The 144,179-nt window shown below is 36.1% G+C and overlaps 11 protein-coding genes across 14 annotated transcripts; 1 reads left to right on the forward strand and 10 right to left on the reverse strand.

The window, feature by feature from the left end:
* Positions 1 to 2,763: 2,763 nt before the first annotated feature.
* Positions 2,764 to 6,483, reverse strand: LOC121258352 (B3 domain-containing transcription factor VRN1). 2 transcript variants are annotated; one of them, XM_041159857.1, is made up of 4 exons: positions 6,214 to 6,483; positions 3,738 to 4,428; positions 3,446 to 3,642; positions 2,764 to 3,287 (listed from the first exon to the last, which is right to left on the reverse strand). In XM_041159857.1, exons 1-4 carry the CDS (start codon positions 6,271 to 6,273, stop codon positions 3,042 to 3,044), a joined length of 1,194 nt encoding a protein of 397 aa, XP_041015791.1. In that variant the 5' UTR covers positions 6,274 to 6,483; the 3' UTR covers positions 2,764 to 3,041. The 2 variants fall into 2 exon arrangements, with proteins under 2 accessions (XP_041015791.1, XP_041015790.1); XM_041159856.1 differs by having other exon boundaries at positions 2,764 to 3,350.
* Positions 6,484 to 9,398: 2,915 nt separating this feature from the next.
* Positions 9,399 to 21,054, reverse strand: LOC121258338. Its single transcript, XM_041159838.1, has 9 exons — positions 20,529 to 21,054; positions 18,066 to 18,263; positions 17,669 to 17,766; positions 16,154 to 16,241; positions 15,872 to 16,075; positions 15,536 to 15,792; positions 14,831 to 14,921; positions 14,498 to 14,714; positions 9,399 to 9,818 (listed from the first exon to the last, which is right to left on the reverse strand). Exons 1-9 carry the CDS (start codon positions 20,715 to 20,717, stop codon positions 9,610 to 9,612), a joined length of 1,551 nt encoding a protein of 516 aa, XP_041015772.1. The 5' UTR covers positions 20,718 to 21,054; the 3' UTR covers positions 9,399 to 9,609.
* A 3,588-nt stretch (positions 21,055 to 24,642) lies between these two features.
* Positions 24,643 to 27,192, reverse strand: LOC121258320 (pollen-specific leucine-rich repeat extensin-like protein 1). Its single transcript, XM_041159795.1, is given in 2 exon segments — positions 24,643 to 26,331; positions 26,334 to 27,192. Coding segments are annotated over 2 exon segments (2,349 nt in total). The 5' UTR covers positions 27,169 to 27,192; the 3' UTR covers positions 24,643 to 24,817.
* Positions 27,193 to 38,456: 11,264 nt separating this feature from the next.
* Positions 38,457 to 40,951, reverse strand: LOC121258321 (pollen-specific leucine-rich repeat extensin-like protein 1). The gene is given in 3 exon segments (XM_041159796.1): positions 38,457 to 39,112; positions 39,115 to 39,305; positions 39,307 to 40,951. Coding segments are annotated over 3 exon segments (2,307 nt in total). The 5' UTR covers positions 40,908 to 40,951; the 3' UTR covers positions 38,457 to 38,597.
* A 3,115-nt stretch (positions 40,952 to 44,066) lies between these two features.
* LOC121258315 lies at positions 44,067 to 60,160 on the forward strand. 2 transcript variants are annotated; one of them, XM_041159790.1, is made up of 15 exons: positions 44,071 to 44,477; positions 45,003 to 45,405; positions 45,537 to 45,714; positions 45,800 to 45,939; positions 46,266 to 47,148; positions 47,315 to 47,415; positions 47,609 to 47,753; positions 47,840 to 47,908; positions 48,010 to 48,055; positions 49,218 to 49,678; positions 49,859 to 49,938; positions 56,567 to 56,702; positions 57,308 to 57,500; positions 59,531 to 59,613; positions 59,726 to 60,160. In XM_041159790.1, exons 1-15 carry the CDS (start codon positions 44,378 to 44,380, stop codon positions 59,849 to 59,851), a joined length of 3,144 nt encoding a protein of 1,047 aa, XP_041015724.1. In that variant the 5' UTR covers positions 44,071 to 44,377; the 3' UTR covers positions 59,852 to 60,160. The 2 variants fall into 2 exon arrangements, with proteins under 2 accessions (XP_041015725.1, XP_041015724.1); XM_041159791.1 differs by lacking the exons at positions 59,531 to 59,613; positions 59,726 to 60,160 and adding an exon at positions 58,235 to 59,460 and having other exon boundaries at positions 44,067 to 44,477; positions 57,308 to 57,537.
* A 1,549-nt stretch (positions 60,161 to 61,709) lies between these two features.
* LOC121258382 (germin-like protein subfamily 1 member 13) lies at positions 61,710 to 62,823 on the reverse strand. The gene is made up of 2 exons (XM_041159890.1): positions 62,623 to 62,823; positions 61,710 to 62,394 (listed from the first exon to the last, which is right to left on the reverse strand). The coding sequence occupies exons 1-2, from the start codon at positions 62,753 to 62,755 to the stop codon at positions 61,841 to 61,843; spliced, it is 687 nt and encodes a 228-aa protein (XP_041015824.1). The 5' UTR covers positions 62,756 to 62,823; the 3' UTR covers positions 61,710 to 61,840.
* Positions 62,824 to 80,748: 17,925 nt separating this feature from the next.
* On the reverse strand, positions 80,749 to 81,861 carry LOC121258385 (germin-like protein subfamily 1 member 13). Its single transcript, XM_041159895.1, has 2 exons — positions 81,668 to 81,861; positions 80,749 to 81,439 (listed from the first exon to the last, which is right to left on the reverse strand). Exons 1-2 carry the CDS (start codon positions 81,798 to 81,800, stop codon positions 80,886 to 80,888), a joined length of 687 nt encoding a protein of 228 aa, XP_041015829.1. The 5' UTR covers positions 81,801 to 81,861; the 3' UTR covers positions 80,749 to 80,885.
* A 9,136-nt stretch (positions 81,862 to 90,997) lies between these two features.
* On the reverse strand, positions 90,998 to 92,109 carry LOC121258386 (germin-like protein subfamily 1 member 13). Its single transcript, XM_041159896.1, has 2 exons — positions 91,915 to 92,109; positions 90,998 to 91,682 (listed from the first exon to the last, which is right to left on the reverse strand). The coding sequence occupies exons 1-2, from the start codon at positions 92,045 to 92,047 to the stop codon at positions 91,129 to 91,131; spliced, it is 687 nt and encodes a 228-aa protein (XP_041015830.1). The 5' UTR covers positions 92,048 to 92,109; the 3' UTR covers positions 90,998 to 91,128.
* LOC121258384 (germin-like protein subfamily 1 member 13) lies at positions 90,998 to 112,587 on the reverse strand. 2 transcript variants are annotated; one of them, XM_041159893.1, is made up of 4 exons: positions 112,386 to 112,558; positions 111,582 to 112,119; positions 97,453 to 97,457; positions 90,998 to 91,139 (listed from the first exon to the last, which is right to left on the reverse strand). In XM_041159893.1, the coding sequence occupies exons 1-3, from the start codon at positions 112,516 to 112,518 to the stop codon at positions 97,454 to 97,456; spliced, it is 675 nt and encodes a 224-aa protein (XP_041015827.1). In that variant the 5' UTR covers positions 112,519 to 112,558; the 3' UTR covers positions 90,998 to 91,139; position 97,453. The 2 variants fall into 2 exon arrangements, with proteins under 2 accessions (XP_041015827.1, XP_041015826.1); XM_041159892.1 differs by lacking the exons at positions 90,998 to 91,139; positions 97,453 to 97,457 and having other exon boundaries at positions 111,435 to 112,119; positions 112,386 to 112,587.
* Positions 102,541 to 103,575, reverse strand: LOC121258383 (germin-like protein subfamily 1 member 13). Its single transcript, XM_041159891.1, has 2 exons — positions 103,442 to 103,575; positions 102,541 to 103,221 (listed from the first exon to the last, which is right to left on the reverse strand). Exons 1-2 carry the CDS (start codon positions 103,572 to 103,574, stop codon positions 102,668 to 102,670), a joined length of 687 nt encoding a protein of 228 aa, XP_041015825.1. The 5' UTR covers position 103,575; the 3' UTR covers positions 102,541 to 102,667.
* Positions 112,588 to 132,348: 19,761 nt separating the features above from the next.
* Positions 132,349 to 133,436, reverse strand: LOC121258393 (germin-like protein subfamily 1 member 13). Its single transcript, XM_041159904.1, has 2 exons — positions 133,254 to 133,436; positions 132,349 to 133,036 (listed from the first exon to the last, which is right to left on the reverse strand). Exons 1-2 carry the CDS (start codon positions 133,297 to 133,299, stop codon positions 132,537 to 132,539), a joined length of 546 nt encoding a protein of 181 aa, XP_041015838.1. The 5' UTR covers positions 133,300 to 133,436; the 3' UTR covers positions 132,349 to 132,536.
* Between the last annotated feature and the right edge of the window lie 10,743 nt (positions 133,437 to 144,179).

Consider the following 144,179-nt stretch of genomic DNA (forward strand, 5'->3'; position numbering starts at 1 on the left):
TATCATTGTGCCAGGTAAACTATAGCAAATATACCAACTTAGAGAATAAAAGGGAAGTTCATTTTGCTAATTTCCTTTACATATCCCAAATAATTCAGTTCTAAATCCATTGAAGAATCAAAGAGAGATACCAACCAAATTGCTAAAATTCTGACTCGGCTCTTCGATTCGAAGAAGGACGAACCCTGCAGCAACTCCTATAAGAACCAGCCCATTCATGATTGCTGAAATCCTGAATATCTCAGCAGCTGCATTACAGGTAGAAGATAGAGCTCCTCCACCCCTGCCTCTGCCTTGTGGCTGAAGTTTCAGGGAGCTCACCATTTTTGCAAAGGACAGCTCAGTGCACACAGGAAGTGAGGCCAGATTGTTGTGAGCCTTAAGCCCACCAAAAGAGCTCAGCCCCGTTATGTAGTGCACACTCTTGACTCTTCCTCCTTCTAGAGTTGGTAATGGTGGTAGTGGCAGCAGCAGCAGCAGGGTCCTTTTTTCTGTTAATTACTTCCCCAAATATACAAAATACAAATTACATCGGTTCAAGTATTTATTAACGGCTGAAAGCCTGAAACAGAATTCTATCTTTTTATTATTGAAGTTGCATCAAGGTAGCATCCAAGTTGTTGTAGTATGGTGGTGAGTATTCCCGCCTGTCACGCTGGGTTTGATCCCCGGCAACGGCGAATTAAATTTTTTCTCCGGTTTTCTCAGGAACCAAGCACAAGACTAGGGCAGGAAAGTACGGCTATATATTAGTCAACGATTGCAAGCGGTTTCGAAGTCCGTCTGGGTGGGGCATATTTGCCATGTCTATGCCAGACCAGTTTCTCAACAAAACCTAGCCGCCATCCTCTCAACCTCTGTTGAGTACTTTTGATGCCATTTTTTCACAAGGATGAAAGCTACACCATTCTTATGGTTAAATATCACAGGAAGATCCTACTCTCTCCTGCCTTGCATCTACTGCTAAGCGTGTCCCTTAGTGTATTTGCACTTTTTTTTTTAATATTTTTTTTAAAAATATACAAAATCACTAATAATCATTAAAAAAATTAAAAGATATAAACGACCAAACCCAATAAGCAAAAGAGCAATTTTTTTAAATATTTTTAAAAAAAATATACAAATCATTAATAATCACTTCCTTTTAAGTATTAAAAAAATTAAAATATATAAACGACCAAACCCAATAAATAAAAGAGCAATTCTACATACAATTATAAAATGTATAAACATCGTATAATTGTCTTGAAAAAAATTATGGTCTATTATTAAAAAATTAATTTTTTTTTATGTAAGTTTCATGTTTTATTTATTTTTTTAAAATAATTATGTAATAATTATATAATTCACGATTATAAATATCTTTTCTCTAAACCAAACTACGGAAAAACTTAATATTTTCCAATTTCATATTGCATACTGTTTAGAATTAGAGGAACCAGTTATTTTCTGAAAAAGAAAAAAAATTCTGTCTCTTAAGAAAGTGGGACTTTACTTAAATTCCATGGATTTTTATTTTTATTTTTTCGAGAAAGATTTGCTAATGATTGGATTGTATTGTGGAGATTAAATTACTAGCATATGATCAGCAGAAGAACTGAGTCATTACGATCCACCGGATGGGTACTGCTAAATTTTAATCATTGGAAAATTCACAAAGAACGGCCCATTGATGGTCACTTTGAAAAAGTTTTAAGCCCCGAAATTATCACATGCCACTTTCATTGACAGCAAGCGCTTTTGCCATTTTCTTTTTCTATTTATTTGCAAAGTGATTGCTGGGAAAGAGGTAGAAGAACGGGGAGAGGAACATCCAGAAATTTTAAAAAGGATGATGACCCCTTAAGCTAGAGGGACAATTTTAGAAAGGGAAATGCTGTGTGTCCAGAGACTTTCTCCCTAGATATTTTATTTTATTTTTTATTTTTTTACTTAGTGATTGAAGAAGTATTTTTTAATAATGTTGTGATTTTTTTAAATATATATATTTTTAAAGTTATTAAAAAAATGCAGGAAAAAATTGTATAAAAGAAAAGATGAATTACACTAATTGAGACCCAAAATCAGTGGCTATGCCACCCTTTGAAAAAACAAAACCATTAAAGCTTGTTTGGCAAGTGAAATGATCTAATCTTATCTCATAACTTCTTTTCTAAATATCATTCAAACATAAACACTCTTTAATATAAATTCGTCAACTTTTTCATCTAATTATTACCTAATCATTACAACTTTTTTAAATTTCTAAACAATACTATTTTTTTAAATTTTAAAATAAAAATTATATTAAAAATTATATTCTAATAATATTTTAATTTTAGATTATTTTTATTTAACTTTTTCTCACTCATTTATCAAAACTATAAAACATTTTAACTCAAACTATTTTATTATTATTCACAAATTATTTTACTATTATTCACAGAATTCTTATCTCATCTCACTTCTCAAACCATCATTAAGAAGGCACTCAGCTCAGAGTCCAAATTATGGATCACACTCCAACATTTCAAATTATAAAACTTGATCACATGGCAATCTTCAAGTAGGCACATCACAGGAAAATAAATACTAGTTCTATTTTGCAAAATTTATTGGATTTTATTTATTCATTTCTGCATTAGGTCCCAGCTAATGTGTGAAAGAAGTACCAATTTTTTTTTTTTCCTTTTATTAATAAAAATATAAAGCCCATTAGAAGTAGTTCTTCCTTGAAGCTGGTAATATACAACAAAACCAGTAATGAGCAACTGGAGAGCTTCAAGCTGAAAATAGAAAATCTTTAGATGGAAAAAAGAGGAATGACTAGGATGAACTGGTCTGGTCCAGTTTGACAAACTCTAGATTGCACAATCTATTTACAACCCTAGTCCGGACATAAAATTTGTGTTCAAGTTTGTAAGAAAACTAAAATCCCACCGCCATCTTGGAATGTTTATGGACACTAAACGGCAACTAAATTCCACATGAACAAGTGAGATCAGTAACTCTAAAAGGTAAGGTTGCTTGATACAGATTGTAAAACTGGAGATTACCAGCAACTAAATTATAAATTTGGTTTGCCCGACATTTTGCTGTAATGAATGGTTGACCACCAGACCTGTATTGTCAAGAACACGAAATGGGGTAACTTTCAGCACAATATCTCTCGTCCTCAACATCTCGAAGACACAAACATCTCCTTCCCCCAAATTATTCTCCAACGAAAATTCATACCATCCCTGGCTTAACTTAGCTCTACCTCCCTTGTAAAGGCATCGGACAGGCCACTGTCTCCCATCAGAAGCCTGAAGTTTGATGAATCCAGAAACCCCACTTAGATTCTTTTCAGCAAAGCAGGATGGCAGATACTGCACGAGAAAAAAAAGGGTACATACAAACTAAGCACACTGTTTTATGATGATATTATAAAGCCATGTTTAGCACATCAATTTCAACATCTCACCATTATACACCCTCTATATAAATAGGAGGGTCGCAGGACAACCCTGCAGAAAGGATTAGCTGGCTCAAATGCTTTGGCTGCATTGATAGCCCTTTCCCGTTCCTCTGCCGTTACTGTTCTCTTTCTTGCAGAAGCACTTTCATAAAATCTAAATCGCATTTCTACTTCTTCATGTCGAGCAGATGACTCCTGCTCATCTGCATATATATATAATATAGAACATTGATGAGAAAATTAAATTCTTTTAACACCGAAGGACAAAAAAACGAGATTATAATTTTAAATAGCTTACTGGGATCAGGTTTCCGCTTTTTTCTCATGGTTTTTTTAATCTGAGTCTCTTGATCTGGACTTTGAAATTTTACTTCATCCAAAGTCTTTTTAAACTCGATTGCATTAAACTGAACACCTACATTTCGAGTGGGTTCAGTTTCCGCAGGTGACTTCCTAAAACCCTTGGACGGATGAAGGTTCCTTTCACCAGCCCAATTTAAACAGTTCTTAAGTTGAGACCCATTGAACAAATTCTGCAGTGAGGGAGGAGTGTAACTTCTACTAGGTGTCAATTGATCTCCACATTCACCAAGCAGCTTATTTTTCAAAGGCCCGCTAGTAAGGCATGGAAGGGAGGAACCCATGATTGCAGCAGAGTCATCATCTTCCATTTCTTCAAATACATTATACTGATTGCCATAAATGAGTCCATGGGTGCCACCAAGTGCATTGGACTGATAACTTATCTCAGAAGCTGCCAAATTATATATATGAACAAAGAAACGCGAATTCCCTTCGTATGTAAATATTAAAAAGTACCCAACCCGGATGGAGTAGCGTTCAACAAATTTCTGCCAACCATTGTGAAACCAAACACTGTTCCCAATCCTTTTCAATCCTACTTGCCATACATGACCATCCGGAATGGAGAGTGTAGCAACAGCTGAAAACTCATCCCTAAATTTGTTGGCAAAATTTTCTGGTATCCTCTGTATGTATCAAAGATCAAGTTAAGCCTTGTTTGTTGCAATGAAATGCATGATTTACGTGTGTAGATGATGGAAAGATATGACTGTGAACAAGGTAATTGGGGACATGGGCCTAAAGAGGACCTAGTGGCATAAGGATTCGTGTAGTCCAACCCGCCGAATTAAAATGGGCTTAATTGAGCTGAGTTGGGTATATCACCATTCACCACAAGATCTGATTGTGTGGCATAATAGGCATCCAAAGCTCGTCCTAAAGCCTTTAATGGTAGCATTTCAAAGGAAAAATAGAATCATTCTGAATAATCCATAAATATCCTCTTATAAAAAAAAAAAATGAATAGTCCATAAATATCCAAGAAAAATAGTATAGTGTCACAGGCATAATAACAATGAGAAATGTCTACTTTCACCACAAAGGACTTGAAAAACTTGAATTTTGCAAAATCGGTCATTTACTGGCCTCATGTCATCTTATATGTGATTGATTCCTATGTGATGACTCGCAAAAGAGTCAGAACAGCCAAAATTTCAATCATTCCTCAAAATTACCATAATTGTGAAAATTTAACATCAGAATTATAATGATGACATGGAAAATCAAGATTCGAGTCCACAAGTTCTACCCATAAGTACAGCAACAATCAGAGTGAATTATATTATCCTACAAATGTACAAAATACTTCATTTTGCTAGCTTCTTTCAGATGACATGTCTTTACATCAATTTTACCTTCCAACACAGAAAGTAAATCTTGAAAGGTGGATTGATTCCTCAATGCTCGACGATGGCCATGTAAAATCAAAGACAAAACTGGTAAGCATAAATGAATTGGGTTTGAAGGGGCTATGATAAATTTTAAAAGAGTTTTATTCCTGGTTAATTTACTAATGCGAATATTCCGTCCTGATTGGTTCCTAAAACTGGTTGATAAGAAATTCCAGGATTCCATCACAATACCCACTTTGTTCCAGCAGAAAATATTTCCCAAAGATTTTTACACTGAAAAATATTTTGTTTTCAAGACTCCTTTCTTTTTTTAGGAATTTCTACTACACAGAAAAATCTACTATCTTCAATTGGTTTCCGGCACTCCTTCACTTTTTGCATCTAATATGAATATCTTAAGAAAATACCTTTCCACCGAAATTCTTCTCAGATAAACCAGATGGAGCAAAACTAAACTACAAAACCTTACGTATTTCAGCAATTCAGCTCTCAATGATACAAATATGATCAATCCGCTGACGTGTTGCCCCATAATTTTGATGACCTATGAATGATTATAGTTCTTCAAAAATCAAAACCAAATAACCTTATAAAACAAAACTTCCATTCTTCCTTCTCCTTTTGCTAGTTTTTCTCCAGAGCAAAACAAATTCATAGGTTTCACCAAATTGTCATAAAACCAGCCACATGAAAGCATAATCTAAAGGATTACAATTAACTTCGCACCTCCCTCCGCTCTAATCCCACCAACCAAACGGGATTTCAGTTTTTAACCGCCGAAAGTGGAAAGGATTCTAGAAAAAGCTTGGGAAAGAGGCCAAGAAAAAACACAAAACCGCACAATCAACCGTTGTGGAGTTTATCCAACTCATCGCTTAACTCCCCAGAAAGGAAGATAACCCCAGTAAATCGTGCACAAATGGAAGAGGCAATATTCGAGGAAACCAAACAGAAACCAATACCTCTCCCTGAAAAACTAACGACTAAAAATAAAACCAAGGGCATACGTAACCCAAAAGGCAAGAACTAGAGAGAGGGGAGAGAGATATATTAAGTTACCAGTTCTTTGGCTTGGATTGTGGAAGGGAGAATCAGCTTGTGAAAATAAGGGTGTGGCATTATGGTCCTCTCAGAGGCTTTCTTCCAGATCTAAAAGCTCTTCCTTCCTTCTTCACTACTGCCTTCTTCTTGGCAGTCAAATAACGTTTTTAATAAACCTTAAAAACCCCCCGCAACTCACTTGACCTAAAAAGTTGATCGAGTTGATGCTTCTTTTGACTCACCGAGTCGGCTCCAGATCACTGCAAGAAGACACTCATTTAATTCCTCGAATGATATATATGATCATTCTCATCACTCTCACTCTCTACTTTCTCCCTTATAGTATATAATATTTGTAATTATAAAATGCGTAATCGCTGAGTTTTCTTTAAAAAAAAAAAATTAATTTAAAATTTATATAAAAAAATTAATTTTTTAACAATAAATTTTATTTTTTTTTAAAAAAGTAGGTAATATTTACGCAACTCATTACTATATTTAGAATTATTTTTAATTTATGTGTATGTTTTGCTAAAGGAATATTTTTTTAATCATAAATCAATTGGTCAAAGTTTTACTTTAATGCAATTAATATTCAAGAATACAAAATACATTGTTAAACACTTTAACAAGATAATATTGGACCACGATAATATATATTATATCAAAATAGTTAGAATAAAAATTTGAACAATACTTAAAACAAATATAACAGAATAAGAGTAATACTATACACCACACTCTTATCCTACTAAGTAAGATGTGATAAATGTATCGTATCTTACTGAATAGAATGAAAGTGAAATGATAGTGTAGTATATAGAATTTTTCATAAAATAAATAAGTAGGTCTTGTAATTTATATACTTCTTTGAATATTTATTTGGTCATTGTTAGGATATTTAGTTGATATAATGGTAACTTATTAATTGACATGAAAGGTTTCTAAGTCTGTTGTGTATTAAGTATATCAATGAATAGACTTGTAAATAAATTTGATTTATGGAATTATTTTTAATGAATGATTGATAATTGCATGCAATTCCCCTTTCATTTTATCCTTTTATAATCTACAAGTATTATTTTGACCTTTGAGATGAATCATGTGATGTTTTTAGAGTCGAAACAAAATGAAAGTGTTTGCTTTGCCTTTCTAGCAATTGGCATTTATCAATTGGGTTCAATAAGATTTTTTTTTTTTTTTTTTTTTTTTTTTTTTTTTTTTATAAAAAAAAAAAAAGGTTCATTGCTTGTGCTAGTCTGGCGAGTCAACTCGTGTGTTGATCGGTAAAAGAGTCAAGCTAACTCGGTACAAAAAATGGTATCTAGGCGGCTGAGTCAAAACACTAGGAGAAGACAGTAGAGTAGAGTAGTACATAAGGGAACCTTTATGCCTTTATTCCAGTCTTACTGGACAATATTTTTCAATTTCTTTCTTTTTGTTTTCCTTTTTTTTCGTTTTTGTTTTTCAAACCCAACAAATATAGAGTAAACTCAAATGTTCTGTACACGTGTCGGATCAGGATGGGTAGGAGCTAAGGAACCGCACCCACCAGTACTGCCCGAAACATAGTATTACAGTAAACTCATAGCTAAACTCAAGAACTCATAAATAAAATATTATTATAATATAATTTTTTAATATAATTTTTATTTTAAAATTTGAAAAAATTAAAATTTTTATTATATTTTATATGATAATTTAAAAAAATTATAATGATTATATGGAATGAGATATTTTAATTTTGTATAACCAAATCAGCTTCACCTTCTCTCCTCTTGATTTTGGATTAAGATTTTCTTATAATTTTTTTTTTTGAGTTTTAAGATTTAAGAAAGAGAAATATAAATTAAATTTTACAAAATTTATTATTTTTTCAAAAAAATTTTACAGACAATAATGAATATTGTAGAATTGATTTTTTGTGTTTATTTATTCTTATTTTTGTCTAGTATTTGGACATGGAGTCTACAAGATTTTAGTTCGTTAGTTTTTTTATTTTTTATTTTGGAATTTATATTTTTATTAAAAATTAAAAATTAGAGGTTCGCGGGTGAAATAATCTATGACTTATTTAATGATTTCTAAGGTAAAAAGAAAATGAAACACTAGCCCTAGAATCATCTAAGTCAGGCATGATGTGGATAGATATAATATTTACATAATTGGAGTAAGTGGGAGTTTTAAGTGCATGGGTATTGCTGAAAAATAAAAAAAAAACATGACATATGAGGAGAAGGTTAAAAAATTAATGACTAAGATGGTTCTGACATGACATAATAAGAATTTGTATAATAGAAAGAGAAATAGAGAACTATAATGGATTACAACTTTTATTTGTCTATTTTGGATAATTTATTTAATTAAGTAACATGTAATGAAAATGATTTTGCCTTTAACAGATGAACAAAGCCAAAGTTATGGCCACTAGGACTACTTTCAAAGATTATTAAGACATTGTTAGTTGCCTTAATAAATAAGACTTCTTGATCTTTATAAATCTCTCTCTCTCTCTCTCTCTCTCTCTCTCTCTCAAATGTTCAAAATTGGCATATTGCGTGGTGTGGTCCCAAAAGCAATATCATCGTTCCTTCATAAGTTTAATATAAACCTCAGTGGGCAACATCTTTGCATGTTGTCCCAAAAATGTTTTTTTCCTTGTTTTAAATTCCAGTGTCCACATCTTGTGGCCCTGTAGAGTGTAATCTTTACAGGCTGTGTTCAGGGGATGGGAACTGAAACTGAGGCCACAATGCATTGATTGAGGTGGCTCGCATTCCTTTTATGGGAATTCCTTGAACTACTTGAGGCAGTAGAGTTCAGATGATCAGATTAATGTTTATGATGGATCTATCTTTCTTGTGAACATTAGTTGGAATTATGGGATAGAAATTTTTACAAAAGTGAACGAAAAGGATGTTTTGTTCTTGGATATCTATGACTAAACATCATGGGACTCATGATGCAATTAATCTGGTATTAAAATTTTTAGGCCATTTCAGATAGTACTTATTGGAGGTGTAGGTAGTAATAAATCAACAGGATTCCCAAGCAATCAACAGGACTCATGATCCAAACATTAGCCAAACTAACATTGACCCCTCATTGGAGCAATCTTCTCTCTATCCTGGTCCTCAATTCACGGACAGCTTGGGCAAAGCCTAATTTTTATAATAAAGATACCCAAAGCAAGAGAAGAAACATGAAGAACATATAATGTTCAGCATTTTGGAGACACAGAAGACTGGCGGAGATACAGAAAATAACATCTCCTATTCTTGAATGAGTGCAATTCTAATGTCCTAGCAAAAACTTTCAAATGAAATCGTGGGTCAAGCCCACTCTAAATTGCAACTATTTACATGTAGAACTAATAAAACGAATAATGGCATGCCACGGAGGAATCAAGGTTTTTCAAGACGGCACAGAGGTTGAAAGGACTACATGAGATAAGTATTCGAGCCCATCCTGGATTTTGCACACTGCTGTGGTCTGATCTGCACGCAGATGTTCGGAGAAGGCATTGGCTTTTTCCTGGATTGAAGTCTGTGGAAGAACATCATGGGACTCGGCGGTGGCTCCCTTTATGGCTGCTGCATAAGCTTCAGCCACATCGGATATGCCTGACCAACGAAATAAAATTCAACTGTCAAAAAATATTCAAAGCACTAAAAACTCACTTCGACTCTACTAAAGAATGTCTGTCATATTAAAGCCCGAAGGAAAAATATTAAAACGCCCTCCCAATTACCAGTATCTTAAATGTCAAAGCATAATCAGGAGAATCCCATAAATATAAACTGAAAAAAAAAATTCCCACAAAAATCCATGTTCTCTGAGAGAGAGAGAGGGAGAGTTTGCTTTGTAGTGCTTTGTGATTTGCAGAAATGTACATTCCCAACAACTCAGTTGCCATTTCATTACCGCACATCACTCGTTTCCAAAAAAAAAAAACATGAACGTAAAGACTAATCTTGATTGCAGGAAACTGTACTTTGCAGGTGCAAATTGCCAAAAGTGGTAGTTTGCAGTGTAAAATGTTAGTTTTGGCAATTCGGGACGCAAATTAGAAAAAGAATGGCGGCAGTCTAGGGAGTAAAAAATATATTTTTCCCAAATATTAATAAAAACATTATTTGTATCAAAGTACATATCAGTCTCAAAATTCATTATGTTATAACAATCTAGAACCACAACTTCATTGCTAATTATATTTGTTGTTCAGATCATGAATTTCTTAATAATATTTTTTTAGCATTTTTCTTTGGTATGTAAGCAGATGTTTCATTGATATAAAGATAGGCATGACCCAAGTACACAAGCAATATACATGTGATTACACATATTTAGGAACTAAGAAATATTTACAAGGAAATCATGGAAACTGAGACCATTTAAATCTAAAGCGATGGTCTACATAAATAAAATCTTCCAAAAGAAACTCTTAAAACTCTTCCAAGGAGCGCTCGCAATCCTCAAAATTTCTATCATTTCTTTCTCTCCAGATACACCAAAAATACAAATGGGAGCCATGCTCCACACAGCTGCAATTTGTGGTGTCCCCATGATCCCTCTCCAACTAGCTAGTAGTTCAACCACCATTTCTGGCATAACCCGTGTTAATCCCACTTTGCCGAAAAAATAATTTCATATGGCCCTTACAAATTCACAATGTAGAAGTAGATAATCCACTATTTTTGTACATACAGCACCAGTCGATGATGATAAACCCACATTTTCTTAAGTTATCAACCGTCAGCATCTTCCCTAAAGCTACCGTCCAAGCAAAAACTGCAGCCTTTGTAGGTGCTTTACTCCGCCAAATGTTCTTCCAAGGAAAGTGATTCCTATCTTGGGCAGTAAGAGTATCATTAAAGGAGCATACAGAAAAATTGCCTTTCTTGGAAGGCCACCACTCCAGTTTATCCTCTGCTGTAACAGTAGGACTAATGTTGTACAACAAGTTAAAGAACTCCACCATGAATCCTACTTCCCAATTATGGGCCTCCCGAATAAAAGTAACATTCCATTGATGCGCCCCATTATTAATATCCCTCAATTCAGCCACCACGCCATCTTGTTCCCTCGCAATTATGAAAATAGCAGAGTATACATCCTTAAGAGCCATATCTCCAACCCAAACGTCATGCCAAAAACTGATTCTATGGCCATCTCCCATACACAACCTTGTGTTGCGAGAGAAAGACCACCAACCTTTCCGAATATGCTTCCATAACCCCCCCCCCCCCCCCCCCCCCTTTCTCAAAAAAAAAAAAAAAAAAAAACTTCATTAGAGTACCAACCCCCCCTTTTACTCCCATACTTACTATCAATCACCATCTTCCATAAGGCTTCCCTCTCATAATTATATCTCCATAGCCACTTTCCGAGAAGAGCCTTTTTGAAAGCCCTAACATTACGAATCTCCAATCCACCACCCCTCAAGGGAGAGCACACCTTGTCCCACCCAACTAAATGGAACTTAAACTCATCTCCAAGTCCACCCCACAAAAAATCTCGTTGAAGCTTCTCAATCCGCAAGGCACCACTAGTGGGAAAAGGAAATAATGACAAGAAATAGGTGGGAAGGCTGGAAAGGGTACTCTTTATCAATGTAATCTGACCCCCTTCAGACAAATACACCCGTTTCCACCCAGCCAACCTCCGATCTATTTTCTCTAACACCCCATCCCAAATAGTCTTAGCTTTGAATGATGCTCTCAATGGTAGGCCAAGGTACTTCATAGGCAACGAAGAGATTGCACATCCCAATATATTAGACAGTCCCCTGACATTACACACATTACCCACAACAACTATCTCCGTTTTTAAGAGATTTATTTTTAACCTGGATACCGCTTCAAAACACAGCAGAATAGCCTTTAAAGATTGAAGGTGACCTGGATTTGCCTCACAAAATAACAACGTATCATCTACAAACAAAAGATGTGATATAATGGTAGCACCATGGTTAGTATCCCCCATTAAATAACCAAAGAAAAAACCACCCTCCATTGAAGCCGACAACATTCTACTTAATGCCTCCATGACAACAACAAATAAGAGGGGTGATACTGGATCTCCTTGGCGCAACCCCCTCGAGCTGTTAAAAAAACCCACAGGATCACCGTTAACCAAGACCGAGAAGCGTATTGTTGTCACACAATGTCTCATCCACCCCCTCCATTGCTCCCCAAAACCACATCTCCCCAACAAATAAAAAAGGAATTCCCAATTGACGTGATCATAGGCCTTCTCTATGTCTAATTTGCATAAAATACGTGGGACTCCTGACTAGATCCTGCTGTTCAAGCATTCATTGGCGATGAGAACCGAGTCTAATATTTGTCTACCCCTAACAAATGCATTTTGAGACTTAGAGATGATTTTATCCATAACCGTGCTCATCCTATTAGCAAGAACTTTTGATATTATCTTGTACATACTGCCCACAAGACTAATAGGCCGAAAATCATGCACCTCTATTGCACCAACCTTTTTAGGGATAAGTGCAATAAATGTAGCATTTAAACTCTTCTCAAATTTTCCAAAGATGAAAAATTCATGAAAAACCTGCACGACATCCCCTTTCACCACCTCCCAACACTTCTGAAAAAATGCCATAGCAAAACCATCAGGGTCCGAAGCTTTGTCTTTGTTCATTTTTCTGACTACTTGGTGTACCTCTTCCTCTTCAAATGGTCTCTCCAACCAAGCCATACTATTATGATCAATGGCCTCAAAAGCAAGACCATCTAACTAGGCCTCCATTCAAAGGGTTCCGAAAGCAAATCTTCAAAATGTCCAGCAATGTAGCCCTTTATCGCTGACTGGTCAGCAGAATTGCAGCCATCTATAATCATGATTTCAATGGCATTATTCCTCTTATTTGAGTTGGCAACCCGATGAAAAAACTTTGTGCATTTATCCCCCTCCCTAAGCCACAATGCCCTTTATTTTTGCCTCCAAGAAATCTCCTCAATTAGAGTCACCCTTTCTAATTTGGAAATGACTTGGTCTTTTCTAGTGCTTTCTACTGAAATGACTTGGTCTTTTCTAGTGCTTTCTACTTCTACACCCTCCAATCTTTGTAGCTCTTGTAATAAGGACTTCTTTTGAAATTCTACATTACCAAATACATGTTCATTCCATGCCTTCAAATCCTTCTTTAAAGCTTTCAGCTTACTAGCCAATATGATGCTCGGAGTGCCTTGTAACTGATATGAACTCCATCAATTCCACAAACCCATTGCTTTTCAGCCACATATTCTCAAATTTAAAGGGCCTTCTTCTGCCTTGGATGCCTCCACAATCCAACTAGGAAAATGATCCGAACATATCAGTGGTAGTCTTTTCTGGCATACATCTGGATAATGCGACTCCCAAGTTGAGGATATAAGAAATCTGTCCAATCTAGACCAAGTATGGTTATTAGACCATGTATATGTACCCCCGATAAGAGGGATGTCCATGAGCTCCAACTCAAATATGAAATCAGAAAATTCGACCATCGCATGATTTTGTCTTCCTTCCCTCGATGTCTCACTCGAAAATCTTGTCACATTGAAATCCCCCCCAATATACCACGGAACATCCCACCAAGAACACAATCCTGCTAGCTCTTCCCATAGAAACCGCCTCTCGCTATCCAAATTAGGACCATATACCCCAATAAATGCCCATAAAAAATCATCTTCAGTATTTTGAAAGAACACCCCATCGAGTATTCCCCTACAAACTCTTCAAGATTCTCCACCACCCTTTTATCCCACATTACCAACACTCCACCTGATGCCCCATTTGAGGGTAGATACGTCCACCCTACATGCTGGCAACCCCAAATACTCCGGATAATACTTCTTGTGATAAACTTCAGCTTAGTCTCCATTAAGCACAAAATGTCCACCTTCCATTGTCTTAACAAACTTCTTATTTGGAGGCGTTTGTCAATCTCATTCAGCCCCCTCACATTCCAAATTAGAATTTTGGGCTTCATTTATCTTTTTTTTTTTAGCATTTAATAGTTTTGCTTGGAAGATATTGGTGCTTCTGGACATAATTTAAGGCTTTTTTAAATCACTTTTAATTTTATTGGAAACAGAGTTATGTATACACTCTTGTCTATTCCCATCATATGAAGTAACAAATTAGATAATAAATGGTAAACAATTAAGCTGATTTTTTTCCAACCAGAAAATTGTATTAAAGAAAAAGCTTAATTTAATCTCCACACAATATATATATTATATATACATGATAAATATAAGGTGCAGATGCTGGGATGGAGTGCTAGACAACCAACCTGTAATAAAGCTGTTGGAAACAGCCTCCACATATCCTGTCATTGACTGTGCCTTTGCTCTGATTATCTTAGCTTTTTCAACAGCATCCTCAGGCCAGTCAATATTAGCAATATTCTCATCAGCATCTTCATCCTCAACTTTGTTAGCATTAGATATGATGGATTTACCAAGCATCAACAATTGAGACACCGCAAAACAGCACATTTCTGAGAGCCTCTGCAAAACATATATAATGATCTCAATGTTTAGTTACGGACTTAATATTAAGAAGCCATATCAACAATGAAAATGTTTAGTTCAGATGTCCCCGGTAACATCATCTATCTCCGTACATGAACCCCCTCTGAATGAAGAGACTCCAGTCTGCCAGTAGTCCTTTGAATCATATCATTAATGGCCAACCCTGCTAAAGCACTTGTGAACCTGCAGAATGTAATCATTGCAGTGTAAAAGGTGCTTAAGAAGTTCATTATGACTTTCAATCTTTCATTGACATCAACCCAGTCAATATCACCAACATTAATGAACAAAAAGCCTCACACACTACAGTCTACTAATAAAAGACACAAGACCGAATATTAGTGTGTTAAACTAGCTATTCTTGCACCACGTCTAACTTCTCAAGGATTCACCTTTCACCTATCCCACATTTTAACTAAATGTTTAACCTATGTGTGCAAACACACCAAACATAAAATTAATATGATATTGACTCAGATATTCTTTTGAATAAAACTTCAATTCTGCATTCCATATGGATGGGATACCTACAAGTCCAATTACCTTAATACACGAGTGTAATTGGCATGTAGAGTTTAAAAATAATAAACAAGAGACCTAGAGGATTGAATAAGGCAACATTTACTAGCACGTGCAATCCTATCAGCCAGAGAGATTTGGAAATTAGATATTGAGAGCTAAATGAAGAACCAACTATAAGCACAAGCTGAAGCAAGACAACTAACAAACCAAGTGCAGAGAAGCATGTACAACACCCATGATAATCTAAGTAAATGAAAATTTCTAAAGAAATATACCCCACAGCCATATCAGCAGCCTTACTGACACTTGAGTTGTGTAAATTCTTCATCTCATCTCCACTTCCCTCATCCCCAGTCTCTATTTTTTTACCTTTGTCTGTCTCTACACCACTTCCATCCATTTCAGTACTCAAACTGAAAATTTGTTGGACCTGTTTTAGCTTTCCATCCATGACAGATTTATGTTCTGATGATAATTTTCCTTTTCTTCGGTTAAATAATAGGGCATGATGATTGGACAATGCCTCCAGCTCCTGTCAGTATTACAGCAAAACAATTTCATAATACTATTGTATTAACTAGAAAAATCTAACTTCAAAGATAAGATGCGACCTCCAAATGTTCTGGACCTCCATATATATAGAAGCACCGATCAAATGTCACTTCCTCATACAACTGATCCTCACTAATTTGTTGTTCAGCTAATTTAGAATTATTCTCAACTTCAATACCAGTTTCTGTAATCAGTAGATCCATAGTCTCCTTTCCTACGAGTTCAAGCACTTGCATTCCCCTTGCCGTGAAAGCTTTACCACTCTGTAAATTGAAGATGGGGGAATAAGCAATCAGAAAACAGTGATAAGCAAGATGACACAGGTCATAAATCATGCAAACCTCTAATATGGAAGGTGCAACAGAACCAGCCGCTGGTAAACTACCATGCTGAATAGATTCTGCAAGGTTCACAGCAGAATGCTCAATCCTGAAAAACATAAGCATAAATCACATTCAATGAACAAATGAAGTAGGTTGTGGTGGGAATAATTGGAAGAGACTGTAACACATTCAGTGTAACGATTTCAGAGCTGAAAAAAGAAAGTACAAAATGAAAAACCTTAAAATCCAAGGAAAATTTTATCCAAAAATTTTCCTTTTGCATGGAACTTTTCAAAGGGTCTTTCTTTTCCCTCTACTTTTCTTTTTCTCTTTTTTTTTTTTTTTTTTTTTTTTGGGGGGGGGGGGGGGGGGGGGGGGGGGGGGGGTGGGGTGTTCTTGTCTCAAACTTTGAAATTGACCCTAATACCATTTGTACCAACTCAAGGAAGAGTTCAAGCCACATCTACACTTGTACTCAAAATGATTAGTTAATATTACATTTGGAGTCCCTTTGAATCATTATACACCGCAAGAACTTCTTCTTCTCAAGCAACGTAGAATCTCATTAAATAGCCTTTTATAAAATTGGGGCATCACAATAAAGAAGGAACAATACCAAATATGACCGTGAAAAGGTTATCTAAAAGGTCATAGAACCATAGGATAAAAAACTACTAACCTTCTTTTCAACACAAAAGTGACCGCTGATTCATGTTTTCCCCAATATCCAATGTTTTCTCTTTCATATACATCTAGCGTAACACCAAATACCCAATACACATCCATATTTTGTGACCCAGATATTGGCTATTATCCTGACCACATATATGATGAATTTCAAACATCATGAACTAAAGAAATATCTTTTCTTTTTTATGACGGGGAACCGTCCCACGGCAGAGCCCTTAGGACTCACCCATGGAACCTAAACCCCAGGAGAGACTAGCACAGCAACCCACAGCCATGGCCTCCCACTTAAATAGCAGTTTGATCCCAGGGGGAATCGAACCTGTGACATGGGGCTCATGCACACAAGTTCGCCCTTACCACTTGGGCTACCCATGGGTGGGTAACTAGAGAAATATAATTCCACCAATGCATAAATTTTGATAATGCCCAACAGTTTTGCATATCTTTACCTCCCCAAAGCTTATTATTTATACAAATTTTATCATAAAATTTATTTTGCAGACATTGATGTTAAAAAGGGAACATCTCATGTTGCTTATATTATTCAAAGATATATCTAACCATTTTCATTAATTTTATGGTCCCAACCCTAGTTGTAAATAAAAAGAGAAATCAAACATTTAACCTACAAAGGAACTGAAACCACATTCTGGCTAAAAAGCATACATTTTAACTACTAATTATAATCCATACCATAATTTGTTATCATATAAAACTATAATCCATACCATAACCAGATTGCACTCTTGTGCTTGCAAAATGATCTGTCATTGCATTTAATTAAAAAAAGGATAATTGATCAACGGTTAAATTATCTATTGATTCAACATAAACGTAACATACTTGTGAACCAAATCTGTACCCCCTCTCCATGCACTACCTAGCGCATTCCACGCTCCAGATGCCAAATTCTCCACAGAATTATCAAGAACCTTCAAACCCTGCAAGGAAAAAAAAACTCAAATAATCTGCGCTTAATGAAGCAAAGAAAATATTTGAATTATAAATACATGAATTGCAATACATACACATCTGGTGAAACAGTGTAACTAAATTAATCAATTGCTTTGGCATATTTTCAAGTGTAATTCAAGGTAGCTAGCAATGTCTAGTGATACTAATTCTTCACATGTGCATACAGGTAGAGGCAAAAATGTGGAAGCCATATTAACCCCAATTATAGGTTCAAACAACATTCAGTCAGTGGAACCAAAACAAAAAACTCTTATGTCTGACTTACCTGGCCAAAGAATGACTCCTCACTAGCTTTCTCCAATTTATCCAGAGCAGACTTCCGAAGCTTGTCTACTTCATCTTCGCTTTCCTTTTCGTTTGCAGAGTCTTCTACCTCTCCTTCTTCCTTAGAAGATTCTGAAACCTCATCAGAGTCCTGAATGTCTGAGATGCTCTTTGCCGCTGTCTGAGCAACTGTGGCAGCCTGCATCCATCCACAAGGCACTGATCAACAAAACTAAAAATACTCTAACAAAAATGCAACATGCAGAATATAGCACCAATGAGTGCAATGTTTGAACAAGCAACACTTTGACAACCCTTAACAAGGACACTGAACAGAAGAATACTGGATCAGGAAATGAAAGAATGAGAAATAACACTTATGAATGCATAGCTTGAATGGAAGATTCAGTTCAAGAGAGCAATTGGAATGGAGGATTCAGTTCTAATCAACATAATGTGATCAACACAGCATATTGAGATTTATATAAGCGATATTTCCAGCTAGATTACCTACTTTTCTCATTACTAAAGTTCTTCTTTACTGATAGAAAAAAAAGATTACCAGCGAGGCTAATTACTCAACTAACTTGAAACTACTGCTAACCGAGCACAAACAAAAATAACATAATTTTTTTTTTATAAGTAATAAGAGATTTTATTCCCAAGAATAGGCATAAGCCCAAGTACACAGTACGTATACAAAGGAAATACCTACTACTTTCTAAAAACAAAAGGAAATCTACAACAAATTCTGGAAATTGTCTTCCATTACAAAAGTTTTAGCCCACAAACTCAAAGTACTAAATAAAAAATCCCTAAGGTCTCCCAATGAACGTTCTTTGTCTTCAAAGCATCTCCCATTCCTTTCAAGCCATATACACCACATGAGACAAGAAGGAATCATCTTCCAAATATCAAAGCATTCTTGCTACCCTTCCACCCTACCAATAAATCCACCACTTCCTTGGACATTACCCAAAGTAGACCAGTCCGATTCAAAACCTCATTCCACAAGAACCTGGCCACTTCACAATGAAAAAAGAGATGATTAACAAATTCCCCATCCTTCTTGCGCATGACACACCAATCAACAATGTACATACCTCTCCTTCTAAGATTTTTAGTTGTCAAGACTTTGCCCAGGGATACCACCCAACAGGGAAAAAAAAAAAAAAAACCTTGGAAGGAACTTTCACTTTCTATATGTTTTTCCAGGGGAATTCACAGCTCCTGTAACTGGTTAATATGCTGTAAAAAGAGGAAACTGAGAACTTAGAATTTCCTGCAGGAACCCACAGCACGCTGTCCTCCCTACCTTGCATCAACTTTGAACTGTAAAGTCTTTCAAGAAAAGCCTTAACATCATCTACTTTCCAGTCATTAACATCCCTAATAAAGTAACATTCCATTGAATATTATTGTCAATGCAAAAGAAAGAATTTCCCACAGCTGCATTTTGATCCCTTGCAATTCTGAAAAGAGAGGGAAAATCCAACTTAAGTGTAGAATCCCCACACCACAAGTCATGCCAGAAAAGTATACTCTTCCCATCTCCCACCTTTAATCTAATATGATTAGAAAATTCCCCCCATCATTTTCTAATGAACTTACACAAACTCACCCCATATGCATGACTTGTGGGAAATTATAACATACTGAAAAAAACTATATAGCTAACTAAATAGCTAACTAAATGTAAGATCTGGACTGCGAGCTTGAGTTATTTCCAGCAAGTTTCCAGAAAAGAGATTTTAAAAGTAAGGCAGAGACTCTTCCTCTCTCAAGTGAACCCGTTGGAAGCTTTGCTATAGAAGCTCAAGCCCACATCAATCTAGATATGCATATCGAAATATTCACTCTGGATGCAGGAATAGCGACATGGACTAAATGTCCTGTCAACTGTCAAGCCAAGGAACTTACTCCTTATCACACACTCCCCTGGGATTTTAAACCACGATCGCACCTTCCATCTATGTCTATGGAGGAACTGTCATTTGCACTAACCTCTTTAGCTATTTAGATTATCAACATATAATTACAAATTTCGATCATAAGGATACTCCAATCTCCTCCTCAATAAATAAAATTGGAAACCAGCAAACTGGAAATAGTTGAATCCCCTCCAATGAAGTCAATTGGCCAATCCAAAGTAAGTAACTACCACCATCATTTATCGCCAACTGCCATAAGCACCGACATCTACAAACGTGCTTTACTAATAAATTAAAACCCTCAACGTTCAGTTAGATTAATCGAAATTCGTCATGGCATTCACCTCCACGACACCGAGAGCAATCTAATCGGATTGATAAAAAACAAAGAAAGAAAATTGGATCTGTTCATTCAACGATTCTTCCAACCAACCCCAGCTTTCAGAAATGGAAACAGTTAAGAAGGGAGCTCACCTATCATTTAAATTTAAAAAAAAAAAAATCAAAAGGAAAATAGAAAGAAGAATGCGCACATTGCGAGATATTTCTTCGGCCGCTTTTTGGAGATCTGAGAGAACGGAGAGAGGAGAGAAGCCCCAACCGCCCCATCCACCGCCTCCGCCACCGGATTTTGGCTCTGGTTTTGCTTCATTTGCCGCTTTCGTTTTTAGTGGTTCTTTCTCCGTCTCATCCTTCACCGACTCTTTGTTCTCTTCCTCCATTTCAATTCGTAGAGACCCCAAAGATAAACAAACTGAGCGGAGATCTTGCAGTTTCTACAGAATATGGAAACTGTGTTGGAACTTTGGGGGTATCAATTTGGGAATTTTTCTAGTCGGAATCCTGCACCTTGCGATTTGGTTCGGCTCAACGTTACCTTCACGTCACAGAAACGATGCCGTCTGCCAATCTTCGTGAAGAAATTAATATGAACAAGGACTGTTAAGACGATGTCGACATTCTATTAGGTCGAGCAGTTCGCGTTAAGAACCCACTTGGGAAAATACGATGTTAAAACAATTATTTCGTCATAATAGATTATACGGTAAGCAAAATTTTTTATAATAATATTACACGAGACGATATTTACATCATCTATATGGTCTTACGGTTTGATTGTATATATTCCTCGTCTCAAAAGAAATGTCTAAGATTTGAATCTCCAAATAAAAAAATTTAAATTAAAAAGAGAGAGAGATATATCTAGATGAATGTATTCAAGGTGGTCACATGGCCACCCCATCGAGAGGAGTGGCCGCCACAAATGCTCCACAATGGATTGTCCCGATTGCGTGGCCACCCCGATAGTCATTTTTCTTTATGTTATGTAAATTATTTAATTTTTTATGTTATTTTAATGAAAGAAGTGAAAGTATGTTGAGATTGTGAAGCGAAAAAGTATTTTAGTGACATGTTTTTTGTATTTTGAAGTTGGTAGAAATGTAAGAAATCTTGAAAAATTCTAAAAAGGTTCTCAATAGACAAAATATTCGAACTTTGAGACAATATTAGAAGATGGGTGAAAAAATACTTTCAAACATGATTTCTAAGGACATTGTATGGGATATTACCAATTAAGTTACAATATTTTCCATACAAAATCTTGTAACAATACCCAAAACATCAATATTGTTAGGCCTTGTTGAAGCAAAGAAAATTTAAATGCACAATAGGTGTTTGTAAAAAGTTCTTAAAGAATATTTTGCTCTTGAATAGTCTCATTTGATTTAAAATATTTCCTCACATACATTCCCAATGTATACTAGTACAATATATAAACCTTTACATAATAAAATTATCAGAGAACAACCATTTAGCTAGTGACACTTGTCTAGCCTAGTCACACTAAGTTGTTGCAGGAAGCTTCGGCAGCAATGGTTTCCAATATTCCAGGGTCATCCTTAGGTGCTAATGTTTCTAATGCCTAAACATCCCCTTACGATTCAAGCGGCACTATGGTAAGAGTAAGGTTTGATTGGAGTTGCAAGAATCAATTAGTAGAAAATGGTTTTGTAAGAATATCAGCAAGCTAGTCCTTGCTAGAGACAAAAGATACTTGTAGTGATTTTGCTGTCACCCTCTCACGAACAAAGTGATAATAAAGCTTCATATGTTTGGTACAAGAATACATAATTGGATTCATGGACATGAAGGTAGCCCTGAGATCGTCACACCACAGTGTAGGAGGAGCAGAAAGTGATATGCCAAGTTCATCCAAGAGAGACTGCAACCAAAGAAGCTCACAAGCAGTTTGGCCAAGGATTTATATTCGGCCTCTGTAGAAGACTAAGCAACAGTAGGTTGTTTCTTGGATCCCCAAGAAACCAAATGGTTCCCAAAGTAAACACAGAACCCTCCTGTGGACCGGCGGTCATCAAGGCCTTCAACCCAATCGGCATCATAGAAAGAAGATAAAAGATGAGGAGATTTTGCAGAAAGAAATAGACCTAGGTATCGAGTGTTGTTGAGTAACGAAAAATTCTTTTAATAGCTGTCCAGTGGGGAAGTCGAGGAGAATACATAAATTGGCATACACGGTTTACAACAAAAGAGATATCCGGACGAGTAAAGGAAATGTATTGTAAACTCCTAACAACACTATAATACAAATGAGGATCCTCAAATGTATGACCATCCAGAGCAGACAATTTTTCAAATGAAGACATTGGAGTGGAAATAGACTTAGATTTATGCATGTTGGTTTTATGTAGTAAATCAGCAATGTATTTGGATTGAGATAAGAAAATATCAAAGATAGTTCTGTGCACTTGAATACCAAGGAAGTAATGTAGATTTTCGGGATTCTTAACAGGGAAGGAGTCTCGCAAGGCAGCAATGAATTCAATAATCAACATAGAACTAGACCCAATCACGATTATATCGTCAACATAAACTAAAACAAATAAACAATCCGACCCAATATGCATGATAAACAATGATGAATTTGAAGCAGAGCTACGAAACCCTAAAGACAATAATTTGTCACTGAACTTGGCAAACTAGGCTCTAGGTGCCTGTTTTAACCCATAAATAGACTTTTATAACTTACAAACATGGTGATCCGAAGCACTCAAAGTTGAAGCAAGTGATCTGACTTTTTGTGATAGTCAGTCACAAATTCAGGCCCTTTCTTGATAGAGGCCAGTTGAAATTTCGTATGAATAAGATGAGTAGATGACTTAGCAGTAAACAGATTTGCAGGATTGTCCATACCTCACAAGAGATAGAACAATCCAAAACTTGAGCCAGCTCTGAATTCGATAAAGAGGAATTTATGGTGGAGATGATGAGCTTATCCTAAAGGCGCCATTGAGCATGCGTAGGATTCAGCTGATCATTAAGAGTTGCAGGGGGTTGAGGAAATGAGCCATCAACAAACCGAAACAGCTGATGTCCTTCCAAGAAAGGAACGATTTGGGCTTTCCAAAGTAAATAATTGTCAATGATAAGTTTGATGTTAATAAAATGAGATGCAATGTTGAGAATGGAGGGATGAAACGGGATAGGGTTGTATTTGTAGAAGAAGCCATGGATGAGAAAAAAAAAAAAAAAACTGGACGTTGGTCCTTTTGGCTCAAGATCATACCATATTGAAGCTAAGAAAATTCAAATGTATAGCAGGTGTTTGTAAAAAGTTCTTAAAGAATATTTTGCTCTTGAATAGTCTCATTTGATTCAGAATATTTCCTCACGTACATTTCCAATTTATACAATACAATATATAGACTTTTACATAACAGAATTGTCAGAGTACAACCATTTAGCTAGTGACACTAGTCTAGCCTAGTCACACTAAGTTGTTACAGGAAGATTCATCAGCAGTGGTTTCCAATATTCAGAGTCATCCTTAGGTGCTAATGTTTATGATGCCTTAAGAGGTCTTACTAAAGTAATCGTGCCTTTGATTTGCAAATATAAAATAAATTTTGTTACTTAATTACAAGTTTGACGTGTAAACATATAACTTGTGAGATATATTATAATTATAAAAAAAATTAAAACACCAATAATTTCATTCGTGGGTTCACTTCAATAGTATGTTTTATAATATATATCAAAACATAAACTTACAAATAAACATTTTGATTTCTCATTTTGTTGTCAAACTTGAAAGGTGAAGACGACATGATGCATCTTAAACAAGTGTTTGTTTTTTCTTCGTGCCACGTCGCGTGCAGAACTACGAACGAAGAAAAGCTTTTTGCAGCGAATCTGGCACGAACGGATGGTGTTTCCATCTGCCTATATATCCACGTACTAATTTGATGGTTCCACCGACCACATTCATCGACCAAAATAGAGATAGGGACATAAATAAGTTTAAAAAAAACTAATGAAAGGGCATACAAGCGTACGTGGAGCACATGATGATTAATTTAGAAAAATTTTACGTGCGGAACATATATATGTTTTAGAGATAGAGCACGTGTTGAACTAGTACCATACGTTATCATGATAACATGCATGCACGCATGACTTAATTGGTTGATCGTATTTACATAATCGGATTATTTGGAATCAATAGAATAGAATGGTAAAATATAGAAACTCATACATATTAGATTATGCGGGCTAAAAATTAATAAGAATTATTATTTTTTTAAATAATAGGAGTGGTCGTTCTATTACTATTCAAAATAAAATAAAATGAAAAGGAACTAAATGAAATAAAAGGAGAAGAGAAAGATAGCGGAAGCTCAAATTACTATTAAGTGATGAGAAGCTCGACCTCAGCTTACACTTGACGTGTGTACATAACATTCTGAAACTATAAAGGAAATTGCAAAACATGAAGGCAAAGATGTTAATGATAATATGCTATTCAGTAGCCAGGGAATAACGGTGGAGGTGGCGATGAGTACTGGAACCCGAAATTTGGTGGGAGGACGATGTCTGGTGTTGGTGGTGGTGGAGAGTGGATTGGTGGTGGTGGGGGAGAATGGGCTGGTGGTGGAGGAGGAGAATGGACTGGAGGTGGTGGGGAGTAGACTGGTGGAGGTGGGGGAGAATGGGCTGGTGGTGGAGGAGAATGGACTGGAGGTGGTGGGGAGTAGACTGGTGGAGGTGGGGGAGAATGGGCTGGTGGTGGAGGAGAATGGATTGGAGGTGGTGGGGAGTATATTGGGGGTGGTGGCGAGTGAACTGGTGGTGGGGGAGGTGAGTACATGGGTGGTGGTGGTGGTGAATGGACTGGTGGTGGAGGAGAGTGGACTGGAGGTGGTGGAGAGTGAACTGGTGGTGGTGGAGAGTGAACTGGTGGTGGTGGGGGAGGGGAGTACACTGGTGGTGGTGAATGAACTGGTGGTGGGGGAGAGTGAACCGGTGGTGGTGGGGAGTATACAGGGGATGGTGGTGGAGATTGAACAGGTGGGGGAGGTGAGCGAAAGTTATTAAAAGGTGAATTACCAGATGGATCATCTGGACTAGGTGCCGATTTCGGTGATGGTGGAGATGACTCAGGAGACGGGGTCGAAGATTTAGGTGGCGATGGGTCAGATGGTTTTGGTGGTGTTGGAGATGACTCCGGAGATGGGGTCGAAGATTTAGGCGGCGATGGGTCAGATAGTTTTGGTGGTGTTGGAGATGACTCCGGAGATGGGGTTAAAGATTTAGGCGGCGATGGGTCAGATGGTTTTGGTGGTGTTGGGGATGACTCAGGAGATGGGGTCGAAGATTTAGGCGGTGATGGGTCAGATGGTTTTGGTGGTGTTGGGGATGACTCAGGAGATGGGGTCGAAGATTTAGGCGGTGATGGGTCAGATGGTTCTGGCGGTGTTGGAGATGGCTTAGGACTTGGGCTCGAAGGTTTAGGCGGTGATGGTTGTTCTGGTATTGATGGAGGATGCCCAATTGGAGGAGATGGTTGGGGTTGCTGCTTCGGAGTTGAAGGATCAGAAGGAGATGGTTGGGTCTGCTGATTTGGAGTTGAAGGTGGTGGTGTTTTCTTAGTCGGTGGCTTCGGTTGTGGATGTGAAGAGGAGCTACCACAATGCTTGCTACAATTGACAGGTCGAGTCGCCTCTCGGAAACATATCTTGGTAGACTTCTGCTTTGGTCTACCTGGAAAACAATTGCTCTTGTCATCCAATATCTTGTGCACCCTCGAAGATGGAACACATTCTTGAGCCTCCCCATTGAAGTAGTTATAAGAAAAAGTGAAGTTGGACAAGCTGGGCAACTTGCAAACATTCTCAGGCACAAATCCTGTTAGCTTGTTATGTGAAATGTCCAACTCCTCAACCTTTTGTAGTCCTGAAAAGGTCTTTGGCAATAACCCAATGAACCCATTAGAGCTAGCTGAGAACACCGTTACATTGCCTAGGGATCCAATTTCTGGGGGAAGCAACCGCCAAGGTTGTTGCCCAGGAAAAGAATCTCATTCAATGTGTTTGCCATGTTGCCAATGGTGTGCGGAATACAACCAGTGAACTTGTTGTTTGCGAAGCTCACAACAGAAGCTGTAGATTTACCTACTGTGTCGGGGATGTTGGACTTGAAACGGTTGTTGTTTAAGAAAATTGCATCGAGATCCTTTTCAAAGAGTTCTGGAGGTAATTTCCCTTCAAAATCATTGAACCTGAGATCGAGATACTTAATGCTCGGCCATGTGAGGACGACTGTTGGGAAAGAGCCAACGAAGCGATTGTTGCTTACATCAAATTCAAACATAAGTTTGAGTCTTGACATGGTTTTGGGGATAATTCCACAAAACCTGTTAGAGTTAATGTGAAAGAGTGCAACGTCAGTCAAGAGCCCTAACTCAGGTGGTAGGTATCCAGCAATGTCAGCATGGTTAAGGTCGATGCCAGCAACAACCTCCAATTTGGGGTCATCAAGGGCTGGAGCGCAAAAGACGCCAGTATAAGAACACACATTGGTACCAACCCAATTACGAGTTGTGTTTAAAGGATCAGAGTAGATAGCCTTCTTCAATGCTTGTAACGCAATGTAAGCTCTTTGCAGCCTTTCGTTGGCAAAACTGGTGTCAAAGTGGATCTCAAGGCCAAATTTAAGGAAAAAATCTTCATTTTCTTGGAGAGTCAAAAGTTGGCGACGAGCAATTAATGATGCTTCAATGTCTGTCAAAGCATAAGAGAAGGCTGAAAGAGAAGATAGGAAAATGGAGAATAAGAGAAAGCAGCCCAAGACCTGCTTTGATAGAGGTAGAGCCATCGCTTACCACCTTGGTAGGCCCAAGGCTGCTTATAGGAGGAAGGGGGGAGGTAGAGAGGGAATGATTGTTATATGGAGGGTGATGAGAGGTGTGGATTGACAAGGCATTGAGAGGCTATGGAAATAGGTGTCTAGTTTTAGCATCGAAAAATGTGGGTCTCTTCCAGACACCAACAAAAGTTTGGAGGCAATTCTAAAGATAGATTTTCTTCTTGGGATTATGGTGCGCATGCCTAAATAAAACACGAAAACCGTAGCTAAGAAACTAACAATTGACCAAGTCCTCATCCTTTAACCAACTAGATTCCAAATTGGCATTCGAAAATCATCACATCAATCTGTTTTGGGGTAGGAGGTCGATCTAAGATCAGCTTCTATTTAGCATGGCATATGCAGCCTACCTTGTTTCTACAAATAATAATAAATGCTTCGGCTAAATTATAATTTCGGTACCCTAAATTGATCAGAGTTTATAAGTACTCAATCTGCAAAAGGCTTGAACCAAAGCCTAATTTCACAACAAAAATCTTATGTTTGTGTAGTTCTTTTGTTGTTAAAATACATGACTATTTCATTTGCTTATTCGCTCTTAGATCACTACAACAAAAATCATCTTTTATTTGCAATAGTAAAATGAAATCTTCACAAAAGATATATATATTTTTGTGAATTTTTTAAAAATCATCACAAAAAGGTTAAAATTTTCCAATTACGTACTTTCTGTTGTCTATACAAACATTTGAATGTTTCTAAATTACCATATATATATATATAATATATATGTATATTACATAACATCCCAACGTTAAATGTCGTATTGGCCATTATTCAAACGTTGTCATTTTAAATGACCTAATGTTCAAATACGAGGTAATTAAACTTTTAGACCCTAATATTATATGTTTGAACATTTAACTAGTTTAACTCCAGATGTGAAGAAATATTTTACGCTCAAATGTAATTAGTTGGCATTCAAATGTACAATATTGCATTTGAACCTTGTTTTTTATTTTTATTATAATGTTAGATTTGAACATGTTTGAAGTTATCTTACAAAGATGATCACACCTCAAATCAAACGCATAAATGGTTCGGTTTGTATTCGCAATCTATCTAAACTCATCTCACTACTATTCATTACTATTCATCAATTTTAACTTACAAATCTCACTACTATTCACAACCCATCTCACTACTATTCACAATCTATCTCAACTCATTTAAACTCATCTTTGAATCCAAACGACACCGGATGAGATTTATTTGTTTCATGTACGTACGTTGTTATTTTTGCTTCAATTAATGCCTTTAACATTATGAACGTACTGGTGGTCGATCATTACTATATACTTCTAACATTGTTGTATGCTTTTGATTCAATAACATCTTTAGATCATAATAATAAATAAAATAAACACACAATTAGAGAAATAGCTTTACTTGGAGGAAAAACATAAAAGAGAAAAGTAATTTACTTATAGTGTGTATATATATATATATGTATGTATAATGATGAAATTAATTCATGATGAGTACTTCCAATTGATTTTTAAATATTTTGATTATATAAGAGATTGTTTGCTAGCTGGTGTTGGTGTTGGTACTGTTTCTTGATCTTTCTAGATTTGATATTATTCTCTCATAAAAACACATTCATCTTGTTCCCAACCACTACCATTTTGTTGTCCATTTCAAGTGTGTGTATATATATATATATATATTTATATATATAATCTATATATAGCTTTTAAGGGTTCTAATAATTATCTCTATCATTTATGCCTTTGTGCAATTTTGGTATTTTGGAATGGGATGATAGCATGCAATGATGCTATTCTCTATTTGATCAATGGGAAAGATTGGCCCTTAATAGTTATTTTTGCTGATTCAGATGATAGTTCATTTGCATATCAAAATAATAGTCATTCTACTCATCATCCTTACAAAACAACCCACACATGATTTTTTATTTTATTTTATTTATTTATTTATTTTGTTTTATTGTTGCTAAATTAAAGGATCTTCTACTTATTATCCATATACTACACATTTGGTAAGGGAAAAAAATCATGTGTGATTTGTGGTGTATGGATGATGGCATTTGAGGTGTTAGAATACTTTTAACCATTTTATACATGACGTAGAAAACATTGAGCAGTACCCTTTTTTTTTTTTTGGCTTATATAAAGTTATAAACCTATTTGTTTTTATGATTTTTTTAAGGAGATGGAAGAACAGACTTCCCTCATGCATGATGATAAGATAGAACTTTTATTTTTTTTTAATTTTTATCCCTTGGATGTTTCCTGTCTACAGCAACTCTAGTGGTTTTTAAATGTTATTGTCTATGTAACATTGGCTTCCAGTGTGTTTATGTATAGACTGATTGGTCTCGCATTCCCGTGAATGCCCTTGGCGGTGCTACGTTTATGGCATTTACGATATGTGTAGATGCCTTACCTATAAATGAATATATGTAGATTAGTGGGAAAATTTGTATTGCTTTTCTATATGAACCCTTGAATAGAAGCTTGCAAGTTATATTACCATGTGAAACATGGTGTTTAATAGCTTATAAGTTATAGTTGGGTGACTTCCAACAATAACTTATAAGCTATTAAAGTTGGTACTCCATTTTATATTATTGCATGCCTTAACATTTATACATTGTGTATGTAAGGAGGCAATTGTTTTTTATTACTAATGTGGCCGGACTTGTATAAATAATGATATGTAATTTTGGAATTGGATTACTTGTGTCATTGGTAATTATTAGAAAGCTGTGCATTTTAGAAATGTGTAGTACAATCAGGTTTTGGCCCAGATTTAATTGACATTTTGCGACACTTTTCTCGACGTCGCAAAAAATCCCGATGCAATAACTCATTTGCGACGCAATTATAATACATTTGCGTCGACAATTTGTAGGCATAAAATTTTTTGCATCCATCATATGTGCTAGATGCTGTTGATCCCTATGGTGTTACAAAAAAAAAAAAAAAACCACAAACGGCTTTTGTGTCAATAAACTTGATCTTTAGCGACGAAAACTATCAATGATGAATTTGACAAACGACTATTTGTGACCAAAAAAGTGCGATGTGAAAAGTTTTTCTAGTCTTTATTGATGATAAAATAAATTAAGCGGCGATGGATTTAAAGGGAGGAAAATCCTTTACCGTCGATAGAATATTTTTTGTGTCCATCATGCATTGACGCAAGTAACATTTCGCATCATTAACATGTTTGCCGTAAAATATGTTTTCCTATAGAAAAAGTTAATTGGGCGACAAGTAACACAAGCAAAAAACTATTGCCAACGAGAAAAAGGTATTTTTTGTGGCACATTATTTGCGATGCAGAAATTCAACTAATTATTTGTGGTGTCATAATAATTTTTGCCGTTGTATATTTGTTGGACGCAAAAGGTAATTCTATACCAATTGGTCGTTACTTTACCGACGACGCTACCTCATTTGCAGTGTTGGGAAACGCTGCAAATGACCATGACTTTAGCTACGCATAACCAATTCGCCATAAAAGACTTTTTTAGACAAATTATTACCGACCATCTACATGCACTCTTGATTGGACATGAGTACGTATCTGTGGCGCAATTTTATTTTTTACCGATGGAAAAAAATGCCACAAATAAAGGTTTTTGTTGTAGTGATGTTCAAATGTACAGTATTGCATTTGAACCAACTTGTTTATTTTTATTATAATGTTAGATTTGAACGTGTTTGAAGTTATCCTACAAAGATGATACTTCAAATGCATAAATCTAGGATGACATTTATTTGTTTCATATATGTTGAGGGGAACAAGAATAAAGGGTTAAATATCAAAAGAAGAAAAAATACAAAGTGGAAGCCACCAGATGAGGGTGTAACAATGTAAATTTTGATGCTGCTATTGATAAAACAAATAACAGAGTTGGGATGGACATAGTAGCAAGAAATTATAAGGGAATTTGAGATCTGGCTAAAGCTACTTCCTTATGGAGAGCTATGGATATAGTTGTGGAACTAAATGGTGGAAATGTGATTTTTGAAGGAGATGCAGAAAGAGTGATAAAAGGGGTAACAGGGAAGGGAAATATATGTGCATCGATGGGGCAATTTGTTGATGACATGAGAAGCAGATTGGTTCATAGACAAAATTGGCTGTGGAGTTCATTTATAGAGAAGGCAATAGTGTGGCTCAATAATTTGCTAAGAGCACTCTCATTGGATTAGCTAAAAGCTAAATCCAATGAGAATTTAGCTATTAAGCCATAAAATGTATCACATTGGAATAACTATATTTCAAATATTTGGAATATAGCTACAGTAATTTTTAAAATAATTTTCAAATTTAAAACATACTGTTTATTCATTAAATCCATTTTATATTATTTGTTTCTCTCTCCCGAAGTCTGCATCAACTACAGTAGTTTCCATTTTCCCTTTCCACGGTTTTCTCTCTTCCCTCGCAAAACTCAAACGCCCTTCGCACCAAGACCCCGAGTATTTCATCTTCGACCATAGAAACCCACCACCGCACCACCACCCCACGTCTCGTCGGCAACAACGGCACAGCACCACCGCGCCACTGCACTCCTACTCTCGACTGAAACGACCAAAACCCCTCTTTCTCTCACCGATCTGCTTCTCCGAAGCTAAGGTAATCTCTTTCCATGTATAAGATTCGATTCTCTTGATGATCTCTAACTTTATTCCGCACCTCGCTGTCCCTCGCATTCCTCTTCTCCAGACCCTAATCTTTGATTGTGGATGGGTTTAGCTGTTTGTGTATCTTGAATTCTGTCTCTGTTTATGATTGAGGGGTTGCATGTAAATCTGTTTCCGTGAAGATTACACATCTGTTTGTGTATTGCGAGAAAAATAAAAAATTTATAGAAATCTGTTTGTGTAAAAATTCTCTACTCTATTTCTGTTTGTGTATACAAAGAAAAAGCAAAAATTTTTACAAATCTGTTTATGTATATTTCTCTACTCTGTTTCCGTGAGGGTTGCATAGAATTTATACAAGACCTATTGTAATAGAATAGCAAGAATTTAAATTTCAAGTTTACATTTGAATAAACTACAACTACGGTAGTTTCTCTACTTTGAAATTTGAAGTTTGTGGTATTTCTCTACAGTAAACTTGCTTGTTTGGTTGCTATTGCATTGCATAGCATGCTACCTCTAGGTTAGAATTAAAAAAAAAAAAAAAAAAAAAAAAACAGATTCTTCCATCCATTCATATATGAAAATAAGAACTTGTCCATTCCATCATTGGTGTCACCAAACATTTCTCCAACACCCTATTCTATCAAAGTTAGGCAAAATCCTACTAAATTAATGCATTTATTGAGCTGCAACTGAGCATGCCATGAAGATAAGCCACTCGACCATTGTAAATCTGCAATTGTAAGTTACACATGCAGCTACTAGTTTGATAGATTATGAAAATAGAATATTTCCTTATTGACTACCAATTGTCAGTGCATGTAAATCATAAAATCCTCATGTTTTTCGTTATCCTTATAATACAATGAAGGATGGCTACACCATTTAATGAGAATCATTTCTTCACCACCCTCTTACAAAGTGGTGGACATGAGGAAGGTAGCACCCCGATCAATAGCATAGATGATAATGTTCTGGTCCAAGCTTCACATTCACGCTCAGACGAAAGAATGACACCTTCTAAAAAAACTCTTCGAGGTGTATCTTTTACTATGGAGGAGGACACCCTCCTCGTTTCAGCTTGGCTAAACATTACTATTGATGCTATACACGGGACTAACCAAAAACATACTCAAATGTGGGAGAAAATAGGTCAATATTATAATCAATATAAAAAACCAAACAGCCAATTTCGTTCTGATGGCTCATTGACCAATCGATGGCAATGTATCCAAAAATGCACAAATAAATTTTGGGCTGCTGTTGCCCAAATAGAGTCACTACATCCTAGTGGTGCCACAGAGCAGGACAAGGTAATAATTTAGTTTCTCCATTGTGGTTTTTTAGTGCTGAATATTATTTTTTCTCTAACATAATCACTTGGCTCATTTAAGCTTGAGAAGGCGAAAATATTGTATAAGGAGAATGAGAAGGCAAAGTTCACCATGGAATATTGTTGGTGTCTATTAAATAGACACCAACCAAAATGACAACAACATATGTTGATGATGAACACGAGGAGGAAACCACCTGGGAGACGTCCAACCAGTAATGTCTCAACCCCACTAGGAAATGACACTTCCGATGACAACGTTGAGATCATTGATGAGAGACCGCTAGGTAAGAAGAGTGAGAAAGAGAGGGAGAGAAAATGGAAGTCTAGAGAAGCTGAAGATGCTGACTTTAATAAAGCTTTAAGTTGCATGACTGAGGATAGAACCGTGTGTATGGTGGAGAGGAGAGAAGCGATCACCAAGGTCGAGAGTGATCGGATGTCATTACTTGCACTTAAGAAGAAAAAGGTTGATATAGAGATCATGAAATTAGATCTAGACGGTATGAATGCAATGCAACATGACTACTTTCAAACACTTCAAAAGGAAGTTTATGAAGAAATGAAGAATAGATCTACATCCACATCCACATCTCCCTCCACACCTTTTGGAGGAAAGTAACTCATGTTGTTGGTGTCTTTTTTTTTGTGTGCTGATTTTAATGTAAATGCAGAACAAGGTAGTAGACCTTTATTGTGTTGATTTTAGTGGCTGTCTAGTCACATATGCTGAAAATATGTTACTGGGCAGCCACTATGTGCCTGGGCAGGCACATAGTAGATGACTCTTTTGTGCTCCTTTTGTGGATGATTGACGTAGATGTATTTTGTGAGAATTTAGTTAAGACCTGAATGTATTTTGTGGGAATGTGGATAAAACCTGAATGTATTTTGTAGAAATACAAAGTCCTACTAATATATTTTGTGGATGTAAGACCTGAATGTATTTTGTGGAAATACAAAGGTATATTTTGTGTATTTTGTGGATGAAGTTGTATTTAATATTTGAAGTTGTATAGATAGAGAGATCTTCTATACTTTGCTCGAAATGAAGAAGCTGTACAAACTTGAAAAGAAAAAAAAAACCCAAAAGAAGCTCTACAAACCTGAAAAGAAAAAAAAAAGAAAAATAAAAACCATTATTTCTTTTCTACAAACCTGAAAATTAAAAATAAAAAAATTTAAAAAAACAAAAATAAAAATCGGACGGAAGCTCTACAAACCTAATCAAAGAGTACTGATACATCTAATAAATACAGCTTCATCTCCAATAGCATAATAAAGCAGATACCATAAATACATCTAATAAAACATGCAAACTCCGATAGCACTTTTAAGTTTTACAAATAACCAAAAAGAAATACAAAGCAAATGAGCTTAGAGGGAAAAAAAAAAAAAAAAACTACAAAGTAGCCTTCACTTGAAGTAGAGCGCTTAGTTTTGGCCATGCAAACTTCAGATATGCTCAATAAGGTCATTTTGGAGCTGAGAATGAGTTTGTCTATCTCTAAGACGATGATGTTGTTGAATGAACTCTGTAAATTCAGGTTTATGATCTCTTGAAATTGGTTCATGAGAAGTACCATCCATTTGTTCGTAAACGAATTGGTTTGAACCAAGGTATAGATGGCGTTCATCTTCAACGATCATATTGTGCAGGATAATGCATGCATGCATAATTTCCTTTAGTACTTCTCGGTCAAAGTAGGTAGCAGGTCCACGCACAATAGCAAATCTACCTTGAAGTACTCCAAATGCACGTTCCACATCTTTCCTTACTGACTCTTGGGCGACTGCAAAAAATTATTTCTTTCTTCCTTGAGGTGCTGGAATTGTTTTGACTAATGTTGCCCATGAATGATATATACCATCAGCAAGATAATATCCCATTGTATAGTCATGACCATTGATTGAGTAGTTGTACGGAGGAGCACGACCTTCGGCAAGGGGAGCAAACACAGAAGATCAGCCTAGTACGTTCATGTCATTATGAGAGCCAGGTAAACCAAAAAAAGCATGCCATATTCAAAGATCGTAAGAAGCAACAGCCTCTAAAATAATTGTTGGTTCATGTACATGACCAGAGTACATACCTTTCCAAGCACTGGGACAATTTTTCCACTTCCAGTGCATGTAATCAATACTATGCAACAATCCTGAAAATCTACGCTTTTTCTCCAACATCTAGTAACCTTGCTACGTCACTACTATTTGGAGACCTCAAGTACTCATCAGAAAAAATCGCAACAATCACCTTCACAAATTTTTTCAAACTCAATCGTGCGGTGGTTTCTCCGATCCTCAAATATTCGTCCATTAAATCTGCCGTTACCCCATATGCGAGCATCGGAATTGCTGCAGTCATTTTTTGAAGAGGAGACAATCCAAGCCTTCCATTGGCATCTCTTTTTTGGACAAAATAATCATTATAAGCTTCTACTGCAGAATGAATGCGTAAAAATAGATCACGACCCATTCGGAACCTCCTCCTAAAAACATTGGGTAGATATATTGGTAGCTGAGCAAAGTAATCATTCTAAAGGCGTTGATGGCCTTCCAATGGATCACATCTGATGAATGTACATCGTCGACGGGAAGCAGATGCTCCTTGGGTAGCCCTTCGCTCTTGATGTTGTGACATTGCTTGCATCATTTGAAGTTCTTGATCATAATAATCATCATATATAATATGATCATCACTCCAAAAGGAATCCATAGAAAATTGAGTGGTGTGTTGTAGAAAGATTGGAAGAAGGAAGATTGGAAACCTCAATAGAATTTGTTTGTGATGAGTGGGAAGTACTAGGGGTTGGTATATTTATAGGATTGCTCCAAGACTATTAGTTACAACAAAATTTTCATGCAAACGAATATAGTTGTGCTGATTTTAATTGGTGATACTATTGTTGAATGGAGGAAAGTTTGGTGAGGGAAGATAGTTGGATGAAAAATAAAGTACATATAGTTGTTGGATAGAAGAAAGTTTGGGAAAAAAATATTGTTGAATGGAAAATAGAGTAGATATGGTTGTTTGATAGAAGAAAGTTTGGTAAAAGAAGATGGTTGGATGAAAAATTTAATACATATGATTATTAGATAGAAGAAAGTTTGGTAAAAAAAACTATATGGTAAAAGAAAATTTGGTAAAAAAAAAAATATAGTTGGATGGGAAATATTGGATTAGTTTGTAAATTAAGACATTTCTATAGAATTTTAGATAAGTTTAATTAGATGTTTGTGGTTATAGCATTAAATGACAATTGAGAAAATATAATTTTTTAACCCATAATTTAATTAGAATATGATTACTAATTAATATATAATATTATGAATAGTAAAATATGATAAAATAAAATAATTTCATAATTAAAAAAATTAAATTATTTTTGAAATTATTAATTACTCATTAATAAATGGATAATCCAATGTAGAGATTTAATATGAATAGCCAAAGTCAAATTTATCTTTTATTATTTTATCGACATAAAATGAAAAAATGGCTATTTCAATGTGGAGACTTATATGAATGAAATAGCTAAAAGCTAAATTAATCTTATATTCATAAAAAATGTATTTTAACTTTAGCTAATCCAATGAGAATGCTCTAAAAGGGCGATGAGAATGAAAGGTGAATGTTGCTGGATTGAAGAGGGACCTATCGAGATTGCTGGTATAATCAACAGAGAAATGCTATGTAATAATTTAGAGTAACAACATGTTGGTATAAACAGATGCAGTTTTGCACCTTTTGATTATGAATGAATGAGAAGTACTTATTGATGATTAAAAAAAAAAAAAAATTACGAACGAACTGGTGGTCGATCATTATTATATACTTCTAACATTGTTGTATGCTTTTGATCCAATAACATCTTTAGATAATAATAAATAAAATAAACACACACAAGAGAAATACAAAAGTAATTTACTTATAGTATATATGTAAAATGATGAAAGTTCATGATGATCAATACTTCCAATTGATTTTAAATATTTTGATTATATAAGAGATTGTTTGCTGGTGTTGGTGTTTCTTGATCTTTCTAGATTTGATATTTATATTCTCTCATAAAAACACATTCATCTTGCTCCCGAGCACTACCATTTTGTTGTCCATTTCAAATGACCTATAGCTTTTAAGGTATCTAATTATCTCTATCATTTATGCCTTTGTGCAATTTTGGTATTTTGGAATGATGTAATTGTATTAAGGATGATAGCATGCAGTGATGCTATTCTTTATTTGATCAATGGGAAAGATTGACCCTTAATAGTTTTTTTGCTGATTCAGACAATAGGTCATTAGCATATCAAAATAAGAGGCATTCTACTTATTATTCTTACACCACACATGCACCGCACTTTATTTTTTATTTTATTTATTTATTTTATTTTATTATTGCTAAATTAAAGGATCTTTTACTCATTATCCATATACCACAAATTTGATAAGGGAAAAAATCATGTGTGGTGTGAAGTGTAAGGATGATGAGCAGACATTTTCATCAAGATAAATATTACAGTTAACAAAGGAAGATGCAATTAGTGACTGCATGCCTCTTGAGGTAGATTCATTAATGGTTGTAGAGAGATGGCATTTGAGGTGTTAGAATATTTTTAACCATTTTATACATGACGTAGAAAACATTGAGCAGTACCCTTTTTTTTTTTTTTTTGGCTTATATAAAGTTATAAACCTATTTGTTTTTATGATTTTTTTAAGGAGATGGAAGAACTGCTTTCCTCATACATCATGATCAAATAGAACTTTTATTTTCTTTTTTATCCCTCTACATTTGAAAGATAATAAGCAATAAACTTGTATAAGCTGGGGCTGTTTTAGATTTTAAAGCTGAAATTAGTATGCTTTTTAGTTGCTCAAAGATGAGTAGTAGTTACATGTGATATATATTGCTTCAAATGGCTTGTTCTAAGGTTTATGATTATTTTTAATAAAATTATATGTTGTAGTAAGTTAAAGCACTTGCAATTGGGTCTAAAAATATGAGATTTATTGTTAAAACACAATAATTATCGACTACTGCATGCTGGATAATTATAGGCAAATATTAGTGCCCATTGAATCAGCAAAACCAAAAAAATGTTTTATACCCCATATATTATACTAGTCTTGGTCCAAATGAAAAACTTTACACGAAAAATAAACATCGTGTGCTGTGCACTTGTTCCAAACCAGGCTAACAATAATCTGCATAGAAGCACTTAGCACGCTGATTTACATGAAAGAGAAGAAGGAACTAAAAGAAATAAGGGGATAATAAAAAGATAATGCAGGCTCAAATTATATAAATGATGAGAAGCTTGGCCTTGACTTACCCACGGGTGTGTGTGTACATAGCATTCTGAAACTATAAAGGAAATTGCAAAACAGGACAAAGATGTTATTGATATTATGCTAGTTAGTAGCCCGGGAATAATGGCGGAGGGGGCGATGAGTACTGGAACCCAAAGTTTGGCGGAAGGATGATGTCCGGGGTTGGTGGTGGAGGAGAGTGCACTGGTGGTGGTGGAGAGTGGATTGGTGGAGGTGGTGGAGAGTGGACTGGTGGTGGAGGAGAATGGACTGGTGGAGGTGGTGGAGACTGGATTGGTGGTGGAGGAGATTGGACTGGTGGCGGAGGAGAATGGACTGAAGGAGGTGGGGGAGGTGGGGAGTACACTGGGGGTGGTGGGGAGTAGATTGGGGGCGGCGGAGAGTAAATTGGTGGTGGAGGAGAGTACACGGGAGGTGGCGGTGGTGAGTAGACTGGTGGTGGAGGAGAATGGATTGGAGGTGGTGGAGAGTATACTGGGGGTGGAGGAGATTGAATTGGTGGTGGTGGAGGCGAGTATACAGGTGGCGGTGGTGGTGAATGGACTGGTGGTGGAGGAGAGTGGACTGGTGGTGGAGGAGAGTGAACTGGTGGAGGGGGGAGTATATGGGCGGTGGTGGTGGAGATTGAACCGGTGGGGGAGGTGAGTGAAGCCTTTCAAGAGGGTATCTTTCAAATGGGTCATCTGGTCCTGGTGCAGGTTTTGGCGATGGTTCAGATGGTTTTGGTGGTGATGGAGATGACTTGGGACTTGGGGTCGAAGATTTAGGGGGCGATGGATCAGATGGTTTTTGGCGGTGATGGAGATGACTTGGGACTTGGGGTCGAAGATTTAGGGGGCGATGGATCAGATGGTTTTGGCGGTGATGGAGATGACTTGGGACTTGGGGTCGAAGATTTAGGGGGCGATGGATCAGATGGTTTTGGCGGTGATGGAGATGACTTGGGACTTGGAGTCGAAGATTTAGGGGGCGATGGATCAGATGATTTTGGCGGTGTTGGAGATGACTTGGGACTTGGGGTCGAAGATTTAGGTGGCGATGGTTGTTTTGGTGTTGATGGAGGATGCCCTACTGGAGAAGGAGAGGGTTGAGGTTGCGGCTTTGGAGTTAAAGGAGAAGGAGATGGTTGGGGTTGCGGCTTCGGAGTTGACGGTGGTGATGGTTTCCTAACCGGTGGCTTTGGTTGTGGATGTGAAGAGGAGCTACCACACATTTTGCTACAATTTACAGGTCGAGTTGCCTCTCGGAAACATATCTTGGTAGACTTCTGCTTCGGTCTGCCTGGAAAGCAGTTGCTTTTGTCATCTAATATCTTGTGCACCTTTGAAGATGGAACACATGCTTGAGCCTCTCCATTGAAGTAGTTGTCAGAGAAAGTGAAGTTGGACAAGCTAGACAACTTGCAAACATTTTCGGGCACGTATCCTGTTAGCCTGTTATGCGAAATGTCCAATTCTTCAACCTTTTGTAGCCCTGAAAATGTCTTTGGCAAAAACCCAATGAACCCGTTAGAGCTAGCTGAGAACACCGTTACATTGCCAAGGGATCCAATCTCTGGGGGGAAGCAACCGCCAAGGTTGTTGCCCAGGAAAATAATCTCATTCAATGTGTTTGCCATGTTGCCAATGGTGTGCGGAATGCAACCAGTGAACTTGTTGTTTGCAAAGCTCACAACAGAAACTGTAGATTTACCTACTGTGTCGGGGATGTTGGACTTGAAACGGTTGTTGTTTAAGAAAATTGCATCAAGATCCTTTTCAAAGAGTTCTGGAGGTAATTTCCCTTCAAAATCATTGAACCTGAGATCGAGATACTTAAGGCTCGGCCATGTGAGGACGACTGTCGGGAAAGAGCCAACAAAACGGTTGTTGCTTACATCAAATTCAAACATAAGTTTGAGTCTTGACATGGTTTTGGGGATAATTCCACAAAACCTATTAGAGTTAATGTGAAAGAGTGCAACATCGGTTAAGAGCCCTAACTCAGAGGGTAGGTAACCAGCAATGTCAGCGTGGTTAAGATCAATGCCAGCAACAACTTCCAATTTAGGGTCGTCAAGGGCTGGAGCACAAAAGACGCCATTATAAGAACACACATCGGTACCGACCCAATTACGGGTTGTGTTCAAAGGATCAGAATAGATAGACTTTTTCAATGCCTGTAATGCAATATAAGCTTTTTGGAGCCTTAGATTGGCAAAATTCTTGTCATGGTGGATCTCAATGCCAAGTCTAAAGAAAACATCATCATTTTCTTGTAGAGACAAAAGTTGACGGCGAGCAATTAAGGATGCTTCAACGTTTGTCAAAGCATAAGAGAAGGTTGAAAGAGAAGAAAAGAGAAAAGAGAATAAGAGAAAGCAGCCCAAGACCTGCTTTGATAGAGGTAGAGCCATCGCTTACCACCTTGGTAGGCCCAAGGCTGCTTATAGGAGGAAGGGTAAAGGTGGAGGAGAAGGATATTATATGGAGGGTAAGGAGAGATGAGGATTGACAATCCAAGGCAATTGAGAGGTTGCGGAAACCGACCTCCAATTTTAGTACCGAAAAATCATGTGGGTTAGTTTTAAGACACCCACAAAGTTTTGAAGCAACTCTAAAGATAGGTTTTTTTGTTCAGGATTATGGTGTGCATGCCTGTAATATTAAACAACAAACCGTAGCTAAAAAACTGACAGTTGACCAAGTCCGGGCCCCTTTAACCAATTGATTTAAAATCTGCATTCCAAAATCAGTAAATCCAATTTCGAGGCTGCAAATGATGATTTAAGATGGCATATGCTTTGTTTTTAAAAGAACAATAAATACTTTCACAAGCCATATTTAGTATATATTTTCCATGTCTACACATTTGTTCGAACATTGATAAACAAATATTCGAATGTTTCTAAATTACTATCACTTAACATTAGAATATTTAAAGATGAATTTACTTTTACATCCTCGTCTTTAAATTAAAGAACATTCAAATGCCTGATAATTACGTTTAAACGTTCATATATGTCGGCAAAATCATGTTTAATTTAAGAGAAATTATAGTTGCAGTCTTGAGTGTACAAACGCCATGCAATCACTTTAAAAAAAGTGAATAAATACGAAATTTACATGAAAAAAAATTAATTTTTTAACAGTAAACCTATTCCTTTTCAAAACGACTGTACGACGTTTGCATACTCGATCATTATATGTGTAGCATTACTCTTAATTTAGTAATTTACATTTGAACATATATTAATTAATGTTACATTCGAATTTGTTTGTTTTTGTTATGATGTTGGATTTGAATCGTGTATATGGAGTTATTTTGCAAAGACGAAGCTTTAAAGCATAAAATTAGGATGACATTTAGTTGTTTCGTGTTGGTATTTTTATTTCAATGCTTCTAACATTACATCTTGGTCGAACGTTATTATATACTTCTAATATAGTTGTATGCTTTTGTCGCAATAATCTCCTTATAAGATATAAAAAGGAAAAATAAATACGTACATACAAGAGAAATAATTTAATATTTTTGCCAAAATAAAATAAAAAAAACCACACGTTTAAAAAAGAAAAGAAGAGTAGTGAAGCTAAAAAGTTTCAATAAAAAATACTACTACCTTCTCACTCTCTGAGGACTTTACAAGTATCTTTTGTGCCATAAATCCTTGTTATTTCTCACTCCTTCTCTCTGCTGCATGCCAAGTGAAATGACAATTTAGTTGAGTATTGTAATAGAAAAGAGATGTAATTTCATTGGTAGTATTATCGTGCTTCTAGGATGTCATTTTTTTATTATGTTAATTATGTTTCCGTAATTCACTGTTATTCTAATAATATTTTTAATTTCTTTGCCATATCTAATTTTTTAACTTAAATGATTTCATCTATCTATTATATAAACTCTTCATTATATTTGCAGTCTTAGAACGTGCAAATTTCGTAGACTCCATTTAAAAAAAGTTGGTAAAAATTTAAAATTCATATGAAAAAATTATTTTTTAATGGTGGAGCCTATATTTTTTTTTTCAAAAAGAGTACATGAGACTTGCACATTTTAAAACTGTATCTAACATTATTCTTGTTTATATTGTATTTGTTGAGTATTATTGAGATTTCTTTTTGTTTTTTTTTTCTTAAAAGTTAAACCACGCAATTCAAAGTTACTTGTAGTTTTTATGGATATGACACATAGAAATTTTTTTTACATATTGATTAGAACATTTTTAAGATGTGTAGGTCTCTTGCATTTTCTTTTAAAAAAATAGATAAATATATGATTCACATAAAAAAATATATTTTTTAAGAAAGTGCGCGAGACCTAAAAATATATAACTAACTAACATAACTCTTTTTAAAAAGAATTCTCATACTTAGTAATTTTATACCGCACACTTACTGTTGTTGGTCTTTATTTTTTATTTTTTTCTCAACAAGTGTGTAGTGTATAACTACAAAATGAGATTTTTCTTAAAAAAATCTAAAATGTTGAAAAAAGAATTAATTGGATTGAGCTTTAATTCCCACACCAATCAATTAAAAAAGAATTAGAAGCTGACTCAATTAAAATTGCAAATATTACTATGATAAGGAAGCTTAAAAATGGTACCTTTAATTCAATAATTCAAATATATTGAGGGCAGGACATTGTATCCCAAGCTTTAATTTGGACGTACCCTTATGCGTTTTTGGTTACGTAGATGAGATGATAAATTTTTTAATAATGTATTGAGATAATTTATGGATAATAGTAAAATAATTTGTGTTAAGATTTTTATGGAGTTTTGCGAAAGAGAGAGAAAATGTTAAATAAAAAATTATAAAATTAAAAGAGAATTAGAATATAATTTTTGTTTTGAAAATTAAAAAAATTAAATTATTTTTTATATTTTATTCAGAAGTTTGGAAAAGTTATATTGATTTCGTAATAATTAGATGAAAAAATTAAAAAAAATTAAAAATAAATTTTTATATTTAAATAATATTTAAATATTAAGATAAAATGAGATAAAATGAAATTTTGTAAAACCGGCGTTACGCGTTCTCAACGTACGACGGTACGAGAAATAGCCATTTCATCTTTAGATCCGTTAGTTAAGAAGAAAGTTTAGGAGAGGCCTTTTAATTGTGCCTTTTTTCAGGATAACTTGGTCAGTCAAGCATAGCCATCTTTTACTTGGCGGATTTTGGTGATCTCTCAAAATATATTTTTTATTGAGATATATATTTTTTTTATTAAAATGAGTAGGAGGTTTCAAATTTAAGTTTTTTATTTGGAAAATTAGACCATATGTCATTAGACTCTTAACAGTAAATATAAATAGATTGATATATATATTTAAATGTATGAAATATATTAACATTAATTTATATTTTTATAAAAAATAAAAAAAATAATAAATTTTATAAATAATAAATTTGAAATGAATTGAACTAATATTTAACTCTAAACATAGCCTAAAAGAGAAAAATCAATAAGAAAGAGAAAATAAGCCTGCTAGTATATATTAGTTACAGTGTTCTAGACGATAGCTAAAGAATCCAGCAGCAAAATTTTCGAATATGCTGAGTTGGCAAATTCTCATCTTTAATTATTTACCATCTCTCTCTGGGGGAGACCAACTGAGAAAAGTTGTCAAGGACCAAAGGGATCGTCGACCCATCTATCTCTGTTGCTCGCAAACTCATATGCTGATGCGGTCGTAAGTTCGTAACGAATCGACACAACTAAAATCTTACACAGCGTCCCTGATTGATTTTTTTATGTATATATAAATTCCGATGCTGAATATTTGGGCTTACCAATTCGCGCAAATTCGCTTCTTTATTTATTTATTTTTTGCCCTGGTGATTTTGGGCTAGAAAACTTTCTAGGGTTTTGAGAATGAAGGCGATGGAGTCCATACAGGATCTAATCGAGGAGGCTAAACTTCGAACGGTTTGGTGGGCTCTGTGTATCTTTGCCGTTTCGTACTTCTTATCGCGTAAGTGTGCCAATTTTGCTTTAGAAAGCCAGAATCAATCATGTTAACTTTCTTCATGTTTTTAGAATCTTTTGTGATTTTAATTTGCTCGTCGGTATATCAAATACTACAAATCTTGCGTGGGAATTGTATTCGATTTTGCAATGTGCTTTCATTCCATTCTAAATCTCGTTTACGATTTATGTTCGGAGTCAAGAATAAATAGCTAATCCTTTGTTTGGTTACTGATATGTTGGTGGAAATTGGGAGAGAACCATACATTGATCTGTATGTGTCTTTTTTAAATTATTATTATTGTTTTAATTTTATAAGTGTGAAGAACTAGACTCCGCCAAGCCAAAATCTTATGTGGGGGCATTTCATGACTTCTAGCTCCTACCCGCATTCAGCTGGCTCAGTTTAATGATAAATCTGTTCGGATAATCATTTTGAAAATTTCGGCGCGGGACTTATAATTTACATTCCTTCAGCTGTTGATGTAGCGTGTTTGCTATCAACTCTTTCTTTTTTTTTTCTTCCTCGCAGATACCAGTAAATCAATGTGGATGAATATACCCATAGCAATTCTGTTTGTTTCTGCACTGCGCATTCTTTTTAATGAGGTAGATTTCCGTTGGAAGGATCGATCAGTTCGCCTACGAACGCATTTATCTCATTTGGAGAAGAAACAATTGTCAGTGAATGATACACGGCTTTCTACTATGCCTCCCCCTCCAAAATGGAAAAGGAAAATCGATTCTCCTGTTGTTGAGGCTGCAATGAATGATTTTATTGATAAAATATTGAAGGATTTTGTGGTGGATTTGTGGTATTCAGAAATTACACCCGACAGCGAGTTCCCTCAGCATATACATGCCATAGTCATGGACGCTCTTGGTGAAATCTCGGGAAGAGTTAAAGAGTTAAACCTCGTTGAGTTGCTTACAAGGTAATTTTTGTGGTGCCTTTCTTTACTGGTTGCTGGTACAAGAAAAGAATCTGTTTCATTAAGAAGCTTTTCAGGGGACAATAGAGCTGGATGCTTGAATGTCAGAATTAAACGGCTCTCAAATGTTTCAGGGATATAGTTGATTTAATTGGGAATCACTTGGACACCTTCAGAAGGAACCAAGCTGCTATAGGTATTGAAGTTATGGAAACACTGTCTTCTGAGGAGAGAGATGAGAGATTGAAACACCATCTTATGGCTTCCAAGGAGCTTCATCCAGCATTGATATCTCCTGAGAGTGAGTACAAGGTGTGAGTGGAGTGTTCTAATGGAAATGCATTTTTCTCTTTGATTTTTCTTTTGAATCTGCTTGATGTTTTGTATATTTTCACAGGTTCTTCAACGGCTGATAGGAGGAGTGTTAGCTGTGGTACTAAGACCACGAGAAGCTCAGTCTCCTTTGATTCGATCTATTGCTCGGGAACTTGTAACATGCCTAGTTGTGCAACCAGTTATGAATTTTGCATGCCCTGCGTAAGTTTCTTGAAGGACATATCCCCCCCCCCCCCAAAAAAAAAAAAAAAAAAAAAAAGAATAGAAGTTTGTCTTAAAATCTCCATAAACTGGTTGCAGTGTATATTATTCATCATGGTGTTTTTTTCTTGAAAAATACAGGGAGACTATTATGGACTTGACACTTGACAGTGGTTGTGTAGAATATTTTATATTCCCCCAGTATCTAAATTATCCTTTTGTACATATGTTCTTTTTTTTTTTTTTTTTTTGAAAAAAATATCTTCCTTTTGTCCACTTGTTCTCAAAATTTTCAGGGGTAAGATTTTAACACGTGTATGTATCAGGTACATCAATGAGTTGATCGAATACCTTTTGCTTGCTGCTAAAGATGACAGCCTTAAAGGGGGAAGTAGTTATCATTCAACCAATGAGGCAACTCATCCTCATGATCATCCTCTTGCATCAGGGGGTGTACAGGATGTGGATTCTACCTCAAGGAAGCATTTATCCTCTAATCAAGGGACTGATACGATAATGGCTAAAATTGGCAATCAAAGAGAAACATCCTTGGATTACAGCACTGAAAGGCCTGTGAAATACCAGTCTGCTGATTGGGCACGAATGCTGGAGGCTGCAACCCAGAGAAGAACTGAAGTTCTTACCCCTGAAAATCTTGAGAACTTGTGGACGAAAGGAAGAAATTATAAAAAGAAAGAGCAGAAGAATATTAAAGTAGGTCCTCAAGATCCTATAAGAAAGGGTTCTGGAATAAATTGTGCTGTATCCAGTAAAGACCTGGGAAAGGAAATGTTAGCCAACAGGCATGAAATGCCTATGGGAAAAGATGAGGTAGGTATAAATCAGCTAAGTCATCGACTAAGTGTTGAGGATATGTTAAGTGATGGGAATGAAACTGAAGAAGATTTCTCTCAAGCTCCTAACAAGGAATCCTATTTCGAGGGAGGGAATCTTCTTGATGTGTTGGAAAATAATAGTAGTCTTGTAACTGATGGAAATAAACATCCGCTCAAGAGATCTAATAGCACTTCTGCTTTGATACCCCAACCTGATACAGAGAAGAAATCAAAAGGAGGACATGGAGGGCTCATTATTTCTGAGTTCTACGGCCCCGATTTCGGCCAGCACAGTGGAGAGTATAGTGGTAAGACTGCTTCGGATGTGGTGCTTCACCGTGAAGCACAAGAAGTTCCCAAGCTCAAGTGCCGGGTGAGAATTCTTTTGCTGTAAATGTCGTGTGATTAAAAACTTGTAGACTGAGCTCACAGTGGAATCCTCAGGAAAGATGATATTAATTAAGTTGCTTTCTTGTATTTGCTATATAAATGCTTTCCCCGAGTTTAACTTGACTCTTGTGTTGTCTACTTCTCTGCAGGTCATGGGAGCATATTTTGAGAAACTTGGGTCAAAATCTTTTGCAGTTTATTCAATTGCAGTGACAGATGCAGAAAATAAGACTTGGTTTGTCAAAAGAAGGTTGCGTTCACATCTATCATAATTTTATCATGGTTACTATTGTATGGTTTTATATTATTTTAAAATTATCAATTTTTTTTTTTCTCTAACTGCTGCTTTTAATTGCAAAGGAAGTTCGTGAATTCAAGATTATCTTCAGTCCATCTGTATCTGGAGGTTTAATTGTTCTATTGACAATATTGTTATTGTGCAGATACAGGAATTTTGAGCGATTGCATCGGCATCTTAAAGACATTCCTAATTATACGTTACATCTGCCTCCAAAAAGGATATTCTCATCAAGCACAGAAGATGCTTTTGTTCATCAGCGCTGCATTCAGCTTGATAAATATCTGCAAGTATTAAGTAGCCCCTGCTGTGTTGTTCTTGTAGGAATTCAGTTTTGTACATATTTCTGTTGCTCTTAATCTGCTGTCTTTCCCAGGATCTCCTTTCAATAGCTAATGTTGCTGAACAGCATGAAGTGTGGGATTTTTTGAGTGTTTCCTCTAAGGTGTGCATCTTCTTGAAATTTGTTAGATCAATTTTAGACGAGGGATTTTGGTGTACGTGTTGCCTAATTTTTTTTTTTTTTTTTTTTTTTCTTTTGTGAAGAATTACTCTTTTGGGAAATCTTCCTCAGTGATGAGAACCCTGGCAGGTATGTGGTTATCCTTCTTGGTTTCTGTATCCCCCTAGCTATTTCTGTGTCTATGTTGTAACTATTTAGTGTGGTGGCATGCAAATCATTCTGCTGGTGATCAATATCTGTTACCTCTCTGAATTGCTTGTTAGTTTGTTATAAGCCTGATGGTGCAATACAAGTTGATGGACTGCTGATAGATTGTTGTCAGTTCTGGAAAAATGGATACTAGTTTTATTTAGTGGTAGTTGTTGTCAATAAAAATAAATAAATACTGACAGTGGTTGTCTTGCTAAATATGTAATTTGGAAAGAGTTTTGCTGATTATGTAATATGGGGACTGAACTGATGCTTATGATCAGAGGTTCTTAATATGAGTGCGTCTTTCTTCCAACTCCCTCTTTTTGGGGGATAAATAGACATGTCAATACTGAAAGTGGAGGGAATAGCATGAACCTAGGGATATAGGTTGTATACAAGAATGGCCCTTACCTACCAAACAAATCAACTTCTTAAGATGAACAGCATTCATAAGGATACAGAAAGACTTTATCATAAGAAACATCGTCGGTAGCCAGGATGATAATGATTTAGAGTACAATTTGCGACATTACCCCTTTCGCTACCATTTGTCATTTCCCCATGTCCTTCTATTGTCAACATAGACAGTTTTCCATCTATATGTAAAGTAGGCTGTTACTTATGGATTTTTAAGTTGGTTATTAGTTTTTTTTTTTTCTCACATTAAATCTTTAATTGCCTTTGGAATTTGCTTTTCTGGGAAGGAAAATTTTGCTGGCTTCTTCACATAGTTACTGATGAATAAAGACACATTATCCTGGATGGTATCAACCATCTATTGGAAAGAGAGGCTGATTATTTGTTCAAAATTGTGCGTGCTCTTTTGCTTTCTGGCCACTTGTTTGAGGGGGAGCCTTTTTGTGAACAACAGCGTTTCCTTTTAATTTCTTAGTACATGCTTCATTGAAAAGGAGAGTAGAACCATAATACTTCATCTTCAAATTTTCTTAAAACCCCTCATCGATGGTTTCTGTAGCTGTTCATGACGATAATTGTTTGTCCTATGAACAAAATGTTGATCAATGTGCCAATTTTTCCTTTGCTTATCATTTTCCTCCTACATTTTACTATTAGTTTCTAATTTGGACAATTCAAACAGTCAATGTGGATGATGCGGTGGATGACATTGTTCGCCAATTCAGAGGAGTTTCAGATGGATTAGTACGTAAAGTTGTTGGTCCATCACCCTCTAATGAAGCTTCTTCTTCAGCAACAACCAGGAGCTTGCCCTGGAATGTGGATGAGATAAATAGACACATTTCAAGTCATTATTCTGTAGAAACTATGAATAGTTTTTCTGATAATGATGAAGGCCACAAGGATGAGAATGATGTCCTCAAGGAAGTCAATAGTGTAAATGCTAGTGGGTGGCATTCAGACAATGAAGTGAATTCGAAGAGTTTTCCACCTCGGGTAATCAAACATAGCAAAGAGCCTATGAACTCAAGTTCTGAGAAGAGACATGATTTAATGTTGAAATCTGGAATATGCGGAGGTGGATTTCCAGTAACAAGTTTAATCTCAGATCATTTGGAGGACCCAGTTGGAATGCCACCTGAGGTATCATGAGTTTAGTGAAGTTCATTTTCTTTTCCATTTTATGAATCACATTTACTGTCAAGATACCCTGTATATTCCGTAATACCTATCCTAGTTCATGTAACCAACTAATATTGCCATCATTGTGTGTTTTTGTTGTTTTTTGAAACACTGGTTGTTTACGGTTGGATTTTCTTACAGTGGACTCCACCCAACGTCAGTGTTCCTCTGTTGAATCTAGTCGATAATATATTTCAGCTCAAGAGAAGAGGCTGGCTGAGGTGAGCAATTACTGCGCATTAATCAGAATTTTTAACTGAGTCATATAACAATGGAGACTTGTTTATATGCTGTACTAATGCATTGTCTTCCAGTTTGCAGAATTATTTTTAAAATTGTATTATGCTGTATGCCTTTTTTTGGGACGAGTGTCTTTCTGTTATATTGATTTGTTTTGGAGTATACGTGAAGCATGCTCAAGCTCTTCACTGAGTTGATGTTTCTGGAAATGCTTGGTGCAGATGGTGTAGCGTTCTCTCTTTAAAATTCTTTCTTGCCTATATTATTTATTGGTTACTCTATCCCTGAATCTGCCTTCTTGTGTGTGTGTATGTGTGCTCACATGCATGTTCTTGTAGTTGGTTCCTACATTCCTCATTTAGTTCTCTTTTTGTGTCACTATGATCACTTCAGCATTTAATCTCTTGAGCATCTTGTCTTTGGGCATGATTCAGTTGGTATGATGGTCGTGCCATGCGTCAAGCTTGGATTGGTTCTCAATTATGTTTTTTCCACTGCTGTTTTCTTTTCTGAGGGATGTGCTTTTTTTGGATATTTCCCTTGTATTTGTAATATTCCAGTTTTTCCACCTGACGTATTTATAATTGATCTTTTTTTTTTCCCTTATTTTGATTATGTTAGAGGAGACAAGAATTTTCTCTCCGTACTACTAAAACTCCGATGAAGAAAAGTTCTCTTTTCCTTTTGGTGATAATCTGGCGCATGTAGTGGTGAGTTAGTGTTTTATTTTAGTGAGTTGTGGGTACTGCGAAGGAGGTAGTTATTGAATTTAAGTTTTTTGAGGTAGTAAGTGATGGTAGGTTTGTATTCTTGACTGAGAAAGGATGTAAGGTGGTGAAAGAGATTAGGCTGGGGCTAGGCACGACAAAGTGGTTCATCAAAGCCTTGGAGGATTGCTTGAAGGCTGCGAGGAAGGAGTTCTATTCTGCACATAGTGAAGGAGATAGGGCTATGTTGCACAGAGATGCCACAACTCATGAGGATGCTTCATGGCATTGATGGAGTATGGTGGGGGTGGGTATCGGAACTTCTTATTCATACTAGAGGATAGGGAGGGAAAGGGTTGGAGGAAGCTGGTGGAGGTTATGAGGGAGGCTGGTCGTACAGGTGGTCTGGTGTTCCTGCCACCACAACAACCACCATTTCTGTCGTATTGGTAGGCACTGCTACCCAAAGGTAGTGTCAGAGTTGGCCATAGCTCTGACACCTCGGCATGCTCGAGAGGAGGGGTAGGCCTACGAAGGAGTGCTATCGCTTCTGTAGGAGCCCAGGCACGGGAGGAAGTGGACAGAGTGGTTGTCGGTTTGTATGAGGAAAATGAGTTGTGTGCTTTGCAAGAGATGAAATGTCAGATAGATTTGCTGCAAGTGAATATCAATTGGATGATACGGTGCCTAGAGGAGAAAAAAGGGATGGGCTTGGGTTTGGGAGTGGGCTGTGTGGCCCAAGTGAAGCTAAAAAGAAGGGTGCAATAGCATCAGGAGGGCTCACTGCGTTGGGTCAGGCTCACTCAAGTGGGGCTCAGATTGGGAAGAAGAGTTTCATGGGCCATGAAGGTGAGACATATTTGAAGGGGAAGAAGGCAGCTTATGGGCCGGGCCCATGTAAAAGCCCTTGTAGGGTTTGGCATGAGAAAGGCCCGATATCAATTTCGGGTGTGCTGGAGGTGCTCGATACTACAGTACCGGGTCCGAGTCTTGGGTCGAATTTGACACAGAAAGGGGCAACTCAGGTGGTGGTCTGTTGGAGGTATTACAATCACCGGAAGTGGAGGTGGGGGAAATCGTTTAAGTGGAAGGCCTAGAACTATGTATCTTTGAACATGAAGGCTCAGGTGGTGCTTAGGGATGGCCGCCATCTTGTGGGCTGCCACAGACCTTTCCAGCAAGCCTTGGGACACCTCTGGACCTGTCGATATCCTTGGGCTAGGCACAGTTAAGGTTGTGGGGGCCAGATATGGCCCACGGTGAGCCTTTGGAGGGAGCCCAAGACTTTAGTTGTTTTGGAGTGTGGGGGCACGTCGGATAAGGGGGAGTTAGACGGGGAAGGTCAGTTGATGCTTTATGATCCTTGATTATGATCCTTGTGAATACTCAAAAAGGGGGAAGAGTCAGCAGGAGAGGATCCTACCCCTATAAGTATGATCCCTCCTACTATTTCCTCTGATTGGGTATTGAAAAGGGTAGAGGAAATGCAGAGTTGTATGGGGATTTCGTGTGAGGGCTATGAGGATCAGTTTAAGGCATTGATTATGGCCATTGAGGCAAGACAACATGACATAGGGTCAAAAAGAGATAGGGAGTTGAAGAGGTTGACGTGATCCATTAATTATGATGGAAATGAGGGGAGTGCAAGTCGTGGAAGAAACAAGGGGAGGGCTGGAACAATTGATAAATGAAGCCAAAAATTTTGAGTTGGAATGTTAGGGGGCTGCATGAGATTAATAAACACATTCGAATAAGAGCCTTATTAAGGCAATGGAAGTTGGACATCATTTGCTTGCAGGAAACAAAGTTGAAACTTGTCAATAGAAGAATTATTCGGAGTATATGGTAGATTGAGCATACTTACCCTCGAAAGGGGCCTTGGGTGGAGTGTTGGTTATGTGGGATAAGAGGGTGGTGGAGAACATTGATGAGTTTGTGGGAGAATACTCGGTGGGGTCTTTTTAAAAATATTGGTGATGGTTTCTTATGGGCTTTGGCTGGGGTCTATGGCCCTAATTTGGATAGTGAGAGGTGGTTGCTTTGGGATGAGCTCGCTGACCTATGTTCTTGGTGGGAGGCTCCTTGGTGCATTGGTGGGGATTTTAATGTGACAAGATTTTCCAGCGAAAGATCAGGGGAGGCACAACAAAATCAAGCTATGGTGGATTTCTCGGACTTCATTTTTGAGTTAGGTTTGATGGATATAGCTCTAATGGGAGGTGAATATACTTGGTCTAATAATCAAACTTGGTCAAGACTGGACAGATTCCTCATTTCGCCCTCGTGGGAGCTACAATATCTAGATTTAAGTCAGAAAAGGCTCCCGAGGATATGCTTTGATCACTTTCCTGTCATGTTAGACTGTGGTGGTATTCAAGGGGATAGAAGACCATTCAAGTTTGAGAATATGTGGTTAAAAGCGGATGGGTTTGTGGACTTGACTAGACAATGGTGGAATTCATACTTATTTGAGGGCAACCCAAGCAATGTATTGGCTGGAAAGTTGAAAGCTTTGAAGAAGGATTTGAAGACATGGAATGAACAGGTATTTGGTGATGTAATATTACAAAAGAAGAGTTTATTTCAAGAATTACAAAGCTTGGAGGGTGTAGGAGATGAGAACAACCTAAAAGATCAAGTAGTTTCTGAACTTGAACGTTTGACTCTAATGGAGGAGATCTTGTGGAGGTTTAAGGGCTTTGTGGCTTCGGGAGGGGGATAAATGCATAAAGTTTTTCACCGAGTTGCTAATGCACATAGGAGGTTTAATTCCATTGAGTCCATGAACATAGATGGTGGTGCATCCTCATATCAGGTTGTGATAAAGGAGCATGTGGATGGCCATTTTGAACATTTGTTGACGGAACCTCACGCATGGAGGCCTATCGTGGATGGTCTAGCCTTTTAGGCCATTGATCAAAATAGTTCGGCTTGGTTGGAGAGACCATTTGAAGAGGAAAATCTACAACAAGTAATCAGGAAAATGAATAAAGATAAAGCTCCAGGTCCAAATGGTTTCACTATGGCTTTTTTCCAAACTTGTTGGGAAGTGGTGAGGGAGGATGTAATGTTGGTTTTTCAGGAATTTCTCACTTATGGCAAATTTGAGAAAAGCTTAAATGCTTCTTTTATTGCTTTAGTCCCTAAAAAGGCTGGTGCAATAGAGGTACAAGATTATAGGCCGATTAGTCTTGTGGTCAGTGTGTATAAGATGCTTTCGAAAGTTCTTGCTAATAGGATGAGCTCGGTAACTCCAAGGGGTTGGCTCAAGTGGTGAAGGCCTTGGTCTTGGGGTATCACTCCTTTCAAGGTCCAAGGTTCAACACCTCAGGGTGCAAACAATCATTTGGGGCCACACGCCCTGGTGAAAAGCCAACGATTTAATCAGTTTCATGTAGGAAAACTTCTGAGGGTGTGGTGCACGGGACCGGGGTTTACTTTGCAAGGGTGGGTCCGAAGGGCCTTGCCTTGGAGAGGTTCCATGACATCAAAAGGATGAACTCGGTCATGACAAAGATCATTTTTAAGTCACAAAATGCCTTTGTGAGAGGAAGACAAATTTTGGACTTGGTCCTCATAGCTAATGAATGCTTGGATAGCAGGATCAAGTCGAGAGTTCCATGTATTATATGCAAATTAGATATGGAGAAGGCACATGATCATGTTAATTGGGATTTCCTGATATATATGCTGGGGAGATGTGGTTTTGGGGAAAGATGGAGGAAATGGATGAGGCATTGTGTGTCAACGGCTTGCTTCTCAGTCTTGGTAAATGGTGATCCCGTGGGTTTCTTTAATAGTTCGAGAGGACTACGTCAAGGTGATCCATTATCACCCCTCTTGTTTGTTCTAGTAATGGAGGTGCTAAATAGAATGGTGTCAGCTGCAGTAGAGGGAGGATTTTTCTCTGGCTTCTCAGTGTGAGATATCCACAACTCTACCATTATTTCTCACCTTTTGTTTTCAGATGACACCTTGCTGTTTTGTGAAGCAAATGCAGGGCATATCCAATCTTTGAAGGCCATCTTACTTTTGTTTTGAAGCGATATTCAGGTTGAAGATTAATTTTGCTAAGACGGAGATGGTCGCAATTGGTGATGTAAACAATATTAGAGGGTTGGCTAACATCTTGGGTTGTGTGGTTTCTTCATTGCCATTGAAGTACCTTGGACTTCCGTTGGAGGCTTCTTTCAAAGTTAAGACGATTTGGGAGGTGGTGCTGGAAAAATTTGAGCGGAGGCTAGCCGGGTGGAAAAAGTTGTATTTATCTAAAGGGGGGCAGATCGCTCTTATCAAGAGTACTTTATCCAACCTTCCCACATACTACTTATCTTTATTTCCCCTCCCTGCTAGCATTGCACCTAGAATGGAGAAAATTCAACATGAGTTTTTGTGGAGTGGAATATGAGATGAATTTAAATTCCACTTAGTGGGGTGGGACAAGGTATGTTCTCCTTAAAGGGATGGTGGCTTGGGGCTTCGAATGTGAGGGATTTCAATAAGGCTTTATTAGGTAAATGGTTGTGGCGTTATAACTATGAGAGGGGAGCCTTATGGAAAGGGGTGATCGACACGAAGTATGGTAGTGAACCGGGGGGGGGGGGGGGTTGGTGTTCTAAAGAGGGTAGGGGGACTTATGGAGTGGGGCTATGGAAGTATATACGGAAAGGTTGGTGCTCCTTTGCTAGTAATACTCGGTTGTGTTTGGGGGATGGTAGTAGGATCAGCTTTTGGAAGGATGTGTGGGTGGGAGACACGGCCTTGAAGGATGTTTATAATTTTCAGTATTGCAAGGGAGAAGGAAGCTATGGTGGCTGACTTGCGGGTAATCAATCAAGGTTCATAGGAGTGGAATATTAGCCTTACTTGGGATGCACATGATTGGAAAGTGACTGTTTTGGTGGAGTTTCTGAACTTGCTGTACAACACTCCTATTGCTGCCACAACTGAAGATTTGCTGGAATGGAGACCCTCTAGGAAAGTGAAGTTCTCGGTATGCTCATTTTATGACTTTATTACTATGCAACAAAGGCACAACTTTCCTTGGAAGAACATATGGAGGAGTAAAGCACCAACCAAGGCCGCATTCTTTGTCTGGACAGCAGCTCTAGGGAAGATTATGATCATAGATAATCTTAGACGATGTGGCCTTATAATCACAGATTGGTGCTGTTTGTGCAGAAATAGTGGTGAAACGGCAGACCATCTACTTTTACATTGTGATTTTATTCGAGATATTTGGAAATACTTTTTCAGCAGAATGGGACTAGCATGGGTAATGCCGGGTAGGGTGGTTGAACTGTTAGCAAGCTGGAGAGGGATCACTGGGATACCGCAGATCGCAGCCGTGTGGAAGATGGCTCCTAAAGAAACGAGAAGCTTTTTAAGGATCATGAGCGCTCTTTGGAAGAGTTTAGGAGTTTTTTCTGGAAGACTGTTTTTGTTTTTGTCGGCTATTGCTTTAGATTTGAATGGTCTCAGCTTCCATGATTTCCTTGTAACTGTTTCTAGTTTGTAAATAGGTGTATTCACAGGTATACTTCCAGTTTACCTGGACTATGCCTATCTTCATATCAATGAAATAATTTATTACTTATAAAAAAAAAAAATTATGTTAGACATTGGTTACTGGTCTGGGTGTTTCTTGATCTTTCTAGATTTGATATTTACTTGTAAAAAATACTCATCTTGTTCCAGGCATTACCATTTTGTTGTCCCATTTCATGTATGTAAAAAATCATTTATAGCTTTCAGGATACTTATTTCTATCATTTAGGCCTTTGTGCAATTTTGGCCTTTTGGACTGACGTAATTGTAAAAGGGATGATAACATGCACTGATGCTATAATCTATTTGATCACTGTGATTGATTGGCCCTAAATACTGATTTATGTTGATGCAGAAGACAGGTTTTTTGGATATCAAAACAAATATTACAGTTAATAATGGAAGATGCAATTGATGACTGGCTCTTGAGGCAGATTCATTGGTTGCGGAGAGATGAAATTATTGCTCAGGGGATTCAATGGATTCAAGATGTAAGGATTCAACCCCACCAATAATAACTGTCATCGTTTTGTTGGAATGGGTCTACCAACTAAATATTTTTTGTCAGCTTCACATTGTAGACTTTCAAACTGAAAGTTTGTGCATGAATTTAGTGCTCTGGATTGGTTGATAGAACTAGCACTGTAAAAAGCCATATGCATGCTGGTTCTGGACATTTGAGGTGGTAGAATATCTTTGACAATTTCATACATGTAGAAAACATAAAGTATAATTCTTTTTTCTTACGTTGATTTTTAATGATTTTATGAGGAGGCTGAAGAACAGATTTCCCTCTGACATGATCAGATATTTTTTCTTCTTTTTATCCACTTTACCTTCTAAATATAATCTGTAATAACCATATATGAGGCTCTTTTTTGTTCAAAGCTGAAATTAGATTTCTGTTTAGTTGCTCATAGATGAGAAGTAGTCGTGCTACTGCCCCTCATTGCTTGTTCTAAGATTTATGGTTATTTTAAATGTGGGTCCCTTCTCAAAATTATTTTTTTTTGTTAAACATTTTGCGATTGGATGGAAAAACCAGAAAATATGAAATTCCATTTGCAAATATTTTGATAAATTGTCTTTCTTTCAGATTCTCTGGCCCGATGGCACATTCTTCCTAAGAGTACGGAACACTTCAAGTAACGACGATGATACTGAACCTCATCAAAAACCTTTTCAAACTACAAATCAATTTGGTGGCAGTAAGGTCTCCTCATTGGTGTCTTTCGAACAACAGCTTCAGGCCGCTCGCCGAGCAAGTGATGTCAAGAAAATGTTATTTGGTGAGTAACATTCTCTTTTAATAGTTCAATTATTACTAGGGGTGTAAATTTAAACCGGAAAACCGGTCCGGACCGAACCGGACCGGTTGGTCCGGTTTTGAACCGGTCCAGTTCGGAACCGGTTCCTATATTATGAAAATCGGTTGAATCTGGTCCGGTTTTGGTTCCATAGTTTTCGGGACTGAACTGGACCGGTTGGAAAAAATATATATATATAAAAATTAATTTTATATATTATACAAATATTTATATATATAAGTTTTATATATAATATATAATTATATATTAAATTTTTATATATAATATATAATTATATATCACATATGAAATAATTTCATATTATAATTTATAAATTATAATATAAAATGTTAATCTTAAATATGAACATTTGTAATTTGTTTGATCATATGTTATTAATATAATTATATCTAAGATAATGTTATTATAATTTATAAAATAAAATTTTAATCTAAAGATGAAAATTTAATTGATCATATGTTTTAAACATAATATATATATTAAATTATTAATAACATTTTATTATAAAAAGTAACATTTTATTATATATTTTTTTACATTTTAAAAAAACCGGAAAACCGGACCGGAAACCGGTTTATGAAGATAACCGGAGCGTAATCGGTTTTGAAAAATACAAAACCGGTACATACCAGTTCGGTCCTAGATTTTGTCCAAAACCGGACTGGATCGGACCGGTTACACCCCTAATTATTACCCTTTTGAAGTCATTCAGTTGTGAAATGTCCTTTATCTTGCGACTTGTGGTTGATATCTTTGGAGATTGTTTCCTTAGTTTGCCAGGCAATGATTTTTCTGTTTTTATTATTTTTTTTGTACTTATGTTTTCCTTTTCGCTTTATTTTTAGTCTATATCATAAATTCCAGATTTCTCAATAGCCATTCGGTATTTGATGCTTGGAAAGTTGTGACTGCTTGTCTTGGGCTCCAGCAACTATTTATTTGTTTTTTTATTTAATTTTCACTTAAGAATCTGAATGTGTTTAACCATATATTGTCTTTTCAGACTATTCTAGTTTAATGGGACCCAAGTAATCATAATGAGATCTTTTCTAATTAATTAGTTTAAATTAATTTCTAGGGCATGTGTATCCCTCGTGTAAACAAATGCACTGTATTTTTATGTGGGATTTTGGATGTCTGTTCATGGGAAAATATTTGAATAAGCAATTTGAATGATTTTTTCCCTTTAAACCATTGTTTGTTGTAAGTACTTAGGATTTTACTAGAGGCTTCTCATTATGGGATAGTTTCAACACCAGAGATTTGTAGAATCTCTGGAGCTCAAATCTTGAGGCTATACGTTATGGTTTCTAAGATTAGCCTTTCTTTGTAACATAAATTTTATGTTTTATTTTATTGTTTTTCCCATCTGGTTATGTGCACAACTTATACCAGATAACTAAATTGTGGCTCTACTTTGGATATTTGGAAATAGCAAAACTGCTCTTACGTATTGACCAGCCATCACCTTGCTCATAATTGAAGGGGAAACTCCAGACTTCATTATAAGATAATAGGACTAAAAATTGGCAATAGTTGTATATGCATGTCAGTGTTTCATCTGGGGTATTCTTAGATTCCTCACTAGTCTTGTTTTTTTCATTGCATCCACATGATCTCTATGAAGAGGACCAATTATGTTAATCAATCTGCTAAGAGCCCCACCTTTGTCTTAGCCCCACCAAACCCTAGACATGCGAGTATGGAAAAATGTTAAAACAAAGAAAAAATCTCTCTCTCTCTCTCTCTCTCTCTCTCTCTCTCTTTATAGGTAAAATAAATAGAGAGAAAAAATGTTAAAAGGAAGAGACTTCCGTGGGGATCGTAAGAGCTGAACATAAGATCTAATAGAGCATGCTCTGATAACCATGTTGAAGGACATATTAACTTGAGGTTTAGATATTAGGAAATAGGCAAACTACACTTAGCAAGCTTGGCACAGACTAACGTGACCCGAGTTATGAGATGACATTAACCTCCACATCTTTCAGATGGAGCTCCAACTGCCTTAGTCAGCTTGATTGGGCAAAAGCAGTACAGGCGTTGTGCGAGGGACATATATTATTTCACTCAGGTCAAGCCTCTTATTCCTTCTCAATGCCGATTTCTTTTTATAATAAAAAATCTTTATTTTAGGCTTTTTATTTCTTACCAAGAAGTTGAATATGATTTGTTGTAAATTGCAGTCTTCTATCTGTGTGAAGAACCTTGCATATGAAGCACTTGAATTATTACTCGTATCTGTTTTCCCCGAGCTGACCACCCTTGTTTGTGATGTTCATGGGAAGATGAGTATTACACGACCTATATAGGTTCGAAACATTTTCCCTAACTTTACTTCTTAGAGTATTTCAGTGTGCATAAGCCCCGCCGGCATGGCTGTGTATAGTATTCATTTGTTCTTCCTGGGAATGTGGGAAGTAACTTTTGAGTATATCTCATTCCAACTGTACAAAAACGTAGGAATTAGAGTTTGTATAGAAATCCATCTTTAGATTATAGCTTCTGCTTACTCGAGCCATTCCCATTTGACTGGGATTTTGTATCGTTTTAGACTAAGAAACAAAATCAGCGACATATATTGCTTGTTCACCGTTTGAAATGTAAAACTTTTAAGACATCAGTAGTTGATCAAAGTTTTGATTGATACTTGTACCTAAGAATCCCTAACACTATGCTGACTTAAAGGAATAGTGATTGTGATGCTCTTTATATTGGTTGGAAAAGACTTCAAGGAATCGGAGGCTATCCATCAGCAAACATGATAGTAGCTGGAGGCCTTGGAGTAATACATATTTATATATATTTCAAATTCTGACTCGTACTATATATGGACGTGTTCAACCCATTCTTTAAGTCCTTGAACTTACAATTTTGTCAATAATCTATTCTATTCCAACATATATATTTTTGTTTGTAATTACTTGAGAAAAATATTGCCAAGAAATCTATCAGATCTTCCATTGGGGAGTCGTCAAATTCTACATTCTAAGCAATATACTCTTTAATCAGTTCTTCCTTTCTGGCTACACAGTTGCTTTTGAAGTGTTAAAAAAGCAGTTTTTTGCAACTTGGTCGAAGCTATCCATCAGCAAACATGATAGTAGCTGGAGGCCTTGGAGTAATACATATTTATATATATTTCAAATTCTGACTCGTACTATATATGGACGTGTTCAACCCATTCTTTAAGTCCTTGAACTTACAATTTTGTCAATAATCTATTCTATTCCAACATATATATTTTTGTTTGTAATTACTTGAGAAAAATATTGCCAAGAAATCTATCAGATCTTCCATTGGGGAGTCGTCAAATTCTACATTCTAAGCAATATACTCTTTAATCAGTTCTTCCTTTCTGGCTACACAGTTGCTTTTGAAGTGTTAAAAAAGCAGTTTTTTGCAACTTGGTTTCGACCGTCTTATTAATATTGTAATGTAATCCTAAGGTAATTTTGAACCATAACTTCTCCGTCGAAAGGATATATTTTTAGGGTGGGTCTATAGACTCTATACCCACCGTTGGGAACTCCCGTCAGTATATTTTAAGTTTTTATTTTTATTTTTTTTTCACTTAATTTTTTTAACACTTTTAAATATTTAAAAAAAAAAGAAAAAAATTTACAATATTATTAAACAACATTTTCTTAATCACTAAATAAAAGAAACTAAAAAAAATATTGGAGCGGGATCCATAGCATTTTTCATATTTTTAATAAAATTGGGTATTGTCTTCATCTTAAAAAAAAGAAAAGAAAAAGAAAAAGAGCCCCTCTTCTTAAAATTGCGTGAGAGAGAAAGGGTCTTGCTAGAGATGTGGCAACTACTAGGATTTTGGCGTCCGTAGAATGCAAAATCTGGGAAGAAAGAGAGAGAAAGAAAGAAAGGAAAATCATATACAACATCACGGTTGGTTAGTGCAATTGTAGAATGGTTTCAAGCACTCATCATCTGATCATAGACATGAACAAATCGTTTTTTTCTTATTATTCTTGACACAATACCTAACGAACCAAAATCAGATATCATTTGATCGTTCTCGTTTCAGTTCAGTCTATTGGCTGGTTTTTACGAGCATTTTGCCCAACCTTATGAATTCTTTACCTTCACTATTATGCTGTTACCCAAAAAGGGGGGAAAAAAAAAAACAACGAGAGAGAGGGTAGTGCATAAATAAAATACCATCTTATTTCATCATAATTATAATTTTATGAGTACGTTACAACAATTGGAAAATAGTAAATCGTGATTTCTTCGAACCATGCATGCAATGGATCATTATTGCTATTACAAACAGTTCTCTAATTGTTGTCCGACCAAAACTGTTTTTGAAGGTACTCGACCAAATTCTTGTCCACCTGGAAGGCCTTGGTGAGAACATCGGGATTGATTTTTGGGTCAGAACCGAAGATTGCTTTTGCAATGGTGATGACCCCTGGATTCTGGCTGCTCAAACCAGCAAAGGCAACTGCTTTGGTCTTTCCCACATTCAATTGGAAGTGAATGAGACCAATTGGGAATATAAAGACATCTCCTGGGTATAGGATTTTGGTGAAGAGGCGGTTACCATCTCCGTTGGAGGTGACAAATCCAACGTACAGAGTACCCTTTAAGACAATGAGAAATTCAGTGGCACGTGGGTGGGTATGGGGAGGATTCAGACCAAATGGACCAAAGTCAACGCGAGCCAAGGATATGCCTAGGGTGTTGAGTCCTGCTAGATTGTCCACATTCACAGCAGTGACGTTCGATCCTAGAGGATTTGAAGTGTCTCTGGGAATGTTTAGTCCCGAGAAGAAGAAGTCCTTAGCTGATGCAAGCTTTGGGTCCTTGCAGAACTTTCCATTCACAAATACTGTAGAAAAAGACAAGTACCATGTCATCATCACAAATGGGACGTACAGACACTTCCCATAACAATGGGAAATAACATAAACGTACATATGATGCAGAAACTGAAAGTATAGTTACATTAATCTATGGATTCATAACATGAGATAAAACAATCCATGCATGCATATGCTTGAAATGATTTCTACTGCAGAACCTAATGATAATAATAGTAATGGTAATGTTTACGTACAAGCAGAAGCGGGATCCTTGACTGCAACACAAAAGTCCTGCAGAGGACTAGGGTCATAGGCAGAGGCGAGGGAGCAAGCCAAGGCCAAAAGGGCCACAGCTGTTACGAGGTACTTAGCTTTCATGATCTGCATGTTTGAGGATGTCTCTAGCACTTGCTTTTAGCGTTTGTGTGATCTCTTGCTTGGGTGAGGGATGAGATATGTTGTATGGAAACGCGTCTATTTATAGATCGAGGGGGAGTCTGCAGTACCGAACGGGTCCGTGCATGTTTTCTTCTAAGCACAGATAAGATCAACGAGAGTTGGTAAGTCTTCTATATATATATATATATATATATATATATGGTAATTAATCTATTTATAAATTTAATTAACATTAACTAATGTTGGCAGATATTGAAAACGCAACCAAATCGACCAGATCAAATTAATGGAATGGTTCCGGATTTGATTTAATATTAATTGTTGATCGATTTGGCCCAATCCAAAATAAAATATGACCGTGTAAGTTGACCGTGTCTAGATCTTTTCTCGGGCATGAAAATCTAATGCATGCACTTCAAAATCTAGAAATATTAACGTAATGTACTTCAATATCATATCATGCATATATAGAGCTAATTAGATTTTTTTGTATTATATATGCTAGCTGAAGTGTTTGTTGATCTGTACAAAATTAATATTTTTCCATGGTAGTTTGAATTAAAATTTAATTATTTCCCAGAACTATCCAGCAACTACGTACGTACCATGCCAATTAGGCATTTAATTGTTATATTCTTGTTCGATATATGACTTATTCCAACTTTTCTTGATACCTGTCGGCCTCGCTCTCTTCCAGAAAAATCCTGAATATATATATTACCAATTAGTAAATATATAATAAGCAAATGTTCATAATTAAGAAGAAGGCATGGTGGATTTAAAATGACGTCGCATGCTAGTTGCTACAGTCCAGCATCAGTATTAAACTTAATGATCTATATTTTCTTTCCTGAACTACGTACTGGCAACGATCTAGTCTCATGTTGATCCATTCTTCCCTTACGGCCTATCTGCAACATCAAAGATTGAAAATAGGTTGTTAGGGTCAAACTGCCTTGGCTGTTTTCTTTTGTTGATAAAACCAGAGAAAGGATCTCCGTAGTTTATTGCAAGAAAACCCCCTCTGGGGTAGGAGAACACCTTTACAACAACCACGGGCCTAATGATAGGAACTCATGTGTTGTGGCCCATGACCATGCCACTAGCCATGTCAGCCACATGCCAACAGCCATACTAGCCATACCCATGGCCCATGCCATTGGCTAGCCTAGCCCACCCATGGACTCATGCATGTCATGGGTCAACTTGGCCTATGCCAACTATGTTATTTTTTATTTTTATTTAATTATTTATTTTTCAAGAGACTTATTGGGAGTTTCCAAGTTGTAATCCTTATAAATAGGACCCTTAGGCTTTGCATTTAAAATTTTTTGGCAAATTTCCTAGTGGGTAGACTATTTTGTTCTTGAGATCACTATTCGGTGCTAAGGCACTTGGGCTCTTTGGGGTGCAATACGTGAATCCCTTAAGAGAGGATCACACCTTGCAATTCGTGAATAGGTGTGGTTCAATCTATCTATCTTGTTCTTACAACTTGGTGCAATTCGTGAATCCAAGTTGTTGTTCTTTTTGTTATTTTCAAGTTCATCAATAAAGAGGTTTATTTCATCTATGTGCAATTCGTGAATCATAGTTGAATTGGCTATCTTTTGTTCACTTTGTTCTTGATTATTTATCACTTATTCATCGTGTTCATCATTTGTTCTTAGTGTTCATCCATTCTATTGCTCATTTGATCCATTCCATACCACATACTCGACCACCATATTGTTTGTTATCCATTCCATAGGTTTGTCACTTTCCATAATTGGTTTGCCTCATCAAACTATGCCCTAGCCGAAACACATAACCCTTACCAAGTCCCACTCAATTTCGGCAACTACTTGCCATATTGGGAGTGACCTAGCCGCCCACTACGCTTGCCATACTAGTGTTCCTATAATTTAGGAACCCTAGTTGACTCAATCAAATCCCCATAGCCGCCCATTCCACTTTCCAAATCCAACCACACCAAAGTCGCCCATCCATCAAACCCTAGCCCTATGCAACTCTTACCATATTCAAATTCAAATTTAAAATTCAAAATTCAAATTTAAATTCCAATTCAAATTCCAATTCAAATTCAAATCCCTTAATTTAAAGAATTGCAAATCCTCTTCAATTCCTTAAATCACTATTCCTACAATCTCTCTAAGTCAACTATTGACTTGTCATCTTAATTCAAATTCAAATTCCCCTCTTCACTCAAAGATTCATTCCATCTTACAAACTTCCCATATCCACTCCTAAACAAACCAAATCTAGCCAATCTTCCCAAGACCAAGTCAATCCCAATCCACACACCTTAGCCTCCAAACCCTAGCCTCACTCTTCCATCTCATTCATCATCCTAAACTCCAACCCTAAGCCAACTCTTCCAAATCTCGAAATCCACCCTAGCCACCTCACAAAACCCTAGCTACACTTCACCTTACCAACCCTAATCACCATCCAAGTGGCCCAAACATCAAGGGCAACCCCTAAGCCATCCCCATTGCAACAAACAACCCTAATCAGCTCTTAGAACACTCACACTCCATCAACTTGGAGCCACTCTCCAAGAACAAACCCTAACCTTATCTCTTCCATTCAACCCTAGCCTCCATCATCTTGGCACCTCACTCAAGAACAAGTCTAGCCACCAACATTGATTTGCCTTAGCCTACCCAAGTGCATCATCTTCATCATTCCATTACTCAAACACCATTCCTTTGGTGAAAGCCAAGCAAGATAGCAAGATCACTCGGTCATCATCTTCACTAAGGCAAACTAGTGGACCTTAGTGTTAGGGACAAGACCGGAGTCCCTAACACTTAAGCCATCAACATCGTTCCAAGTCTACACCAAGGCCATCCCCAAAAGCCAACCAAGGCCAAACCAAACAAAAGCCCTTACCTAGTACAAAGATTCGTTCATATAGAGAAACCCCCAAGACATTAACCATAACGGATATATGGAAGACCCATCTTATCTATTTTTAAAAGACCCCGAAGCCTCCAAGGCAGGTCTACGTAAACATTCCAAGAAGCCGTGCAGCCCTTTGAAGCCAACCTTGCCAACATATCTGCTGCTGCATTTTTTTCTCTAGATACGTGGGATATGCAAATACTCATACCGGCCATAATCATTTTCAACTCCTCCCAGTAATCTTCAATGTACTAGAGGCCAAACTTTGATTTTTTCAACCAATTTACAACAATAGTAGAGTCAAGTTTAAGATCAATAAGAGTCAAATCCATACTTCTTGCTATTTTTAGTCCATGAAATTCAGCCATAAACTCAGCAAAGGAACTATTTCCATATCCCAGAAAAATCGAAAAAGCTGTCACCAGATTCGCCTTAGAGTCTAATTCTCCTGCCCCTGCTGCTCCCGGATTGCCTCTACTATTGCCATCCGAATTAATTTTATATCTACCAGCTGGTGGATGACACCATCGAGCAATCTGCAACTGCTTCCGATTGCCAGTTTGAGAAGGAATACCCAGTTCGTTAAGAATCATTTCATCTCTTCGAGTTAATATATTTTTGGCCTTCAGTTTTTCACCAATCTTTGCCACCCAGTATTTTATACTTCTCCACACATTTTCCACGGATTCTTCAATCCCATCCATTCGTGCCTTACATCTCCTCATCCACAATCTCCAAGTAATAATAAAAGGTAATAAGCCCATCACATTCCCCATTTTGGTTGATTTTTTTGCTCTATTAAACCAGCCTGCAATGATTTCACGCTATGACCCTCCTTCTCTCATCGACATGCCAATCTGTGAAGCAAATTTCCTCCATATAAGTCTCACAAATTCCCCTTCAGCAAGGGCATGACTTAGATCCTCATAAGCACCCTGTACACAACAATTGCATCTTGAGACAATAGGAAGCCCAACCTTTCTAATTTGATCATCCACACTCAAGGCATTATTGAGACCCTTCCACATAGTAACTACCTTAAATTTAGGAAGACAAGAATGCCATACCCATTCAGCCCACAAAATTCTAGGCATTTTTATCCGAACCACGTCCCAAGCACTCTTAGTAGTGAATTTTCCATCTGGGTTAGGCAGCCAAATGAGAACATCTTCTCCAACTTTGTTGCACCTCAACGATCTCGTGATCACTTCCAAACAATCCGGTCCAACCAGCTGACCAGTACGGTTAAAATCCCAACTATCCTCAATAAAAAACTCTTTCAATTTTAAATTAGAGTTACTCACCGTATTGTATTGTTCAAAGAGAGGGCCTTCCTCCAACCATTTGTCATGCTAAAAAAAGACTTCTCCCGACTTTATTTTCCATTTTGTATGTTTGAAAATGTTCAGGATGCATCCAATGACCATCCTCCAAAAACTTGTCCCTTTGGAAGGATTGACTAGAGAAATAGGAGAATTCTTCACATATTTGGCTTTGAAATACTGTGACCATAAGGAGTCTTCCGTCAGGAGTTTCCAAGCGAATTTCATATGCAGAGACTTTTGGATATCTTCTAAGTTACGCAACCCAATACCACCTTCTTTTTCAGGTTGACAAATCGCCTCCCATGCCCTCCAATGCTTCTTCGGTTTCCCTTTATGAAGGCCCCACAAAAAATTACTAAACAACCTATTCAGTTTAGCTATAACTGATTTTGGAACCTACAATATAGAAAAAAGATGGATGGGCATACTTCCAAGAACATGCTTCAAAAGTAGCACCCTAGCCCCAGTGGATAACAAATTTGCCTTCCAACCTCCAATTCTATCTCTAATCTTGGACAAACTCTCATCAAAATGGATGGCCTTAAGCTTCCTAGAAAAATTGGTACCCCCAAATATTTAAAAGGCAAAACTCCTTCAGAAAAACCCATTAGGCTGAGACATACTCTTCGTCTTGCATGGGTGAATTGCTTTGAAAACATGATTGATAACTTCTCTTTACTAACGGTTTGGCCAGACCATTTCTCATAAGTCTTTAATGTTTCCGAGATACACTTCAAAGTTGCCTTACTTCCATTTGCAAGAATGACAATGTCATCTGCATATAATAGGTGGGAAATAAGGGGAGTGCCATGAGAATGATAAAAAAGAGCCGTTATTACCTTGGTCGATATTACGCTTTAGTAGTCTAGACAATATTTCTTCCACAACTATAAAAATCCTTGGAGTCTGGATAGGCAACTGATTGTGTCGAGTATGGGACTACTCCGAAATCTTTTTATTCGTTTCTCAAATGAAGGGGATTTCACCAAGGCTTTTTCTAGAGAGAACTGTGATGTAGATGGAAAGCATTACAGGATTTTTACATGGGACCCTGACTTCTCGGAGGAGGCTGAGCCTTCAATGGTTCCAGTTTGGATTAACCTGCCGGGGTTGCCTCCAAATCTATACCATGAATCCTTTCTGCGAAGCTTGGTGTTACCATTTGGCAAGTATGTTCGTAGGGACAATGCCACGAGATGTGCAACAAGAACTAATGGAGCAAGAGTTTGTGTGGAGATAAATGCGGCAGTAGATTCGATTCCTGGTTTTTGGATTGGAGATCCTAGGCAGACGTCGTTCAGGTATCAAGAAATTACTCACAAGAATTTACCAGCTTTTTGCTCTATTTGTCACATACAGGGGCATAACTTAAAAACTGGAAGATTGAGGCAATAAAGAATGGGGATCGGAAAAAACTGAAAGGAAGCAAGGTGTTAACAAAATGGGTTCCCAATACACATGATAAAAATATGGAGGGAAAGATGAATCACGAAGTAGGAGAGAAAGGTCTAGCAGGGGATTTGGAAAATTCAAAAATGATGGAAGTAGAGAATAGAGACAAGAATGATGGTAAGATGCTACAGCCGAAAGAGCTGTTAGATTTTGCTAACAAAGATGATGTCCCATTAAACATAGAGACGTTGATTGTGATCGAAGAGGAGTTGGAAGAATAGGTGCTGGGAAGAGTATTATTACAGGACATTTTGCAGGATGGGGCGTCGGCGTTGGATAATTTGGAAAAGGTTGAGGAGATGGCTGTGTTGGGATAAGGCAACTTAGTGCTAGAAAGGGTTGAGGGGGGGGGGGGTCTGTGATGTGTGAAGTTCTTGCTGTACTGAATTTCCCATTGGCTTAGAAAGATGTGGCTGATGGGCCTATTATGTTGAGTGTTAACCATGTCCCATTATCATCACTTTCAGAAGGTGAAGAGGAATTGGAGGAGGGCCACCTTCAAAAGGATACAGATTTTTCATCTGACAAAGAAGGCCTGGACAGTCAGTCATGTAAGGATGGGGAGGGTTCACTAAGAAGTTCCAAAAGGGCTAAGAGCAAGCCCGAATGAACCTATGATAGAGCCCATTTTATTTTGGAACCTTAGGGGTCTTAGGACCTCGAAGAGGAGGTTAGTAAAGTTAGTTCATATGTATAAACCAAAGATAATTGCACTGGTGAAACCGTTTTTGAACGATAGTCACTTGAGTCGGTTACAAACCAAGCTTCATATGGTGGATAGTGTCTCTAATGAGGATAGTGGAGGCAAGATTTGGTTACTATGGGCAGTTGGAGTTAAGTTTCAAGTGTTGAACTATTTTGCCCAATCCTTGACGGTCAGACTAGAGGAAAACAATTGTCAGTATATTATCTCTTTTATTTATGCTAAGTGCCGACAACTAGAAAGGAGAGATTTATGGGATAATCTTCGTAGTATTAACCCAGGAAATGTTCCGTGGATGGTTCTTGGGGATTTCAACATAATTCGAGTGGATGGAGAACAACAGTGGGAAGAATCGGCGCACCATAATTTTACTACAAATTTTGTAGAACACCGAGCACAAACTTATTGGGCGGAATTTATCAAAGCTCTTTGGATTATCAATCTATGAAATAAGCACAAGAGAAGTGGCCGAGAAAACTCTTGGTATAGGGGACCCTCGAAAAAAATCATGAACTGCTTCCATTACATCCACTGAAATAATATCCCAACAACATTTATAAAAACTACCTCCAAATCCATTAGGACCTGGGCTACTATCCGAGAGAATGGAGAAAATTGCCTCTTTAATATCTTGGATCGAAGGAAGCTCACTGAGTTTTTGGTTATCACTATCATTAACAACCTACAAAGAGAAACTAGAAAGATTCGTCAATGAATTAACATTCTTGGACATCGAAAATTCTGAAAGATAGTCTACCGCCCCATTGTGCACCTCATTTTGGACTCTTCAAACACCGCCCGTCATTCAGATTCATCTCCCTCACTACTCTATGTTGCTTGGAGAGTAAAGCCTTAGCTTGATTAATGGAAAATAGGATCGATACATTTTCCAAAACTTTACTTTTAAGAGTATCTCAGTGTGCATAATCCCACCGGCATGGTCTGGTGGGAGTGTTTGCAACTCCCACGTCTCATTCTTTTGGATGGCATGGATCTCTTTCTTCATCGCTGATTGCCAACAATCTTCTTCTACAACCTCTTGGAAGGTGAAAGGCTCATGATTAGTAAATAGATAGAAAAGACTAGTCTCTCCATCTTCTATTTGCTCATAGATCTCCCTAAGACTTCTCATCTTAGCTCTGCTTTGATTTGTGGAGGATCTATCACTGTTGTCTCCTATAGAAGGTGGAGATGTTCTATGTGTTGCGGATGGTATGGCTGGTTGAGAAGATGGTGTGATACTTGGTGGAACTTCGGTTGAGATTTCTTCCTGCTCCTCCAACACGTATTGGTCTTTTGCAATCTCTTCATCTTTCCAACTCCATGCTTCTTCTTCATCGAAGATAACATCTCTGCTAGCCACTATTTTTTTTGTTCATGGGTTGTAGAGTTTATATGCTTTTGAATCTTCACTATATCCAATGAAGATACATATCTCACCATAATCATCAAGCTTCTTTCTATTGGCTTTGGAAAGTTGGGAATAAGCAACACACCCAAAACCCAAAAATTCTTAAATGTGTGACACTTGGTTTGTAACCGCTCCACCCCTTTTGAAGTATCATATTCTTGACACTTTTGGTAGGACATCTATGGAGTAGATAAGTTGAGCACGCCACAGACTCTGCCTGAAATTCTTTTGGAAGTCCTTTCTCTTTGAGCAGAGTTCTAGTCCTATTGAGGATAGTTCAATTCTTTTTTTCAGTAACTCCATTTTGTTGTGGTGTGTAAGCAATGGTAGACTAATGCTTTATGCCATTTTCCCCGCAATACTCATCAAAGTTTTTGGAGGTGTACTCACCACCTCGGTCAGAGCGAAGAGTTACAAGCTTGTGACCACTTTCATTCTCAACAAGAGCCTTAAAATTCTTAAATATAGTAAATGCAATGGACTTTTCTTTAAGAAAATAAACCCATATTTTTCTACTAAAATCATCAATGGAAGTAATAAAACATTTATTACCTCCAAAAGACAGTTCTATTGGTCCACATATGTTGGTGTGAGCTAGTTACAATGGTTGTGTCGCTCTCCAAGACTTTTCGCTTGAAAAAGCTTGTTGTGATTGCTTGACAAACATTGCTAGGTGCCTCTATCATTAGTAATATATGCACCATGCCTGATGAAGATAGTAGTGAAGATAGTAGCTTGGCCGTTGAAATATAGATGACCAAAGCGAAGATGCCACTTCCATGGCTCACTTTCTTTGATTCCATAAAAGTAATTCTCGAACTTTGTTGTATGATGCCACTGGAACATGCAATTGCTGGTCATTGGAACACGAGCCACTTCCACGTTCGTCTCTCAGAGTGAGAGAATCTTCCTCCATGTGTATGATGTATCCCTTCTCGAGCAATTGTCCAAGGCTTAGAATATTGCTTTTCATATTTGGCACATAATGAACATCGGATATGAATTCTCTTTTACCATTCTTTTGATAAATTTTTATCTTTCCTCTGCCTTCAACTGGGAGTTTGGATGAGTCTCCTAGGTTCACATTTCCACGAACTTCTTCGGTGAGTTCTTTAAATAGATCATTCTTTGTACACATGTGATTGCTTGCACTGGAATCATGGTACCAAGCTTCACATTGTGAACTTGAATCATCATGAGCGAGAAGTAGGGTGGCATCACTACTAGCATGATTTGTTGTTTCTGCAACATTGGCCTGTTCATTTTCTTTGTGCCACATAGTGTCCAAACTTGTTGCAATTGTAGCATTGGATGTTCTTGGTGTTTCCACGTCCATGTGTAGATCTTCCTTTTCCTCGATTGCCTCCTTGTCCTCGACCTATTGAATTTATGCTTTTCTGCTGACTTTGGTCAGGTCGTTGGTGACTTCCACGCCCCCTGCCTCGCCACGACCTCGGTTGGGCTTGGATTTCTCTCGATCATTTGGAGTCATTTTTTACTCAAGTTGTTCTAGCATGGTAGAATTAGCACTCTTTTGCATCCTTTGCTCATGTACTTGGAGAGAACCCATCAACTCCTCAATTGTAAGCTTCTCTAAGTCCTTAGACTTTACGATAGCTACAACTACATGTTCAAATTTAGGAGAGAGGGATCGAAGGACCTTTTGATGACTCAAATGTCATCAATCTTCTTATTATTTCTTTTAAAACAATTCACGATCACCAACAATTGTGAGAAATTTGCCTTCCTTCATGTGAAGCACCTCAAACTTGACTTGTAATGTTTGTAGGTAAATTCGTCTCACCCGTTCATCTCCTTTGAAAATGGAAGCAAGAATTTCCCATACTTGTTTACTTGTTGTTGCTTCTGCAACTTTTTCTAATGTAGCATCATCCAACCCTTGATAAAGTATGAATAATGCCATTTTATCCTTCATTCTTTGCTCTTTAAGAGCCCATTTCTCATTTACAATGTATGCGGCTTCTTGCGCCTATGTGGGCTTCGTAAATCCATCGGTAACAATCTACAACAAATCTTGAGATCCAAACAGGGCTCTCATTTGGATAGATCGCGTCCCATGATTATCTTTTGAAAGCTTTGGAATTTGTTGTTCGACAAGTTGGAGGCCATCATTTCCAGAGAAGGTAGAATCTATCGTGACCTGGCGCTCTGATGCCAATTTGAAGGGAGAAATTTATCTAAACTTTTTTTACTCTCATTAAAAAATAGATTACAATGCATTAGCTTTTATATATACACATAAGACTCATCGTACTTGATGACCATTAAGTTACTCTTGAAAAAATAAAAGGACAGTACATTATCGGGAAATAAAAAGACATCTTTGATAAATTAAAAAGACAATTTTGAACAAAAAATGGCATGGTTTGCTAACGAATGGCCATGGATAACATGACCCAATGCCACAACAATACATAACACTAAAACCATCTTGCTGTAATGCTCACCATATTCATCTAGCCATCTTTGAAGTTTTGATTTCTTCAATTGTGTTTCTAATTGGACAATCTTGCTCAGTATTGATTCTTTCCATGTCTTTGTTGCTAGCAGAAAAATTAAAACATAACTGGGCAAGGAAGAAAAATAGTCATAATTGGACAAAATTAAAACACTACTAGTCAGTACATAAAAACATAAAATCACTAGTCAAAAATAAGTTGTCATAAACCTAATGTGAATAATCTTCAGTTTTGGACAAATACAAAGGTTTAAATCCAAACTATGACATCACAAGTTGCTAAACTTCTAACAAAAAATAATTTTGTACTGTAGAATATGACTTAAAGAATGTCTAATGTTAGCAATTGTTAGAATGTTAGGAAAAATAACTTGTAGCCAAACTATAGCCAGATCATATCACATACCAGCCCGTAAGAAATTGCCTAAAAGGACTTACTAATCTTGAAAATTTCTCTCAATGCATTTGATCACCAGAGAATGAAGCACTAATTAATAAAAGAATCAGTCCAAGATTGCAAGAACAAAAGATCGAGCTGCTCAACAAATTTTTAAAAGTTCCCTATATATTTTTATAGCATAGAGAGAGAGGTGGTTGGTGTTTATCTTTCGAAAGATAATATATAGAGACGAAATCAGTCGTCTCTAAAAGTGATTGCCTGTTTGAATGGTTTACTATATCCATTTGAGAGGTGTCAATTCTGTTTGATTAATACCAATCCCATTTGAATGATAAGAAATATGTTCAAATAGTGTCAAATGTCTTCGAACAATTACAACTACGTTTGAACTATCTTATATTCATTCAAGCTATATAAATATGTTCAAATGAATTATATCCCATTCCAACACAAATTTGAACCAAATATTGTTTGGGAAGTAGAACATGTCATTTTTTTTAATTCACAAACTTTGTTTGAACGAGATTATTTTTCGTTTAAATAGAGTTTGGATATGTTTGAAAATATTTACAATCCTTTCAAACGGTAAAATTTCAAGGATTTGGAACGCTCTAATCTTTGGAATTTTACCTTTCGAACATTTTTAATTTGTTCGAACAATCTGCAATGTCCTAAAAAATAAAAAGCGCCCCTAGACTGAAATTTTATAGCATAGAGAGAGAGGTGGTTGGTGTTCTCGTGAAGTAGGGAATGGGAGGAATCATTTTTGCCCACTGATCTTTTTTCCTAGGTATATGCTTCATCTCCTACCAAGTCTTTCTCTTTTTTTGTTTTGTGTTTTTATTGCTATTTGCTTCATCTCTGCACATCTCCTAGGTTTAGTGCTCGATAAACTTTCCTAGTTTTCTTTAAAAGAAATTTCTCTCATTTGCATAGACTTGTCTTGTGTATTCATGCTCTATTTTATTTTCATGTGTGGCAGATTTGTTGTTTTGGAAGTAGGTGTTCTTTGTATCAACAACGTATTCAAGTCAGAGGTTTGGTTTGCAAAAATTAGAGGGGTCGAATACATGGTAATTCTTTTCTGTTCGAACATGCTCAGCTATTGTGTTGCTCTGCTCTAACTTTGTTTTACTTTCCTTTGTTTCTTTCTCTTATTTTTATTTTATCATGTCTTTCTCTTGAAACAAGTTCAAGCAGTCTAGCTGACACGGTTATGACAAGGGAAAAGCTTCCACAAGGATGGGTATCAAACCCATTTTTGCACCAAGCCAATAGATGAATGACACGTCGGCAACGTAGGAAAAAGTTCAATGAACTCGCATGCATGTAGTTCCATCTCTTTTCTTCTGAAATTTCCCTTCTGTGCGCATGGTGTCTGTCTCTCTCATAACTGCACATAGTTTTGCAGTGAACCAAAATCCACGCCCCTTCCTCCACTTGACGCGACGCTCTTGCCGACGCTAATCGGCCACTCGACGCCGATGCGACTCGACGCGAGGCGACACCTTTAGCCAGTACACGCCGGAAGGCCCACACGACGCAACGGCCTCACGCCGAATCGTTCTCCCTCCCACCCCCATCACTCGACGCGACCCACCATGGCTCACGCCCGTACTCTGTCGATGCGACGCCCTCACGCCGGAATGACCACTCGATGCAGACGCGACGCGACGCCCTGCACTCGATGCGACACGACGTCCACATGGAAGGTAAACTCTGTTGCACCACGTTTCTGAGAAACTCGACGGGGTGATTCCTAATTTTGCATCCCCAATAGTTGGGCTTATTTATGGTTAAAATGTATTTCAACCATAAATAAGCTTGTGATTAGTTTGGTAATGTTTGGGTATATGTTATAGTTGATGAAAGTCATTTTCTTTGATTGTCTATTGAGCTATCGTTGCCATGTTAGGTTGCGTGAATGATGAGTACATCAAGAGATCATGTTGAGATCTTAGACAGTTCTAATTCTAGCGCCAATGAAGTTGAGATGATTGAAGAGGATAGTGAGGTTGAACTCGATATGAACATGCCCAAGGAAGGCCATACAACGTCATCTTCATATGTGGAGCCATATGTGGGGCTAGAGTTCGACGATGTAGAGGATGCACTTAGTTGCTATAAAGTATTCTCCAAGCGAACTGGTTTTAGTATTCGAACAAATCATATTCAGTTGTCAGGCATAGAAAAATCATTAATTAGTGTAGAGTATGTGTGTTCGAGAGAAGGATTCCGTCGATATAATCTTAAACTTAAAGAGAGAGCAAGACCCGAGGCTCTGGAAACAAGGTGTGGTTCTAAGGTGATGATGACAATAAAGAAGAATGGAGAAAAATGGGTTGTGTCCAAGTTTGTACTCCAACATAATCATGAGCTGTTGACACCTAGGAGTACAAGTTTGCTTCGTGGGCATAGATGGGTGAGTGCGGCGCAAAAAAATTTAATAGACATGTTGAATGAGTCGGGGATACCAACACGGAATATAATGTCCGTGTTGAGTAAGGAGCATGGTGGTGATTATAATATTGGTTGCATTCCTAAGGACATTCAGAATTATTTGGGCAATCGAAGGAAGCATGTTCTTGAAGAGGAGATGCACAAAAGTTATATGAGTACTTTTTGGAAAATGAACGTAATAATCCATGCTTTGTATATTCGATCCAAATTGATGCAGATGGGTCGATGGGAAATTGCTTTTGGGCAGATGGTAGATCAAGAGCTGCATATCAATATTTTGAGAATGTCGTTACGTTTGACGCTACGTATCTAACAAATCGCTACAAGATGCCCTTTGTTCCATTCACTGAAGTTAACCATCATCATCAATCTGTGATGTTTGGATGTGCATTATTGATAAATGAGACAGCTGAGTCTTACACATAGTTATTGAAAACATGGCTAGAAGCGATGCTTGGTCGTGCTCCCTCAACAATATTAACTGATGATGACAAGTCAATGGCTAAGGCCATCGTGAAGGTATTGCCCAATATAACTCACAAATTGTGCTTATGGCATATCCTACAAAAAGTCTCTGAACATCTAGCTCATGTTTATAACAGATTTTCACAATTTAAATATGATTTTAACCACTGTATTCATGACACGGTAACTATTGAGGAGTTTGAGTTGGAGTGGACTGAATAGTTGGGTAAGTACATGTTGGAAGAAAATAGTTGGTTGCAAACTATTTATGTCAAGAGAGAAAAGTGGGTGCCTGCTTATTTGAGATCTATATTTTGAGTTTGGAATGTCCACAACTCAACGAAGTGAGAGTATGAACAAGTTTTGTAAAGATTATGTTTGTTCAAGTACGATGGTAAGTGATTTCATCCATCAATATGATAAAGCTTTGAATGCCCGTTATCTAAGTGAGAAAGAGAAAGATGTGAAGACAAAAACATCAAGGCCAATTATGAAAACATGTTACAGTATTGAAGAGGAAGTGGCCAAGCTCTATACAAGAAAATCTTTTTTGATCTTTCAAGAAGAGTTATTTTGTAGCCAGCAATTCAAGTCACACAAAACACGTGAGGAAGATGGAAGGAAGATTTATTTGGTGGCCATTCATGGGAGAGAAAAGCCAGCATATGAAGTAACACTTGGGAACGATAAAAATGTTGTGTCTTGCACATGTCTTAAGTTTGAATTTATTGGCTTTCTATGTTGGCACATCCTACAAGTTTTGACGAGAAAAAATATTTTAAACCTTGTACTGCAATCATATGTGTTAGAGAGGTGGACGATCGATGCAAATAGTCGCATGGTACATGGGATATGTGTCGATGAGGGGCCATTGGAGACAATCCCAACTGCATTTGAGAAGAAACATCGTTTGATAAGACAGTTTTATATAGTTGCTGAGATGGGGTCACTTTCTATTAAGAAATATGAACATGTATCACGGGGCATAGAGACAATTCATCAAGAGCTTGTCCTGATGGGTGATGATGATGATGACACAATAAATAACCCATAGGGACATGCGGTCCAGAGCCAAATAGTCTTAAACTTTTCATTGCAAGATCCCCCAATCATTGTTTCTAAAGGAAGGCCCAAAACATTACGACAAAAAAATCCAAAAGAAAATGTCCCAACAAAGAAGCGACGGTGCAGCATTTGTAAACAAGAATGGCTTGTTAGAACAAAATGTCCATCACACAGGTACTTGCAATGATTTAATTATATTTCTAATTATGACGTATGTTCCTTATGTGAAGCTTTTTACTTGGTGAAATCTTTCTTATTCTTTTTTTCTTTTTTTTTTTCTCATTTTTTTTTGTAGTGGTATGGGTGAACGGAGTTCAACTACATTACCTTGAGACCCAGCCACTATGTCAACAACATTTGATATGTATAAATACTAATCTTATCTTATTTATTTTATATTTAAATGTTTGATTTGGTCACTTATTGTTGTCCTATGAAAATTCTTCATTTGTAGGAATATGCAATTCCCAACAGCGTCACAAGATGAAGAGTATGGAGCATCGTGGAATTTTCACTTTTCAGAAGACAATTAATGATGAATTAATGAGAATTAAATTTTTTATAACCATATGGTGGGTGTATTACTAGAAGTGATTTTTTGTCGCCATATGGTGGTTGTATAGTGGTTGTATGATGGCTGTATGTAGGCATGATATTTTTTGTCCCCATATGTTGGTTGTATGTTGGCTGTTTGTAGACATGATATGTGTTCGTAGCCATATGTTGGCTGTAATGCAGAAATTGAATGAAGTACATTCATTCTTCCAGAAAATATGTTGACTATATTTGACTATATTTCATACACTATGTTCCCTGAGTTCACACCAACACTTCCAGAAAAACCAAGTACATTCACTGATCCCATAAAATATAGTCTTTTACAAAAACTGATCCATAAAATAAATACAACATGTCCTGATTAACCAAGTACATCTTAATGTAGCATTAAACGATTTACAGAGCATGAAGGCTCATACAACTTCAGAGTAAGAAATAATGCAAAAAATAGAATCCAAGATGCAATCAAGACACATTTGTACTTCTTCTTCATTGATTGGAATTTGATGTGTTCAATTCTTGCACGTTCAGCTGCTATTCTTTCATTTCTTCGTTGTGTTAATTCTAACGTACGTTTACAATAATCCGGTTGTTCCATTAGAAGATCAACCTATTCAAAAAAGTTACACTGTTTTTTATCCTCATAATTTGGACAATTGAAAAACTGCCGACCAAAACTTTTTGGGTTGCCCGACGTTCGCATTTTGGATGGAATGCCGCAATAACACATCGGTCTTTGTAAGCTAGATATGGTGTTTCCTTCACTACTTTTCATATTACTACAGAGAAGAGAATAAAAATAAGTAAAAGCAAGAAGACAAGATTACAAATCCAAAAGAAAAGATACATGGCCGGCTATTTGGAGATCCTTGCTTAGTGGTTTTTCTTCACGACTGGGATATATTAACAACTCCAACAAGTGATATGAAGAACATGCTTATCTTAAAAAATAAAACTAAATTTATATCAAAGTTGGCTCATTGCAAGGATATTGGATATGCGTTCCGATGCAGGACTGCTTTTCAAGGAGTGTACAAGAGCTAGGGAATTGAGGCGCTGAGAGGGACAACAGGGTCACAAAGAACATGCAACTTTTCCCTATAAAAAAATCATTTATTCTTTCTAACAAGGTTGCTAGAATTAAACTTGGTGCTGTTAGCTCTGACTCGTTATGAAGCATTTTTATCAGACTGAAACTAGCAATAGCCTTACTACAGTGCTTAATCATCAGCTTTCGCAACTTGCAAAGTGGCGAATGCAGAGTTTTGACCCATGGAAGTGTAAATCTATAGAAACCCATGAAAAAAATAATTGGTGTGCATTTTGCCTCATTGCAGCAGAAGGGGTGCAATGTACTATTTCAATTCATAGTGAAATTTCCTTTTAGCAAATTGACAAACAACTGCTGTGCATTCTGCTTGCTCATTGCAGCAACCATAATCCCTGTTTCCCATCACCTTCCTTGATACATCAGCCATTCACAATCAGGTCCATTACAAACAACTGAATCTGAAACCCCTTTAATAATAGAGGGGCCCTATATGAGTTTATCTTCTAAATTCGAACAAATTCAAACAAATTCGAAAAAAACCCCAAATTTCTAACACAGAGAAGCCGAAATAAAATGAAAAATTTCTGGGGATATTGTGATTTACCTTTTGTCAGCTTTGAAGATGAGTGCAGGTGGTGGGCGTCGCGTCGAGTGGGGCTTCTGTCGTGAGTCGTGGTGGGTCTCGTCGGCGTGTGTGGGCGTGAGTGAGTCGTGGTGGGTCACGTCGGCAGAGTATGGGCGTGAGCCGTGTTGGGTCGCGTCGAGTGATGGGGGAGGGAGGGAGAACGATTCGGCTTGAGGCCGTTGCATCCTATGGGCCGTCCGGCGTGTACTGGCTGAGGGCGTCGCCTCGCGTCGAGTCGCGTCGACGTCGAGTGGCCGATTCACGTCGGCCAGGGCGTCGCGTCGAATGGAGGAAGGGGCGTGGATTTTGGTTCACTGCAAAACTATGTGCAGTTATGAGGGAGACATACACCATGCGCACGGGAGGGAAATTTCAGAAGAAAAGAGATGGAACTGCATGCACGCGAGTTCATTGAACTTTTTCCTACGTTGCCTACGTGTCATTCATCTATTGGCTTGGTGCAAAAATGGGTTTGATACCCATCCGTGTGGAAGCTTTTCCCTTATGACAATGTTAATTTTCGTGGACACGTACAGGAACATGTTGTCTCTAGGATAATGTATTGCTAGGAATGATAAGAGAAAAGTAAAGAAAAGCTAGAATCAATTACACACAACACAACATTTACTTGAATTGACATTGTGCCTACGTCCATAGATTTGTAGAGGGTTTTATTCATAAGAAAATAAAAAATATAGTGCGACCGTGTAAGAGTTTAATACAATATAGAGTAGACCCTAACTAGCTGGTCGATTTGGATTAGTAAACCCTAGTCGGTGGGTTGGGCCAGACCAAGAGTCAAAACGGCTAAAAAAGCGGTTAGGTTGGTTTTTGCAATTTGGTTAAAACTGTTTTATTGATATTGTAATCCCAAGGTGTTTAGGAACTCCGACTAGGATATCGGCTCACTTCACTTGCTTGGATGGTTTTTTGGGCAGAAAATAATTCCCTTACAACTCTCCTACATCTATTTTAGCATTTTAATTATTTCGAACATTTTGCGGACCCTATGACATAGATCTACCACTTTCGCTGCTGTTACCCAAAAAGAGAGAGAGAGAGAGAGAGATCAGGGTAGCGCATAAATAAAATACCCTCTTATTTCATTATAATTTTAATTTTATGAGTACGTTACAACAAACGAAAAATAGTAAATCTTAATTTCTTCGAGCCATGCATGAAATGGATCGTTATGCATGGCTGTTACAAACATTTCTTTAATTGTTGTCCGACCAAAATTGTTTCTGAAGGTACTCGACCAAATTCTTGTCCACCTGGAAGGCCTTGGTGAGAACATCGGGATTGATTTTTGGGTCAGAACCGAAGACTGCTTTTGCAATGGTGATGACCCCTGGATTCTGGCTGCTCAAACCAGCAAAGGCAACTGCTTTGGTCTTTCCCACATTCAATTGGAAGTGAATGAGACCAATTGGGAATATAAAGACATCTCCTGGGTATAGGATTTTGGTGAAGAGGCGGTTACCATCTCCGTTGGAGGTGACAAATCCAACGTACAGAGTACCCTCTAAGACAATGAGAAATTCAGTGGCACGTGGGTGGGTATGGGGAGGATTCAGACCAAATGGACCAAAGTCAACGCGAGCCAAGGATATGCCTAGGGTGTTGAGTCCTGCTAGATTGTCCACATTCACAGCAGTGACGTTCGATCCTAGAGGATTTGAAGTGTCTCTGGGAATGTTTAGTCCCGAGAAGAAGAAGTCCTTAGCTGATGCAAGCTTTGGGTCCTTGCAGAACTTTCCATTCACAAATACTGTAGAAAAAGATAAGTACCATGTCATCATCACAAATGGGACGTACAGACACTTCCCATAACAATGGGAAATAACATAAACGTACATATGATGCAGAAACTGAAAGTATAGTTACATTAATCTATGGATTCATAACATGAGATAAAACAATCCATGCATGCAGATGCTTGAAATGATTTCTACTGCAGAACCTAATGATAATAATAGTAATGGTAATGTTTACGTACAAGCAGAAGCGGGATCCTTGACTGCAACACAAAAGTCCTGCAGAGGACTAGGGTCATAGGCAGAGGCGAGGGAGCAAGCCAAGGCCAAAAGGGCCACAGCTGTTACGAGGTACTTAGCTTTCATGATCCGCATGTTTGAGGATGTCTCTAGCACTTGCTTTTAGCGTTTGTGTGATCTCTTGCTTGGGTGAGGGATGAGATATGTTGTATGGAAACGCGTCTATTTATAGATCGAGGGGGAGTCTGCAGTACCGAACGGGTCCGTGCATGTTTTCTTCTAAGCACAGATAAGATCAACGAGAGTTGGTAAGTCTTCTATATATATATATATATATATATATATATGGTAATTAATCTATTTATAAATTTAATTAACATTAACTAATGTTGGCAGATATTGAAAACGCAACCAAATCGACCAGATCAAATTAATGGAATGGTTCCGGATTTGATTTAATATTAATTGTTGATCGATTTGGCCCAATCCAAAATAAAATATGACCGTGTAAGTTGACCGTGTCTAGATCTTTTCTCGGGCATGAAAATCTAATGCATGCACTTCAAAATCTAGAAATATTAACGTAATGTACTTCAATATCATATCATGCATATATAGAGCTAATTAGATTTTTTTGTATTATATATGCTAGCTGAAGTGTTTGTTGATCTGTACAAAATTAATATTTTTCCATGGTAGTTTGAATTAAAATTTAATTATTTCCCAGAACTATCCAGCAACTACGTACGTACCATGCCAATTAGGCATTTAATTGTTATATTCTTGTTCGATATATGACTTATTCCAACTTTTCTTGATACCTGTCGGCCTCGCTCTCTTCCAGAAAAATCCTGAATATATATATTACCAATTAGTAAATATATAATAAGCAAATGTTCATAATTAAGAAGAAGGCATGGTGGATTTAAAATGACGTCGCATGCTAGTTGCTAAAGTCCAGCATCAGTATTAAACTTAATGATCTATATTTTCTTTCCTGAACTACGTACTGGCAACGATCTAGTCTCATGTTGATCCATTCTTCCCTTACGGCCTATCTGCAACATCAAAGATTGAAAATAGGTTGTTAGGGTCAAACTGCCTTAGCATGATTAATGGAAAATATGATAGGATCGATACATTTTCCAAAACTTTACTTTTGAGAGTATCTCAGTGTGCATAATCCCGCCGGAATGGCTGTGTATAGTATTCATTTGTTCTTCCTGGGAATGCGGGAAGTAATTTTGGATATTTAAATTATAGCTTTTGTGCCAAGACTATTTTTTCATGAACAGGATACATCATCAATCTTAAAATCAAAGGACGTTCCTAGTCTCATATTTAGAAACTTCCTTACCTTATGTGCTAAAATCAAAGGACGTTCCTAGCCTCATATTTAGAAACTTCCTTACCTTATGCGCTAAAACCTTTTCGCGTAATAGGTGTATTTTGACATGCATGTACATAAAATTTAACATTCTTAATTTTCATTAACACAATAAATGGTAAAAGTTTAAAATACAGCTTAGTACTGCATAGCAGGATATGTTATAAGGAGACCATGGCCTAGATTTCTTTTTCTTTTTCTTTTTTCACTTTTTGTTTTCCAAAATTCTTTTTTTTTTCCTTTTTTTTTTTGTGAGAAGATTTTTTTTTTGAAAAGTCTACAGAATCTTCAATCTAGGCTCCGGTACCAAACTATAACACCCCGCTCCCCACGGTTAAGAAATACGTCACTTTGTCAAAATCTTGGGGAATCAGAGTGCTATTTCTAAACTTGACTTAAAAATATTTAATTTTCTTACAGAAGCACCAAATACAAATATTCTTTATAATTAATAAATTCGTTTTGTATTAAAATACTGAAATCATAAATGAGAGTGCGCGGAAATATTTATTAAAAATTTCTCAGAATCTGTGCTATAAAAACCATAACTTAAAATCTTTATACATGATCTAGGCCACTGTCACGTCTCCCTAGACTAAATCTCATCCTACAACTCTACCTTTATAAATATTTTGACCTGGGGTGGTTTAAAAACATAAAAACAAACTAAAATGAGTCGATGACTCAATAAGAAATCCATCATATATAACGTAAACATACTTAACATAAGATTTTTCATAAAACATTTATGCTGAAAATTTAAAATTATGATCATTCATACGTATGCTTATGTCATGCATGACTTGTCTTAAATTATCTGACTTATCATATTTATCTTCCTGGTCCACACACTTAACTATGTGCGCATTGAAATTTTACTGTTTAGAGGGTTCCAAATCCCATTCAAATTTCATTGAAATTTTACCGTTTGGATGAAATTTACAAGCATAACCAAACTTTGTTTGAACATAAAATATTCTTGTTCAAAGAAAGTTTGTGAATTGAAAAAAAAAAAAAATGACGCGTTCTGCCTTTCAGGCAATATTTGATTGAAATTTGCTTTGGAATGAGATATAATTCGTTTGAACGTATGTATACAACTCGAATGAATTTAACATAGTTCGAATGTAGTTGTAATTGTTCGAACACATTTGTCACTGTTTGAACATTTTTCTTATAATTCAAACGTGTTTGGTATTATTCGAATGGAATTGACACTGCTCAATTGGATATAGTAAACCATCAAAACGGGCAATCATTTTTAGGGACAACTATTTTGTCTCTATATAGCATCGTTCGAAAGATAAATTGTTGTTCAAATGGTATTAAAAAATCGGGCTGTTTTAAGAATGAAATTTGGGTTTCGTCCCTGTAACACCAGGGCCTAGCCAAGCTCACTTTACAAAATTTTTGAGTTTATAGGTAAGAAAAGCCGATTTCGGGTTAACAAGTAATTTTTTTTTATGGACCTTGAGTCGGATTTTTTTATGGCAGACTATGATTTTTCAATAGGTTTGATAATTAAGTTTTGATTCTTTTAATAGACCAAGTAGATATTCACTCGAAAAATTTATGAGACAAGTGTAATTTTTTGTTTAGGTTGAGTTGAGGTCCAAAACTTAGAGAAAAAGGCCATGCATTAACCCCATTCAAGATCCAAGTCGTGGGCCATTTTTTTTTTTTCAGGTTAAAGAGCCCTAGCTGTGAAAAATAATTTCAGACTCCACGTTGTGCACGTTCGCGTCCGTTTAGTCACTACACGCACGTTTGCACTCCCATGCACGTAGGCCTCTATTCTCCTTAGCTTTAGGGTTTTTGTTTTGTTTCAATCACCTATTATTTTTTTTTTCTTTCACACGTTAACTTCCCCGCACATTTTCTTTTCCGTCTATTTTCACCCTAGAGTTTTCCTCATGTCCTTGGCATACACATTTCTTCATCTCAGTGTTTCCCTTAGGGTTTCCATCACTCATATATATATATGCAAATACATTAGCCCACACATAGAGAAATTGCCTTGTGACATTCCTTGTCGTTGTTGCCTCTTCAACCCAGCCGTTGCACAGTACAGAACTCACGCTGCCCCCCATACGAAATCGAGGCAACCCGTGCTTGCATGAAGCCCTCACCGTGCACTGCCGCGCCACCCCAGCACCTCCACATAGTTGCTGTCCAGTTCATCCACCCCTCGTAAACATCCGCCCAGACCAACCACAGAACCGCGTTCCACAGGCACGAGAAACAGCAACCCACAGCTTTTACCAAATCAAAATCCTCTGTTTTATCTCCCAAAAGTAGAGCATCCTTGCAGGGCACCGTGAACCACAACCACCACCCCACCTTCGTTCATGGCCACTGATCAAGACCACTATAACCATTGAGCTGCACCCCTCTGCCTCAACCACCGCTCTCTCTCTCTCTCTCTCTCTCGGTAACACCTCCATGCACACGCTGTGTTTCACTCTTTCTATCATGGCTTTGTCTCTCTCCCACCGGGTTTCTCTTTCTCGCTCATCACTCTTTATCTCTATCGCTCACCACCTGTGACGTCCGCCCAGCCTGCCGTTGCATCCCTCCTTCCTCCTCAGTAAGCATGGCCACTGTTACGTGTGTGTAAATCCCACTTTTTGTTTTCTAAGAGCTATGCAGGTTATGCTTTTTTTTCTTTACCATAATGCCCTTGAATGGGTGCTTATTGAACATGCTTTTATAATCTGCTATGTGTATGATTTATTTTGTAGTATAAGAATTTATATTTACGGATTGAAGTTAAATTACTAAATATATAAGTTTTAAATATGATTTAAGTAAACTTTCAAATGAATCTAAGTTGTAGTTGTTTAATTTTTTTTAAAAAATACTTTGGTATAAATATATTAGCTAGTATTAAATTTTATAATTTGATTTCATTAGTAAATGAGTTAGATTTTTGTGTTTTAGTCGAAGTTATTAAGTGGACATTGATGAATTTAGAGAGTGATGGCATTTTAGAGTTAAGAGGAATTTAAGATTTCTGAGGTATTAAACTAGGTTATTTTAGAAGCTTAGGCTTAAATATTGAAATACGTGATTGATTGAAAATTTACAAAAATTACGTGATTATTTTATAGGTACCAATTGATTTTTATTTAGTACTGTTGTGGAGAAATTATGATAAGTTAAGAAGTTCAGGTAAGCGGAGTTCCTATGCTAGACTTTGCATAAAATAAAATGAGCTGAGATTAATTTTTGAAAAATATACATGTTTGGTTATGAAAAAAAATTTCAACTACCTCAGTTATTTGTTTTGCATTACTCATGAGATTCTATTTAAGAAGAAAGTATTTTCTGTCATGACTGGTGTAGAGTTGAATTTATTTTTGACATTTTGTTTTTGAATCTTGCAAAAGAGAGTGAATATAAAATTTTGTGTATAAAATTATGTTTTGTGATCTGATTATGTTCTATTTTGAAGATGTTCAGTACTCTGATATGATATGATGTGTTTTCTGAAAACCTCTGGCATAACATTCTGTTTCTGTTTCTTTTCCGTTCTGACCTTACCACGGGTTTAAAACTGTGGCCTCTGTACGGGTTGGTACCAACTTTTCTGTTTCTGGTGCACCCACTTTGGAAACAAAGTAGTTTTTTTGCGTGGTCTTTCCTATGTGCACACTCGGGGCTCTGAGAATGAATAAGGGGAAGATTCACATTCTGTTTCTGCTCAGTTAGTTTCTGGGGTTTGCACAACCCTACCACGGGGGTTAAACATGGTATCTGTTCTGATATGATAAGATAAGATGTGATGTTTCAGTTTATGCTATGCCAAAGAGATTTTGATTATGAATATTTTTGAACTTTCGCTCTGATATTTTTGATAACGTGTTCTGATGCTGCATTTTGAAAACTAAAATTCTAATTCTGCATTCTGAAAGAAAATATTTTGTTCTGAATTCTGAACTCTGTAAATGCTCATGTTTACACACTAGTATATGTCCTCTACTTACTGAGTTGTTGATAACTCACCTCTTATCTCCATTTATTTTTTAGACAATTTTAATAGTTCAGCTGGAGAACAAGAGTAGGAAGTTTTAACAAGGTGTGATGATTGTAGTGGAATAAGTGCTTGAGGGTACATGTGCTTATTTGAGAGTCGTAGTTAGTAAATTAATTTATTCTCGGTTATTTTGATTTGATGAATTAAGCATATTTTCGAGTCTTTGGAGAGTTTTAATTTATGTTATTGAGAATTTCTTTGTTATCCCTATGAAAGAACATAGATTTTTGGGTTGAGTAAATGAATTAATATTTTATGAAATTTTCTAGATTTTTATAGTTGTGTTATTGAAGTTAATATTAAGTATTAAGAGCTAACTCTCCGAACCTCCAGGATCGGGGCGTTACAGTCCCTAAAGTCAAATTCGTTGTAGTGCCGTGTAGTACTTTCGGTCGTTTGACTACTCTGAAAACAAGTCCAAGTTGTCCAACTGACACGGTTATGACAATGTTAAATTTTGTAAACACATATAGGAACATGTGGTCTCTAGGACCATGTATAACAAGGAACAGTAAGAGAATTTTTTTTTAAAAAATTAGAATCAACTACACACAACACAAGATTTACGTGATTCAACAATGTGCCTATGTCTATAGACTTGCAAAGAATTTTTTTCAGAAGAAAATCAAAGATATAGTGAGGCCCCATAAGAGTTTAATACAATATAGAGTAAACCCTAATTAGTTGGTTGGTTTGAATTAGTAAACCCTAGTCGATGGGTCGAGTTGGACCAAGAGTCAAAACGGCTCAGAAAAATGAACATGTCTGAAAGGCGACAAGATCTTCTCAACATATTGTACATTATAAGCAAAATACTCAATGGTTTTCATATATGCTTACACACTTGTTTTTGAAGTGTTATTCTTTTAATTTTATACGTAAGCTTAAATAATCTTTTTTTTAATAGAAACAAACATCTTCATTGGATATAAAACAATTATAGACATTTATCAAACCATAAGGCTTGGGAAAGAAAATCTAGAATAATATCCCAACACATCTCAATGTTTTCAACCCATCAAGCATTACGAGTAAGCGTATGAGCTGCCCTATTACCCTCCCTAGCGTATGAGTTGCCCTATTACCCTCCTTATACACATGGGAAAAAGAACAGCTAGCAAAACAATTTGAAAACCTCTGCACTTCGGTAGAGAGATTCCCAAGCAAAGAATTCATCATATTGTTTTGCTGCAATGATTGAACTAACAGCAAATAATCACTCTCAACTTGAATACGAGAGATCCTCATAGTGGAGCACAATTGAAGCCTTCTGAAAACAGCTAGTAATTCAACCGCTTCTGGCTCCTCCAGCTCTGATTCAAGTTTAGAAGCCGCCATTATCATCTTCCCAGTGGAGTCACGTAAGATAGTCCCTACTCCAACCTTCTGTAAATCTAGTCCCTACTCCAACCTTCTGTAAATCTGCAAACAGTGCTCCATCAATGTTGAGCTTGAATATACCAGGAGAAGGAGGCTTCCAATTTAGATGGTCCCAAAGCTGAACATGAGGTTTATTAGAAAGAGCCTTAAAATTCTGCATAAGTCCCAAAGAATGATTAGTAACATGACTTGGACTCAACATGATATTTTCAAACTCCCACTTGTTTCTCCGATATCAAAAACCCCATGCAAGTCAGAAAAATAGGGCCAATTTATTCATATCCTTTTCCTCAACAAATTGAAAACCAACTTAGGAATAGTAAGAGAAGTATGAGAAGCTAAGGATGGAAGAAACTAAAGCCACAACTCTCGAATCTGGTCACAACAGAAAACAACATGATGAAGGTCCTCCATAGGATGTATACAAAACCTACTTGATGGCTCTGTAATCACATGCTTCTTAGTCAATTTGTCATTAGAAGGAAGACTATCTCTGCACGCATGCCATGCGAACACTTTAACCTTGTTAGGAACTGGCATCCTCCACAAGGCTTGCCATAATTTCTGCTATCTACTCGCTGATGATGACTCTGCTGAACCTAAGGCATTGTGAGACATAATAAGCTTATAACAGCTTTTAACAGAGAAAAGTCCACTTCTTTCTTGCCCTAAATCATTTTATCAGCTATACCTACTGGAAAGACCATAACATTCATAATATCAGTCATTATCATTGGATTGAAGAGAGATCTAAGTTTTGGAATATCCCACCACCCTATTGTTTCATCAATAACAGAAGCCACAACCTCTTCACTATCATTCCTCTTTAACCTGAGCTCTTGGACCAAAGATCTATGGCCTGGAATCTATTGATCATTCCGTAAATTCACCTTCCTCCCATCCCCAATCCTCCATTGACAACCCTCCCTTAACTAGCTTTTAGCCTTCTAAATGCCCCTCCAAGTGAAAGATGGGCAATGACCCAAACTAGATTCCATAAAAGTGGACTCTGAAAAATATCTAGCTTTGAGTAATTTATATAAAACATAATCTTCATTTTGCAATAATCTCCAACCTTGCTTTGCAAGAAGGGCAATGTTAAAATTTCTAAGATTCTTGAGTCCCATCCCTCCTTGAGACTTCCTTTCACACATATTACTCCAACTAATCCAATGAATCCTTCTTTCCTCCTGTTTTTGTCTCCACCAGAATTTTGCAATCAAACCTTCAAATTCAGAAAAAAACTCGTAGGCAACAAAAAATAACTCATTGAATAAGTAGGGATAGACATTGCAATAGCTTTTAATAAAACCTCCTTACCCCGTTGAGACAAGAGCTTTTCTTTCCAACTTTGAAGTTTTTGCCAAACTTTTTGCTTGATAGATTGAAAAACCCCAACTTTAGATCTACCAACTATAGAGGGAAGCCCAAGATACTTTTCATACTGTTGAATTTCCCCATTTCCCCATAACATCCAAAATTCTTCCCTTAATTCCTGCTACACATTACAACTAAACACCATGGAAGTTTTTTCCTTGTTAATTTTCTGCTCTGACACCCTCTCATACAGATCTAACAAAGCTTGAACCCTTCTATTATCCTCCACGCCAACCTTGCAAAACATAACACTATCGGATCCACAAAAAGCAGATGATTGATGTTGGGAGCCCTTCTACAAATCTTAATACCAGAAATTTCCTTCCTTATTACTGCTGCATTCAACAAAGAAATGAGACCTTCAGTGCAAAGGAGAAAAAGATAAGGGGACAAAAGATCCCCTTGTCTCAATCCCCTACTTGGATGAATAGGCCCCTTCGGTTTTCCATTAACTAACATAGAAAAAGACACAGACTGGACACAAAACATCACCAAAGAAATAAACTAACTGCAAATCCCATCACCTCCATCACCTTCTTTAGAAAGCACCACTCAACCCTATCGTAAGCCTTACTCATGTCCAATTTCAAGGACATATACCCTTGTTTTCCTTTCTTCTTATGCTTTAAAAGCAATTAGGAAATTGTTTGTAATCAGACGAGCAGGGACAAAAGCACTATGAATCTCACCGATAATGCAGGGTAATACAGCTTTCAACCGATTGGAAATAACTTCTGAAATCAATTTATAGGCTACATTACACAAACTAACGAGTCTATAATCAGCAACAACAACAGGATATTAAGAGTAATATATGTATGGTTAAGAGTTGAAGGAAAAGCACCTGAATTTAAAGCTTGTAATTTAAAGCTTAAATCATCTTAAAAAGCGGTTAGGTTGGTCTTTGCAATTTGGTTAGAAATGTTTTATCGATATTGTAATCCCAAGGTGTTTCTGAACTCCAGCTAGGATATCGGCTCAACTCAATTGCTTGGATGATTCTTTCGGAGGAAAATATTTCCCTTACAACTATCTTACATCTATTTTACTATTTTAATATTTTTGAACATTTTGTGGACTCTATGACATAGATCTACCACCTTCGCTGCGGTTACCCAAAAAGAACGAGAGAGAGAGAGAGAGGATAGTGCATAAATAAAATACCATCTTATTTCATTATAATTTTAATTTTATGAGTACGTTGCAACAATTGAAAAATAGTAAGTCTTAATTTCTTCGAGCCATGCATGCAATGAATCGTTATCGTTGTTACAAACATTTCTCTAATTGTTGTCTGACCAGAATTGTTTTTGAAGGTACTTGACCAAATTCTTGTCCACCTGGAAGGCCTTGGTGAGAACATCAGGATTGATTTTTGGGTCAGATCCGAAGATTGCATTTGCAATGGTGATGACTCCTGGATTCTGGCTGCTCAAACCAGCAAAGGCAACTGCGTTGGTCTTTCCCACATTCAACTGGAAGTGAATGAGACTAATTGGGAATACAAAGACATCTCCTGGGTATAGCATTTTGGTGAAGAGGCGGTTACCATCTCCGTTGGACGTGACAAATCCAACGTACAGAGTACCCTCTAAGACAATGAGAAATTCAGTGGCACGTGGGTGGGTATGGGGAGGATTTAGACCATATGGAGCAAAGTCAACACGAGCCAAGGATATGCCTAGGGTGTTGAGTCCTGCTAGATTGTCTACATTCACGGCAGTGACGTTTGACCCGAGAGGATTTGAAGTGTCTCTGGGAACGTTTAGTCCCGAGAAGTAGAAGTCATTGGCTGAGGCAAACTTTGGGTCCTTGCAGAACTTTCCATTCACAAATACTGCAGAAAAAGACAAGTACTGTGTCATCATCACAAATGGGATGTACAGACACTTCCCATAACAATGGGAAATAACATAAACGTACATTATATGATGCAGAAACTGACAGTATAGTTACATTAATCTATGGATTCATAACATGAGATAAAACAATCCATGCATGCAGATGCTTGAAATGATTTCTACTGCAGAACCTAATGATAATAATTAGTAATGATAATGTTTACGTACAAGCAGAAGCGGGATCCTTGACTGCAACACAAAAGTCCTGCAGAGGACTAGGGTCATAGGCAGAGGCGAGGGAGCAAGCGAAGGCCAAAAGGGCCACAGTTGTTACGAGGTACTTAGCTTTCATGATCTGCATGTTTGAGGATGTCTCTAGCACTTGCTTTTAGCGTTGTGTGAACTCTTGCTTGGGTGAGAGATGAGATGTGTTTCATGGAAACATGTCTATTTATAGATCGAGGGGGAGTCTGCAGTACCGAACGGGTCTATGCCTGTTTTCTTCTAAGCACGGATAAGATCAACGAGAGTTGGTAAGTCTTCTATATATGGTACTAATTAATCTATTTATAAATTTAATTAACATTAACTAATGTTGGCAGATATTGAAAACGCAACCAAATCGACCAAATCAAATTAATGGAATGGTTCATGATTTGATTTAGTATTTGTTGATCGATTTGGCCCAAATAAACACGAAAATATGACCGTGTAAGTTGACCGTGTCTTTTTCTCGGGCATGAAAATCTAATTTATGTATTCAAAATCTAGAAATATTAACCTAATGTACTTCAATATCACATCATGCATATATAGAGTTAATTATATTTTTTGTCTTATGCTAGCTGAAGTGTTTGTTGATCTGTACAAAATTAATATTTTTCCGTGGTAGTTTGAATTAAAAATTAATGATTTCTCAGAACTATATATCTAGCAACTACGTACGTACCATATATGCCAATTAGGCATTAATTGGCATGGTGGATCTAAAATGACGTCGTATGCTAGTTGCAAAAGTCCAGCATCAGCATTAATTAAACATAATGATCTATATTTTCTTTCCTGAAGTACGTACTGGCAATGATCTTGTAACGTCTCGGTCCCGTACGGGTTAGAGAGTTACTTCCTATCATTAACACTCACATTTCAACAATATAATTATAGATTACAAATTCCCAATATTATAAAGAAATTTCAATTCAAGTTAATTTTCTCAATGTAACCAATTTTCTAAAATGCCAAGTCATCATAGCACAATAAAATTTCTTAATAAAAATCTCAAATACTCATCGAGAACTTTCTATACTTCATCCACTACTTTTAAATCATCTCACCCAAAGCTCTAAAATCGTGATCCCTAGGTGAAATATCTAAAATTATCTGAAAAATATTGTGGAGATAAGGGGTGAGTTATTAACAACTAAATAAGCAGAGAACATATACTAGCATGCAAACATGAGCCTTTTCAGAAAGTTCAGTATGCAGAAACAAAACATTTCATTTTCATATGCAGATCTAAGAAATGTGTTTTTAGAAAATCTGAGCGACTTTTCAATCTTTCCATTCTCAAAAAATCAACTATTCATATATAAAGACATTTTTCATATTCAAAGATCATTTTCATATTAAAAAATGCTTTGGCATAACATAACTGAACATCTTCATCTTATCTTATAATTTCGTATCATATCATATACCATGTTTAACCTCCGTGATAGGGTTGTGATATCCTCGGTGGCCAAACCAGACAGTATCATATTGTGCACACAGGAAAGAACGCATAAAAGACCACTTTGTTTCCAAAGTGGGTGCACTCATATCATATCATATTATATTGGTACCAACCATATCACGAGAACCAGTATCATCATATCAGAACCATACTCAGAATCATAATGAAAATAGATAAGTATGCCAAAGGTTTTTCATATCCATATCATATCAAAACACGTGCTAAACATATCCATATAATTTCCATTTGATAAAAAGAACCAAATCATTTCATATCACATATATAAAAATCTCAATGATATCGTATTCGCCCTTTTGCATATTCCAGAAACATGTCAAATATTGCTTATATCTACACTATTCATGTCAAAAACATTTATTTTCTCTTTCATACAAATCTCATGAGTGAATACAAAATATATACTGAGGTTATTTTCACCTTTCTTTTTTAAAAAAAAAAAAAAATAACATGCACATTTTTACAAATCAACATCAATTCATTTTTTTTATGCAAATCAAGCATATGAACCCCGCTTACCTGCAAGTTACTAGAGCCTTGAATTTGACCTCTATCAATGTCACGACCTAAACAGAAAATTATTTGCTAACCTGTTAATACTCCATATAAATGCAAATTCTATAAAACTAACTAAATTTTGTGATTTTATTCAGCCCACACATGACATCGTTTTGCTTCAGTTTCAATACATGGTATAAGCATACCCACACAACCTCCAAAACCTAAACCTAACACGTCATGTCTAACCAATCAGCTCACTTTCATAACTTGTTACGACAATGACGGCCCACAATCGTTACAACCCAACATGACCCTCCATAACACAAGCCCAACAACCAACATTAACTCAAATTGTAACACCTAACAATTACAAAATCGCCACATCGTATAGTCTAAATAATCCTATTTATCCACCCAAATGACCATTTATCAATTCCAATAGAAACTTAAACATCCACCATAAGTAACGTCAAACCCAAAACATTAATATTTAAACCCGAAACAGCCAACAAATCTCAGCATAAACCACTCATACAAACAACTCCATCCTCCAATCCAACCGACCCCCTTACTCCTCGGACTCAGTTCAGCACAACCAACTAATTCACAGTAAATATGAGTTAGTGCAAAAATACATTTAAATCTCAAAAGTTCTTTGGAAAAATACTTATAGTGCTATAATATAATTTTTGAAGGATCACAGAGGTGCTAGAAGTGACGACACAATAATGTAACAGTGGAAAAATGCACAAGGTCGTGGGTCTCAAAATGTTAGATTTTGAACGGAGACAAACGAAGACTTGAGATTATTAGGGAAGGACTTAGGAATGTTGGTGAAGCTATGGTGGTAGTGGTTGGCCGTGGGTGGTGTCGTAGGCGGTAGTTGAAGTTCAAAAAGTTCAACTAGGAAATAGAGATGGATGGGCTTCACCGGTGGCAAATTAGGCTAAGGATGGGTGGGTTAGGTATCTAGGAGGCTGCCGGTGCTATGGTGAAAAGGTGGTGGCCAATGGCGGCGCGACGACGACACAAAAAAATGCACAACCCAAATGGGTTCTACACGGCCAGTAGAGAGAGAGAGAGTGTGTGTGTGTGTGTGCGTGTGGGGAAGGGAAACTGGGGTGGGGGAGGTCGCTGAAGGGTGGTGGACCTGGTGGGCTGAGCAGTGATGCCAGATGGCGACAAACGGTGGTGGGCTGGGGGGAGAGACGCACGGAGAGAAAATAGAGGGAGGGGGGTCGCATGGGCTGGGAGGCAGGGGAGGGAAATGAAGAAAAAGAAAGAAGAAAAGAGAAAAAGAAAATAGGAAAAAGAAAAATGAAGGGAAAGAAATAAGATCCAGTCTTTCAACTCGGGGTCTCAAAACTGATCCATCGAAAACGATTTCAAAACAATAATTTAATAAACTAATTTAAACACAGTGACTAAATAAAAATAAAATAATTAAATCTAACAATAAACTAATTTAAAATAAGGAGAAATTTAAATAATGAACAATAATTAATAACAAGAAAACACATTAAATTAACAGTTAAAAATCTCAAAATAATACCATGTAAATCATCTAAAATTTAAAACAAGAAAGCTCATAATCTTAATTAATTAAATAATTTACTTACTTAAATTACACGTAAATACGGGGTATCACAGATCTAGTCTCATGTTGATCCATTCTTCCCTAATTTACGGCCTATCTACAACATCAAAGATTAAAAATAAGTTGTTAGGGTCAAATTGCCTTAGCTTGATTAATGGAAAATAGGATCGATACATTTTCCAAAACTTTAAGTTTGAGAGTATCTCAGTCATGTGCATAATCCCGATGGCATGGCTGTGTATAGTATTCATTTGTTCTTCCTGGGAATGTGGGAAGTAACCCTTGCATATTTAGATTATTGCTTCTACTAACTCGAGCCATTTCCTTTTGACAGGGATTTTGTATATGGTTTCAACTTGAAGGGAGAAACTTATCTATACTTTTCTTACTCTTTTTAAAAAATAGATTACAATGCATCAGTCATATCGACACATAATTAAGACTCAACGTGCTTGATGACCATTAAGTTACTCTTGAAAAAAATAAAAGGACACATTTTCTGGAAATAAAAATACAACTTTGATAAATTAAAAGACACTCTTGAAAAGCTGAAAAGTCTTCTTTGTAAAATGCACAAAAGTCTAATTCATACATTGGATTTGTTTAAACTTCCAACACGCCCCCTCAAATCAAAACGTCATTATACCGAGCACGTATCTTAGCCTCATGAAAGTTTTACTAGATAATGACTTGGTAAAAAGATCATCTACTTCCTCAGTGGTGTGACAATATTGGAGCTCTATTGTCTTTTGCTTCACATGGTCTATAAGAAAATGAAACCTCGTATTAATGTGTTTGCTTCTCCCATGTTACACTGGGTTTTTTGCTAACTTTATAGCTTATTTGTTATAGACATAAATTATTATTGGTTCTTCCTGCCACATATTTTGCTTCACAGGTAGACAAAGCTACACTTCCTTGTTTCTTGGATGTCCAAGAAAATGTTGTTGAATTGAGATAGAACACATAGCCAGTAGTACTTTTTCTCTCATCTTGATCACTTCCCAATCACTATATGAATACCCAACTAATTTTATTCTTCACCATAAGCATAAAATAAACCAAAAATCCCGGGTACCTTTTATGTATCTCATTATTCTTTCTATAGCTAACCAATGAGGATGCATTGGCTTCTCCATATATCGACTCACTAGTCCAACTCCATAGACAATATCAGGCCTTGTGATAGTCAAGTATCTCAAGCTTCCAACCAAAGTTCTATAAAGAGTCATTTCAATGACTCGCCCATCACCTTCTTTTGACAATTTTGTACCTGTTGCAACTGGAGTATTTGTAGAGTTACAACCATCCATTTTGAATTTTTCTAAAAGCTCATCTGTGTACTTCTTTTGGCATATAAAAATTCCATCATGTTGTTGCTTCACTTCAATACCAAGAAAGTTGGAAATCAACCCATTGTCAGTCATCTCGAACTCCTTAAACATTGATTTCTTGAATTCCTCAATCATTTTCTCACTATTTCTTGTGTGTAAAAGATCTCAACATAAAGGCAAATGATTAGAAATTCACAACAATAATTTTTCTCCATATAGATTGCATGCTTATATGGACATTTGGTAAAGCCAGTCTGATGAAGGTAACTATCAATATGCACATTCCAGGCCTTTGGTGCTTGTTTTAAGCCATACAATGATTTCTTTAGGCGACACACTTTGTTTTCTTCTCTTTTCTTTATGAAGCCTTCTGGTTGTTGTACATACACTTCTTCTTCGATGAAGCCATTGGGGAAGACAAATTTGACATCAAGTTCGTATATCCTCCATCTACGATGAGCAGCAAGTGAGATCAACAATCTCACCGTATCAAGTCTTGCAACTAGCGTAAAAACTTCATCATAGTCAATGCCATACTTCTGTTTGTAGCCTTTAGCTACCATTCTCGCATTATACCGTTCAACTTCACCTTCTATAGTATGTTTGATTTTGGACACCCACTTGACACCAATAGCCTTTTTGGTTTGGTGGGAGTGTTCTCAACTCCCATATCTCATTCTTTTGGATGGCATAGATCTCTTCTGCCATCACTAATTGCCAACAATCTTCTTCTACAGCCTCTTAGAAGGTGAGAGGCTCTGATGCTTTATGCCATTTTCCCCGCAATACTCATCAAATTCTTTTGAGGTGTACTCACCACCTTGGTTAGAGCGAAGAGTTACAAGCTTGTGATCTCAACAAGAGCCTTAAATTCTTAAATATAGTAAATACAATGGACTTTTCTTTAAGAAAATAAACCCATATTTCTTTGCTGAAATTATCAATGAAAGTAATAAAATATTTATTACCTCCAAAAGACATGGGTTCTATTGATCCACATATGTCGGTGTGAACTAGTTACAATGGTTGTGTCGCTCTCCAAGACTTTTCACTTGGAAAAGGTTGTCATGATTGCTTGCCAAGTATGCACCCTTCACAAATGTTGCTAAGTACCTCTATCATTAGTAATCCATGCACCATGCCTGATGAAGATAGTAGCTTAAGGCCGTTGAAATATAGATGACCAAATAGAAGATGCCACTTCCATGACTCACTTTCTTTGATTCCATAAAAGCAATTCTCGAACTTTGTTGTAAGATGCAACTGGAACATGCGATTTCTAGTCATCGGAACATGAGCTACATTTCTTCCACGTCCATCTCTCAGAGTGAGAGAATTTTCCTCCATATGTTTGATGTATCTCTTCTCGAGCAATTGTCCAAGGCTAAGAATATTACTTTTCATATTTGGCACATAATAAACATCGGATATCTATTATCTCTTACCATTCTTTTGATAAATTTTTATCTTTCTTTTGCCTTCAACTGGGAGTTTGGATGAGTCTCCTAGGTTCACATTTCCACGAACTTCTTTAGTGAGTTCTTCAAATAGATCCTTCTTTCCACACATATGATCGCTTGCACCGGAATCAAGGTACCAAGCTTCGCATTATGAACTTGAATCATCATGAGCGAGAAGTAGGGTGGCGTCACTACCAACATCATTTGTTGTTTTTGAACCATTGGCCTGTTCACTGTCTTTGTGCCAATAATCTGAGGCCTAGTGTCCAAACTTGTTGCAATTGTGTGGATCTTCCTCTTCCACATCCATGTGTGGATATTCCTCTTCCTCGATTGCCTCCTTGTCCTTGACCTCTTGAATTTCTGCTTTCCTGCTGACTTTGGTCAGGTCGTTGGTGACTTCCATGCTCCCTCCCGCTGCCACATCCTCGGTTAGGTCTAGATTTTTCTCAACCATTTGGAGTCATTTTTTACTCAAGTGCTTGTTCTAGCACGGTAGAATTAACATTCTTTTGCATCTTTTGCTCATGTACTTGGAGAGAACCCATCAACTCCTTAATTGTAAGCTTCTTTAAATCCTTAGACTCTTCAACAGCTACAACTACATGTTCAAATTTAGGAGAGAGGGATCGAAGGACCTTTTCGATGACTTGAATGTCATCAATCTTCTCATTATTTCTTTTAGAACTATTCACGATCACCAACAATTGTGAGAAATAATTGGACACCATTTCTCCTTCCTTGAAGTGCCTCAAACTTGCCTCATAATGTTTGCAGGCGAATTCGTCTCACCTGTTCATCTCCTTTAAAAATGGATGCAAGAATCTCCCATGCTTGTTTACTTGTTGTTGCTTCTGCAAATTTTTCGAATGTAGCATCATCCAACCCTTGATAGAGTATGAATAATGCCCTTTTATCCTTCATTCTTTGCTCTTTACGTGCCTACTTCTCATTTACAGTGTATGCGGTTTCTTGTGCCTCCGTGGGCTCTGTAAATCCATCGGTAACAATCTCCTACAAATCTTGAGACCCAAACAGGGCTCTCATTTGGATAACCACATCCCATAAAAGGAATTGTTGTTGGACAAAGTTGGAGGCCATTTCCAGAGAAATTTGAATCTATCGTGACTTGGTGCTCTGATGCCAATTTGAATGGAGAAATTTATCTAAACTTTTTTTACTCTCGTTAAAAAATAGATTACAATGCATCAGCCTTTATATAGACACATAAGACTCATCGTACTTGATGACCATTAAGTTACTCTTGAAAAAAATAAAAGGACACATTATTGGGAAATAAAAAGACAACTTTGATAAATTAAAAAGACACTTTTGAACAAACAATGACATGGTTTGCTAACGAATGGCCATGGATAACATGACCCAATGCCACAACAATTGATAACACTGCAACCATCTTGTTGTAATGCTCACCAAATTCATCCTGTCATATTTGAAGTTTTGATTTCTTCAATTGTGTTTCTAATTGCACAATCTTGCTTGGAATTGATTCTTTCCATGTCTTTGTTGCCAGCAAAAAAATTAAAACATAACTGGGTAAGGAAGAAAAATAGTCATAATTGGACAAAATTAAAACACTACTAGTCAGTACATAAAAACATAAAATCACTAATAAAAAATAAGTTGTCATAAACCTAATGTGAATAATCTTCAATTTTGGACAAATACAAAGGTTTAAATCCAAACTATGACATCACAAGTTGCTAACCTTCTAACAAAAAATAATTTTGTACTGTATACTATGATTTAAAGGATGTCTAATGTTAGGAAGAATAACTTGTAGCCAAACTATAGCTAGATCATATCACTTGCCATCCCGTAAGAAATTGCCTAAAGGGACCTACAAATCTTGAAAATTGCTCTCAATGCATTTGATCACCTATCAACGGCTTATATAGAGAAAAAGTACTAACATAGACCAGAATCGAACAAAATGTTTTTCCTCTATTGACATTCAAATTTCACTGCCATCACAAAACAAAGCAATCAAATTATAAATCAATCGTCATAGATGGAATAAAGTAGGCAAAAACTCAATAAATCAAAAAACACCAACCCTCAAAGACACGATAAAGTAAAAATAAGAGAAAGAAACAAAGAGAAAACAAAGGAAACTAAAACAAAGATAGAGCGGAGCAACACATGAATAGCTGAGCATGTTCAAAGTTCAAACAAAAAAGAATTACCATGTATCCAACCCCTCTAAGTTTGCAAACCAAACCTCTTACTTGAATACGTTGTTGATACGAAGAACACCTACTCCCGAAATAACAAATCTGCCACACAAAAAAATAAATAGAGCATGAATACACAACACAAGTCTATGCAAACAAGAGGAATTTCTTTTAAAGAAAACTAGGAAATTAAGTTTATCGAGCTCTAAACCTAGGAGATGTGTAGAGATGAAGCAATAGCAATAAAAACACACGAGAGGGGGGGGGAGAGAGAGAGAGAGAGAGTTTGTAGGGGATGAAGAATATACCTAAGAAAAATATCAGTGGGTAATAATGATTCCTCTCATTCCCTACTTCACGAGTACACAACCCACCTCTCTCTCTCTCTCTCTCTCTCTCTCTCTCTCTCTCTTAGCTGTAAAATTTCCAAACTTCTTAAAGTCTGTGGCGCTTTATAATTTGTAGGACATTGTAGATTGTCCGAACAAATTTAAAAATTTCCGAACAGTAAAATCTCAAAAATTAGAGTGTTCCGAATTCCGGTCAAATTTCATTGAAATTTTAATGTTTGAACGGATTGTAAATGCATTCGAACATAACCAAACTCTGTTTGAACGGAAAATATTCTCGTTCGAAGAAAGTTTGTGAATTGAAAAAAAAAAATGACGTGTTCTACTTTCTAGGCAATATTTGGTTGAAATTTACTTTGGAACGAGATATAATCCATTTGAAAGTATTATACAACTTGAATGAATTTAAGATAGTTCAAATGTAGTTGTAATTTTCGAACACATTTGTCAATGTTTGAACATTTTTGAACATTTTTATTTTCATTCGAACTGGTTTGGTATTATTCAAACAGAATTGACACCACTCAAATGGATATAGTAAACCGTCTCAATGGGCAATCATTTTTAGGGACAACTGATTTCGTCTCTATATAGTATCATTCAAAAGATAAATTGTTGTTCAAATGGTATTTAAAAATCAGGCTATTTTTAGAATGAAATTTAGATTTTATCCCTAAATTCCCGGTTGTTCGACTACTTCGAAAATAAGTCCAAGTAGTCTAGCTGACACGGTTATGACAATGTTAATTTTTGTAAACACATACAGGAACATGTGGTCTCTAGGACCATGTATAGCGAGGAACGATAAGAGAAAAAGTAAAGAAAAAATAGAATCAATTACACACAACACAAGATTTACGTGATTCGACAATGTGTGCCTACGTCCATAGACTTGCAGAGAATTTTATTCATAAGAAAATCAAAGATATAGTGCGGCACTATAATAGTTTAATACAATACAGAGTAAACCCTGATTAGCTAGTTGGTATGGATTTGTAAACCCTAGTCGGTGGGTCGGGTTGTACCAAGAGTCAAAACAGCCCAAAAAACGAACATGTTTTTCTTTGTAATTCCTTAGAAGAACATCACTAAGAAATAAGTAAATGGAATCCATGTCTGAAAGGCGATACGATCTTTACAACATTTTGTACACTATAAGCAAAATACTCTATGGTTTTCATATATGCTTACATAGTTGTTTTTGAAGTGTTCCTTTTTTAATTTTATACGTAAGCTAAAATAAGTTGTTTTCCATGAAGTGTTAAAAGGCGGCTAGGTTCATTTTTGCTATTTGATTAGGACTGTTTTATCGATATTGTAATCCCAAGGTGTTTCTGAACTCTGACTAGGATATCGACTCAATTCAATCGCTTTGATGGTTTTTCGAGCAGAAAATTAGCTTACAACTCTCTACATCTATTTTACTATTTTATCTAAAATTGTAGTTTTATAAAATTGAGAATTTCTTTTTAATCAAGTGCTTGATTTCATTAGTTAATTACAAAAATGAGTTGTAAAGTACATAATTGTAAAACATTGTAAGTGTATCATTACTCCTTTCAAACATTTTGCAAGCCATATGACATAGATCTACCTCCATCACAGATGTTGCCCAAAAAGAACCACACACAGAGAGAGAGAGAGAGAGAGAGAGGATAGTGCATAAATAAAATACCATCTTATTTCATTATAATTTTAATTTTAAGAGTACGTTACAACAATCGAAAAATAGTAAATCGTGATTTCTTCGAACCATGCATGCAATGGATCATTATGGCTATTACAAACAGTTCTCTAATTGTTGTCCGACCAAAACTGTTTTTGAAGGTACTCGACCAAATTCTTGTCCACTTGGAAGGCCTTGGTGAGAACATCAGGATTGATTTTTGGGTCAGATCCAAAGACTGCATTTGCAATGGTGATGACCCCTGGATTCTGGCTGCTCAAACCAGCAAAGGCAACTGCTTTGGTCTTTCCCACATTTAACTGGAAGTGAATGAGACCAATTGGGAATACAAAGACATCTCCTGGATATAGCATTTTGGTAAAGAGGCGGTTACCATCTCCGTTGGAGGTGACAAATCCAACGTACAGAGTACCCTCTAAGACAATGAGAAATTCAGTGGCACGTGGGTGGATATGGGGAGGATTAAGACCATATGGAGCAAAGTCAATGCGAGCCAAGGATATGCCTAGGGTGTTGAGTCCTGCTAGATTGTCCACATTCACGGCAGTGACGTTCGACCCAAGAGGATTTGAAGTGTCTCTGGGAACATTTAGTCCCGAGAAGAAGAAGTCATTGGCTGAGGCAAGCTTTGGATCCTTGCAGAACTTTCCATTCACAAATACTGCAGAAAAAGATCAGTACTATATCATCATCACAAATGGGACGTACAGTACAATGGGAAATAACATAAACGTACATTATATGATGCAGAAACTGAGAGTATAGTTACATTAATCTATGGATTCATAACATGAGATAAACAATCCATGCATGCAGATGCTTGAAATGATTTCTACTGCAGAACCTAATGATAATAATTAGTAATGATAATGTTTACGTACAAGCAGAAGCGGGATCCTTGACTGCAACACAAAAGTCCTGCAGAGGACTAGGGTCATAGGCATAGGCGAGGGAGCAAGCCAAGGCCAAAAGGGCCACAGCTGTTACGAGGTACTTAGCTTTCATGGTCTGCATGTTTGAGGATGTCTCTAGCACTTCTTTTAGCGTTGTGTGAACTCTTGCTTTGGTGAGGGATGAGTTATGTTGCATGGAAACGCGTCTATTTATAGATCGAGGGGGAGTCTGCAGTACCGAACGGGTCTATGCATGTTTTCTTCTAAGCACAGAAAAGATCAACGAGAGTTGGTAAGTCTTCTATGTTGGCAGATATTGAAAACGCAACCAAATCGACCAAATCAAATTAATGAAATGGTTCATTTGATTTAATATTTGTTGATTTGGCCCAATCCGAAATAAACACGAAAATTTGACCATGTAAGTTGACCGTGTCTTTTTCTCGGGCATGAAATTCGATGATGATTTTGAGCATTAATTCTAGGAAAATCTAATGCATTACTTCAAAATCTAGATGTATTAACTTTGCCTCACACATATCTGGCCTCCAAATCCAATTATTTGTTGTTATCTCTTAGAGCTAGCTAATTTTTTTATTTTTTATTTTATCGTGCTAGCTGATCAAGTGTTTGTTCATCTGTACAGAATATTTTTACATGGTATTTGAATTAAATGATTTCCCAGAACTAGCAACTACGTACCATATGCCACAAGGCATTTGGTATATTCTTGTTCAACACACACGTACACACACACACACACATATATATATATATATGACTTATTCTAACTTTTTTTTATACCTGCCCTCAGTTGCTCTCTTCCAGAAAAATCATGAATATATTACCAATTATTAAATAATTAACAAGTATATGTTCATATATAATTAATTTGAACAACGGCACGGTGGGTTTAAAATGGCATACCCTAGTTGCAAAAGTCCAGCATCAGTAATGATCATAATCTATATTTTATTTCTTCCCTTACGGCCTATCATCTGCATCAAAGTTGCAAAAGTCCAGCATTAGTAATGGCTCAAGAAAAAATTTATTTATCATCCTAACTTCCATCATCCTCCCATCATCTCATGATATGGCATTAGATGATAGGTTTATAAGTGAAATATAATAAATAATCTCTAATCATCTAATGACATATCATAAAATGATGAGAGGATGATAGAAGTTGGGATGATGAGTAGCATTACTCATGGCTCAAACTGCCTAAGCTTGATTAATGGCAAAAGCAGTACTACTACAGGCGTTGTGCGAGGTACATATATTATTTGAAAAATATTAGATATAGTCATAGATCAGTACTTTCCAAGTGTCACATGCGTGCACTCCACTTGAAAAAAAGTTGATAAATGTGGAATTCACATAAAAATTTATTTCTTTAATGGTTTGCTCCACTATTTTTTTACAATGAGTGCGTGGCACTTACATACTTTATGATTGTATCAATATTCCTCATATTAAGTCAATTAATTGAGCCTCTTATTCCTTCTCGATGTTGGTTTCTTTTTATATATAAAAAAAAAAAAAATCGTTGTTTTGAACTTCTTATTTCTTACCATAAAGTTGAAGAGAAATGATATTTGCAATCATAGAGTATTCAAGCGCCGCGCACTCCTATTGAAAAAAGTGAATAAATATCAGATCCATATGAAAAAAATAATTTTTTAATAGTAAATCCTACTCTTTTAAAAAAAAAATGCGGCGCTTACATAATTCATGCATCTATCTAGCATTATTAATTCATTTGTTCTTCTTGGCAATGTGTGAAGTAACCACGCATTATATTGTAGCTGTTAAATATCAACTCAAGTGTGAACAGTAGCTCCTCAACAGTCTTAGATAGCTGCTCCAAATAACAAGCTTGTCTCTTACAGCCCCTTTAATTGTCTGTTTGTCTCCTGAAACTTCTCCCATAAAAGGAGATCATCTTGTAAACGAAATAGTGTCTGTGGGAAATACATAGAAGAGAGCCATTTATAGAGATAGAGATAATCTTGTTGGAGTTTATATATTTTGTATAAACACTTTGAAATCTATTGTTTCCGCTACAGTAGACGTAGGCAAATTACCAAACCACATACATATTGTCTCTATCTTGTGTTTGGGTGTGATTTTGGGTAATTTTGATACAACAATTGGTATCAGAGCTTTGGTTTTACGCTACCCAGAAAATTCAAGTTGATCCAAATCAGCTTTTGTCCACACTAGGAGGTTCGTCTTGACAAGGGGAACACGTTGCCTCAAATAGCATCGAAAATGGACGTCGGAGGAGCTCACACACACTCCTAGAAGGTCGGAAGGTGTGATTCCCATGCCAACGGTCGTCTAGAGCTTGAAGACGAGTGCAGAATACGCACCCCCACTCGCACAAGAGGTTGAAGACGCGTGAGATACACTCGCTCACGCACCCCCACGCCCTCTAGAGGAAGACGACACTTGAGATACACGCTCCCCCACTCTTGCCACGTGCTCCGCTGCTATTCCTGTTCGATCTAGACCGTTCGAAATTTCAAATCTATTTTGGGCTTGATCTAAGCCATTAAGAGTTCGATTTCAACTATCCAATAGTGCTTTCCAACTATTTGGATCATTCCGGACTCATCCGTATAGTTGAAATTTTGAAATTCATTTTCCAGAGGTCAGTAATTTTTTAGATGGAATCAGAAGGAAAAATTGTAGGTGATAAGAGCTCTGGAAATGCTAGTAGCTTTGAGCGTAGATCCATGGTGTCAAATGCCAAATTTGAAGTTAAGAAGTTCGATGGAACTAATAACTTTGGTATGTGGCAATGTGAAGTCATGGACGTTTTGATCCAACAAGAGTTAGAAATTACACTGGAAGAGAAATCGGAGGACATGACAGAGAGGGATTGGGACAAGCTTAACCGACAAGCTTGTGGTACAATTCGTTTGTGCCTTGCCAAAGATCAGAAGTATTTTGTCATGAAAGAGACAAAAGCAAGTGAACTTTGACGGAAATTGGAAGAAAAATACTTGACAAAAAGTATTGAGAGTCGCTTATACTTGAAGAAGAAGCTTTTCATATTCCAATTTCGAGAAGGTATGTCTATGTCTGAACATTTCAATAGTTTCAATCAGAGACTTGCTGATTTGCAAAACTTGGATGTAGAAATCCAAGATGAAGATAATGCTTTACTTTTATTAAATCCTTTGCCTGATACATATGAGCATTTGATTACCACACTTTCGTATGGGAATGAAAAGATTAGTTTTAACGATGTATATAGTGTTTTGATAAATAATGAGTACCGCTAAAAAGATAAGGAGGTACAGCTAAATACATCAAATGAATCCTTTACAGCAAGAGGGAGACCGAAGTCAAGGTATCCAGGAAAGAAGAAGGATTCTCAATCGAGAACATGGGCCACATCACGTGATTCACCAGTCAGCAGAAGACTTGCCAAAGATGAATATGCTTTTTGTCACAACAAAGGGTATTGGAAAAAAGGATTGTTCCAAGCTGAAGGGGCAACAGAAGAATCAACCCTCCACAGCCAATGTCGCCAACAGAGATGAAGATGCAGATATTACCTTAACAGGTTTATCATTTATTTGTCATTCTGATGAATGGATAATGGATTCCGGGTGTACCTATCACATGTGTCCTAATCGAGACTGGTTTATTGACTTCACAAAGATTGATGGAGCAGTACTTATGGGCAACAATAATGTCTGTAAGACTCAAGGAATAGGTAGCATTCGGCTGAAGCTGCATGATGAAACTGTCAAGACATTGACAAAAGTTCGATACGTTCCAGACTTGCAGAAGAATCTTATCTCACTTGGGACTTTGGATTCAAAGTAATTCAGAATCACCATAGAAGATAGAATTCTCAAGGTGGTAATGGGAATTCAGGTGACTATGAAGGGCTTAAGACAAGGAAATATGTACTTCTTGCAAGGAAGTACTGTTAGTGAAAGAGCTTCCACAGCCTGTGAGAAGCTAGATGAGATTGATGCTGACACCACCAGGCTTTGGCACATACGTATGGGGCACGCCGGAGAAAAAGCTTTGCAAACACTTGTAAAGCAAGGCTTACTCAAAGGTGCCAAAACTAATAAATTGTCTTTCTGTGAAAACTGTGTATTAAGGAAGCAGATGCAGATGAAGTTCGGAACCACAGTCCATAGTACACAGGGAATACTTGACTATGTACACTCTGATGTTTGGGGACCTACCAAGAATTCATCTTTAGGAGGTAAATATTGATTTGTAACATTTGTTGATGATTATTGTTGTCGTGTATGGGTGTACATGATGAAGCATAAAGATGAAGTGTTGAATATCTTTCTTGATTGGAAGAAGATGATCGAGACTCAAACCGACAGGAAGATCAAGCGGCTCAGATAAGATAATGGAGGTCAGTACACTCTAGACCCCTTCATAGAAGTATGCTGGAAAGAGAGAATTGTTAGACACTTCACTGTACGAGGAACACTAGAACAAAACGGTGTGGCAGAACGGATGAATCATACTTTGCTAGAGAAAGTACGGTATATGTTACTGGATGCTAATTCAATAAACAATTTTAGGCTGAATGACCCGCATACATAAACAATTCAATATGTATGCCTACCACCTCATCAACCGATTACCCGCATATGCCAATGACGGGAAGACACCCATTGAAATATGGAAAGGTACACATGCTACTGATTATGACTCTTTACACATTTTTGGATGTCCAGCTTACTATCAGGCTAAAGAAAGTAAGCTTGATCCTAGAGCTAAGAAAGCAAAATTCTTAGACTTTAGTACTGGTGTAAAAGGGTATAGACTCTGGTGCATAGAGTTAAAGAAGGTAATAGTCAGTAGAGATGTTACATTCAACGAGTCTGAGATGCTCAAGTCACATGAGCATAAAGACTCCCATAAAGGCAGCCATGATAGCAAAGCACCTTGTGAGTCACATAAGGTGAAGTTTATTACACCAAAAGAATTAGGAGTCGCTAATGGAGAGCATGGACAACTTGAGGTTGATAGTCTAGTCATGATATCTTCAAGCCAACCAGAATCAATTGCAACAAACAGGCCGAGAAGAGAGACACGTTTACCGGCACATTATGCAGACTTTGTGACGTATGCACTTCCAGCTAAAGGAGATCAGATCCCAACCACTTACAAAGAAGCCATACAGTCTAGTGAACAGACTGAATAGAAAAGTGCAATGAGCGAGGAGATGCAGTCTCTTCATAAGAACCAGACATGGTAGCTTGTGCCGCTTCCAAATGGAAAGAAGTCAATTGGTTGTAAGTGGGTTTTCAATTAGAAAGATGATTAAGCTACTAAAGGTGGGGTGCGATTCAAAGCTAGATTGGTAGCCAAGGGTTACACTCAGACAAAGGGAATTGACTATAGTGAGGTATTCTCTCATGTTGTTAAACATTCATCCATTCGGATATTGCTAGCTTTGGTTGCACAATATGATCTTGAGTTAGCCCAGCTTGATGTGAATATGCTTTCTTACATGGTGATCTGGAGGAGGAGATTTATATGTCTCAACCGAAAGGTTTTAAAGAAGCTGGTAAAGAAAAATTAGTTTGCAATTTGAAGAAATCTCTCTATGATTTGAAGCAGTCACCTCAGCAGTGGTACAAACGTGTCGACCGCTTCATGTTTGATTTGAAATACACTTGTTGCCAATACGATCACTGTGTGTATTTCGAACAACTTGCAAATGGATCTTTCATATATTTGTTTTTATATATAGATGACATGTTGATTGCATGTAAAAGCAAGGTGGAGATAGATCGATTGGAAGCTCAATTGAGTCAAGAGTTTGAAATGAAAGATCTAGGAGAAGCACGAAGAATATTGAGGATGGAGATTAACAGAGATAGGGTGAAAAGCACAGTTCACCTTACTCAAAAGCAGTATCTGGAGAGAGTACTACAAAATTTCAACATGAACTCGAAGACGAAACCGCTATGTACTCCAATGGCCCTATATTTGAAACTCAGTGCATTGCAGTCTCTTAAAAGTGATGAAGATCGGGACTATATGAAAAATGTCCCGTATGCAAGTGTTGTAGGAAGCTTAATGTATGCCATAGTGTGTATATGACCTGATATCTCCCAAGCCGTCAGCTTAGTCAGTAGTTATATGCATAATTCTGGAAAGACACATTGGTATGCGGCTAAATGGATTCTACGGTACATTCTATGGACCATAGATCTTGGTTTGAAGTTCGAGAAGAGTGAAGATAGTCTAGTAACTGGATATGTTGACTCAGACTATGCTGGTGATCTTGACAAAAGACGATCAATAACGGGATATGCATTCACTATGGTTGGAGGACTAGTTAGTTGGCGATCTATTTTGCAGTCTACAATTGCACTATCCTCAATAGAGGCTGAATACATTGCTATGACAGAAGCCGTGAAAGAAGCCATTTGGTTACAGGGATTGGTAACATATTTGGACTTTAAACAGTAAGAGGTTATCGTTTACTGTGACAGTCAGAGTGCAATTCATCTGGCCAAGAATCAAGTGTATCATTCTCGAACAAAGCTTATAAATGTCCGCTTTCACTTCATACGTGAGATATTAGATTAAGGGGACATTCTACTTAAGAAGATTGGCACTAAAGACAATCTAGCAGATATGTTGACGAAAGTCGTCACAGGGATCAAATTCCAACACTGTTTGGAATTGATCAATATCTCACACTGCTGACCACCTTAGAGTGCATTGGTGCCTTAGGGCACATTTGATAGCGAAAATCTCTCATGGCAGATATAACGAGTATTTCAAATAAGGGGGTGAAATCATTTGGAGGAAGCAACAGTTTGCAGCAGCTTAATATGGCACACATGGGTAGAGGGGTGATTGTTAAATATCAACCCAAGTGTGAATAGTAGCTCCTCAATAGTCTTAGATAGCTGCTCCAAATATCAAGTTTGTCTCCAAAATATCAAGCTTGTCTCTTACAGCCCCTTTAATTATCTGTTTGTCTCCTGAAGCTTCTCTTATAAAAGGAGATCATCTTGTAAACGAAACAGTGTCTGTGGAAAATACATAGAAGATGGCCATTTGTAGAGATAGAGATAATCTTGTTGGATAGAGATAATCTTGTTGGAGTTTGTATATTTTGTACAAACACTTTGAAATCTACTGTTTCCGCTATAGTGGACGTAGGCAAATTGCCGAACCACTTACATATTGTCTCTATCTTGTGTTTGGGTGTATTTTGAGTGGTTTTGATACAACAGTAGCTTCTGCATTCCCTTTTGACAGGAATGTTGTATCGTTTCAGCAGTTGCTCAAAGTTTTGGTCAATACTGTACCTAAAAAAATCATGAAAATTATATGCTGAATTTAAAGGAATAGTGATTGTGATATTCTGTAAATTGGTTGAAAAAGACTGAAAAGATGTTCAATGCACTGAATTAATCTTATTTTACTTAAATGAATTAAAACAGTAGCATTATGTGTCGATTAAGCCAAAGTAACCCTTTAGAGCTAAGGCTAGATCTTGGAGGCCTTCGACTAATCCACATTTTCAAACTCTGATTTAAACGTTTTGATAGTGCCAGAAAATCACTCAGAAAGACTGCAAGCAAAGTTGAAGAAGTGATGGCTAAAAAAAAAAAAATCTCAAGTAAAACAACCCAGAATGCATGTGGCCGGGTTTCTCGTGGAGTACTACTCCTGGTCCGACTACTCTGGTCTCTGGAAACACGTACGCCCAAGTAGTTTAGCAGAGAGGGTGATGACAATGTTAATTTTTGTGCACATATATAGGGACATGTGGTCTCTAGGACCATGGGCGTGTAACTATTCAACCCATTCTTTAGCTAGTCTTCGAGCTTACAATAATTATTCTATTCGAATATATTTTTTCTAGGTAATTCCTTGAGAAGAATATCGCTATATAAGAAGTAAGCATATGGAACAAAAAAGAACAAAAAAATAGAGAGAGAAAGAGAGAGATGATAGTGCATAAATTAAATACCATCTTATTCATTATAATTTTAATTATATGAAGTACGTTACAACAATCGAAACATAGTAAATCGTGATTTCTTCGAACCATGCATGCAATGGATCGTTATGGCTATTTCAAATAGGTATCTAATTGTTGTCCGACCAAAACTGTTTTTGAAGGTACTCGACCAAATTCTTGTCCACCTGGAAGGCCTTGGTGAGAACATCAGGATTGATTTTTGGGTCAGATCCAAAGACAGCTTTTGCAATGGTGATGACTCCTGGATTCTGGCTGCTCAAACCAGCAAAAGCAACTGCTTTGGTCTTTCCCACATTCAACTGGAAGTGAATGAGACCAATTGGGAATACAAAGACATCTCCTGGGTAAAGGATTTTGGTGAAGAGGCGGTTACCATCTCCGTTGGAGGTGACAAATCCAACGTACAGAGTACCCTCTAAGACAATGAGAAATTCAGTGGCACGTGGGTGTGTATGGGGAGGATTCAGACCAAATGGACCAAAGTCAACGCGAGCCAAGGATATGCCTAGAGTGTTGAGTCCTGCTAGATTATCCACATTCACAGCAGTGACGTTCGATCCGAGAGGATTTGAAGTGTCTCTAGGAACATTTAGTCCCGAGAAGAAGAAGTCCTTGGCTGAGGCAAGCTTTGGATCCATGCAGAACTTTCCATTCACAAATACTGCAGAAAAAGACAAGTACGGTGTCATCATCACAAATGGGACGTACAGACACTTCAGGTAATAATGGGAAATAACTGATTCAAAAAAAAAAAAAAAAAAACAATGGGAAATAACATAAACGTACATATGATGCAGAAACTAAAAGTATAGTTACATTAATCTATGGATTCATAACATGAGATAAACAATCCATGCTTGCAGATGCTTGAAATGATTTCTAGTGCAGAACCTAATGATAATAATAGTAATGATAATGTTTACGTACAAGCAGAAGCGGGATCCTTGACTGCAACACAAAAGTCCTGCAGAGGACTAGGGTCATAGGCAGAGGCGAGGGAGCAAGCCAAGGCCAAAAGGGCCACAGCTGTTACAAGGTACTTAGCTTTCATGATCTGCATGTTTGAGGATGTCTCTAGCACTTGCTTTTAGCGTTGTGTGTAGTATGTACTCTTGCTTGGGTGAGGGATGAGATATGTTGCATGGAAACATGTCTATTTATAGATCGAGGGGAAGTCTGCAGTACCGAACGGGTCTATGCACGTTTTCTTCTAAGCACAGAAAAGATCAACGAGAGTTGGTAAGTCTTCTTTATATGGTAATTAATTATCTATTTATAAATTTAATTAACATTAACTAATGTTGTCAGATATTGAAAACGCAACCAAATCGACCAAATCAAATAAATGAAATGGTTCATTTGATTTAATATTTGTTGATTTGGCCCATTCCGAAATAAACACGAAAATTTGACCGTGTAAGTTGACCGTGTCTTTTTCTTGGGCATGAAATTCGATGATGATTTTGAGCATTCTAGGAAAATCTAATGTACTTGAAAATGTAGATGTATTAACTTTGCTTCACACATCTGTACAGAATAATTTTACATGGTAGTTTGAATTAAATGATTTCCCAGAACTAGCAACTACGTACCATATGCCCCAAGGCATTTGGTATATTCTTGTTCAACATATATATATATATATCTCTTCTATTATATAAGTGGCTATTTAACGCCACCTAACGGAAAATCTTGTTTTCTGTTAGTTCTCTGTTAAAGTCACCTTTTTGGGTTTATAATTTTTCTTCTTTTTATCCTCTGCAGGTTGAAGCAGAAAAGGAAAACTGTGGACTCAAATCTCACGTGATAAGTCTGCAGATCCCAGTCCCAAACCAAAAAAGGAAAACGCAAGTCACCTTTTTCTTATCCTTATCCTTTTGGCTTTGCAGTTTTGGCAGATAATAGTTATTTTGAGCTTAACTAATTTTCACCTTTTTTTTTTCTGCAAATCCCAGTCCCAAACCAGAAAAAGAAAACGCAGATAATAGTTATTTTGAGTTTACTAATTTTCACCTTTTTTCCTGCAAATTCCAGTCCCAAACCAGAAAAAGAAAACGATTGAGACACTACAGCAAGTGACCTTTTTCTTATCCTGTTGGCTTTGCAGTTATCAGTAACAGAAACAGCAAGCCTATCTATGTCATAAAACGGTCTCAGACTCTGTCATCACAGCAAAATCACATCCATCAATTTGGTTGAAGTAGTGCAAAACTCACGGATAAAAATAAAATCGTCCTCAATGAAAAAGGAATATCAGTGCATGTTTAGTCAATTTTGCAGTTTCATTAGATTATTTTGGGTTTATTATTTTTCTACTTTTAAGTTTTGACAGTTATGTCAGTTCCTCTTTAGTTGTATACTTTTTCTTCTTTTTATGCTCTGCAGGTTGAAGCAGTCCTGCTCTGCAGGTTGAATCAATGTGGTATTCATTTCAATTGTGCTGTTTAAAAACAAAAACTCACGGATAAAAAAAAAATTACATCCTCACTGAAGAACAGGGAATAAGAAGGAATAAGAAAGAAGGAATAAAAAAAACAGAAAATAAAAGAAAAATAAAAATCATGTCAGGAAGATTTTTAAGTACAATACATCTAAGTGGATAAAAAAACTGTACAAAAAAAAAAATCGTACCCCTCACTAGACACAAAAAAACACATGCATGGGAGGAGAGGGGACACTGCAGTTTATAAATATAATGTGTTTTGAGAGACCAAACCTAACCAAACCAATCCACGTCTATGCAGCCTTTCTTCCAACTAAACAAATTCTGCTCTTTGCTCCTCATGCAACTTCACTTCCAAGTAAACAAATTCTTGTCTTTGCTAAGGATCAAACAAATTGTTATAGGTGAATAAGCAAATTTAGTGTTCATCTTTTACTGGTTGGGTGTTGATCTTGAGCAAAAGTCCTCTTCTTTCTATTTTTTATTTTTGCTGGTTTTTTTATGTTTACTGATGGTTTTTACTGGTGATTTGTTTTCAGCTGATTTCCCAGTTCTGTGAGGTGTTCTTGGGTGTGGATCAACTGAACTTGCTGTGAGTGCATGATTATTCAGTGTAATATTTTCTTATGGTTGTTTAGTATAGTGCTTTCTAACTTTTTTTTTTTTTTATTCATTGATTATTGCTTAGTATTGCCTTTGAGTTATTTTTAGTGGTTTGTTTTCAGAACTTGTTAGTTGATAACTTTCAGATCTGCTGATTTTTACTGTTTCTTTTCTGGCTTGTTTTCAGGTTCTTCTAAAGTGTTCTCAGCCTGAGATTTAAAAAGCTGGAACTTTCTGTTGTTTAATCACTGTGAGTGCATGATTGTTTAGTGTAATATTTTCTGATAGTTGTTTAGTATAGTGGTTTATGACTTACTTTTTTTTCCCCTTTTTATTCATTGATTATTGCTTAATATTATCTGTGAGTTATTTTTAGTGATTTGTTTTCAGATTGCTTAATATTATCTGTGAGTTATTTTTAGTGATTTGTTTTCAGATTTTGGAAGTGTGTTGTTGCTATCTTTCTAGGTGCTGAATGTGAAATAAGAGGGGAAAAAATGAAGTTTTAAACTAACTTAGTCATCTAGCAAATGAAATTTAAGCCAAAGTTCATGCCTTACATAGTGAAGATATAAGCTGAAAATGAAGGAAAAATTGCTGCAGCACAAGTAGCAAACATCATTGAGATGGGTTTAAATTGCAGCAGCACAAGTAGTATTTTGGACTCTAACAGGTTGGTTTAAACCTGTTACTTTCGGACTAAAAAGTTTATAATTATTGTATTATTATTACATGCACAATAACAAATATAATATAAGATATCATTTATTTCCTAATTTTACCAATCCAACTAAATAAGATAATGAAAATCATGTTAAATAGTGATACATAAGTGTTAGAAAAAATTTCCAGAGCATAAAATTTTTACAACTCATTCTCAAACAATCAATAAAATTGTTTCATTCCATTAAAAGTAAATTTTAGTAGTATAAAATTACTCTACATGAAATCGGATCAAAGCAACCAGTGCAATACACACAATATTCACCCAACAACCAGCAGAAATATATTACAGATGAATGTTAATTTCCCAAAATCAAGTGGTTTTTTTCTCGTTTGTAAATCTCCACATATTTCAGATTTGAAATTTGAAAGTAATTTTAACAACACAAGTCTAAACACAAAACCTAATAACACAAACAGAACCACAAAAATCCTAACTTTCGGATTCAAAAACCCTAATTAAACAATTACATAATATCATGAAGCAGATTTGAGATTTCAAAGTAATTTTAAAAAGACAAAAAAACTTACAATGGGAATCGAAGACAGAGAGTGAGGTGAGGCCGACGGTCCGTGAGTGGTATCACTGGTAGGCTGCGGCTAGGTTGTGTGAGACGGAGAGTGGAAAGCAGAGAGAGGACGTGGTGGTGGGAGAAACAGAGAGACTCGGAAACAAGGGTGGATGAGTTCGGCGAGATGGGTATGGCGGCGCATGGTTCAGCAAGAAGAAGAAGAAGAAGAAGAAGAAAGAAGAAGAAGAAAGAAGAAAGAAGAAGAAGAAGAGATGGGAGAAGGAGGGAGGGTTCGTGCGGCACATCAGAGAGCGGAAGAAAAAAAAAGTTAGGGTTTGAGCAAGAAGAAGAAGAAGAGGAAGAAGAAGAGAAGAAGAAGAAATGGGAGAAGGGGATGGCTTCGTGCGGCGCGATATGAGGGTGAGGAAAGCGGAAGAAAAAAAAAGTTAGGGTTTGAGCAAGAAGAAGAAGAAGAAGAAGAAGAAGAGAAGAAGAAGAAATGGGAGAAGGGATGGCTTCGTGCGGCGCGATATGAGGGTGAGGAAATTATGAAACCCTTAGGGTTTCATTTCAGATGTGCCAAAACGGCGCCGTCCGAAGGGCTGGGTTACTTCCCTTTTCTCTTATACGGGCTGGGCCCGAAGTCACCCACAAAATCTAACTAAAATAAATAACTATAAAAAGCCCACTCTCAAACAAATAAATCACTTATATGGGCTTCCTTTTTCTTTTTTTTTTTTTTTCTTTTAGATCTGAAAAATACATAAGTGTTAGAAAAAATTTACAGCTTAACTATAAAATGTTAAATAGTTTTTCATTACTGTATTTAAATGTTATTGTTGTTATTTAAAATGTTATTCATATTATTTTACTATTTTACAATAGTAAAATAAAATAATGAAATATTATTAGAAAATTGAAGTTTATATCATATATTATTGTGACACAGGAAGCTCAATCTGAAGAACAAAAATAATATATACGAAAATACATTAATACAAAATACACAATAATTTTTGCAATAGTAAAATAAAATAATGAATACAATCATAATAATAATAATAAATTGAAATTAAAGAGACAATAATAGTATAAAATATTATTAGAAACTGAAGTTTATCTAATATATATTATTGAGACACACACAGCCCAATTCCAAAAAAACACCTTAATACAAAATACACAATAATTTTGATAATAGTAAAATAAAATAATGAAGATGCTCATAATAATAATAAAAAAAAACGCACTCTCAAACAAATAAATCATTATATATCCCTTATACGGACTTCCTTTTTTTTTTTTTTCTTTATATCTGAAAAATACATAAGTGTTAGAAAAAATTTCCAACCTAACTATAAAATGTTAAATAGTTATTCATTACTGTATTTAAATGTTATTGTTGTTATTTAAAATGTTATTCATATTATTTTATTATTTTACAATAGTAAAATAAAATAATGAAATATAATTAGAAAATTGAAGTTTATATCATATATTATTGTGACACAGGAAGCTCAATCTGAAGAACAAAAATAATATATATGAAAACACATTAATACAAAAATAATATATAAGAAAACACATTAATACAAAATACACAATAATTTTTGCAATAGTAAAATAAAATAATGAATACAATCATAATAATAATAATAAATTGAAATTAAAGAGACAATAATAGTATAAAATATTATTCGAAATCGAAGTTTATCTAATATATATTATTGAGACACACACAGCCCAATCCCAAAAAAACACCTTAATACAAAATACACAATAATTTTGACAATAGTAAAATAAAATAATGAAGATGCTCATAATAATAAAAAAAAAAAAAACACACTCTCAGACAAATAAATCATTATATATCCCTTATACGAACTTCCCTTTTTTTTTTTCCCTTTAGATCTGAAAAATACATAAGTGTTAGAAATAATTTCCAACCTAACTATTTAAAATGTTAAATAGTTATTCATTACTCTATTTAAATGTTATTGTTGTTATTTAAAATGTTATTCATGTTATTTACTAATAAAATAATGAAATATTATTAGAAAATTGAAGTTTATATCATATATTAATGTGACACATGAAGCTCAATCTGAAAAATAAAAATAATATGTAAGAAAACACATTAATATAAAATACACAACAACTTTTACAATAGTAAAATAAAATAATGAATACAATCATAATAATAATAAAAAATTGAAATTAAAGAGAAAATAATAATATAAAATATTATTAGAAATTGAAGTTTATCTAATATATTATTGTGACACACACGGTCCAATCCGAAAAAAAACACCTTAATATAAAATACACAATAATTTTGATAATAGTAAAATAAAATAATGAAGACGCTCGTAATAATAATAACAATAAATTGAAATTAAAGAGCGAATAATAATATAAAATATTATTAAAAATTTGAAATTTATCTAATATATTATTGTGACAAAACAGGAGAAGTATATAAATAATTCTCATATCCTCATTAGGTTTGGGATTAATGAGAAAGTTTTGAATAAAATACTATAAACAAATTTTAAAAATTGTTTAAAATTTTTTGCATCATTCCAAAATGTTTGAAAATGATATATTTGAACAGTCTTTTTGTGCTTATAATAGTGTGTATGTGTACAATACAATCAAAATTTACAATGTATTTTGTGTCTAGACAGGAATTATCGTCGTTGTCAAGAGATCTAAATATATAAAAGACTCTCTACTATTCGTTACAAGACATGTAAGTGCCTTTTTATATAATATATATATTTCTTCTTTTGCTAGACCCTACTTGTACTTTTTAGTAGGTACTTACTAATAGCAAATTAATTGTTTATAGCATTTAAAATGCGACATGAAGGTATGCATTTCGCATTAAGTAGTTATTAATTATTCATTTAGTCTTCGTTGTGTGGAACAGTATCCAACCTTTTGAAGAATTGTTTGCTTCATTAACATAATGAGAAGTGGTAAGATTGTGTTAATGAATTATGTAACATTTATTTTTAAATAGTAATATTAATTTTGTAAAAGTTAAGCTTGAAAACTCTTTTTTGAAGATCATGGAAAACAACCAGCAAAGAAAATCCCGTATAAAGATTTACCAGAAGAGAAAAAGGAAGAAGTCCGTAGAAAACAAAGAGAAAGATATGCTAAAAAAAAAGCGTTTAGAAGCAATTCCATCCAGTTAAAAGATTCAACTTTATTTGGAGATGATCAAATGACTACGTCAATTGATGAACCTTCAAATAATGATGTCCAACATATAAACAGCATTCAGGACTTCGCTGTTCTACAGAAGGTGTCAAAGAGACAACGAATTTTTCGCGCTAATGTTGACATCAATGAATTGACTTCATCTCATGAAGTATGTGTTCCTCCTGGTGTTAATGTCTGTATGGTTGGTTCAGAGGCAACTTCATCATTAAACAATGTGACGAATCGTTCTGATTGTCCGAGTGATTCTATGGATTCTCTGATATGCAAATCGGGAAACACATATATAGATGAAACAACCGTCTCTAATCAGCTTTTAATTCAACAGGTTTTCCTGAAAATATTTTTTTTATCTTTCTTATTCAAGCAACCTTATATTCTTTTTCATTGAAATTTGAAAACATCCTATTCAAATAGGCTCCATATGTTATTCGAGAAGAGTCAAGCTTTGAAACAAGTATACCGCCACCGTGTAGGGGTAAGAAACAAGTATAATTATATTATTCGTTCTTCTGATTCTTTTGTCAACTCTTGTCACTCTCCCAATATTGTCCTTAGTCAAATCATTCAAAGAATTCGATGGGTTTACGCCTATTGTCTTGTGTTCATTTTATTACTGAATAGGTGGGGTCATCGCCGCTCTGTTGGACTTCGACAGTTATTACAAGTCGTGCCATATGAAGCATATTCTTTGTCATATGTCCCTTGTTGCAGACATTGTAAAGCAAAACGATTCTATCACGAGACAAACGGATTTTGTTGTGCTGATGGGACAATTTCTTTGGTCGCAAATGATGTCCCTGATCAGCTTTATGATCTTTTTACCTCCAACACAGATGAAGCCGTGCATTTTAAAACCTATGTTCGAACTTATAATAACAAGTTTGCATTTACATCTTTTGGAGTTAAATTCGATAGAAATCTTTGCAGACGGAATAGAGGGATTTATACATTCCGAACTCAGGGACAAATCTATCACTATATCAATGATTTAGTGCCTTTAAATGGCCGTCCTTCTTATCTCCAACTGTATTTCTATGATACTGAGCATGAATTGGAAAATCGCATTTCTGATTCTGGCAGAATGAATCCATCAATTATAGCTCAACTCATTGATATTCTTCGCATCAATCCATACTCTGTGTTTTTCCGGTCTCTTGGTGATTTGCCAAATTTGGAAAATCAAGTAATCCATATAAGATCAGATGCTGGCCTAGATCAGCGTGTATTCAATGCCCCGACATCTTCACAAGTTGCAGCAATATGGGTTGAAAATGAAGATGCAGATCAGTTGGAAGGACGGGACATTTGTGTCTTCAATCATTCCGGTGGAAGTCATATAGTTCAGTACTATTTTGGCTGCTATGATCCACTTCAGTATCCGCTGTTATTTCCTTTTGGGGATACTGGTTGGCATCAAGGCATTCGAAAGGTCAATAGAGGAAGCATATTAATACGTGATCAAACAACCCAATCAATAGATCCTCACCAATCAATATCAGCAGAAGAGTTGCTTAGAAGAGAACAACGAGGTGAGAGTGTAAATTTAATCTTCCCATTTTGTACTTAGTTTGTAGATATCCAATTTTATAATGTTTCATTCTTCTTCAACTTTTGTAGCATCAAACAGAAAAACGAAGGATCCCATTGTTTCATGTCGTGAATATTATTCCTACAAATTGCAAATCAGAGAGAATGTCAGATCGATTTTATTACTATCTGGTCGTCTATTGCAGCAATTTGTTGTTGATATGTATGTTAAGATCGAGACATCAAGATTAGATTATTTTCGTACCAAACAACAACATATTCGATCTGAGTTATATCAAGGTATTGTTGATACTATAACACTTGGGGAAACTAATGCTTCGAATGTTGGAAAACGAATCATTCTGCCTTCGTCGTTTATTGGAGGTCCAAGAGACATGCGAAAAAGATATATGGAAGCAATGGCTTTAGTTCAGCGTTATGGTAAGCCAGACATTTTTTTAACAATGACATGCAATCCAAATTGGCAAGAAATTTCAAATGAATTACGCGTCCATGAGGAGAGTCAAAATCGGCCTGATTTGGTTGCTCGGGTGTTTCGTGCAAAATTAGAAGAATTAAAGGATCGTTTATTCAAACGACAGATATTTGGAAAAGTTTCAGCATATGTTTATGTTATTGAGCATTAAAAAAGAGGGCTTCCACATGCTCACTTTTTAATCATATTACAGAGGGATTGGAAACTCTATGCACCTGAATCTTTTGATGAGATTGTGTCGGCAGAAATACCTGATAAAAATACGAATTTACACTTACATAATGCTGTTGTCAAGCATATGATACATGGACCATGTGGGGTGTTGAATCCAACAAATGTTTGCATGAAAAAAAATGGTTATTGCAAAAACCATTATCCAAAAAATTTTGCATCACGTACAACTGTTGGAAATGACTGCTTTCCAATATATAGGCGTTCTGACAATGGAATAACTGTCAACGTGAGAGGTCATAATTTGGATAATCGTTGGGTTGTTCCATATAATCCGTATTTGCTTGCAACATTTGACTGTCACATTAATGTCGAGATTTGTTCTACGGTAAAAGCAGTCAAATATCTATATAAGTACATTTACAAAGGGCATGATCGTGTTGCTTTCAATTTGGTTTCTGAACAAAATAATCCACAAATTGATGAAATCCAACAATTCCAATCGGCTCGATGGATTGCTCCGCCTGAAGCTATGTGGAGAATATATGGCTTCATTGTTAATGAAATGTATCCAGCAGTGTATAGCTTACATTTACATCTTGAGGATCAACACCAAGTAACTTTTCGAGCAAATGAAGACTTAGTCAATGTTCTCAACTCTGATCGGTCTGCAAAATCGATGTTAACAGAATTCTTTGCATTAAACCGAGTGGACGAGTATGCCAGGACGTTGTTGTATAAAGAATTTCCAGAATTCTATGTTTGGAACCAACAATACAAAGAGTGGACTTGTCGAAAAAATAAAACTGTTATAGGTCGAATTATTACAGTAAATCCATTTGAAGGTGAGAGGTATTATCTACGGATATTACTAAATCATGTAAGAGGGCCTTTGTCATTTGAAAATCTTAGGACAGTTGATGGTGTTGTGGCTCCAACATTTCGTGAAGCAGCGACTATGCGTGGTTTGCTACAGACAGATAGTGGCTTAGAAGATTGTTTACATGAAGCAGCTCTATATCAAATACCATCCAGTTTGAGGCGGCTTTTCGCAACTATATTGGTTTATTGCAATCCAACTAATCCGAGAGAGCTTTGGGAACGTTTTGAGCAAGATATGTCGGTTGATTTTAGGTCAACTGAAGATTCTATGTTCAATATAAGAATGCAAGTTTTGCGCTCAATCTCTTTTACACTTGAATCAATGGGAAAAGACATTAATTCATTCCATCTTCTCGATGACAATATTTGTTTCGATGAAGACCAATTCGAATCTAGAGAAATTGATGATGAATTGGCTGTTGAAATTCCAGAAGAAGATATTGCTGCATTAGAATCCCTTAATAGTGAACAACGACATGTTTATAATGAAGTTTTGAGAAAGGTTTTTTCAAATAGAGCTGCTACATTCTTCGTTGATGGCCCTGGTGGGACAGGAAAGACATTCTTGTACAAGGCACTTCTCGCAGCAGTGAGATCAAGAAAATTAGTGGCTCTTGCAACTGCTTCATCTGGTGTTGCTGCATCTATCCTTCCTGGAGGTCGAACAGCACACTCACGCTTTAAGATTCCATTGGATACTGATGAACATAGCATGTGTTGTGTCAGTAAACAAAGTGCCATTGCAAAGCTATTGCGTGTAACAAAGTTAATTATATGGGATGAGGCCCCTATGTCAAGAAAACAACACATCGAAGCATTAGATAAAATGCTACGAGACATTAATGATTCAGAGTTAACATTCGGTGGAAAAGTTATCGTTTTTGGTGGAGATTTTCGTCAGGTTTTACCTGTGGTTCGTAAAGGAACAAGACAAGAACAAATCGACGCCAGTTTGGTTTCTTCCTATTTGTGGCCTACATTCATCAAGTTTCATTTAACTCAAAATATGCGAGCAAGATTGGATCCAATTTTTTCAGAATATATCTTAGAATTAGGCAACGGAATGCCACCAATCACAGTTGATGAAACTATAAAGATTCCTGATGGTATGCTTGTTTCGTATGAAGATGACTGCACTTCTTTGGATCATTTAATAGATGTCGTTTTTCATGATATTCATGAATATTCAATAAATATTTCAGCTATGATGAATCGGGCCATATTAACACCGAAAAATAGTTATGTTGATGAAATAAATGCATCGCTAATTCATAGATTTCCTGGTGAGCTTAGGCAATATTATAGCTTTGATGAAGCAATAGATGCATCTGAACAATCAATCATGGAGGATTTTTTGAATACTCTAACCCCAAATGGACTTCCTCCTCATGAATTGTTACTGAAGATAAATTATCCCATCATGCTGCTTAGAAACATCAATCCTTCAGAAGGACTATGCAACGGAACACGCCTAATTTGTCGAGCTTTTGATCGAAATGTCATTGATGCAGAAATCGCAGTTGGACACCATAGCGGGAAAAGAGTCTTTATTCCAAGGATCCCATTCTTACCAACTGTTGATGAAAATAGTGGTTTCCCATTCAAACGAACCCAGTTCTCTATCAGATTAAGCTTTGCAATGACTATAAATAAGTCACAAGGGCAAACGTTGGATTTTGTTGGGATATATTTACCTCAGCCTGTTTTCTCACATGGTCAATTATATGTGGCTTTATCAAGGGCTAAGACTGCATCTACAGTAAAGGTTTTAATACGCCCAGTGTCGACTGAACGATCAGAAAAGAACTGCACAAAAAATATTGTGTATACAGAATTATTAAGATTGGGATGTTCAGATTAATATTATATGGGTAATGATTCAATTGCATAATTTGAGTTTTATATTATATTCTTGAAATATTTATTGTATTCTTTAATTTTCTTTGCAATTTCCTTTCTAAATTTAGTATTGGGTTTATCATACTTATACGTTTAATATATTTGTATGTGAACAGCTTTAAAGATGAGGACGGTTTATACATCGATAAAAGATATCACTCCAAATATAAGAAATTGGAAAATAAAAATGATCGTGGCAGACAAGTCACCCAAACGAACAGGGCAACGCTCGCCAGTAAAGTACCAAAACCTAACGTTGATTGATCCAGAGGTATAATATTTATTTCTATCTATCATCTTTTATTTTTTTCCATATACTAAAAACTTGTAAATGATTTTCTTATTCTTGCATCCTATTTATTAAATTTGTTTATTTGTTTTTTTACTACTGATTTGTTGGGTTTTTTTTTTGTTTCATTTTTTAAATCGTTTCATATTATATAAATGTAGATGATGTTCCGTTTATTTAGTTCTCTTCCTATAACACATTTAAAAGAAATTATTTTTTTAAAACCCAAAAACAATTTAAAATTAAACAAAATTATTATGCTCAATTATTCACAATAATTTTTTGTTCGTTTCAATTTCTTATACTGTACAGGGAAATCGAGTGCAAGCCACAATGTTTGATAAAGATATTGACTCACGAGATAATACTTTACATCTTTTCCAGTCATATTACATCAGTAATGCATATGTGAAGCCGCTTGATCCAAATTATAGAATTGAAAAATATGAATATCAATGGATCCTAAATTCTAGAACGATAATTGAGGAAGTTCCGAAAGATGAAGAACAATTGGAGCCACCGAAGTACCAACTCGTTCCATTCAATGAACTAGATGCTTACAAAAATTCAATTGCAGAAATAGGTAATTGACTCTTTATTTTAGAATATTTGATTATGAATATATTAAAAATTTAAATCTTATTTCTCAGATATTTTGGCTGTTGCAATCCACATCAAGCCATGTAGAGAGATAACTTCAGCGCATGGACCTACAACTATTCAGGAAATTTACGTCATTGATCAAAGGTAAAAATATTTTTTGGGTAGGTTACTCTTTTAGAATTATGTTTCATTCTTTATTTCTTACATATTTTGTTAATTCTTTTTTTTATTCCAATTTTGTAGCTTAAACCCCATATGTTTAACTATGTGGGGTCAATTTGTTCAAGATGAATGCAAAACAATCTCAGAAATAATAAAGACAAAACCAGTTATACTTGGAACAGGAATAAGAGTTGGTTATTACAATGGTATTTTTAATAATTAACAATATTATATTTTTTTATATTGTATATGCTTGCATTAATTATGATCTCTATTTCCAATGAAGGATTGTCTCTTTCATCGCGTCCGAAAAGTAAATTTGTGATCAATCCTGTTCTTCCTGAAGCAACTTCATTGCAGGAGTGGTAATTATTACAAATATAAGTCATTATTTGTTTCATGCCACTTGAATATTGAAATCTCCATATTTTTATTTTTTATGTTGCATTTGTTTTTATGAATTTTAAGGGCGGTGATTAATGACTTATTACTTGAGAGTATTATTGCAAAATGGTTGACATACCCGTCAACATCTCTATCTTCTGTTGGTATTCGAGAAATTATCAAGAATTGTGATGTTGCTGAGTTCATTAAAAGTTTACAACCCATGCAGGTAAAATCCTATTCTTTGTAGCAAATTGAAATATTTATGCAATCAATTCACCTAAAAAATTGTTTCTAATGTAATGTAGAAAGCAAGATTTTGGATAAAGGCGAAGATAATTGTGGTTGACTTGCGCCAGATATTTTTTTACATGTCATGTATTGGCTGCAATAAAGGAACTGGGTATGATTACAATGATACATTCCTTTGTTACCATTGTAAACATCAAAGCATTTCTCAACCACGGTATGTATCTTTCAAATTTTTTGTTTTATTTGATGATTTACGTAATAGATTTAATGTGTAGCTTTTATTGATTCTAACTTAAAATGATATTTCCATCAAATTTATAGTTCTCGAGCATATGTTGAACTCGACGATGGTACAGGAAAATTATCTGCTGTTATGTTTGGTGAAGTTGTAGAACAAGCATTCGGTTGTTCGGCAGTTGAACTCATGAATCACACTGGTGATGTATGTTTTCTTATTTTTCATTAAATTTATTGTTGTTAGTAAAAAAGTTCATCTTAGAATTTTTGACATGTTTACTACATTATCTATGAGCACATTGAGTTTTATATTAATTTCCCATATATCTGTTCTTTAAATTTTTATTAATCATGGAAGCTTATTAAAAATTTTCTTTACAGGAGCATCTACCATATATTGAAAATCTTGTAGCAGAAGTTTCGCAAAAAGAATGGATGATCCAACTTTTAGCAGATCCCAATCGAATCAACCAGCAGCAATACAAGAATTTCAATGTCGTCTCTATTGATGCAGTAGAAAATGACACAAAATGATGCATCATAGTAAAAATATCAAATGACTCATATTATGAACTGATATTTTAGTTAGTTTTGTAAATATGTGTTTGATTATGTTATATTATAAACTAATGTTTTATAAATATTAATGTTTTACTGAACTAGGCAAACGTGCTTTGCACGTTGTTCCGACCTAGTATATATATATATATATATATATATATGACTTATTCTAACTTTTCTTGATACCTGCCCTCGCTCTCTTCCAGAAAAATCGTGAATATATTACCAATTATTAAATAATTAATAAGTAAATGTTCATATATAATTAAGATCAAGAACGGCATGGTGGGTTTAAAATGGCGTACGCTAGTTGCAAAAGTCCAGCATCAGTAATGATCATCATAATCTATATTTTATTTCTTCCCTTTACGGCCTATCATCTTCAACATAAAAAATTGAAAATAGCTAGGTTGTTAGGCTCAAACTGCCTTAGCTTGATTAATGGCCAAAGGCAGTACTACTACAGGCGTTCATGTGCGAGGTATATTATTTGAAAAATGTTAGATATAGTAGTTTCCAAGTGCCACGTCTGTGCACTTCACTTGAAAAAAAGTTGATAAATATAAAATTCACATAAAAATTTATTTCTTTATTGGTTAATTTTCTCCACTATTTTTTTAAAATAAATACGTGACGCTTGCACACTTTATGATTGTATATCTAGTATTCCTCGTATTTTATTTTTATTATTATTTTTTTTTTTGCCAAGAAGGAGGGCGGCACCTCTGACACTTTATTAAGAAAGTCCCCACTCATAGCGGAGGAAAAACTTATACACGAGAAAATCAAAACTACACTGTAAATAAAAACAAACCCAACAAAGCAAAATCAAACCTAACAAGCTTACAAAAACCAAGTTACAATCTAACATGTGGTAGACCAGCCTTATCCAACTGAAGCCTACCTTTCAATTTACAAGGCAAAGAAACAAAATAACAAAAGTATTATTGTGACCTTCCTCTCCCTGACGAGCGAGGAAATCCACCGCATTATTCTCTTCCTAAAATTGATGTTCAATGGTGAAATGCACATCCCTCAATAAGACCAAGAGATCATCCCAATAATCTCGTAAGTACCAAACCATGCACTTATAACTAAGCAACCAAGAAACCACCAAACTGGAATCACTCTCAATAATAATCTGATTGAAACACAACTCTTTACACAAAGATATACCAGCAATTAACGCCCTCAATTCAGCCTCATTGTTCATACTCTGTCTAAAGAAAGAGCAAAAAGCTCCTTTGAAAGTACCTCGATGATCACGAATGATGCCTCCTCCACCACACCTCCCTGGGTTGCCACGGCAACTCCCATCTAAATTCAGTTTGACCCATCCTTCAGCTGGTTTTTCCCAATAAACATGCCTTGGTCTAGGCCAAACACGATCAACACAAGAAACTTCGAAAGCCCGAAGAATATCCTCATCTCTAACCGAAAGAGGCCATTGTTTCACCAAGAGAGATGAAATCTTCCTTAGCCACATTTTAACTGCCATCCAAACCTCCGACACCGACTCTATTTGATTTTCCATCCAAGTCTTGCATCGTCGCAACCAAAGACGCTAAGTGATAATGGATGGGATGATGCCAAGCAAAGTGCCCTTATGGCTCGATTTCTTTGCTAAACTAAACCACTGCAAAACTGTCGCCCACCATGACATACCAGCAACATAATTAACTCCTAGTGCAATGTCAACCATCTCCCATACTTCTGTAGCTAGACTCCCATTACATAATACATGATTTAAATTTTCATAATGGCCTTGAGAGCAGCAGTCACACCGAGAGGCCAGTGGGATTCCTAGAGCTTGCACCCGAGAGTCAAAGGACAACCCATTAAAACGAGATTTCCACATACACACGGATACCTTCTTTGGAGGAGGTGGTACCAAATCCAATCCATGCCCAGATGCTCAATATCTTTTACACAAATTACTTCCCACGTCGAGGCTGACATAAACACTCCAATTCCTACTAGTTTCTAGATGGTAATATCTTCTCCAGTCTTCCCGACCACTATTTCGTGCATAACTTCCTCTGTTTTATCAATCCCGATTAGTTCAACAAGGTAATTCTCATCCCATGATCCATCGATCCAAGCATCCTTTATTTTCATTTCAGTATGCACAACATCCCTACTGGCATATAGAGGCCCACTCGCCAACCAGCGATCAAATCGTTATGAATGTGTGAAGTAAAAAAATCATGCTTAAAAAAATCATGCGGCGCTTGCACAGCTCATGCATGTATCTAGCATTACTAATTCATTTGTTCTTCCAGGGAATGTGTGAAGTAACCACGCATTTTATTGTAGCTTCTGCATTCCCTTTTGACAGGGATTTTGTATCGTTTCAACAATTGCTCAAAGTTTTGGTCAATACTGTACCTAAAAAAATCATGAAAATTATATGCTAAATTTAAAGGAATAGTGATTGTGATACTATGTAAATTGGTTGCAAAAGACTGAAAAGATGTTCAATGCACTGAATTCATCGTATTTTAGTTAAAAGAATTAAAACAATAGCATGTCGATTAAAAGTAACCCTTTAGAGATGGGGCTTGGGACTCGGGAGTACGAGGTTATCCATACGTAGACATGATAGTAGCTAGATCCTAGAGGCCTTTGACTAATCCACATATTTTCAAACTCTAATTTAAACGTTTTGATAGTGTAACACCCCCTTCCCGTAGGCTAGAAGTGTCACGTATTTTTCATAAAATAAATCCGACAGGAGATATCATATTTCATAAATGAAATTAGAAATTTATTTTTGTAGAAAAAAGGTCTAATAAAATGTCTTCCAAAAATATTAAATGAATAAACCGAATAAATTCATATCATAAAAGCAAATTTTATTTTAGAAAGTCTGAAACTAAAATTAACTATTCCTTCTAATCCTGGTCTGCCTGCTCGTATTCATCATCTTCACCTGAGTGGTTAAAAACATGAAAACAAACTAAAATGAGTCGAAAACTCAGCAAGAAACCCATTACAACGTAAACATAATAAACATAAGGTTTTCATAAAAGTTTTCATGCTGAAAGTTTAAATTCATGACTGCTCATACTAATACTTATGCTATACATGACTAATTTATCTGAAGTAACTGACTGGTCTGACTGATTTATCTGACTGGCCAACACACTTAACCCTGTGTGCGAGGTTGTGCACCGGCCCCACATCCCGTGGCCGCGAGGGAAGCTACTGATAGTATTCTGGCATACTATGGTGGACCACGCTTGAGCCCGTGGCTTGCACATCCATCCTAAAACTGAACTGCATTGGTACCTTGTATCTGAATGACCATCTAATTAACTAATCTTATCTTATCTTGCACTTCAACTTAAGATAGCTTATATGTCTTATACACATGAGATGCATGACATAATACATACATAATTTTAATTTCTGAATTTGAACATGGTGCGGAAGGACATAATCATATGCTATGCTGGATGACATGTTTGCATATGGTATGAGTGGTGCATAAATAATGGCTGGAAATGAACTGGCTTGAATAATAATTATATATAAGCTGAACTGTGATGATCTTAATTTGTGATCAAATTACTTACTTCGCTGCTCTTCTTCTTGAATTTCACTTCGTAACTCGTCACTTATTCGCAATAATAACTTTCATTAAATCTGTTTGAGAACAATATGTACTAATATCCTACTTAATTAAATTCACAATCTAAAGATAGTCAAATAAATATTTTGTTTAACAACATAATCAATAAATCCTGGTATTTAAATTACTTAAATACTAATAACATATTATAAGTTAGTAGAATACTTGAGCTATTTTAAAATAAGTCATAAAACTTCAATTCTTAAAATAAGATTCATTTCTTAACATAATTATTAAATCTTATAAGAAATCTAATAAATATTAATATCATTTAAATATTCTTAACATATTTCTTTATTTTCAACTTACAACTTTAATAGCATAATTATAACAACATCTATTAAAGTAGACAGTAGAATCTCGTTAAATAAAGCATTCAAAATAATTTAAAAACTTTTACTGTTGAAATATGATATCTAATCTTTCAAATATAATTTAACTATATATATATATATGTGAATCTAAAATAATTGGTGGAAACATTCAATTAATAAAAGTAGACTTAATCATAATATTATTCAACACTCAACATATTCCTTAATTTCTTTTGAAAGTATAACATAATAATTTTATTAACATCCGACTAAATAGATAAAGGAATATTAACTAAAATAATAGGTTCTATAATATACTTCAAAACACATTTTAAATTCCTTAAACATTTTCCTAAGCACAATTCAGTTGCAAATAATCAATCCCACGAGAGTCCAAGCCCAATTAAAACCATATACCTGTTTATAAAAATTAGCCCCTTTCATAAAAATAAGAAAGCCTGAGGCCCGCGTGAAGAATTCCACTAGGAACCAGAGCTTTCGGCCAAATGGGCTTTAAGGCGCACGGCCCATCATGAAGTGTCTTTCACCTTAGGAGATATATAGGCTCAAAATAATGGGATGGTCAATAGCAGGGAACTCACCGAGAGGGGGAAACGCGACAGTGCGGTGGTTCCGGCGGCTAGAAGTCAAGGCAGCATGACTGGGTCTTCTGGCAGAGTGGTGCGATGCCGAGTGAGGGAGAGAGAGTTTAAAGAGAGAAACTGTTAGACCGAAAACAAGAGAGAGAGAGAGAGAATGGTGGACAGAGGGAAGAAAAACTTACCAAGAGGGTGGAGAGATGCGTGGCGGCTCTAGGTGGCTAGAGGTGGGTGGGCGACATGATTGTTTCTCTAGGCAGGGAGGTGCGACGCCGAGAGAGGGAGAGAGAAGGGTGGCAACACGATCGGTTTCTAGGATGGAATGGGTGCGACGGGTTGGTGGAGGTCGGCGGTTTCTGTGGCCGAGGAGAGGGTGGTCTACTGCGGTGGTTACTGGTTGCTGGGATGGAAGCTGCGGTGGCTGCTGGACAGAGTATAAAAGGCGCAAGTGAGTTCTTCGTACTTTCGTGTGTTTAAAACAGAGTTTTTTGTGGGATTTTATAGACGATTAAGAGGATATATGGTAGGATTTTTTTTATGTGAGTTGGTCTCCTATTAGGACTTGGATTTACTAATTAAGGGATGAGGATGAGAATGAGATTAGGATTACAAATTCAAGAGATAGGGATGATGCTTGCGGGTAAGGAGGAAGAAACAAAATTTAAATTCAAACCAAAACTCTAAAATCTGATAAAATCTAGTAATAATTATTAGAAATAATAATAAAACAAAACTCTAGTAAATTCAACAAAATTATAATAGTAATTATTAAAATTAATAAATATAAAATCTGATAATATTATAAAAATAATAATAATAGAAAAAAAAAATAGAAGATCTACTTATATACCCTAAATCTATGACTAGTATGTTACAAATAGAGCCAGAAAATCACTCAGAAGGACTGCAAGCAAAGTTGAAGAAGCGATGGCTAAAACAAAACCTCTACAAGTAAAACAACCCAAAATGCATGTGGCGGGGTTTCTCGTGGAGTACTGCTCCTTGTCCGACTACTCCGATCTCCGGAAACACGTACACCCAAGTAATTTAGCAGAGAGGGTGATGACAGTGTTAATTTTTTTACACATATATAGGGATATGTGGTCTCTATGACCTTGGGCGTGTAACTGTTCAACCCATTCTTTACTAGTCTTCGAGCTTACAATAATTATTCTATTCGAACATATTTTTCTTTGTAATTCCTTGAGAAGAATATCGCTATATAAGAAGTAAGCATATGGACTCGATGTTTGGAAAGCAAAATACTCTACAATTTTCATATATATATATATATATAAATATATATATATATGCGCTGCTACCCAAAAAGAACAAAAAAAACAGAGAGAGAAAGAGAGAGAGAGAGGATAGTGCATAAATTAAATACCATCTTATTTCATTATAATTTTAATTTTATGACGTTACAACAAAACATAGGAAATCTTAATTTATTCGAACCATGCATGCAATGGATCGTTATGGTTGTTACAAACATTTCTCTAACTGTTGTTCAACCAGAACTGCTTCTGAAGGTACTCGACCAATTTCTTGTCTACCTAGAAGGCCTTGGTGAGAACATCGGGATTGATTTTTGGGTTAGATTCGAAGACTGCATTTGCAATGGTGATGAGCCCTGGATTCTGGCTCCTAAAACCAGCAAAGGCAACTGCGTTGGTCTTTCCTACATTCAATTGGAAGTGAATGAGACCGAATGGGAATACAAAGACATCTCCTAGGTATAGCATTTTGGTAAAGAGGCGGTTACCTGCATCTCCGTCGGACGTGACAAACCCAGCGTACAAAGTACCCTCTAAGACTATGAAAAATTCAGTGGCGCGTGGGTGGGTGTGGGGAGGATTCAGACCATATGGAGCAAAGTCAATGCGAGCCAAGGACATGCCTAGGGTGTTGAGTCCTGCTAGATTGTCTACATTCACAGCAGTGACGTTCGACCCGAGAGAATTTGAAGTGTCTCTGAAAACGTTTAGTCCTGAAAAGAAGAAGTCATTGGCTGAGGCAAGCTTTGGGTCCTTGCAAAACTTTCCATTCACAAATACTGCAACAAGAAAAGTAGTGTACCATAATCACAAATTGGACATCCAGACACTTCCCATAACAATGGGAAATAACATAAACATGTGATGCAGAAATCGAAAGTATAGTTACATTAATCTATGGATTCATAACATGAGATAAACAATTCATGCAGATGCTTGAAATAATTTCTACTACAGAATGTAATGATAATAATAGTAATGATAACGTTTACGTACAAGCAGAAGCGGGATCCTCGACCGCAACACAAAAGTCCTGCAGCATAGGCAGAGGCGAGAGAGCAAGCCAAAGCCAACAGGGCCACAGCGACGATCAGGTACTTAGCTTTCATGATGATCTGCATGTGTAAGGATGTCTCTAGCACTAGCTTTTAGGTTGTGTATTCTTAATTGCTTGGGTGAGAGGTGAGATATGTTACATGGAAACATGTCTATTTATAGACCGAGGGGGGGTCTGCAGTACTGAACCGGTCTGTATATGCGCATGATGTTTTTTTTTTTTTTTTTTTTTTTTTTTCCGCACAGATAAGAGCATCTTCATTAATTTGGTTAAAATTGAAGGATAGTTAAAATTTAGATAATCTGTATTAAAAAGACTCTACATTGAATTAGGTATCTTTAAAATAATTTAAATTTTTACTACAGTGGTCAGCCAAACATTAAAATACTAATTTCTCACTCAAACCACTTGTACGTGTTTATATAATTGTAGATTTTTTATTGACATTGAAATGGGTATGTTATTAGATATTTGATTAGTGAATAAGAAATTTAGATAGAATTTTAGATAAGTTTAATCTCAATTTTTTGTTATTAACATTAAATGATTTTTGAAAATATAATTTTTTTATATTAATTTAATTAGAATATAATTATTATTAATATTAAATTTATAGAATTATAAAATGTGATACAAATAAATTAAATAAAAAAATTATTAATTTAATAATATTTTATTATTATATAGAGAGTGAATGTTTAATTTAATATGTGAATTGAATTTAAATGAAAGGGATAAATGTAAAAAAATATTATATTGACTAAAATGGGAGAGGAGGTTGTTTTCAGAAAAATTTTGGGCGTTTGGATTTTTTAGGATTTGAACGTTACGACTTTAAAGAAATAAGAGATCAAAGACGTACTGAAAGTGGCCCGGAGAATGATTGAGGAAGCCCTGTTTTCTTCTCTTTCTTTTTTTCTCAATACATGTGATTATGTATATGATATAGATTTTTTTTTTTTTTTGTCTTTTTAAAGTAATTGTTGTTGACAACTATCTCTATAGCAACTGTTTATCGGATAGAAAACGTTCTGTCTTAATATTATAAAGTTAAAAGTCGCTCCCATGAGATGTTTTCAAAATGAGTATTGCTGCAGAGTTGTAGTTGTGCACACATTACACATATTGCATGACTGCTTCTGCTCTTTTAGGTTTTTTTTTCTTTTCGTTTTGTACCAAATCTTCTCCTTTCTCTCTTTCTCTCTCTCATCAGATCTCTCTCATACCGTCTCTCTCTCATCAGCAACTCTCTCTCTCTCACCGGGTCTCTCTCTCTCATCTATGCTCTCTCTCATCTCTATATTATCAATAGTTGCTCGTACGTAATTTGAATGAAACAAAACAGTGGTTGTTACCAAGACTTTTTCTTTCAAAATAGATAGTGAAACTAGAACAAAATACATGATCCAATGGCAGATCGAACTTGGGATTTGGGTAGCTCTAACTGCGGCCCCCTAAAAGGAAATTCCAACCCCCGCCACAGATTTCTTAAATCAGTTCATACCCAACCTTTACCTGCTTGATTGGGAAACCTCAACCATCTAGACTAGTCTACAAAACGTCACGACATGACACTTGGCATATATGGAAGCTGTTTATACGTATAACGTTACTTCTACAAAGCCGTAAAATCCCATGAAATATAAATAATGAAATTAGTATCATCCAAGGCAGGCATCAACAGAGCAGACTTTATCTAGCAAATTAAAATAATAGAATATTTAGCTTAATGAGAAAAGATCAGATCGACCGTTAATTGAACGAACACGCATGCCCGGCATAGTGATCTGGACTCAGGAGGACTGGACAGGGTCCATTTTTTTCAGGGAAAGGAAAATAGAAACGGTTGGGTCAAATTAATTACATGGCCAGACTTCACCCATTTCAAGATATTTTAGGCAACAATGTGGACTTTATCATGAGTTTTGTGGATTAATTAATGCATGTCTAGCTAGCTAGATCAACGAAATCAGAACTAATTAAACGTTGTTGCGTCTTAATCTACTTAGATTATTTAATTTAGATCTGGAAAATTGATACGCAATCTGATTCCGTTGACTTTAGCACTATGGAACATCTTATACCTCCATAGATGAATGCGATTTATTCATCTATAAGCTGCAACCAAAACTTAAATGGAGGCCCATTACAACATCACCCTAGCCAAGAAACTTATTCTTTGGGCTGCATTAATCAATATTAAATGAACATCAATACTAGAGAAGCTTTCGTATAACGCAATTCAACAACTTGAAATGCTGTAGATAAACACCTAATATCACCATCCCAACATGGTTGCAGTTGGGCCAATTCACACAGCTTCTAATTAAAGTTGTGAAGTTCAACCAGATAAGCCCAAGTAGTACATTTAAAATGAACTTCACAACCAGCTGTGAAATATTTTTACAATGAAAGAGAGCTAATTTACACAGCTTAAAAAGTGAAGTTGATACACAAATATATAAATGAAGGAATGGTTCATCCATTATATAAATAAATAAATAAAAGGATCATGAAGACTAAGCCGAGACTTACGTCGTACCTTCTATGCATAAAGAAAATTAACTTAGACGGCGGTTCAGTGATATTTATATGCAATGTTTTTTTTTTTAGTCTTAAATTAATTGTATCATTAGTAATTATATATGCCATGCATTGATGTAGCATATTTTAATTTTTTTGTATTGGTTAAATATTGAAATAATGATAAGTTATTTAAAATATATCATATCGGCCTTATTTGGTGTGACTGAAAATAATAAAATTCATAATAAAGAACAATATTTTTCTACAAAGGTAATTAAGATATATTCAAGTACTATATACAACGAAATTAGGAGTTCCTAATTACTTTTTTGTCTCCACGTTAATATTATAGTCACTACAAGAAATTGGATCTATTGCGGTGAAATTGGGTCTGCTACAACTAATATCGCTGCAATAACTAGTTATTAACGGTGATTTCTTGCTTGACGCAGGTTACAACCCGTCTGATTTTACTGATTCCTTTTGCAGCAATTTTTAACACATTTGCGGTGCTAAATTAGCGCCGCAGCTATTATCCCGACTTTTGCAACGACTTTAATGATAATTAAGACGAATTATACCGCCGTAAAAGGTTAAAAACCTATGCCGACGCCCAATTTCACTACAATTGTCATTTTAACGTAGACGGCACCAAAACCACAATTTCGATACAAGAGCCTCAGATTTTCCCCCAAATCCCGATTTCACCTTCGTCCCCAACTTCTTCTTCTCCATTTCTCTCTAGTTGCACATATTGCAAAACCCACTCAAAATTTTCGCCGTGTCCCTTCCACTGAATGAAACCACTAACATTGGCGCGGCTCCAGCCCAGTGATTATCGCGTAAGCAAATTACTCTGCTCCACCCCACCGAAAACCCAGTAATCGGCGTCTTCACTCGCATTTGCCGAGGCCACACCAGTGAAAAAGGTTCCATTTTGAGGACACCCTAAGGCTTCGTTCTTCATCATCATTTGCCTGAGGCCTAAGTTAGTGGGTTGGAATCGATTGTCCATCCCTTCATCTCCGGCGCATCATCGGTTGGAGTCGATTTCCCAAGGTATGAAACTCTGTTTTATGTCTTCATGGTTCTTAATGAAACCCTAGCTTAATGTGAAGTAGAAACAGGGATGTTTTACTATAATATTGTTGCTTAGGCTTTCAGAATCACACACATTGGACAATCCCGTAAGCGAGAGTGTGTTTCATCATGTGTTTGTAAGGAATATTAAACCATTCACATGGCTTTTTCCGATTGAACCACAAACTCCAGAATGCTTGGATGATCCATTAATGTTCTAAAGAGAAAACTAAATTCCCTTTCTGTAATTATTCTTCCTCTAAAAAGACAGGCTCAAAATCAACCAAATATAACTTGTTATTGAGTTACGGGCAGGACAAATTATACCCAATGATTTTGCTTTTATACCTAATACAACAACATTAGCATCTCATTAATTATATGCAATGGTTTAAAATTATCATTCTAAATGGATGCTGGATGAGGAATTGTTGATCAATTTGCTTGCTTGTATATAGTCTAATTTTCGTAAAAGCCAGAGAGAACAAATTAGCAACATTAAACTGTTTCACACGTCTGATTTTAACAGTTCCTGTTTTCATTGATGGAATGACTTGCTTGTTAGGTTTGGTTGCTGATATATTGGTTTATGCACTCTACTTGTCTTTTAATGTTGCTAGTTTTCTTCATTTTAGATTCATACCATATCCGAGTCGTACTTTTCGTTTTAGATGCACAATGATCTTACATATCTGTGCTTTGAAAAAATGCACTTGATATATCAACTAATCTGAAAATGTTTGTTGTTCATGTATTCTGTTGGCCATATTCCATGTCAATACATTACACTTTTTTCCTTCTAACTTGATCACCCTAATTAAACACTTGATTAGCGAGCGAACATTACATTGAACGAACATTATATTTTTTGGTGTTGTGTCTTTTTAAGTTGGAAGCCATTTGTGTAGTTACATTTTTTTTCTTCCAGCCAAGGTTGTACACGGTGACAAAGTTACGATTTATGTTAAGAAGGGGTGTAGGACATATAAAAATTTGCTTTATTTTCAAATTAAAAAACTACTCAATATGGTGCATAAGTATATTATAAGAAGTTTCGAGTTTGAATGTAAAATAAAAATAAAAACATTTTATATGTCAATTGATCTCAATATTTTTTTTATCAAATATATATCATTAATTATCACATTCTTTCTCAATATAGACTACCAAATATTTTATAAGAAAATCACAATTTATTTTCTTTCAAAACCTTATCTCAACAATATTAAAAGCTGAAACGCTCTTTCAATTTGTTTTTATTTTGAAATCTAATATTTAACATGTTTATGATTTAAAGTTTTTGTTGACATCCATATTATTCAACTTTGTGTTTAATATAAAATGTAACAAAATAATAAACCATTGTTTTGGTATACCAATTATTGGAGCATTATTATACAGCACTTTGAGTGGCAACCTTACAAATCAATACCTTATTGTTTTCGTATTCCAAGAATTGTAGTGTCCCTTCTATCGCAGTTTAAAACTTCAGTGACATAATTATAAACATTGAGCTTTGATCAAAATGGTTTTTTAGCTTAGATGCTAGGTAGTTATATAAGTTGACTCAATTCTTAAAACGGATTTATAGTTACTAGATGGTTTTTTTTTACTTAAAATATCGGTTTTTCCCCCATATTTAATTCCTTTACCTCCCGGCTCCCACTTCAAGAAGAAAATGCATGCTTTTATTCTTTGGGTCCCATTATATTTCACAAATTCTAGGCAGTGCCTATGTGAAATTATGTCCGTGCACCATATCAATTCCAATATATATATATATATATATATATATATTAATAACATGATATTATCATCAGTTTGTCCTATGTGTAACTTCCACTTGATATTAATAAATTTTTTTATTCATGTGCCCACACCTAATTTTGTCGGTAATGGTATTTTTTTGGAGTATAAAATTATAAACAACCAAACAAATTAAACAAAATATTATGTAATGCAGATCAGTTTTCTTAAGGAGGTAGTGGAGAAATGATGGACAAAGTTAATTAATTTATTGATTTTCATGATCAATTTGCATGCAGTACCAATATTTTATATATACTAATTATTTAAGCTTCATTTTCCAAGGACTTTCTGTCATTAAATTATTAAATATATATATATATACCTCTATTGTTTATAAATAACAATTAATCGATGATGTCTACAGCTTATACGTACGTAATAAGATTTGTCCACTTAGCTGCATCGATCTTATCTACATTGCTTGCCAAAGCATTGTGATGGGTCAGTCCCTAGCTTCTTGTACCATATTATTTGATTGTACTGTCTCATGGATTGGTTGCCTGAATTTATATATATATATATATATATATATATATATATATATATATATATATATAGCTTAATAAGTACTACCTTTGAAGATTTGTTTGCAGAAAACGTAGCTAGCTAGCTTTGTTGACATAAAACTTCACATCCCATATCATCTCTATTTAAACTGCATAACGATCTCAGAATATAGACTTTACTCTTCTCATGCATCAAATGTAACATAAACTAGGATAAATTCTTTCCATTTTTGCTTAAAAAGTAATGGAAACTTCATTGAAACTATTGGATAGCTAGGGATCAATGATGATGCAGTACTACTTGAGCAAAACAAATAAGCTAGGCCAAGTACATGATGCAGCAATTGCAAAAAAAGTACATGCATTATCTGATGCTTGTCGATCCAAGTGTCTGCCACTTGTGCAAATTATATGTGTCATATTACCAAGACAATAGTTGTTAAACATGACCATCTTTAAAAAAAATTCAGATCAGTTTGTGAAGGCTTCGCGTATACCCTAGCGATTTCCATTTTTTCAGCTTGTCTTTGTTCCCTTCTTTTGTTTCTTCTTTAGTTTTTTTTATTCTTCTGTTCCCTGTCTCTCTCTACCGATCAGGTGCTGGGAATCAATCAGCTTAGCTATATTTTAAGCTGGACCCTACTCCTCAATGTGTATGGATAATCACTATAATGTTAATTTTTTTGTTTTGGTATGGAGTTTCTTCTATTTAAAACATTATAGAAAAAGTATATATAATACATATCATGTTCAAATTATCGGCATAATTTTTTAACTTCAAATCATCATGAATGGTAGATAATAACCTTTAATTATAAAAAGAATAATACCAGATACAATTGTAGGGTATACGAGCTTCACGCCCTCCCTTTAAAGATAAGTGAGATACGCCATTAACTTTCTTTCAAGAGAGTTTACAAAACTTGTACACTTTATATCTTGTCCACTTCTCATTGGAGCAATTTTTTTTTTTTTTTTTTTTGTTTAATCTCAAAACGTCACACTGTTTTCTAATTTGTGTCTTAGGTGGAAAAGGTTCTTTTAATAACCTTTGATCCAAACCCTATAGGTGCCCTATTGACCAAAGGTTCTTTTAATAACCTTTGATGCAAGCCCTCTTGCTCTTTTGTTCCAATATTATTTTTGTAAAAGTGTATTTTTGCTTTTATTGATGATGATGATCATGAATTCAAGTGAAAGAACCAAATCAAAGCTAGGTGGAGACCCAGGCAAACAGAGAACCCTCGCCGAGGGAACAACCGGAGCCTGTTCAAACTAATCAACTTGGTATTGTTGACTTTGATCTTGGGTTATTGTATGAGTTTTATCATAGTTGTGTAAGATTGATTTAAACAAATGAGACCCCTAACGTAATTTTGTTGGTATTATGTCATACAGGTGATGACGGCTTGTCTGTGCTTGTAGCCAACCACGCACATACGAGACGTGGTCGGGGACCAGCGAAGTGTACTGAATTTGAAAAATTACATAAGCATGGAAAAGTTTTGTTGAAGATAAATACTGGGGAAACAACACCATGTTGCGAGAATGCAAACATGTTTACAACACGTTTAAGCTGGATCATTAAACATCATTGCAACATGAGCTACCCGAGATGGACTGATGTACCCTAAGAGCATAAGGATGAATTAATTGATCGTGTTCAGGTAAGACGACATATGGTAATTTGATGTTGATCTTTAAAACTTTAGACTATATATAATTCACGAGTGTTCACTCTAAATTTTAATGGGCTATGCAGGGTGACTTTGAATTAGATTGGGACTTAGAGAACTATCGCTTGGTTGTGACTAAACAGCTTCGGAAGCGATTTAATGCCTTCCACCACCAACTGCATAAGATATATATGTCATATGCCAGCCATGACGAGGCATTGGCGAATGTGACTAGTTTAGTGAGCCCCCTAATATGGTTTAAGCTCTGTGAACGATGGGGTAGCTAGGCCTTCCAGGTATGCATTTTGGGTGTTCAATCCAAACCCAGACAAGTTGGGTAATAACTCCCCTAACTTGCATATTTTATTTATTACTCTGTGTACTAAAGGGCTTAAATTTTTTGTTTTTAATGACAGAAAATATCAAGTAAAATCCAGGATAATAGAAAAATGCTGAAAATTAACCACACGACAGGTTGCAAATCCTTTGTGAGGATGCTAGAACAGAAGGTATAAGGTTTGAAGTAAATTATTCCCCACACAACACATTTCCCATTTGTAAGCTCATATCATGTCAACCACACACTAAATTTATTAAATGTTTTCTTTAGGAGGTAGTATTTTTGGAAGGAATATGCCAAACTCTTGTTTCTCTCATATATGATCAATAACTATTGTGCACGCATTTGCTTGAAAAATCATTTATTAGATTTATTAGTGATTAAGCTATCGATGCCATATGTAACGTAATTATCTGATTGAATATGTTACATGCACACATACCACACATATGTAGCGTGCTGAAAATGCAAACTTGGTCGACTTCTACAAGGAAACCCATTGGTCCAAAAAGAAAGATAAATTTGTGACACCTACCACAGAAGAAATTTATGTGAGTATTTTCTACCATAAATCTTATTTGTTAAATGCATATATTTGGTTCTATTTATCAGATACAATCTTAAAAATGGATTATTAGGACATAAAAGTCCATAATCAGTTCATTATGTCCTATTGCAGAAAGATATGGTAGGAAAGCTGGATACTCTAGAACCAGATAAACGAACTGACGAAGCAGCAGCGGGTGTCTTCAAAGACGTACTTGGGCATCGACCGGGTTATGCCCGAGGATTGGGAGAGATGGTGATCCCAGAGTCTATAAGATAACGCTCATTGGCACGGGAGAGAGAGTATATAGCTTTGATTGAAAAATATAAGAAAGATGCTGAAGCTTCCAAGAGTGAGATGGAGTCAATGAAGGCAAACATGCAGGCTATGATGGAGAAACAAACGAAACCGATCGTATGTTGAGGGTCATCTTCGCTGCGTGCCTGTCCCTCATTGAGTCTCTTGGAGAGACTCACTGAGGACATTTTTTTGGGAAAATATTTTGTGGGGAAGGTTTGTTTGTGGTATTTTTGGGTGCATTTTTGTGACACCTGATGGTGGATTGAGAAGATATATATATATATATATATATCCAATGGGAGGTTATATGTAAATGTTTTGTGGGAGCAAGCTAGGTTGGGAAAGTATACGTTTTGGCCCAAGATATATTCTTAAATACGTATTTAAGAATATGTACAAACTTTATGAGATTTTACTGATTCCTCGTTGCACATGAGTTAAACATGTAAGTATCTACACCTCCGCCTTCACTACACTTATGATTGGGTGTAGTTCCATGCTTACGAACATTTGGTTGCTTATTGTATAGGCTAATTCACAAGATGTATGTAGATGGTATGAATGGGAGTGGTCGGCTTACGACAGAGACCAATACATGTGGAAGGAATTTTGTAATCTTCTTTGGCGTGCATGTTATGTCGTGATGGTATGTGCTACAATTTTTTGTCTTATGCTTGTCTTATGTTTTGTACATGGTATGAATGGGATGGTACATGATTGTCTTATATTTTGTCAAGGAAAGGTGGTGGCGTGCATTTAGTATGTAGACCTTAAACAATGTGTATGAAGAATGTTAATTTCATTTGATATATATTGGTGCAGAATATTTCATCTTTCCTTTCATCTCAACTTGAAAGGAAAGAAAAAGTAAAAGCAACAAACAAATCTTCTTGGGAGTTCGTTATGTTTTTGATCTACTTAATTAATGATGTGTTTGTCTCTTATTATGTGAGAGATGATCCATTAATGGTCCATGATTGTGTTCCTTTCATTAATATCGCAATCTTAGTCATCCAATAGTACTTGCATGTGCTGAAACATTACAGCTGTAGTTAGGATCTTTAAAAGACAAGAAACCATGCAGCTTGATGCTGTTTTCGGAATATTATAATATTTGAACTCATTCTCAGGCAATAAGTACAACTGCATGCATGTTTGGCATTGTGTTTGAGAGGGCAAGAAAATTTTTTGAAAATTTTGTGTTTGGCATTATATTTCAAAATAGGAGAAATCATGTATTAAACTTCATCTTGATCTACTCTGATTGCTGACGTGTCATTAGTTTATTTGTGGCTGTTAAACTCATGAGAATAGAGCTTCCGTTCCAAAGAGTTTATAATTGCCTATATATATATTGATAGTCAACTTGTAAAGACAAGGATGATAGACGTCGCTAAATTCCAGCTAGATACCATTTAAATCTTTTATTTTTCTTGGTGAAAATAAATAGATTCCAAAACTCATAATGGAGTCTTTGAATCCATGGCCGGTGGTGTTCCCTTTGATACCCACTCTGATATTGGACTACTGGTGTTTCGTTGAAAATTCATTACTTCTCAATTCAGGGTGGCTCTTCCCTCTATCTAATTTGCATCCCTTGCAATTTGGTACTTGTGCATATTCATTTCTCAAATGGACCCCATCACCGGCCTCTAGATTTGAAACAACTTTCCATTTTTCAAAAAAGCCTTTTTTTATCTAACTCTATACTTACATTTTCCCCTAAATATCAAAACTTATCTTAAATTCTATTTTTACAAAATCCATTAGTTTTTTGAATAATCAAATTTTATATGTTTTTATTAATTATATTCCAATATGATCATGTGTAAATTAATATCGGTGAGTGTGTAGGTCTCTTGATACCTATTTTATATCTTGTACATCTAGTTAAGATTTATTGTGTTTGTACGTTGGTTGTGAAGAAGTAATGAAATGTGTTTGGTTTTTACTTGCATATATACATATTCTAAGTGATCTTGAAGGTCTAAATACCGCAACTTGCTTGCCAGGAAACGTTGTGAAGATGCAGGAAAACGATATTTCATGGTTTGTGAGAGAGTGCTTCATAGGTGTTTGGC

This window comes from Juglans microcarpa x Juglans regia, chromosome 3S, assembly GCF_004785595.1.
Source record: "Juglans microcarpa x Juglans regia isolate MS1-56 chromosome 3S, Jm3101_v1.0, whole genome shotgun sequence".
NCBI classification, from domain to species: domain Eukaryota; kingdom Viridiplantae; phylum Streptophyta; class Magnoliopsida; order Fagales; family Juglandaceae; genus Juglans; species Juglans microcarpa x Juglans regia.

Bases quoted from the DNA above. Each gene is read 5' to 3' on its own strand.
- LOC121258384 (XM_041159892.1), bottom strand. From the start codon at position 112,518: ATGCAGATCATGAAAGCTAAGTACCTTGTAACAGCTGTGGCCCTTTTG. The intron at 112,120-112,385 runs GTACGTAAACAT...CTTTTTCTGCAG, and splicing joins CAAGGATCCCGCTTCTGCTT to TATTTGTGAATGGAAAGTTC.
- LOC121258385 (XM_041159895.1), bottom strand. From the start codon at position 81,800: ATGCGGATCATGAAAGCTAAGTACCTCGTAACAGCTGTGGCCCTTTTG. The intron at 81,440-81,667 runs GTACGTAAACAT...CTTTTTCTACAG, and splicing joins CAAGGATCCCGCTTCTGCTT to TATTTGTGAATGGAAAGTTC.
- LOC121258386 (XM_041159896.1), bottom strand. From the start codon at position 92,047: ATGCAGATCATGAAAGCTAAGTACCTCGTAACAACTGTGGCCCTTTTG. The intron at 91,683-91,914 runs GTACGTAAACAT...CTTTTTCTGCAG, and splicing joins CAAGGATCCCGCTTCTGCTT to TATTTGTGAATGGAAAGTTC.
- LOC121258382 (XM_041159890.1), bottom strand. From the start codon at position 62,755: ATGCAGATCATGAAAGCTAAGTACCTCGTAACAGCTGTGGCCCTTTTG. The intron at 62,395-62,622 runs GTACGTAAACAT...CTTTTTCTACAG, and splicing joins CAAGGATCCCGCTTCTGCTT to TATTTGTGAATGGAAAGTTC.
- LOC121258352 (XM_041159856.1), bottom strand. From the start codon at position 6,273: ATGCCACACCCTTATTTTCACAAGCTGATTCTCCCTTCCACAATCCAA. The intron at 4,429-6,213 runs GTAACTTAATAT...TGATACATACAG, and splicing joins CAATCCAAGCCAAAGAACTG to AGGATACCAGAAAATTTTGC. The intron at 3,643-3,737 runs GTAAGCTATTTA...ATATATATGCAG, and splicing joins AAAGCGGAAACCTGATCCCA to ATGAGCAGGAGTCATCTGCT.
- LOC121258393 (XM_041159904.1), bottom strand. From the start codon at position 133,299: ATGCTGCAGGACTTTTGTGTTGCGGTCGAGGATCCCGCTTCTGCTT. The intron at 133,037-133,253 runs GTACGTAAACGT...TTCTTGTTGCAG, and splicing joins CGAGGATCCCGCTTCTGCTT to TATTTGTGAATGGAAAGTTT.
- LOC121258315 (XM_041159790.1), top strand. From the start codon at position 44,378: ATGAAGGCGATGGAGTCCATACAGGATCTAATCGAGGAGGCTAAACTT. The intron at 44,478-45,002 runs GTAAGTGTGCCA...TCTTCCTCGCAG, and splicing joins CGTTTCGTACTTCTTATCGC to ATACCAGTAAATCAATGTGG. The intron at 45,715-45,799 runs GTGTGAGTGGAG...ATATTTTCACAG, and splicing joins CTCCTGAGAGTGAGTACAAG to GTTCTTCAACGGCTGATAGG.
- LOC121258383 (XM_041159891.1), bottom strand. From the start codon at position 103,574: ATGCAGACCATGAAAGCTAAGTACCTCGTAACAGCTGTGGCCCTTTTG. The intron at 103,222-103,441 runs GTACGTAAACAT...CTTTTTCTGCAG, and splicing joins CAAGGATCCCGCTTCTGCTT to TATTTGTGAATGGAAAGTTC.
- LOC121258338 (XM_041159838.1), bottom strand. From the start codon at position 20,717: ATGGAGGAAGAGAACAAAGAGTCGGTGAAGGATGAGACGGAGAAAGAA. The intron at 16,242-17,668 runs GTATGTTACGTT...TATGTTTTTCAG, and splicing joins GGTACAGATTTGGTTCACAA to GATTGAGCATTCTGCTGTGA. The intron at 9,819-14,497 runs GTTGGTTGTCTA...TTCGTTGGTCAG, and splicing joins TTCCAACAGCTTTATTACAG to GCATATCCGATGTGGCTGAA.